General features: G+C 36.2%; 3 protein-coding genes and 1 long non-coding RNA gene across 5 annotated transcripts; all 4 read left to right on the top strand.

Moving 5' to 3' along the window:
• Window positions 1-10610: 10610 nt before the first annotated feature.
• Window positions 10611-24247, top strand: LOC129269774 (meteorin-like protein). Its single transcript, XM_064105187.1, has 2 exons — window positions 10611-11339; window positions 21314-24247. Exons 1-2 carry the CDS (start codon window positions 11146-11148, stop codon window positions 21876-21878), a joined length of 759 nt encoding a protein of 252 aa, XP_063961257.1. The 5' UTR covers window positions 10611-11145; the 3' UTR covers window positions 21879-24247.
• Window positions 24157-46303, top strand: LOC129269008 (meteorin-like protein). The gene is made up of 3 exons (XM_064105893.1): window positions 24157-24190; window positions 36943-36999; window positions 38112-46303. The coding sequence occupies exons 1-3, from the start codon at window positions 24157-24159 to the stop codon at window positions 38453-38455; spliced, it is 435 nt and encodes a 144-aa protein (XP_063961963.1). The 3' UTR covers window positions 38456-46303.
• Window positions 46304-49786: 3483 nt separating this feature from the next.
• Window positions 49787-85619, top strand: LOC129269653 (eukaryotic translation initiation factor 3 subunit L-like). 2 transcript variants are annotated; one of them, XR_010294757.1, is made up of 19 exons: window positions 49807-49986; window positions 58185-58227; window positions 59635-59797; window positions 61411-61490; window positions 62427-62488; window positions 64001-64070; window positions 64995-65071; window positions 65919-65999; window positions 67264-67354; window positions 68504-68661; window positions 70663-70833; window positions 73723-73856; window positions 75769-75942; window positions 76620-76677; window positions 78414-78452; window positions 81395-81487; window positions 82413-82493; window positions 83066-83970; window positions 84524-85619. XR_010294757.1 is itself a non-coding variant. In XM_064105186.1 (18 exons), exons 1-18 carry the CDS (start codon window positions 49951-49953, stop codon window positions 83102-83104), a joined length of 1650 nt encoding a protein of 549 aa, XP_063961256.1. In that variant the 5' UTR covers window positions 49787-49950; the 3' UTR covers window positions 83105-85619. The 2 variants fall into 2 exon arrangements, 1 of the variants encoding a protein (XP_063961256.1); XM_064105186.1 differs by having other exon boundaries at window positions 49787-49986; window positions 83066-85619.
• Window positions 85620-88542: 2923 nt separating this feature from the next.
• Window positions 88543-93529, top strand: LOC135155835 (uncharacterized). Its single transcript, XR_010294966.1, has 3 exons — window positions 88543-89166; window positions 91011-92567; window positions 92672-93529. It is a non-coding gene; the product is annotated as an uncharacterized LOC135155835 (long non-coding RNA).
• The last annotated feature ends 11261 nt before the right edge of the window (window positions 93530-104790 follow it).

Here is a 104790-nt window from a genome sequence, read left to right as displayed (position 1 = left end):
CTTCTTCTTCTTCTTCTTCCTCTAATTTGAATAAGAAAACAGAGGGCTCATGAAACTGTGGCTGTAATTTAGCCATTCAGTTGAATACAAATTAAATCAGCCAGACATGAAATTCAATGCAGATAATAGCAAAGATTTAAAAAAAAATACCCTTCAGTCAAGTTCGCCATTTGTTTTTGTTTCTTTTTATATTTTTTAGCCTTTTAATTGTAAATTTCTTTAATTGTTTAAAATTTCATGTCATTTTTCAATCTGATTTTATTCTAAAAATTCTAATTAAAAAGAAATCATATTTGTGACTCTGGACTGTGACCACAGTCAAATAATCGTAGGCCCCCTACCGTATTGTCAAATTATCGTACCGCATTGTAAAACAAGGACTTTGGACGTAGGCCTACTATTGATTTCAATTTAATTTCACGTTACAACATTACACATAATATAAATAAATTTGCATATAATGCTGAAAAGAAGGAAACTGAAAAAGCGACAACCTTGAAAGCTTAAATTCTTATCAATAGAAATAGTAATCTCAGTTTATAATATTTAATCATATCTAAGTTATTTGTATGGTCCTTCCCATTTTTTTTATGTGCTAAACATTTTTAAATGTCAGGCATCGTACTAGTTTATGTCGCCATCTATCGACAACTATTCATTTCTGAAATCGTGTTGGATAATGTTGATAGATATTAGATAGATATTTGTAGATAGATAGATATTTGTAGATAGATAGATAGATAGACAGATAGATAGATAGCTGGATGGATGGATTGATGGATGGATGGATGGATGGATGGATGGATGGATGGATGGATGGATGGATGGATGAATAGATAGATAGATGGATGGATGGATGGATGGATGGATGGATGAATAGATAGATAGATGGATGGATGGATGGATGGATGGATGGATGGATGGATGGATGGATGGATGGATGGATGGATGGATGGATGGATGGATGGATAGATAGATAGATAGATAGATAGATAGATAGATAGATAGATAGATAGATAGATAGATAGATAGATAGATAGATAGATAGATAGATAGATATATGGATGGATTGATAGATAGATAGATAGATAGATAGATAGATAGATAGATAGATAGATAGATAGATAGATAGATAGATAGATAGATAGATAGATAGATAGATAGATAGATAGATGGATAGATGGATGGATGGATGGATAGATAGATAGATAATATAGATAGACAGACAGAAAATTTATAAGAAATTATTCTTCTTAAATTGTATAATTGATTTTGGCTTATTATTCAGTAGGGAGGCATGGGATAGTACTAGACAACCTGGAGCCCGTCTTACAAAGAGTTGCGATTTTGTCTGATCAATCGCAACTATGGAAAGCCAGCAAGGTCAACATATAAAAATGCATGTTTGTTCCAAAAAAAATCTAGATATGATGTATATTCACAAATTCATTGATTTCTTGACAATTTGGTGTGTTCTCCTTTGTTTTGCAAATTTCCTTTTGAATAAATTATGACACTGATGGATTTCCACAGAGATATGATAGATTGGATCAATCGTAACTCTTTGTAAGACGTGCCCTGCTCGAAGCAATTGCAGCCAGGAGAGAGGGTTATGCAGGAAAACTATAATGACCTTTATGAAAATGATGTTACGAAATAGAAGATATTAGATAAAGAAATTATAATTACGATATCACCGAATGTATAATTCCTTGTCTTTGTCAGCATTATTTATTAATTCGATTGCCACATTTAAATGTTGTAATTTATACCATCAAGGTGTTAATTCATTACTGATATGAATAAAACGCAAAAACTCCTGCCCTCTGCAAAAAATAAATAAAAAGAAGGGGGTATATACAGGCTTATTTACCGTCCCCAAAATTGGGGGGGGGGGGGTGTACCCCGGCCCCAGGATTTACGCCAACGCTCTCAAGCCATATCGCAACCCAATCAGGATTGAGGATTCTTTTGATTGTTTTCTGATTTAGAACTTCTGGAGTGTAGCATTTCGATATTAATTTCTGGCATGCGTCCAGGCAAAAAAGGAAGCATAAAAAGATAAGGAGTGTTAAAGTTTCATGTTTGCACTGCCATACACATGAATACAGGTGTCTTGATAATGATTTCTAATCAGTTTATTGGCTCCCCGGTTACTTGTTCCTCTTCCTTCTCTTTGGTATAAGAACAAATCCGATCCAATAGAAAGCTAATTTTGAAGAAATAGTGATCAGTAATGAAAATAATACAAATGGATAATGTAATAAAGTATAATAAATTTATGAAATATAGAAAAGTCGAGCGCAACGAAAGATGTGCAGACTGTTATCTAACGTAGTTTATATCATAATCCACATGTTTTCACGTAATGAAATACAAATAGAATGCAGATTTTATATCACACGTTCTCTGCACTTCACATTTACTTTATAATTGTTCTTACCTTCATAATGTTCCATCCAAATTATTTGCCATGTCACGCCCGACCGGTTTTTCTCCGTAGGCTATTAACTTTTTTATCAAAAATCAGGTGTAGTCGGAGTGAACTCTATCCTTAAAGGGATGTTTCAGGCTGCATGGAGATATTTCTATTTCAATAAATAGAGTAAAATCCACAGAGAAAAATGCTGAAAATTTAATCAAAATAGGATACTAAATAACAAAGTTATTGAATTTTTAAGATTTGCATTATTCCGGTGAAACAGTTCTAGGCATGTCTTCATGAATATTCATTAGCTGGGCTGATGATGTCATATCCCCACTTGGTGTTTTGTATTTTTATTTCATGATATTAGGTTTATATAAAAAATTCTACCGAGAACTAAAACAATTGGATTGAAAACTGATCAAGTACATTAATTATTTATTGCCGCAACTTATTTCATCATAATGGAGACACATCATTTAGACAATGTATGAAAAAATGAAACATTTATGATTTCACGTAATAACATAAGAAAAAGGAAAGTGGGGATGTGACATCATCAGCCCACTTAATGAATATTCATGAAGATGTGCATTTAACTGTTTTCACAAAATATTGATAAACTAAAAAATTCAATAACTTCGTTATTTGTTATCCGATTTTGATGAAATTTTTAGCATTATGCTTTGTGAATTTTACTCTAAAAGATTTATTTAGATAAAATATTTTCAGCCCGGACCATCCCTTTAAACAAGGACCATACACACCCTCACACATACACACAAATGTTATTCATCTCTTTTATTTCACTCTTGATGAATAAAAATTAATCATTCTTCTTTTTATGATATTTACCTTCGATTTAGCTATTCTTTATTCTCTTATAAAAGTACATTGTGCATGTACGAGCAATCTGTATGCCTGGATCAAATGTTTTGGGCCATTAATCATCATAGCTTTTAGAATTCGAATGTCACGGTTTAAAGAGAAATAACTGACCTGTGATGATTACCAATATGCAACCATTCAAAATTATGTATTTGCTCTTTTTTTGTGTATAATTCACAGATAAAATAGTTCTCGAGAAAATCGCATCGATCCAATCATTGCGTTTTCATCCGGGTTTTCAATTCGACGGCCTTGAATGACGCCAGGTGTATATGGCAAACCCGTTGCAACAATTCAATCACAGCAAATATACGGAGCTTTAATTCTTTTATATAATTTCTTTTAGCTCTTCATCTGTAGATTACAATGAAGAGGAGGTGATAGGTTGAATTCCAACATTTGTCACGCATGCATGGCGTTATGCGTGTGCCGTAGGCGGGGTCTATAAGCTGAAACTCCGAAATAATCCCAAAAGCTGACAATTCTCCTATTATAAAAGAGGATATACTCTGAAATTCCAAAGCATGATGATAATAACAACCACATAACATTTCTTTCCAAACTTCTTTTGTGAGGAAAGATATTTTTAGATGACGCGCGTATCAATTTGAAACCAACGCGACACAACTTTACGTTTTTACAAAGCCCGGCCCTATCTATTTCATTTTGATCTTAAAATTCCGAGGGATTTTAATATAAATCCTTCTGGATTTAAAAATATTATTCAGGAGTCGATTTTCTGGTGTGACAATAGCATCACGATGGCGATAGCCTATCTACCACACACTTAATCTGATAAACTTTGGACCCTTGATATCCTTTTCAACTTCGTAGTTCAGAGAGACCATGCATGATTTGCACACAAAAAAAATCGACTTCGATTCGATTTGTATTCTGGGGCTCCATTATTATCTGTATTTACTCAATGACTTGTTTACCCCTCTAATCTTATCTTGCATTCCAAAATCCACATGAGGTAGACGTGCCAAGATAAATGTTCAATTCAGGCTAAATTTCTGGCAATGAAAAAGAACAACATGATTTTGTTCTTAATAATTTGACTTGGCAATTTATTACCTAGGCTATACTACATCTGTGGTACAGTCAGTCCGCAAGCCCTGAAAAAGTAGCTTCTTTTATCCAAGTGATATTCATGACAAGAGGGTTTTTGCATAGTTAATGAGCTTGGTGCGAACCAAAACACCTCTTTTTATTCGGCCATTGCTGCTCTAAATATTGACCAAATTTCATGTTTTTGGTATCTTTGTAAAGAAGAAGAATCATTCTTTTAGGTCATGTGTTTGGATTTTTAAAAGAATGTTGTAATATAGGTAAAACTTTTGATCTAAAACATGAAACAAAATATTTTTTTTCATGCAACAAAAGTTGTTGTTTTCACACTTAATTTCTGTTTGGGCACAAATAATTTTTAAATCATGATAAAGCTGAAGATCTAAGCTTTAATATGATATAATTTTTATAAGAAGATGTATTTTAGATGGGTCAGCAGCCAGCTATTCATAGACCAAGTACATTTTGCAGCTCAAAAACAAGAATACTGCGCTCTGATTGGTCATAGACCACACACCCACGCAAATTCCAATGTTCCCCACACTGGGCCTCTGCAAGGTCACACTCACCATGTGGTAATCTCTTCAAATTACCCGCGCCTGTTTGTTTTGAAAACAGTATTCAGCCAATCAGAACTCTGGATTTTATGTTACTCAGAAATTTCAGAAATCTCGTCTTGCATCTTGATGGAAATAACTGGCTGCTGACCTATCTAAAAGATGCCACATATCAAGAGTGACATCGTAAGAAAGTATAGAGTTTGAGCTTTCTGATGATATAAATAATGTTGGTGCCTAAAACACAAAATGTTGCACAATTTGCAAGTGAAAACAGAGGAAGAAAATTATGTTTGATGCATCTTTTCAGGTAAAAGATTCACTTATTCATCAAAATATTTCATTCAAAAGAAATGACCAATATAAAAGGGTAACATTTACTCTTGCCCATGGTACAAAAATAATCAATATTACTCAAGGAGAAAGTGGTTAAATTCTTTGAGAAAGAAAGTCTCACAATTCTCGAGATTTTGCAGGGACATGAATTCAGCCACGAGAGGACTTGGATAAATCTTGCTCATTTGCTCATTAACACAGGGGCTTGCGGACTGACTGTAGCATATTACTTTGAAAGTATACCTCCCCTTGCTTGCTGTAATGTAATGGGGCTATAGCCGTTTCCAGGGGACGGTAAGGGCATCACTGCGTGCATGGAAATTAGTGCAAGAAAGAAGCTATATAGGCCTATACATCATTTGTAAATAAAACGATCGAGTTGCAAAACTTTTTGCCCTGTTAAATATTAACGTAATAAAGATGATACCCCCTATTCTAGGAGGCCAAAGCTTTGAAGAAAAGAAAAAAAATTCAAAACGATAACTTAAAATATTTTTGTTTTTCAATAGGCCTACTGTAACTGATTAATCCCCAAGGAATGTTTTTTTTTTATTTCATAATCATATTTCTAAATCCAAATAGCCTCGCAGATTCCCTGCATGCTGTTATCCATATAACAAGGAATATGACACATGCATGACACGTTTTTCACTCCCGTAAAAAATAAAATATGCGAATTAAAAAAAAGAAAGGTCATCCTTCATATTGTTCTTTGAAATAATGCTCATAACAAAACACACGCAATGCGCATGTGCCCTTCCTGCCACTGCCTGCACTGCCGCCGCAGCTGCACTACACTAACCAAGTTGAAAGAGATATTCGGAGGGGGTGAAAAATTATGGTTGATAAAGGAATTTCGGTGGAGATTATATTGTTTGCTTGAATGAGGGTTGAGGTCTCCTACACACGTAGCCCTTTTGATCAAAGATTGTATTTGAATACAATAATAAGAGAGGGAGTGGGTGGCAAACAGAAGGCAAGCACGCGAACGGAATCAGCAGGCGAAACAAATGAAGAAAAGAAGAGGGGGAAAGATTGGTAAGAGCGAATCGAAAGAAAGATGAAAATAATAATGACAGTTGTGCGATTATGAAAGCAGCTCGCGCATGACACGCGTTACTTGTAAAGCTGGTAAAAAAAGGAAAAGGAAGAAAGAAAACCATGTTACAACAACAGGGTAAAATGAAAATAAATATATGTATGACTGAACCGAACTTGTTAATTCAAATACAGATCGAGTGAAATCATTTAAATCAAAGGTAGTACAGACAAATTATAGTTCGTGAAAATTATTATGCACTGAAAAATTACCTTTGAATCAAGTTGGAATGGGCTTAATAAATGTAGCCTACTTTGCGACTTAAAATTGTGATTAGCATGCGTTTAATTGGTATTCGACATAATTTAAAATTTCTTCAAAAAATGAAGTTCAAATGAATGGAAAGTATTTTTTAAAAGGGGAATTTCGAACAAGGAAATGCACCATATATTGTGACTGGCTTCGCAAACACATATTTCTTTGTTACGGGCTTGGGTACTTCATCTCAACTATTGTAGGCCTACTATATAGATTTATTTATTATCGAATCCCAAATCGAAATGAGAGAGAGAGAGAGAGATGGACAGGGATTGGCTGGATATGTTTTTTACGAAAAAAAAAACGGCGGTAAATTAGCAAAACTCACGTTCATACACTAATTTGTTCCTACGTTGTCTTAAACGAAACAATCTCCCCCCCCCCCAAAAAAAAAAAAAAAAAAAAACTGTAGTCATAATATTTGCAGGGGGACGAGGAGCGGTTTTTAAAGCGTGTGTTGGGGGAGACAGACAATGTATGATATCACAATAGTTATTTTCAAGTTTTGGGGGTGGTTACTGAAAAAGTCCCCTAGCCCCCCCCCCCCCCCCCCACCGGTTCCACTCTCCTTGCGGTGGCCTCAGTTCGGGCCTGCATGTGGGCCTATATATGTTGGACATGGTGATTCAAACTGTGTTTGTCCCTTTAATAAAGATTGAAATTAATTGATTGGTAAAAATATAATCGTTCTTTTTTTTTCTTTTTTTGTTGTTGAAGAATTATGACCCGAGTTTTAGGGGGTCTGTCTATGATGCCCGCTATGGGGTAAAATCAATGAATATAAATTCATTTTCAAGTCGATATTAAATGATAATAAATAGGGAACACGGCCCAGACAAAAGAACCCACGGGTCTAGACTTCTGGCAATAATTAAACTCTACTGTAATAATCATCAATTACAAAATAGTATTGTGGTGAAAAGAGCAAAAACCATAACGAAAACAGCATGTTTTGAAGAATAAAAAATGGGCGGCACGAATTAATGACACCGTGCACACGAGCGGCGTATGCTTGCAGCTGCGCTGGAAGCGTGCCACATTGTTCTTTTCAAATTGCGGGAGTCGGGTCGCGTGGCTGTGTGACAAAACTTGCCCAACAAGATCCGGACCCCCGCATGACTATTACAATGGAGGAAATCGATTGATATGGAATTATTATGATCATCAAATGATTTTTGTCTTCAACTAGATATAAACCAGCCTCCTTTGTGCCCGTTTGGAGCAGACGACGCTATTTTCATGCACGAGTAATGAAAAGAAGAATGAGTCGCGTATCGTTTATATCTTGGTTGGGGGTATTAGAGAGCCGGGGAGGTAGCCTAAATGATGATGTTTACTATTTTTGTAATTATTTGAATGCGTGCAAAAAAATAATAGAAAGGTACAAAGTTCACGCTGTGTGTAAACCGCCAATCTGGTTCCCATAGCAACCCATGCTACATCCATCGTTTCACCATTGTAAATGGGAAAATATGAATAAAAATTTATTTTTCTTCAAGACTATATATGTAACATGCTTTGTCAATAAAAAGTTATGACCAATTATAAATTCAAGATACCAAGATTTCAAAAATACAGAAAAGGTGTGACCATTTGGGCCTATTAAACACAATAAAGATGTAGCATTCATTCATGTTACTGTTTAACCCTGGCCGTACGCAAATGTTTTCCCCGGGAGGGAGCAAGATGCGTAAAAATATTCTACGAATCTTAAAAACGAGGGAGCGAAGCGACCGAGCCTGAAATGTGATGGCACTTTTGCATTTTTCAAATTGAAATTAAAGGATTTCGTGCACCGTTTGGTGAATAAATGAAAATTTTCAGTAAGTTTCCGACATGCATCTGGGCCGGGAAAACTTGATATAAGTCGAACTTATATCAAATGCATTGGAATGTAAAGCTTGTCCTATTCCGTTTATAAACAGTTCTTTATTGTGGGGAAGTTAATAAACTGCAGTCTTCACGAAGATGAGCCATGTTATTGTATAGTGAAGGCCTATACCCCGAAAATTAGTTTGTAAAGAAGACTATTAGTGAAAAATATTTCGACATTTTGATACATGTATATATGTTATGTTCGATCAGTGTCATACAAGCCATTTTTTCATTTCTTTTCTTTCTTTTTAGACAACTATATATTTTAATTGCTTTTCAAAAGGTTTTGATTTATCAATGATATTAGTTTATTGGATATTGTTTGTATCATTATTACCAATATGAAAGTGTAAACTTGATTGATTTGTATATTGATCAATTTGATTTATTTGCATTTATGCTTCTTTGATTTGTATGTTAAAAAAGTGAATATAGAAATGAAATAAACCAAATAAAATTAATTCAAATTCATGTATAGACACTTTTAGATCATGCATAGTTATGCCCTCATTATCCCGATTAGAAATATTTACAATTCTTATTTAATAATTTTTAGTTTTCTGACAAAATGGAGATTTTTCTAAAAATCAAAATGTGAATTTAAATTACCTTTAGGCCACCTCGCCCCCTCCCCCCCCCCCCCTCCGATCATGATTCCACCCAACGTTTCAATAATAAAGTGCGCTGGCCTCCTTTCCACAAATACGCATAGCGCCCTCTGTAGTCTATGATATTGGAGTTTCATCACCACCACCATCACCACCACCACCTCCATCACCACCACCACCACCACCACCACCACCACCACCACCATCATCAGCATCATCATCATCGTCATCACCGTCATTATCATCGTCATCAGCATCATCATCATCATCATCGTCATCACCGTCATTATCATCCTCATCATCACTAACATCATTCTCCATCATCATCATCGTCTATAACATACATAGCCAACGTCATCATCATCATCACCACCACCACTACCATCATCATCATCACCTCCTCTATCACCACATAATCACCACCACCATTACAACCATCACCACTATCATAGGCGGCGGAAGCGGGGGGGGGGGGGGGTCCTGTCCCCCCCTAAATTTGAGGTGGGGGTTGGTCCCCCGCCCTAAAATTTTGGTTGATAACCTTTTTTTATTAATTTTTTTGCTTGTCAATTTTGTTTCCTGCGCTCCCCCTAAATTCAGGTGGACCCCCTAGAATTTTTGTGGTCCCCCCTAAAATTTTGGTTGATAACCTTTTTTTTTTTGCTTTTTTTTAACTGTGCCCATCCCAAAATTTCAGGTGGTCCCCCTAAATTTATTGGCTTCCGCCGGCAATGACCACTATTACTATCACCATACATCACCCAGCTAGCACATAAAATTTCCAAACGGTCAGACTCAGAAATGTTTATTACATAATGTGTTTTTTTTACTTTTACTTTAACATTAACACCAGGGGCAGAGAATCCGTTTGAAAAGAGAGGAGGATAATCATATAGAAAAACATAGTCAAAGGGTATCTATTTTAGGTTTTATTACACGCTTTATAGTAAAAAAAAGTTTAGAGATTGATATAACCCCCCCCCCCGCCCCTGTTCCGCAGCCCCTGAATATACAACATTCTTCATGAAACATTTTAATAACATACATTCAGAAATATTTTGATTTTGATGTTTTGGAATATTTTAATGACATTTACATAAAAAACAGGAACAAGTAATTGGTAAAACATTTGAAACGTTATTGGTAAACTTGAAGGCCTATACATTTTTGCATTTCATCTGAAAAATGTTTTCATAACTTTTTAACTAGACTTAAGTTAACATGATAACTTATGGCAATTCTATACTTTTACAACTTATGCTCGATTATAATTTTTATAATAAACATTTCAATAAACAATAACACTAAGGAAAGCTTAACTCATATGGCTTTCGAGAATAATTAAAAGTTTTCAGAGTTTTCAGAAACAACAACAGTCTTTCTATTGTCCCCACCCCCCCCCCCCCCCCGATTTCTCGATCGCGCGTCGCTGCTTGAGCTTGCCGCACATGCCTAGTGCAGTGTGTGCGAAGCCAATGCATTGGCGTTTACTGGACAGTGTATCGCGTTTGTTCATGAGACAGGTGTACATGCTCGAAAGTTGGGGGTAATAATCCCAAACAATCTTTCTTCTATAACGCGATTTAACATTTTAGACGTATTTCAAAGGTAATCTGATAACGGCATCTGATATGTGCATCCATTCTTGAACTTCTAGAGGAACATCAACCTTCAAAAGACTCACATCAAGGAGTTATTTAACTTTTTACACGTCGAGGAGTTCCAACGGCGACTGGAAGTTTGGAGTTGTGTGGAGTTCTACACCACTGGGACCACTCTACGCCGCACCCCTCTGGCCAGGCGCGGAGCAAAGTGGAGCGAGTCGTTGTAGCTCAGACCTCGCACGATCTAAGTTCTAACTGTTTATTGAGCGACGGGTTTTAGAAGATTTCCGAAGTCTAGGAAGACATCCCTCGTTTGCACTTTGGAAATTTCTCGTTTAGATTGTCGGGATCGAGATTGGACCTCTCATCGTTTGGGCCATTCTTGTAAAATGGTGTCTGGATAAGATTGAGAAATTACAGAATAATGTTGCATGACGCGAGACCTCGACCTCGGGAAGACAATCGCCTTGGAGACGTTGTCAATGGATCCACAATGGAGAACCATAATGGGAAGCCAAGATGGATCGTAAGAAAACTTTTGGCAATCGCTACAACATTGTTGCTGTTTTCTTCATCTGCTCGTGCACTGGAAAATGACCCGTGTGATTGGACTGGAAGGTTTGTACGAATGTTCTTTATTTTTTTTTGTTACTGACTCTAGTAGTCTACAGTTTATGTCACAAAAGCAAAGAAAATATTGTAAATAGTGATCTACTAATGTTATACCGAGGTTGTTTTACCTGACTGCTAAGAAAGCACGAATGCCTGTGAGCAAGGAACCAGGGGACCAACGGCTTAAGGTCCTCTCCGAGGGACCTGGTAATGAGGATAAATGCCTTACCAAAGGGCATTGTAGAATTCTGAATATTTATTTGCTGTAGGCATGTATGATATTTTGCTTCTCTATTGAAATATTTTGAGTGTCTGTATTTTCTTCCTTTATCTTGTCATTTCTTTTATTCAGGGAATATAAAGTAAGTACTACTACTGTTGGTAGTTTTGATTAATTTAGTTTACAATGTAAGTCACCACTATCGTCTACATGTATGGCCGTACGCATGATTTTTTTTGCTGGGGGGGGGGGGGCGGGAGGACGTGTAAGTTGTTTTGAAAAGAAAACTTAAAAACAAGGTTGATAAGTGAAATTGAAGGATTTTGTGCATACTTTTGGTGAATGTTGTGTAAATTTTCAGTAAAAAAATGTAAGTTTTCAAAAACTCCCCCCCCCTGTTGCGTATGGCCATGTATATAGATACATGTAGATACAACTTCCAGGGGAAAAAAAAGACAAAGTAGTCCAACAGCGCTTGTTGAACTGTGTAGGTACATCTTGAGCAAGTTTTCAAAAGTATTTTGTCTTGTGATTTATGCTTAAATCTTTTAGGCCTATGGTTGATTTTTTTTCATTTTAAGAATTCTACATGTAGCTTCAACCAAAAAGAAGAGATAGATTTATGAAAGAATTAAAAGTTTTAAATTAAAATCGAGGGAAGTATTTAGCTGCTTTGAATGGGTAGATTTAAAACTCTGTAAAGAGGATCTTACTCGATGGCAGAAGGATGATAACTTGTAGCAAACCAATGCCGCAATTAGCCAGCAAACTTTGGGCATCCAGTAGCGATTGTCTAAAATTTCTCTTATTTCTGATTATTTCTTAAGCTATTTATTTGCCCTGGTTGTATTAAAGCTGAGTACATATAATTATCAAGGGAGCTTCTTATGGTAATAGACACAATCAACCTAGTTGATACTTGATGAAAAAGAGACCTTCAGTTGCATGAGAGGATTTGGAGTTGAGGAGAAAAGTCTACTCACTCTGTAGGAAGCAGTCTCATCTAGCTGATTATCCCCTTAATTTGCTCGGATCTGTTTTCCAACTTTAGATCTGTGTTTTGCAACTATCCCAGATTATCTTTTAATTCTCTTTGTGTATATTTCACAATGGGAAAGTTGTAGTCGAGACTTAAAGAGAAGGTTTTAAGGGCAAAAGGAATAATTCCTTCTTTATACATGTTGCTTCTGTTGGAGGAAATATCCTTAATTTGAGAATAATTTGAATGAACCTTTGTTACTTCCCAAGTCCTGCCCCCAGATCAGATTAAAAGATGAATAATGGTTAGAATATAGATTTACAATTGTCATAGAGGCGTGGGTCTTGAACGCAGGTGCAGCTGCGCATTGGAGAAAAACCCTGAAAAGTGAAGAGGGGCAGAACTAATGGGATCTGGATACAGTGACAATATGGAATGGGTTGTTCTGTAACATCTACTCACTGGTAGTTGACTGAGGTCGGATCTTGTATGACTTCTTACTATAGAATTGAGTTGAGAACTTTAAATGAAATAAATGTACATGTAGCTGGTAGAAGAAGAATATTAGGTCTGTTTAGCTCATTGCTCGTCAATAATCCATCTCTTAAAATATATGCACATTGTGACCCCAAATATTGGAATCTGGCCTGTTAATAATGGTGTTTACATACAGTATTCCCTCGTTTCAGATCACATGTAGTTCTACCAGTGATGGGTGAATTGTTTCACTTTTTCATTCTTGAAAATTTGGGAAAGTTTACACCTTTTTTTTTTTTGAGGGGGTCAAAACCATTTTTAATAGTTGGTTTAATGTTGGTAGACATAACTCACTTTGTATGCCTACTACATGTTCATCTATTGATTTAATACAAATTGGTGCTCATATAGCTATATTACAACTACAAGAAGTATTAATTCATTCTCAATCTAGTCACATTCCGGTTTATTGTGTCCTGTACATGCCTTTTGTGATCAAAATTGCTATCCATTGTATTTTTTTTCATAATGCAGCCATTGCAGCAGAATTGCTGTATTGCTTATTTACTGTTAATATTAAAAAAAAACTGTAATTCTTTTGGTTGTGTGGCACTTACATGTAATGGTAGCTGCTGCCTGTCTGTTGTATGACCAAGTATTTTTGGCAAATTCAGTGCAATTGCTGTATAGTACATGTATTGTTTATATTCTGTTTATGTTTTTACATCCACCCATCAAACCTAAGCCATGTTGGGATCTACGAACAAATACAAACCTTCCACAATAAATTCTGTTGGTTGTGGGGCATTAAATGTTTAGCTGCTGCCTGTCTGTTGTATGGTCGTATATTCTTTGGCAAATCCGTTGTGAAGTCGAGTACAAAGCCTGGCTAAGATAAACATCATACAGGAGACATGCTGTATGACTACCCACAGGGTTTTAGAATCTCAATTGTGTAGTATTTGGCTTTGCAAAAGGTGTGTTTCAATCCTGAGTTATCCGTGTTATATACATGTACATGAGGATGCATGAGGGTGTCGACTGAAATAGAGTTGTGGTGTGGTGGAATATTCTTTGGACTTTGAAACAGAGGGTCATGGGTTCAGTGCTCGGTCAAAGTGATTTTCAAACTCTGCATCCTCCATACATGAAGTTCTTTAAACTAAGATGCGTGAGGGTGTTGACCGAGATACACCAACAGTTGTGGCCCAGTGGATTACTCTTTGGACTTTGAAACAGAGGGTCAGGGGTTCGAATCCCAGTCACGGTGTGATTCCCTTTAGTAAGAAATTGATCCAAATTGTGCTGCACGCAACCTAGGTGGAATGAATGGATACCTGGCATGAAGTTATTCCTTGAAATGCTTGTGTCCTGTCAAAGTGCCCCGTCAGTGTCCTCTACTGTATGTGATGTGAAGTACATAACATACTGAATTACAACAATGCAATTTGAATTAATCCAAAGACATACATGTACTGTACATGCAATGACATACATGTAAGGCACAAAGTGCTTTGATTTTGATTAATATTACCATATGGACCTACACTATGCAACCTTCCTCACTAAACTAGCCAAGAGTTCAGTCAACAGATCTGAGATAACAAGCCAGATTCTCCTTGTGTGAACTGGTCTATAATTTTTTTTTCTTCTACTGACACCTCTCTCTCATCAATGTGTATTTGTGAACTGCAGTGTAGGTAAATGTTTGGCATAGTTGTAATACATACTTGTAATAAATACCACCCCATAATTCAAATATTGTAGAGAGCAGATTGGTTCTAAAGAATACCAATGTTAATTTACCACCAGTCTGCTAGGTACAAAGATCAAAGTTCTTGTATGCAGATCTACAGTTGTTGGCCATACTTGTTTGGTGAAGTTAGCTGTGCACATGTGCATTACTGAGAATGCTGTACGTAAAATCGAGCCACATGTGTGGAAGGGAATGGCATTTTGAAGATAATACCTATATTTTGCACCAGTTATTTGCTAACATGGCCATATAACTGTAGAGTTTTGAACTTACTTTTGAATTTACATCATTCATGGGGTACCGGGTACATGTACTTCATATTTCTTTTAAAAGACAAAAGACTTATATAGTGCAATATTGTCTGAATTGAATGATGATGATGGTAATGATGAAGGTGTTGATAGTGATGATTGTTATGGAAACTGAACATCCGTTTTTACTGAAACAGTTGTTTTGTATGGCTCATTAATCATTATTAATGAGAGAAGTTGCGTATGTATGCATGTTTGTCAAAAGAGATACATACATGTTTGGTGTCTCTTGCTAGATTACGTGCCTCACAAACGAACATGAAGTTGTGGGTACTATTCCCAGGTAAAACAAAAAACTTTTTGAAAACTGTATGGTGAAGGACTTCCTGCCCTCTACAACTGTCATATGCTTGATGACATTGAAAATGTGTATGTAACAGTTATCAATGCAGTGTAGTCTTTGGGGAAAAAATGTACCCTAGTCAAATGAATTTCAATTTATATTTAAAATAGAAAACCTGTAGGTCTAAAGGCTACAGTAGTGACAGTGATTTTCTGTTTACTTTTACCTGTAAATGGAAAATCTGTTTTGGATTTTTCATGTGAAAATTCATTGAATTTATCTTTGCACTTAATGAAATTTGTGGGGTTTTGTGTGTAAATTTTCTGTAACAAAATAGAATTCCCATTTTAAATCAAATTTGAGATGGGTTTACAGGTATTCAGAAACAGAAAATAACATTTAAAAAATCACTGTCTTTACTACAGCACACTGTATGATCAAAGACCCACACCTACATGTATTTGTAGGCCCACAAACCGAAGCATAATCTTCAGCATAGAATGTACAGATTTCTGGGTAGTCAGGCAGTGCCGGTAGATTTAGATTGCCATTATTACTGTCAAAAGTGATTTAATATTAATTGCATGTTTTTCTATAGATTTGAAACTTTTCCAAACTGACTTTGAAGCTTGATACAAAGCCTGTTGAAAATCATCGCCGATCCACTTTAGATTCCAGCGTAAAGACATATTACTCTGGGTTCCGTTTATGACAGATTCAATTTGAAAAGCTGCAAATACCACCTCGGGCATTATATTTCCAATGAACTTCCACGAATACCCCCCCCCCCCCTCCAAAGAAAAAAAGTGCCCACTATTGCATTGGAATTCGTCGTGATTGAATGCAAGTTCATTTCACGTGAAAAGGTGTCTGTTTTCATAGATCTTGGATGACCATTTGACCTTAGAAAATCTTTTGAATAAACTTTGGCGCGATAATAAAAGATCATAAGGATATTGAATTATTTATATGGAAGTCACACAGGACAGTCATCCAACCAAATCAAAATGCGCTTTAGAAATTACTATGAGAGTCTAATAATATATCACTAGTAGTAGTAGGCCTACATGTACAATTGATATCCCAGGGCAGCCAGTAGTATGCTGTGCAAACCCTTCACTCGAGTAAAGGGTCTGAATTGCAGCCTACTCATGCCTTGTGTACTGAAGGCCCTCGAGTTGAGTTTTGTATGTGCTAGTCTTTGCGTGCTCAGACACACTTGTTGATCAAAGTTTCAATCAGGGTCTGTGCCTGCAGACTAGGCAGCCAGGGTGGGTGCAATGGTGAGGGTAATTAGAATTTGGATTTTGGAATGGGTCTCAATTCCTATCCCTGAAGAAAACATTTGAGATCAATGTCAAAGGTGCAATTAATTTTTTTTATTTTTTATGTAGGCCCTATATACACCTGGTAGTGGTCGTTCATAACTTACACACAGCTTCATGAAAGCAATGTGAAAATTCTTAAAATTCTGCCATGGCTGTACGCAGAATTTTTCTGGGGGGACAGGACGCATAAAGAAATTTGAAGGAACTCGAAAACGAGAGAGCAAGTGCCCAAGCTTATCATCGGGGTATATTTTTATTTTCTAAAGTGCAAATGAAGGACTTTGCGCACGCATTTGATGCAGTTGGTAAAAAAATTTAATAAAAAATGTAGATTTTCAAAATTTCTGGGGGGCAGCCGCCCCCCTCCCTACTGTGTATGGCCATGAATTCTTCATCAGGTCACTTTCAGAATGAGTTGGGTAGGATTGTGGGAGTTAGAGCTCAGCTTGCGGGCCCTGTCGGCCGAACCGTCGGAGATCTGCCCTTCAGAGGCCTCTGCCAACTCCTAGGTAGGAGTGCGGGGTTCGAGCTCGGCATACGGGGCCCTGTCGGCCGAACCGTCGGAGATCTGCCCTTCAGAGGCCTCTGCCAACTCCTGGGTAGGAGTGCGGGGCTTCGAGCTTGGCTTGCGGGGCCCTTGAATGCAACTCTAGAAATTAAGTGCAATTCCCTAATATACATTGTATTATTGGTTGACAACCAAATTGCATTTGATTGCAACGATTTATGAAACGTGCCCTCATACATGTACATGTATTAGGGACTTGCACTTATGAGCTCTGGTTTGAACAGGAGAAGAGGTTACAGATCTACATGTATTCACTCAACATGTGTCTCTGTTTCTGTTGTTTGTGTAGAGACTAAAAAACATGCTTTATTGAAGAAGAAGAAAAAAATAGTCTGCCCCCATTATGAGATTCTGGTAAGCAGGAAACGGCATTTTCCTCTGCCTTTTATCGATAACTAGAGATCCAGTGAAAAGAGTTGGCGTACGAATTGTATTTTAATTGAGTGTTTTGAACTTGACTTGACTGGGGCAGGTCAAGCATGGTAGATTTTCAATGTGCACCTCTTGTGCAGCTAGGAATTTCTATATTTGTATGTAGTTGAATAAACACATTTTCGTAAAAGTCTTTGAAGAAAAGTATGTATTTTTTTCAACTGCGAAGCAGAATAGGAGATTTTTTTTTTAATCTGATGATCTTAAAGAGAGGCAGCTTGAGATAAAGCTGAATTAATAAAAAGTTGCTCCTATTATCCTCTGGAAAGTGCTACCAGCTGTATACTAATCTAGCTTTTTTTTTAGCTACATATAGTATTATTTATTTTTATCTAGTAGATATGTACACTGTATGTAATTACATGTTTCTTGGTATTCAATCATGCAGCTTAAATGTGTCTACAGTAGATACATGTAATGTATGTATTGTAACTTTGTAATTATGATTTTAAAATTGCATTTGAAAAAAATGAAAATATAATTTTTGTATCCTCAGGCAAAAAGTGCTGTATAAAGCCAACTGTTATTGTGATTATCCTTAATGTGATTCATTTGCAAACTTTCGTTCATAATGTCGTCCTATACATGTACTGTATATGATCCATTTTCAACATGAACATAACAGGATAACATAAGCTATTAGTTTGTCAAGTCCTTTTTGTTGTAAATTGAATCCCGTTTGGAGGAACAAACCGTAATCCTGGATATGGTCAAGGGTCCATTTCATAAAGAGTAACAACTATTGTAACTTTTTCATTATGAAAACTACATGTACATGTACCATGGTAACCTCGATTGTGATTGGCTACCGAGCAATTTTACCATCGTAGTTAGTCTAGTTATATGTACCATTACGTCAGAGTTAGGCCTACCATACATTAGTTGTAATTCTTTATGAAATGGACCCCAGAAGGTTTTTATCGTCACAATTTTCTTAATTTTTTTTCTGGCTTTAATACATACAGTGATAGTACACCTGTTTGTGCGATGATACTTTCAGCCAGTCATGGTTGTTGAATTTTCACCAGACTCCAACAACTTTATATATTGGTCACTTCTGTCTTGATGATCAGAGCAAGGTTGCTTGCTCTCTTTACCCAAGCGTTTATATTCCCTTATCACAGGCTTCAAGGGGAAACGATTTTAGAATATTAATGTCAACAGACAGGTATTTACATTTCCAGCTCTTCTATACCCCACTTTTGTTGTGACTGCCCTTTCAAACTGTTAAGCGTGGGTGAAGTTCAGTCTACCATAACTATTTAAGGAATGGCACTTTTCTGTTTTTGCCAACCACATTTCTCTTTTTTTTCTGTAACCCCCAATCTTGTCCAATTTCTGGTTGAGAAATTGTTGAGTGGAGATTTGTACTGTACATACTTTTTTTCTATAGGATGTACAATATGTAGTTCTGGTATGTTTTGACTTTTTATGTGGGTATGTAATGTGTGCATGTCTCGTTGAGCTCCAATTGTCTTCTATTCAGTTTTTTTTTTTATGACCTAGACTATGAGAATTACACAAAATATGAATAAAAGGTGAATTTGGCAAGTTTTACTTAGAACTTGTCATTCATATTCCAAGTAATCTAGATTATTATTTGAAGGTAAAATGTTTTATAGGCCTGAACCTTGTATAATCATATTGACCTGACTTGGGCTTTGATTTGTTTGGATGACTGACCTCTTGTTGCCATAACAACCATGCCACGGTGTCACGGTGTGATTCAAAATCAGTCTTTATAGTTTATAACCATCTCTCAGAAAGATGTCTCCTTGTATGGAAATCTTTGAAGTGATCCAAGCTGCAATTTTGTGGAGAAGGTGGACAATTAATAATCAGGTTATTTTGGTAAATATCGTTTGAAAGCTGTGAAGTGACACTCGGTTGAATTGAACTGTAATTTTGAAGAGAAGATGGACATTTTAGAGGACATTTCATAGTCAGGTCGTGTGGTAAACATCATTTGAAGCCAGTGTCACCTGTTGCTCAACTATTTCCTCATCCAAAAGAGTTGTCTATGGGACAAAAGGGTAATTGGAGAGCAAGGAGAATAGTACACAATCAAGGTAAATAGTAATGAAGTAGCGGACCAACCCCCTTAGCTATAACTTCATTGAGACTTCCAGGGCTCTGTTGGACCAGCAGCCCTTTACAGGATTCCTATCCAATCCCCGATTCTTTGGGCTGTGAATAAAATGCATAAAGCTGTGTCAACCGCTCCTGTTGTGCTGTTTGTTCACGGCTTTTCATTGCCCACGAGCAACAGCTTGCGCAGCGTAAATATGTCTCTTGGCCGTTGATTTAGTTACGCAACAAGCGAGTTCGTAGACAATTAGCAGATTTCAAACTGTGCTCCAGTTGGTCCCATTGTGCCTCTCGGTTCAGAAAGCCCTTCAGTCCTTTTCAACAATTGCTTATAATTGCATGCTTTTACTGTTTGCCTGACTTCTGAGTGCCGTCCCACCAGCGTGTCTCACAAATGGCATGAATGAGCTGATCAGAGAGAGAGAGAGAAAGAGAGAATGATACTGACTTTATATTCAAACCCATTAGTTGGTCATTTTATTTTGTTTGTAACTAGTTTTTGTCTCACTTTGAGCTTGCCTGGAGCATTTGTCAATTAAAAACATTTATTTCTCTGTTGAAGTGCAAAGCACACACTTCGTTAAGCGCTGCTGCATGAAGAAAACCAGCATGAAGAGCAATTAGGTCTACTCTGCATGGGTTTGGTGATATTGCTGAAGTGTGAAATGTTATGCCCTTTTCAGAAGAAGTCAATTTTCTTGTCATAATTTCATAAACATAACCTTCATGGTCTGATGATATGACTGGGACAAAAAAAAAATTAAATGTTATTAATGGTAAGATACAGTTTGTTTAAATAAAGAAATATGCCACAGAGAAGTTAAAAACTTTTGACATAAGCCCGAAGCTCTGATGCATGTACAAAATAGTCCCTATTTTTCGAGTTACACATTGTATACTTCTTTGTTTGTGGTGACATGATTTTTTAACACAATACTTTTATTATTTAGTAGAGTGCCTAGAGTTAATTACCGTATTTTATGTTTCATTTGAAGACATGGCTAAGTTTTTCAGCTTGTAGGTCTACACTCTTCATGTACCTCACCCAACAAGAATGGTATTTGATTCCATCAGCGCATTTGAACTTACATGTATGAATTAGGCCTGGGTCGGAACGGACGGAATACCGGAATCTGTCCCATGTGCGTGGGTTCCGGTTTTGTTTTTTCTGTTCCGGTATTCCAATAAAACAATGTAGTACATAACAAATAGTTTACCATTTTCTTCTTCTGAATGTCTTAACAAAATTATCGAGTATGTTTTATTCAGTCTTGCCAATCATAACCCAGGTTTCTTTGTTACATTTCAGGTGACCACCGAGAAAAATATGATGAGAAGATGGGGAAAAAAACTTGCTGATGTTTACGTGGCCATCTTGTTCTCTTTGTTAGTAGCTAAGCTACGAGATGCATATAGAGGACGGTAGTCTCTTTATGCGTCTCGTAGCTTAGCTACTAACAATATGATTGAAAATTAATAAAACATAGATACTCATTGATTTTCTTTTCTTTTCTCTTTGTTTTTCATATTGTGTGCAGTGGTCTGGAGATAAATGAGGGTGAACGAACAATACAACAACTCAACATGAACTGCCAAAGCGGGCATATCTCATGGACCTTCCCAAGAAATGCCCTACATATTACATTTTCAAATGGAAAAAACAAAGAGCACTTCCGCCTCTGTTTGAACATCAAAATCCGGGGTAACGGAGCGAACATTTACCGGGAAACGCCGGGAAAGTTAATGCCGCTTCTTCTGGACGACAGGCCGGAGTTTGAAAGGAACACGTTTGGAAGGGAGGTGCATGTGCACGATGTTTTAGACAGATTACAGTATGAAAGGACTTCTCCTAAAGAGGAGCATTGTTTCGCCGCAAAGGACGGTAAAGCGATTGTTTACGTAGAAGCAGCACCGAATCCTTTAAGCATTAAATATGAAACAACTATTGACTATAGAATAGAACACTTACCGCTTTTCAGGCATCGGTTTCACCATGTGAAAAAAGGTAAGAATACTTCAACTTCACAATTATTTTTGTTTAAGTATGTTGTTGATTTACAGACAGTTTTTGTAATCAAAATACAAAATTCTTATGACATTTAATTTGAAACATATTGCCACTATAGTGATTACAGAGACTTACGTATTGTAAAGTGAAGCATATCAATCTCCTATCCCCTCTTCCATAAAACAAGTTGGAAGTGATTTTGACTGACAGTATTTGCTCTGAGCCAATCAGATGCAAGGATTTCCGTAGCTTATAACAGAAGTCAGTGCAAAATTTGTTTCATGAAAACCTCACATTCATCATGCTGTTTATGGGTGATGAATACATGTAGTACAGTGTATTAGAACCTGATGGCTATTATTTCATTGAACTGCACATCTATGGCCAATCAGATGACTAAAGGGGCTTTCACAATTGCTCGTGCGATCGTCTGCGATCACTTGATCACAATATATGTTGCACAGAATCGCAACGGTTGTAAGCAGTCGCACCACCAATTGTGAAAGGGGCTTCAACTAAATCAAATTTTGAATTAAACAAAAGAACCATAGGTTTATAATTGATATGCCTGTTTACAAAGCAAAGCAATTCAGTTCTCTGTTTGTTTCTTTCCAGGGAACCTAGTAAATTTCTTTCACTGGTTAAAAATAAATAAAGTACACTTGGAATCCAGTTTGAAGACATATACCCATTGCTATGTCGGGTATATAATTGCAATGCTAACACCTGGCAAAGCTGTTGATCACATGAACAATGTATATTGCAGAATGGTATTTCATTGAATATATCCATAGGTACTGCTGTACTTCGTATGTTTTTCTCTTGATTCTTTTTCTGCGTGTTTCCTATCAGTATTATTTCAACTTGGCATTCCCACCAAACCGCATGTACCCATTTATTCTCCCTCCAAAAGTTGAGTTGAGTATCTCCAAACATCCTGCTGTATGTGGAGGTTCCCACAACAGTACGCATGTATGGGACAAATTTTGGATTTCAATTGTGGGAAAATAATCACGTTGAATAACACATATTTTGAAAACAATTACAGACAGTCCCTTGGTGGTTGGTTGTTTTGAGTGCGTTCATGTACCAGTTCCCATACTCACACCTATCTGAGTATTGATTCTCATTGGTTCACACATATTCTGGAAAATACAGGCAGATCTAAGATACCCACCCTTTTTACCAAGAATTACCAAGAAGAATGAGGGGAAATGCTGTTGACGTAAAGGTCCTTCATTTTTGTTCTGAAACACCAAATTGATGCACTTTTACGGGAGAAATTGAGGTATATGATGTTATTATTGCACAGTCTTTTATGGTCATAATTTAGTCAAACTGCCATTTGGAGGTCAGGCCCGTTGCTGAAAGAATTGTGATCAAACTCAAAAACTCCCAAAATCAATTGCAACTTGAGTTTTATCAATCAGAAGTGGGCATTTAAGACTTGCATGTGATTTAAACGCAGTGTTAGCAGTTAGGGATGGGGGGGAGGGGGGGGGGGACTAGGGGTGAAATATAATTTGTGATTTGAGAATTGCCCATTTAACATGCATATTAGCTGAATCCAAAAGACTTGTCATCTGCGCCCCCTCCACTTTAAGATTTGGTATTTGTGCCCTCTTTATTTCAAAATTTTTGATCAGTCACCTTTACATGTACATGTCGGTTGAAAATCAGTTTACATTTGATTTTGAGAGATCCGTTTGATTGCAGTTCTTTCTGCAACGGGCCAACAGAGGCTGATCTGATTATTGACTTGCATTCATGAGTACCATGCAGCAATTCATACTTTTTGTAGATATTTATCATAGGTGATGAATGTTGACCTGAAAAACGTTGCGGAATGATGGTGATTGCATCAGATGCAAAGCCTCTTGTACAGTACTGCCTGTATCCTATTGGGCATGATTCTTAAGGCTCACGAGGTTCCATTCCTCTGCACTGTCATACATGTAGGAAACCCTAAACTACAAATATCTCCTGCCCCCCACTATGCCCATATAAGGCAATCTGTTTAAAAAAACTCTCCGACTGATAGTGATACCATGGTCCATGGTGATACCGATTCTGCTTCGAAAGGAGGGATGGGATAGCTAGAGAGAGAGAGAGAAACAAAAAGAACGAAGGGAGGAGGGTGGGGTATCTGATGCAGGTCCTGTCAATGATGATTGGAAGGAAATAAAATGATTTTGCTTTGAAAGAATGGCTGGAGAGTGGAGAGCCAGAGAGAGAGAGCGAGAGAAACAAAAAGAATGAATAAAGGGTGGACGGTGGGGTATCTGATTCCGGTCTCATCAATGATAATTGGAAGGAAACGAAATAGTCAGAACTTACAAGTTTAAGATCTATTTAAAACTCACACTGACCAACATGGATTCTGCATTGAAAGAAGAGATAGGAGAGAGTGAGCCCGAAAAATTCTGCTTTAAAAGAGGGGTGGGATGGGAGAGCCAGAGAGAAAGAGTCCAAAAAAGAATATAGGGAGGAGGGTGGGGGATCTGATGCCAGTCCTGTCAATGATAATTGGAAGGAAACGATCACAAGTTCAGATCCACTGCTTTTTAGTTCCACCTCTGGTCCACTCCCCGAGTAATCGTACACCGAGACTTTCCTTCGTCTGTGCCATACCTGTAAAGGGCAGCCGGGATCGTGTTTGTTCTGCCTCGAGTTGTAAAAGCAGAACCTGACCCCCCAAATGGCATCAAATATACCAAGGGTGTGTTCAATGTCGATTTTCAGATTTAAACAGCAACATGAATCATGACTGAAAACTCGATTAGGAAACAGCGAACACAAACCCGATCAGCGGTGCACTGTTCAGTGTCGGAAATACAACGCCGTTTATGTTGATCGTCTTTGAATTTCCCGCTTTCGTAAGCACAGCTTTATGACCCATCACAAGAGAGGTCAGTTCTGGCACCTGTTTTGTGTAGGCTTCCACTGCAATAGCAAATTTAAAGACATTTCAAAACTCAATTGTGTTCAATGTCGCATTCGCGATGCTCAAGGTCGTAAAATTAGAACTGATTGGGTTTACAAACGCATCTTTTTTTGACGTTTAAATTTTCCTCCAAATCATGATTTGAAAGACGTTTACTTTTATGACTGGGGAAAAAAGAGGACATTGAATACATCGTTTGTTTCTCATATCCGCGTTTTGTAATCACGTTTTCAATCACGTTTCATGTTGCCATTTAAATTTGGATACCGACATTGAACACACCCCAAGTTGAACCTGACAGGGATATCGCTCTGCAAGAAGAATGAGATAGAGTGTGCGAGTATGTGTGCGACTCCTTGTTTAGACTGTTCTTCAACTCTCAAGTTTTTATACACTTTTTTAAACAGTGTATATATATCTTTTTTTTACAGTTGGACCTTCTTTTCTGTTCATTTATAGGGCAACTCATTTAACTGGCCAATTGACCATTAATCTTCGTTCTGAAGATATATATTTTTTAAATTAATCTCAGTCCATTTTTTCAGAGAGGGGGAATACATGCCAATAATATACTGGAAAGATGACGGGAGCAACATTTTTATCTGAGTCACATCTTAATGGGGGGTGCAAGCAGAATCTGTATAGCCGTAATAATTTATTTTGTTTCTAAGGTTTACTCTTTGTGGGTTATAACTGGAACATTTATTGATATTAGGAAATTAGGTTGGAAGAATACCGGCAAAGGAAGGTTCTTTCATACCCACCCCATTACAAAAATACCAATGAATTAATTACAGGGATTTTTTTCAGGCCTATTCTTTAACGGGTATTCATCATGCATTCACACCCCAGCGCACGACACTGGCACTGGTCGGACGGTCCCAGACCGGTAAAAATTGCTGTTGGGCCAGTATTATTTCAGAAATAGCCAGATTTACTGGTCCGAAATGACCAGTTCAAATTATATCTTACTGATACAAATATTTTCTTCTCTTTTGTAAATCATGGCTCTGGTGTCTCACTAAAAATGCTCTACAAAATTGAGAAATGCAAATGGCTCTCTTGAATTATGTTGTGTGTGTTTACTGTTTTTTTTTTTTTGGGGGGGGGGATAACAATAAGCAATAAAAGACAGCAAGGTAAACTCAAGCTTTTTTATGTTTTTCTTTATTTTTAGAGACCAGTAAATTTTAGGTTCGGACCAGTAAAAAATGGTAGAACTGACTATCTACTGGTCCGACATGATCAGGTTGGGCCAGTAGAAAAAAGGGTTAGTGTGGAGCCCTGCACACCCCCTCAACCACATAAAGTTGGTGTTGTACATGTAGTAAGCCAGCAAAGGAACTCACACGTTCTTGAAGTACATGTGTGTGTCTTGCTTTTCATCTAAAGTTTTTGTAATCTGCGAATTCAAACTGCAAAAATCTATCTGATAGTGGTCATAAGTATGGAAATTAACAACCAAACTTGTGGGTATTTACTTTTTGGAATGTTACTAAATATTTTCTGCATAATGGAAAATAGCTGGTATTTTCTGAACTGGGCAGAATTCCGAATAATAAGGTATTTTCTGTGATTGGACGGGTATCAAAGCATGTCGAGAGATAGAAGTCGAGTGAAAAGGGGGAGGAATAGGTGAACTCTGCTGTAGAATGAGGCCCCCCCCAGTAATCTTGTTTTCTTTAGCGGGTTTAGACTCACAAAAGTATTCACACTGCCTTGAACCTGAGCTCTAAGCTGAAAGGTGAAGAGAAGTGGCATGGAGGTAAGGTGCCATTTTGGCACAAAACTTCTTTTGACCGCATTATTATCATAGTCTTTTACAGTCCCTCCAACTGTTCCTTTTTATACCTGGTTCACCCCCGGCCAGAGTGCCTTTGTGATGCGATAGAGACCCAGATGAGACACGCTTTAACGGCCCTCGCATGCAGATATGCACGATTAGGAACCGATTGAATGCTCCGGTAGGAAGCCGGGGTTTCTTTCAATGTGGGGATGATTTCTGGTGCAGATAACCCCGTTGACCCTCCCCTTCACGACTGTATTGACTTGGCAGAGTTAAATACACAGGCAAGCCCTCACTGTAGTAAGTAAGGTCTGTTTGAAAAGACGAAAAAAATTCCTTGCAGAGTACGCTGAATTCGATCGTTCAATGATTATTAAAGAAGCAGACTTACAAGCACCAAGGGCAGTCGGTCTTTGGGCAAGGTCCTCTTTTATGTACATGTATTGTTGACCTGTAAAGCCAAGAAATACCAATATATTTTAATCTACCAATACTGATTTGATCTTCATAACACGTTTGGGTAGCCCCAAGTTTGTAAAAGGTATTTTAATTGGTAACTGTTTCCTTTGAAGAGCAAACAGATTAGTCAAGATTCCAACGAGAAATTCAAATCGTACATTAACACGTCGGCCCACATGTGTATAGCTACTCAAAGTAATTATGTTTTCTTTCATGGATTTGAGATTAGTTTATTCTTTGATTCCTCTCTAAACTTTGACTGAAGACTACGATACAGGCTGTAGGCTGCAGGTGTAGAATATGTATACAGGCACATTCATGCACATGTAGTTCTAAAGGACAATTTGTATGTATTGACGTCTTTCCATTTTTTGCAAGTTGAATACATGTATTCACCCAAGGTGAAGAAATTTATATTTGTTCCATAATTATGCCAAAAGAGCCCCTTTTAAAGGAGAATGAAACCCTTGAAACCAGCTGAATCCATATCAAAGAGAAAAATCAAAGAAACATATTGTTGAAAGTTTGAGGAAGATTGAATGAATAATAAGAAAGTTATGAGCATTTAAATATTGAGATCACTAGTGCCATGTAGATCCTCCCATCGGCAATGCGACCAAGATCTGTGATATCACACACGTACAACTCCCTCATTACTCTAGTACTTATTTCACTTATATTCTCACTTTTATAGAGTCTATCACAAGGTGAGGTGTTCTCTTTATGAGATGACAAGTACAGAGGTTTCACAACATTATACCATTGATGAATCGTTTGTCATATGATTAGAATAAGCAAAAAGAGATGTTTTGGGGTATATTTTCAGTGTCCAAATGGGAGAGTTGTACGTGTGTGACATCACAGATCTTGGTCGCATTGCCAATGGGAGGATCTCCATAGCATTAGTGATCTCGACATTCAAATGCTTATAACTCTTTTATTGCTAGTCCTATTTTACTCAAAGTTTTGTTGATCTTATTCTTTGTTTTTTCTGCTTTCACAAAAGCTAACTTGCTCCAAGAGTTTCATTCTCCTTTAAGTTGAAATTTCTCAGTAGAACAAACTATGGTCCTACAACATGTACTGTATATGATGTTCACTTTGACAAAATTACCTTCCTGCTAAAAAAAACTCCACTGCATTGCATTTCTTGAAAAGAAGTTCACAGACTCGGCTTCCATCACCTCCCAGAATTGATCAAGATGCCTTGCTTTGTCTTTATTGCACTTGGATATTGTCAAGCAGGGATGGAAGGGGTCCTTTTCTTTGCCGAGCAAGTTTCTAACTTCCCACGTGCATAATTAATCAGTGAAGTAATATGTCCCTGACTCCCTGTTCTTATAGTGGTGTTGTAAGTATGGTTGAACTCACAGGCTCATTGACAACTTAGCACCTATTTGAGCACTGTTGCTCAATAGAATAAGAGATGATAGGTCCATGCTAAAATCATTGTTTGTATATTGAGTTCATTTTTCAGGAGGGCTTTGTGTTAAGCTGTACAATATACCCGGGGGAAAGTGACTTTTCCTCCCCAATGAATTTGTTACTGGCAGGTGCTGACTTTTTTAATTTCACCCCTTTGGTTTGTATTTGTTATAGATATGAGTGTCATAAAGTCTCAAGTGCATGTACAATGTACTGTACCTGTTCTTGGTATTAACTACATGTACCATTATTTCAAAAGTATTGTGTATGCCTCATGTCTGTGACAATAGTATTTCATTACAAGACAGAGAGAACTGTTACAATTATTCAACAAGAAAAGATAATGAAAGAGCTCTCCAAAGTAATCTTCTTTCAAACTGTTAAGAGTTTTTTGTAGATATTAAATCAGGCAATTTGCACCCATTGTTTCAGAACAGTGCACCCTTTGATAATGGCTCCCCCTCAAAGGTTCGGAGGGCTTGACTTTTGTCAAGCTTATTTCTGGTAAACTTGTTTTGAATTTGTCAAAAGGCCATTTCTCTCGCATTCATCCTGTAGGCCTGCACTTTTAAGGCTTGAAGCATGGAGCTGTGTTAGTAGATCCATGCTTCAAGCCTTTTTAAAAGCCAGTGAAGACTTGGGGATTATCATCATGATGAGAGTATAAAAAGGAATTACGTATGTTTCAAGTTGCAGGATAAGGGAAATAGTTGGCTGAGTAAGTGCCTACATGTAAATTTTATCAGTCACAACTCACATATACTTTCTGACAAAATATGAGCAATATTGAATCAGTGTAAAGCATGCTCCAATGAAGTTTACGCTAATAATATTAATAACGATCTCAAGAATGACCTCAAATGTGATCATATCCCATTGAAACATACAATTACAACCTATAGGGCCTAATGGTAACCAGGGTTTCGAAGAGGTGAGGTGTATGCCAGTTTCGAAAGAGGCCAAAGATCTGTCTCATTCCTTGGTTAGTCTGCAGGCACAGACCCTGATTGAAACTTTGATCAACAGGTGTGTCTCCACACAAAGACTAGCACATACAAAACTTGCTGTTTTTCAGTACACAAGGCATGAGTAGGCTGCAATTCAGACCCTTTACTCGAGTGAAGGGTTTGCACAGCAGACTATTCCTTGGTTCACACTGCATTGATACACTTTTTTTTAATGCGGGTAGACAATCCTATTTCAAGGCCTACATGTATCTGTTATTTTAATAAGACCTACATTTAGAGTTTTATCAAAGACAATCCTTTGACAACATTGTCCTAATGATATCCTCTAATGGTCCGCTCACATGTAAGCACTACTGCCCCGAGCCATACCAAGGGGATTTAAAAAGGGGGAATCTATTCTCATGAAGAGTATACTTATTTGACCTCAAGCTTCTTATATTGATTACCCCTGTGACAAACGAGAAGCTAAAGCCTGTCCTTCAATGCAGATTGGTTATTATCCCCACTCCAACCTCCTGCTAATACTGTCTGCCAATACTGTCACTGTACCTTCATAAAAAACATCCCCTTGGGTATTTGCCCCTAAACTTTCAGTCAATCCCTGAGGGATTTATTACTGTTAGGGGGTAATGCCCTATTCATTTTAATGTGCTCTAATACCATGCTCCTGCTGCTAATGAGTTCATTTAATTGGTTTGCATTGAGTATTATATCTTAGACTGGCTGTCAGGAGGGCTGCACATATTTGTTTTATTTTGTTATTTCATTTTTTTTTTTTTTGGGGGGGGGGGGAATCACAAAGAACAACTGCTGTCATTAGGGGATGGGGTAATGCCTTATTAATTCAAATGTGATCTAGTGCCATGCTCTTCATGTGAATAATGAAGTCATTTTGCTGGCTTTACTGATTTGAATTGAGAGTTCAATATTATTAGGGTAGCCATGAGGGGGAGGGAACAATTATTATCATTTTTAATTTTATTTTTATTATTTATTATTATTATTATTATTGTTATTATTTTTATTTATTATTATTTTATTTTTTTATTTCATTCTTTTTTTTTTCTTTGGGGGGGGGGGGGGGTACTTTCTGAGCTCACCAGCCAAACAGTTTACATTGCACCCTATGGGAATTTCAGGGGCTCTTTATTATCCAGGCTCTGAAGGGCAATTTGGGAGCCCCGTGTAATTTTGCCCCGGTCCTAAGGCAATATTTTTGATCTGCTGTCAGTATTACCTCGGGGAAATTTTGATTTAGAAGGCAGCAGGGCAGTTAATAGATGATAGTGTACTTTTAGTAGATCAATAGAATCATCATTGCTTCATATGAGAATGGCCCAGGTCAACCAGCTAGTCATTGCATCATGTTTCCAGACCTTTATGGTGAATCTGTAATAGACGTCTTTCATACTATTTACATTTTTTGCCTTTGCCGGTTTGCACTGATATATAACCATCAAGCATCACCAACACTGGATTGTTGTGGTCTGGGGTTCTGACTCTCGCCTTTAAATTCGAGAGTTTAAGAAAGAAATTCAAGAAATTTACCCACATTGTGCTGCACTCAACCCAAGTGAGGTACATTGGGAACCCGTAGTATGGGTAGGAATTTGTCCAAAACCTTTGAGAGCTCACTGAAATCTGTATCCTAATATAGCCGGGGTAATATAGGAGCATCTTGAGCACTTAACAAGGTGGATATGCAGCCATGTGCAATTTGATTTACATATGTATTATGATTATGTTCAATGGAGGCCTACTATTTTGGGAGAGCAATAATCAACATGTTAGTCTTTTACATCAGTAATTCATCAAAAAAGCTTTGAGTGCTCACTGAGTGAATTATGTAGCCTAACTTCACTGGGATAATACTCGAGGAGCTCCTTGGGCACCTACATTGTAGCAATGTGGATGTGCAGCCATGCACAATTTTAATTATTATGATTATGTTCAATTGAGGCCTATTTTGGCAAAGCAATAATCAACAGGTTAGGCCTACACATACTCTGATATTACCCTTGTCTATTCTTTGTAAACACTCAGTAGTTGTAGCTTCCTGATCTCATACTCATCTTTTGTTCTCTTTCTTGCTTGGTAAGTCTTTGTTGGTATATTGATTATGTGATTGATGCCTTGACAATTCCCATTGTTCAAGTTCACTGCTTCCCCAATGCTCCACATCAGGATTAGTCTTTCTTTCCAGTCTTCAAGATTCTGAGATATCATTGCATTGTAGTGATTGGGATAACAATCGACGGAACTTGATTCTAATCGGGAGTCATTAAAAGGGAGAATAGGAACAGTAATGTTCAAATTATCTGTGTCTGCATCAATTAAATACATGTAATTAGTGTGATCGATCCTTTCTCTTTTTTGCTTTTCAACAACAATAGTCAATATACCTTTCATTTGGATCCCCATTAAGAGCGGGAAATGGAAAAATAATGTTCAAATTTCCTATACCTATCAGTTAAATTTATGTAGGCCTAATTACTGTAATAGTGCCTTGACCTTTTGCTCTTCAACAAATTATACCTTATTTATAAAACTTAAGAATCTACCTTTCATTTGGATTTCCACTCTGACATGTAAATGCATGTAGGCCTTCAACATCTCTTTATTATTGGGAGAAATGCATTGACTGATATGAAAATGAAAACCAAAAATATAGAAAGATGGAAAACAGTGGGGAGAAAAGATTCAAAGTATAAACTGATTGTAAATGTACATAAACTTTTGTTAGATATTTCCAAAGCAAGTGGATGATTGTATATAAAAACCAACAAGACGATGCACTGTTTTCTAATTCCTATCCAAGGGACTTGGTAAGAAAAGTGCACCTCATCACCCCCCCCCCCCGAGAAGAAATCTTGGTGCATGGGGCATGAGACCACCACTATCTTGCCCCCCTCTTCAGTAACGAGCCTATCGAAAGGCATTAGGGAAGGAGATCAAGAGATTTTAGTATTTCACACCATGCCTCATCCGAATCTTATTTCATCACAGCACCTTTAAATTGAAATCCTGTCTTAATTGTAGGTTCCCCATTGTGTATCTCACACCCTTGTCTTTTCAAACCCAGTGCTTCAGTCCCCACCAACCCCTGTGATTCAGTCACAATCACCCCTGTGCTTTAGTCACACCCACCCCTGTGCTTCAGTCCCACCAGGGACGTGAGAGGGAGTCCCTGGTCCCACCAACGAAACCAACCGATTCTATGCCATTGGTAATAACGTAGTATCTTTGATTGATCTGGGGTCAACTGTGCTGGTGTGACTGGCACTATTTCAAACCTTTGCCTTCTGAAGACCACTGTTCAACCTCAGTCATACTGTACTAGGGGATTAACAAAGTCATGATGAGGTCAGCCATAATGCACCCCAATCAAGCATAAATGAATGAAATAATAATTTGAGGCAATGGTAGGCCCCCCTTCATGAAATCATAGGCGTTATATTCAACTGGTTGACACCTTTGGACATAAGTCGATGTAAATCTGGTTTTAAATCTTTGTTAACTGTTAGCCTGGACAATGGTGTTCCGTAATGGAAAGGGTATTAAAACCTCGTGGTGTGGAGGTCTTGTTTGGAAATATTTTCAAGCGACACCTCGCTTTGTAACAAAGAACGAATCTGAAGACTGACCTCAACTCTGGTGAAAAAGTCTTGAAAAACGATTACCGATGTGAGTCATACATGTAGAATCCCTAAATTTGATTTTGTTTGTCGTCCCATGAAATTGATAGACACAATTGTCACAAAGACCACATGTCAATTTCAGGAATTTGATCCGTTTATATACATTATTCTTAGGGATAACAGTTAATGCTTTATAAACTTTACATGCAACTGTTTGATGCATGCATGGGAAATTCAATTTCTATTTTATGGTTTGATGAAAGAAAGTTGCCAATGCATGATTCATATGCAGTTTCCAAATGCAGAATTTAGTTTTAATTTCAATTTCTAGAACAAGCACTGGTATACAAATAGCACAAGACTTCAGAAAAAGTAGAAAATAATATTATTGAAATGATTACATATTTACACTGTCAATATTGACAAAAAAATAATGGAAACTGATCAAATTTCTCCAATATTTGTTACTCTGTGTTGAAAGTTTGAATTGTATAAAACTCAAAATTGGATGAAGTTGTGTAGGGCTCAATGATTTCTTGATTTTTAATTCTTGAATCAAATTAAATCTTCACAAATTTTAATGATATGAAATGTTTACCCTTGCCAAACAAACCAGCAGGTGCAGAGACCTTATCAATAGGAAGTTAGCATAAAAAAAGCTCAAAGTCTTTTGTATTTTAACATAATAGGGTATTTGGGGGAGTCAAGAGATACACTACTGAAGGCCCCACTGTACTAGTAGTAAATAGCATTGTTGCCAATTGTCTCGACATAAGCCCTCAACTGCATTCACGTTTTAAAATTCAGTTGAATGAGCATTTGAATTTTTCCACAAGTGATTTTAACTGAAATATTTTCTTCTTTTTATTTGTCACATTTTATGTTCTGAGAAACACATTTTTTTCAGAAGTATTTTAATCAGACTAATCATGTCGATAATAACTATGTTCAGAAACAATTTGATATGGAAACTTCTGAGATTATTCAATGAATTCAGTGGTAGAGTATTTTGCTCATAAGCATGATGTCATGGGTTTGATTCTTGGCTGAATTATTCCTAATGATTACAAAAATGAGAACTTCATTCTTGACTGGTGCTTGGCATACATGTATTAGAAGGGTCAATGTAGTCTGCTGTGCAAACCCTTCACTCGAGTAAAGGGTCTGAACTGCAGCCTACTCATGCCTTGTGAACTGAAGGCTCTCTCGCTCAGGTATGCTAGTCTTTGCATGGAGACATATTTGTTGATCAAAGTTTCAATCAGGGTCTGTGCCTGCAGACTAGGGTCAATGATTAAATTATATAATATGCTCTGCCCGCTCGTAAAAAAAAGTTCATAAGAGCTGAAGTGGCTTTGATTGGTATTTAAGAATTATCTTTATTATTCATAATGATAAAAATCATCATGATGTATCAGATCTATAATGTTAGAGTATGAATGTACCCTCTCTTCAGTATGCACAGAAGTTACCCGCTGATACTGATCTGAAAAAAAAAACGTCTGAACTGTGATTGCATTCCCTTTCTGTAATTAGGCTTGACATTCCTTTAGCCCGAGCACAAAGGTACAATGCTTTGTTCAAATTATGTTGATTTATCGAGAATTTTTTTTTAATTGTGATTTAGTATCGATGGCAATGGTACTTGCAGTATGCAAAATTTAATCCTAATGAATGGGAGAGGAAATAATTGGAAGTAGGCCTATAATTTATAAGTTAGGATATGATATGCATGTAAGCACTATTTTGGCTATTGAATCAACGTGAGTGCGGGAGCAGATCCAAGATTTGTTTCACAGGGAGGGGGAGGTGTAATCGTTGCCGTATGCAGCTGGGATGGGGGTAGGGGACAGTTGCCCCCCCCCAAAAAAAAAAAAAATTGTAACCTACATTTTTTTACTGAAAATTTTCACAAAAATTCACTATGCATGTAAGTATGCACCAAATCCATCCATTTCTCTTTACAAAATGTAAAAGCTCCCCAATAACGAGCTCGGTTGCTGCCTTGCTATCAAGTTAGTTTTTTTTTCAAAAAAGTTTAACTTGTCCTCCCCCAGCAAAAAAAAAAATTATGCGTACATGTACAACCATGGGTCTAATTAGCGAATAGGAAAATCAGCAATGCTTAATAATTATGATTATTATGATAAGATAAAGTGGGTTCTTGTATATTACATGTAAGGCTCATGCCTGTCAGATATATTCATGAACAGGATAAGCCATAACCAACCATCCGTTGGTTAAGAAAATTTTCATTTGTGTTTCAGTTTGACACAAAATCTTGTTTCAATCAACCAACAGTTGGTCACCAGGTTCCCTTTATAAAGGAGGGTAGATACAATGTAGGAGAAGAACCTGTTGAATTGGAAAACAGTTTTGAAAATCACTAGTTATGAAACCAATTAAATCAATATAATCTGGTGCATTCTAATGAGAAGCTTATTGTGCTTTGTGTGAATAATTGTGAGAATATTAATCGTTCATATTTTTCCCATGATTGATAAAACCTACCCAACTGGGCTGTGTAATTGGTAGCAGGTGGATTTCTGTGAAAATTCAATCAATTATTTTTGTCAGCCATATTGTAGTGAAAGTGAAAACATGTGTTGGGCGATATTCCGAGGTCTCATGCATCATAACGTTGGTTGATTATATAAAGAAGGAATGGCGTGGAAGTGAGTGATATCGGTGAAAACTTGTCAGCATCAGTTTATCATTTAATTGCTTAAAGATTGAAGGCCATCATTGTTTAGTTACCTGAAAATTGTAATCAATTTCATGAAATTATCATTAAATGATTGAATCTTCAGAAATTTCAGTGCTGAAATGATTTGTTATCATAGTCTCGCCTCTTGAACACTAATGACTTCATATTCATCATTTCCAATCTGATTCCCGGAGCTGTCACTTTAATATTATTTTCATGGAAGGGGGGGGGGGGCATGTGCATGTGGGTAATTTGCATATCAAATTCATAACCGGTACATGTACTTCCTTTTCATTGTTTATTTTTAAGAATCGTACTAGGAAATTCCCTGAAAATTCAAGACCAATTTGCAGGGATTCATAATAAATCCAAGTGGACTGTAGATGAATATTCCACTTGTTAAGGGAGGATGAAAATTTTGTTTCACAAGAAAATGAGGAGAAAATTATAATATTTCATATAATGAAATACAAAATAAATAGTGAGTGGTGACATCAGTCACATCATTTGCATACTGACCAGGATGTGCATATAACTTTTTTTTTTTATTAAACTTAACTTTAAAATGTCATAACTTTCTTACTTTATATCCGATTTGGATGAAATTTTTAAGTGTTATGCTTGTTGGATTTTTCTCTTTTTATTCAAATCAAATTTTGTTTGGGTGGACTTGTCCTTTAAAATGGTAATAGTTTTTGTTGGTCAGGAGTCGGTTTCGTAGGTGTGACTGTACAGTAGCATTAGCATGCAGTTAGGAAATAAGACCTTGCAAGATACGGGTCCTGGGCATTCAGAATGACTTTACTTCTACGGTAGAGTGATTATACCATGCTCTGGTTCCACTGTGTTTGCTTTTAAACCAATAAAATCTTTAGTGTACATCAGCTCGTGTCACGTCACCTTTGTCACTGTGATATGTACGTAAAACTCAATATGTAGACATTCAAACACGTGGGGCACATTTCATGAATGAAACAAATAGTTATTTCCACTGACTATTTGTTGTAAGCTACTGAAATCCTTGCATCTGATTGGCTCAGAGCATTAAAATTTGTCAATGAAAAATCACTGTCTACTTGTGAAATGAAATGCTCGCTATATTTGATAAATACTGTTTAAAATAATGATTGATATGTCCTTTGTATTGTGTAGATGTTTTCAGTTAGAGGCTTCATATATTTGTATGTTAATTTTTTTGTTTATCATCTATTTTCATTTGTTTACCTTTACAGAATGCAGAAAGTGTGAAGGCGGTGAAATTGTTGCAGCATTTTGCAGTAGCGACTTTGGTAAGCCCTTGTGTTTTAAATAATTTCTTCCATTCATTTCAATTCAATAACATAATTTATTTGCCAAAGACTGAGCATTATTCACATTAAGACATTTATAATGATTGAAATATAATGGAGGTGACAACGCTGAAAGCACAGCTTGTTACAAGTGCACCACAGAAAAAATGGTCTATTTCCAATTCATGTAATGCCAATTCGTCCAATTGCCAACTCGTCTACTTTCATTTAGTCTACCATTAGTTCGTCCACTCACCACATGGTCTACTTTCATTTAGTCTACTGCCATTCCAACTAATAACCAGTTGGTCCAATAGCCATTTAGTCCATATACCATTTGGTCTAATTAAACTAAAGTGTTAATTGTGCAAAATGAAGGAAAAGAAAATGGGTGTTAGACCAACTGGTTATTAGACGAAATGGTTAATAGATGAACTGGGGATTAAACCAAGTGATGATTGGACCAAATGGTTGTTAGACGAAACGTTGATGGACGGAATGGCATTAGACTGAATGAAGGTAGACCATGTGGTGAGTGGATGAGTTGGCGAATTGGCAATTTACCCAGAAAAATAAGGACAAAAAATACATACTAGTAATACTTGAAAGGACTTAATTGGAAAAAGAAAAAAGGTTAAGTTATGCACAATTAAATATGTAGGACCTTCATGCTGTAAGATAGTTCAATTGTGGTCATTTTTATATAGTTTTTTATGTTAATGTTGAGCTCGTATTTGATTACAAGACATGTTATTTAATTTTTTTTCTTCATTTTTTTAACATTTTGATAATGTATGGCTTGTTTTCTGTTTTAGCTGATCATTTTAGAAAGTGGGCAGACTCAGTTAAAAGGAAAATGAAAATATGATCTGTGCTATTATAGAAACAGTAGATTACAAATTTACTTAAATTTCATCACAACAAACACTCAAGATTTGTTTTCACATGAAAATGTCTTCTGGAAATTAATTGAATGTACATGTATATGAAATACTAACCTTTTTCCTTTCAGTTATAAATTAATTGGGCATGTGTCTCTAATTTATTTTGATGAAATCCTTATGAGTTATGACTTATTCGGTCAAATCTTTCCTTCTCATTTACTCCTGCAGCCATCAAGGGTCGCATGCTGGCCGTCACCCCGGAAGAAAGCACGAGGGAGACCTACATCAACGTTGCCGCGGGCCGGGTGTACAGACAGAAGGACCCTGTGTTCCTGCCCGGCAAGCATAGCCGGTACTACGGCCTCATCACAACGCCCACGAGCTGCGGGGTGAAGAAACTCGAAGGCCACTACCTCATGACGGGTCAGATCGTCATGGGGAGGGCGCAGCTCGGGTGCTTGGCGCACCTGTCGGTGGTCAAGAAGGTAGCTCGAGAGGTGGACGAGGCCGGTATCAGCCCGTGCGACCTCACACCCATCCTTGGACATAACCATCATAGGTATATCGAATGAACACGTGCGCAACCAATGATACCTTCAAATGCTGCCTTGGCCACCCTGCGCCCCACCATGTCCATAAACCTCTGGTAGTCGGTCAGTGAATGTGGGCTTTGATTCACTGACCAAGAGGTCAATCGCCTGACAAATGACCTCAGAACGACATTTTACAGGATGCAGCTATCACAGATCAGCTATCATTCCATCTGCAGACTGATTGCTTTACAAAGTGTTGTTCTGTGTTTTTGGCTAAACCTCGATGAAGGCCAAGCACAGGTTCTTATCAGTCTTCTGTTTATTTTTACTCCATGACCTCGTCTTCGTCTTCGTGTGATGCTTAAAACAGCAAAACAAACCATTCAGATCCTTAATTGCCTCGTTGGTGTCATGTTCAAATTCAGAGCAAAGTTTAAACTTTGTACCTATTGATGCACCTTTTCATTCTCATTTCTACCAGTATCTTTGTGTAATGCAAGCTTAAATTCCTCAGTGGACTGTACAAATAAATCAAACTCCATAAATGGAAAGAAACCTTTAAAGTGTAATTACACTCTTGCCTGTTTTAAGTTCAATCAAGAAATATTGCAATTCAATTTAATGTACAAAACGACCCCTCTTCTCTTATGGTCTTTTTAATGGACCTTGCTATATTAAAAAAAAACACCGCTTACAACTAATCAAACCAGACAGCTCCATTATCAAAATATCATTTCATACTTCCTAAATAAGTGTTACAAACTCCAATCTTTTAGGCCAGAACGGTTTTTAAAGGAATTAATTCCGATTACAATCTAGCAAGTTGATTGTATTCCATGAATTTGTTGTACCCGATCCAACGAAACCGAATGGATTGAGAATAGAGTGCTGGGTCTCCTAGTCAAGATTGTGTCAAAGGGAATTTGAAATCTGTAATTTAAGCAGGGAGCCAGGGCATTGCATTCAGGTACACAAAGAATGGTGACCTTTCCAACCTCACAATGAACCAGTCAACTTTGGCTATCGGCTGTGCCCCTCCGTTCTCAGTCAATACCCCCTCCAGGAACCTGGGACCGAGAGGAGAAAAAGAGATGGAGAAAGGTAGAAAGAATTAATCCATAGGAGAGAAGGGGCAAGAGTGGGGTGGGGGGCTTTGCCGGGGAAAGAAAAGAGTTTCTTGAACCGCGTAATTGCATGTTACGTCTAAAGACGACTGTTTGTGTTTAAAATTTGGTTGCTTTTCCGTTGGAGGTAGCTCCGATGGCCGCCCTCCCGGCCTGTGTTCCTTCCGTGTTTTGGTACATTCATAATTGTTTAGATTGGCTTTATGCGCATTTCACCTCCGCGTGAAGTTAAATATTAATGGAGTGGTCTTTTAATTAGTGAATCACAATATTATGCATCGCGCAAGTTGTATGTCCTTTCATTTCCCGGCTATTGAAAGTTTCCCACAATTCAATCCGTAAGATTTTCAACAAGTTGGTAGAGTACAGAGACCTTTTGTAAATTTACTTCTAGTTCTGGACTTTGAAAAGTTCACTGCTAAATCGCCATTTAAATGGAGTATTTGAAAACATTTTTTTTTTCAATATCAGATTAATACATTTACATCATAGATTTAATGTATATTATTGGATCCAGCACATTTGTCAAAGTGGTGATCTAGTAATTGAAAGTTTTTTTTCTCACATCAGCCAATGAGAATGGTAATTCAGCATTTTCCTTTTTGAGAGTGTACTGTCTGAAGTACTTATTTAGAAGCTTGCATCATATCACAACCATATATGTTTATATTGAGCAGCTTGAGCCATATATCTTGTATTTCTCCAGGTTTTATTAATAAATTATGACAAATAAGCATTATTCCACACCGTTCATTGACAGCTATCATGACATTTATGTATCTATATTGTACATCTACCATTAACAAAATAATGATTGTGTGTTTTGGAGTGTTTCAAGCCGCATCGAATACATCTTTCAGTTTATACAATTTCTTTTCAACTTATTTTTTGCTGTCGTATCTATTATTGTTTGAAGTATGATATATTTCATCAGTGTTTTTGATTGACCATTTTGCATTCGATCCTTGCCATTTCATTGTACCATATTATGTGAATATTAATGCACTTGTGTACAAAATATTATATGGAATTTTAACAGTATTTATGGTTCGATTAACAGAACTGGCATTTTTCCTCTCCTTTATTTTGGTATGTATTAGTTATGAAGCAACCTCAAGATAAAAATGATTTTTTGTTGTTGCATTTTTAAAGGTCCAAGGACCTTTTTTACAAAGACTTGCAATGATAGTAACATCATAGCCATAATGGTAATTACTATGGAAACCTTGATTTTGATTGGCTGCTGAGCAGTGTAACCATGGTAATTGCCATTATGGCAAATTTGTGATAATCATAAGTCCTCTGTGAAATGGGCCCCCAAGTCAAATTGGATTGTAGCTTTGAAATTCAACTTTTGCAATTTTATTTACACTTTATTCGCATTGATGTTAACTTTTGTATTTATACACTGTTTCAAGACTATTGATCTATTGATTTCCTAAGTTGAAAAGTTATATAATTTTGAATGCCACCAATGTGGATGAATTTCAACTCTTTCATGTTTTGGGGGTCAGCTCGGCTGATGTGTTTCTTGAGACGATGGTTTCTTTTCGTTCAGAGTATCAATGATCATGTATGATGTATGGGGACCTTGAGTTTAGTACATGTAGTCAACGGAAACTGTAATTGGCAAACTTTATTGACCAATCATCATCTGACAAAAAAAGAATGTTTTACTTTTTTTTGGTATGATTTTTAAAAGTTGTTTTTATATTCAGCAATTGTTGAGCTGCTTTTGTCTTATAAAAGCAAACACATGATACACCAGTGTATTGACATCTCTGTCTGAATTTGTTGATGATGAGCATGGCTTTCCTATAAATATGTTCCATCATCTTCACATGTACAGTAGTCCCAATGCATGAATTTCCTGCAGGTTTTTTTTAACACATACACATGTAAAGTAATGACAAAGTGGGTCATGGAATTCTTTGTAAAAAGTTTGCGACTTGGGAGTCATCATTTGTGTGAGAATTGTAGTCAGAGGCAAAGAAATTTGAAGCACTTGTACTTTCCTCGTATAATAGGACCCTAGCTGAAACCAATATTGGGATACAAAAGATGCTCTTCGCTCCTCTTTTTACCCATCTCTGTTGATCATATCCCTCTGGGCTGCGAGAAGGTAAAGGAGAAAAGGAGCTGGAGAAAAGAAAAAAAAAAGTACAAATCATCAGACAAGATTATGACAATAATTGAAGCAGCAGAGAAGAGCCTTAGGACGGTCTTTGACGAGGGGAACCGCAAGGTCAGGCCGATAGGTTTCAATCGATGGCACGCTTTGTGATCCAAACCAAATTATTATATCTCAGAATGACTTGTCCCTACAAGGGCTATTTCCCCATCCCCCTGTAGCATCGGTATATCTGAGGCCTTTGTCCTCGCCATGTCATCCTCGTTTCCTATTCTTCGACCGTTGTTTGCAAACAATCGCCCGGTATATGGAAGCCATTCGTTGGGGTTGCCGTCAGAGGAGTTCTACTGATGAGTTCTTTTGTTGGATCTCCCCCTGATATAATTATATTCTGTGATTGCCTCCATGCACTTTAAATATCGTAAAATGTGTGGAGATGAAGTTCAATTCACTTCATACTCGCCTTGCTACAATACAATCCTGTGGCACATGTTGGTATTTCTCAATTAGTGTTGCAAATTCTTGCATTTTCCTGAAATGTATTAGTGTTAAAATATGATCATTCGCCCACCTTTTCTGATCGACTTTGGTATTTCTCTCAATAAAATGGGTACAATGAGTAACACTTACAAAAGATTAAATTGGAATGCCAATTGAGTGGCCCTGTTACATTCCAAAATGTATGCAGCATTATCAAAGTATGATTTTGAAAAAATTGTCTTTGGCGGCACTCAATATTCTTTTCCTTTCTAGTTCCCCAAATTAAAAGCAGGGTTTTGAAAGAGGTTCAACTTGAAAACAGTGTAATATACATGCATGATTAACAAATACTTGATTATTTAACTCTAAAACAGCTTGGGGATCATGACGCCCCCAACGATTTACATAGCTATTCGAAAACAGAGATAACGCTACAAAATTATCTATATTTTCTTTGAAGTCCCATGCAACTTTCGTTACCAAATTTGCAACATACAGATGTGGCATCACAAGACTTTATTTTTAGACATTACCGTGCCAAATTGGCCAAATTCATTGTAAGATGAAATTCATAAAAAGGGTAATTAGTTTTCATTCTAAATGGTCTGTTTAATTAAGGGGGATGATGTTGTTTCCTTGTAATTCCATTGAAGAGTTGATTGCATCGAACGTAAGCACCATGCAATCTTTCCTGAATCAGTATCCGTCCTGAATTGCCCCTTCCCAATAAAATCTGCATAATTTTTCAATTCAACCAAAGACAACCTGTTTCAGAATCCAGCGCACTTGTTTGTACTTAGGCAGCGTGTGGATTGGTTCTTGATGAGCTGTTAATAGAAAAATAATTTCATATCTCTCTTGGATGCTGGCAAAATAAAAGGCACAAACCTTTCAGTAATTTGCTTTATATTTGCCAATTTGAGGATCAACAAAAGGCCCCTGCTGCATCCATCGAAGCATTGGAAAACGTTCTCACTGCCATCAAGAGTTTGCATCAGTTTCGCCAAGTCTCACTATACGCGAGGGTGGTATAGGTATGTGTAGTCCCAGCGTGATAGAAGACGAGACGGTGAAGATTGGAAACCTTTTAAACTTGGCCGGGTGAACAGGCCCCCGATGGCATCAGCCCGGTATGAGAGACATAACCTTGTCTCTGGTTGTTTTGTCTCACTTACGTAGTAGAGCGATTATCATGGACCAATTGTGCAGACAATGGGATTTCCGCTCCACTGTGTCTATACCCGATCAGGATCGTAATTGCGTCAAAATCTACATACGGGGGGAGAGAACTGAGCCCCGCCATGCAGGATGGGCAAGGAGACTCACCCCCACGCCAGAGTGCACTTGGCGCTGTTATAGGCCTCCCCCTATTGTCCTCCGGTTCTGGGGAGAACCCTGAATGAGAGGGTAGCTGGGGTCTATCGGGGGTTTTATTGTGTGGCCCCAACCACCAAAGTCTCTCTCACAGTGGGACACCACAGAATCACAAAAAATCTATTTTAAGAATAATAAAAATCTTCTTTATACTCTAATATGAATTATGCCAATTGATTTACACAAAGAGATCCATCCTCTCTTGTCTTTACCCCACCCCTCCCCATGACTCTTTTCTGAATGAAGCTCTCTATGTTAGGACTGCTATACCAATACTGCCGAGTTTATTGGTTTCCATAAAATATCAACAGTTCCAAAAGAACATAACATTGAAAACCATTGAAATTTGTCATGAAAATTAAAAATCAGTAAAGTTTGCCAATTACGGTCATTTCAAGCCTTATTCTCTTCACTCTTAAGATTATTACAGGGAATTACAAGTAGCAATTCCCCTGGTTATTGTAGCCATGTCAAGTATCAGTCACGCACTTAATGCTATTTTTTAATGTAACAATGTACTTTTAGATTTAACAAAATTTGTATGAACAACCACTTGGTATTCATTGAGTGGCTCTGGGAATTATGTACATGTACACATATTGTGTTCATGTAGTGTATCATATTGTATCATAAACTCGCTCTAGTCTATATAGGCCTTTGTGAAATTGTATAAAAGAAATGTTCATCTACGTACTGCCTGTATTTATACCACTGCCATTACAGTATTCAAATCCTTTTAAAAAGGGAGAAAAATGTCATGTTTAATTTTTTTGGTTACAAATTACTCTCCGAGCACACATTAAGTGTGAGAGAAAGTAGATAGTAGTATACCTGTACATGTAAGTCCTATTTTTCTTACATTAAAAAAAACTGTGTTATACCTCATTGCATGCATGCCTCTATATTTTTTCATTGGTCTATGTAGATTTTGTTTTGGGACCTCAAAAACACTTTGGTATCGTGAACAATGGTAACTGCCATTGTAGTGGTAGTAAACAAAAAATGTATGAATAGAAACTGTTTTGATGTGTATGTTCTAATGTATCTCAATGTTATGATATTTGAAATGCTAGTTATTTTGATTCTGAGGTTTATGTTCATTTCATATCCTGGTTCATATAATCACATTTGCAGTTATCAAAATTACAGTTTTCTTATCAATGCAAGGAGCAAACCAATCAGTATTTATTTCCAAATTCAACTTCATTTCAGTAAATCTAATTTATACAGTTTACTTTTTAATGACACGGCTTACACTTGGGTTACTAGTAGTCAATATCAATGCCATTACATTTAAATTATATTTAATTCACTGAATAACGCAACAGAATAACACCTCCTACTGCCAACTCGTCATCCTCTGAAATTGTTTCAAATTACGAATGATTCCACTTTGCTTTTGGATTAGTGGTGTAAGCGTTTGATTGATGTCAGCCAGTACTTATCACTTCTCGTGCTTTTTCATCATCCAAAAGGCCACTTTCATTTATTAACATTGATCAAAGCGTGAAACAAGTTTAGAGGTTCGTAATTAGAGGAATAGCATGTGATTGTGCATTTCAATATTTTTTGTGCATCAAATTTCATCTTTTAGTATTGTTAGTGACATGTCTAATAAGCTATCATGTGTGTTTGATATTTAGAGGCGCGTGATTGCTGCGAAATAGAAATGATTTAAACTGACAAGGTAAAATGTAATTGCAGAGCATGAGAATGCCAAATGTCACACAGAATTCCGCGCTCTATTCCCCTCCAAATGGAACCAAAGTTGAACAAACTTTGGGGTACACTCTTAATTTCAAGGATTTGAAATTAATCCAGATTGGATGTGAATATTGACCAGTCAAATATTGGATTTATTTTTAATCTGAAGGGTTAACCTTCAAATCTCAAAAGATTTAAATTCAATTCTCAAAAGATTTAAATTCAAATCTCAAAAGATTTAAATTCAAATGTTTTAGCTTTATATTTTAATCCATAAGGTTTAAATCTAAATCCAATCTACACATGTATTCTTGTCTTACATGGAGAGAGAGTCACATCTTATTGCTGATTATTTAAAATATCATTAAGCTAAAGTTTCAGTTTGATTTGTAATTATATTGCTTAGTTATCTACAGAGTAGCCTATATAGGCAGAGATAAAATTCATTTTCTATAACCCTTTGTAGATTCGGCCCTCTGTTATGACGAATTTAAATTTCACATGTCTTGATATTACTGCATTTTGAGTGTGAGCTTTTGCAGTATTTATACATGTAGTTAGAAACAAATATATTATTTAGTTTTCCAGACAAGAAGGATTGCTAAAGTAGTGTACACAACCATGCTTTCTTCCTTTCTTAAAACAATCTTTAAGCAGATGCATGGTTTGAATTGTAGAAAACGATTCAAAGATTATATCAGAATGTAGTATTTTTTTCTTTAAAAAGAAGTGAATTAATAACAATTATCAATTTTTCATTTTATTATAGTTGTATCTTCAGCATCGTTTCAGGAAACAAACTTTTCACTTATTCTTTACAAAGTTATTTTTCGAACTTAACATTGTAAGAGATAACATGCATGCTATCATTGTTCTTAAACTGCCATTTTTTGTTGTACAAACAACCATTTAATGTGTCTTAGAAATTGGTTTATAACATATGTGTATTTTGAAAATAATTTGCCTTTTATCATTGTAAAGTAAGCATTTTCAACAGTTATGTAAATCAGTTTACTCTTAACAAATAAATATGATGAGGTAAAAAGCAAATAATAAATATATTCAATACATTAATCTTATTATGTGAGTTGCATGTTCATTTGTTTTCTTTATTTTGTAGTTTTAAGATTAAACATGCATGAGACTCAAATAATTTTTGATACAGTGTTAAATCCGAGGTCTTATGAAGCACACTGAAAGCTTCCTAAAATGTGATTTACAGAAGGGTTGTGATATAAAGATAAAAAAAATACAGGGTGTGTGAGAGAGAGAAAAAGAGAGAGGGAGAGGGAGAGAGAGAGGGGGGGGGTAGAGAGAGAGTAGAATGGGTGATATGAATCATAAAGATCAATAAAAATAAAGAGGGGGTAGGAGAGAGAGAGAAAGAAAGACGGGAAGATGGAGAGAGTAGCATGGGTGATAAAGATAAAACAAAGCAAGCGGAGAGAGTGGGGGAGAGGTATCGGGAACGAAAGAGAATAATAATAAAATAATATTAATCAGTTCTTGGAGACGCATAATACCATATGAATAGTCTAGAGGCGTGTGAAAGAGAATGTGAACAAGGGAGATAGAGAGAACAGAATTGAAACAAAAGAAAGATAGAATAAAGAAATAACAGGAAGATTTACATTAATGGGTCTTGAATTACAAACTGTTACACCTTTAGCCTGTCACGGATCCCCCTCCCACCAAAAAAAAAAGGAGAAATGAAAGGGAGAAGGAAAATAAAAGGGAAAGGGGGGGATGAAAGGTGAGGAAACGATGGGAAAGAGGAAAGAAAGAGAAGGGGAGAGGGGTAAAGGGAGGGGAATGAGAGAAGAAAAAGAAGTGAAAGGGAGGGAGGAAAAAAATGGAAATGGAAAAGAATGAAAAGGGCGAGAGGAGAGAATAAGAAAGAAATAATAATGATGATGCTGGTGATGATGATGATGATGATGATGATGATGATGATAATAACATTTACATTATTATATTGTAATTATTTCCCCGAAAGGAAAAAAAGAAAAAGAAAAAAAAGGGAAGAAGGAAAAAGGGAAACTTTTTAAAAACAATTTATGATTATTTTTTTTTTAAGTAAAGCTCAATTTCATTTGGCAAATTAAAACAATCAAGAAGTTACAAAGTAAACAAATACATAATAATGAGCCAGGACCTCTGAAAAACCATCCTGTGCTTATATTTGAGGCCCTGAATGACAATTAAGAATTACAATAAAATACAAAAAATAACATTAAATTAACTTTTTTTTAAAACATAAGTATTAGCTAAAGGCCTGCACACCATACCTATAAAAAACCACATACACCTGCAAACACACATTGCAACATAAGAATAAGGAAAGTGAGAAAGAAAAATTAGATAAGAGAGGAATAATAGTAAGAGTGAGAGCGAGAAAAGTGGATAAAATGAAGAAGAAAAAAAAAGGAGTCTTCTCAGCCAAGGATGATAGTTTATTTCGAAAAATTGATGTTTCAGTAATAGTCTGAAACGAGAGAGTGTTGAACATGACTTTAGATTGTTGCACTGTGAGTTCCATTCATGAACACCTGTGTATCGAATAGAATGAGTTTGCATTGTTCAATGAGTAAAAGGGACACAAAGATTATTGCTTTTCACCTATTTTTCACAAAGAAATTGAAATTACAAGCGGTGACCCCCATCCCCCATAAAAGGAGAGGCAGAGAGGGGAAAGAAAAGGAAGGGGGAAGCAGGGGCGTTGGAACGAGTTTTAAAGAGGGGATACTTGTTTGTCCAAAAAAAAAGTTTCACAAGCAAAAAATTGGTCTTTTGGTCTGACGCGGCAGGGATTTGAACCCCCAACCCACCAGTTGTGAGACGGACGCTCTACCAACTGAGCCAACACACCGGTTCCATACCATGCTTCCATACATAGGAAAAGCGAAAGTGGAAACACGACACCGCCAGTCCACATATTGCATATTCATGACGGCGTGCATCTACTTTTACAAAATAATCTTATATTAAAAAAAATCATCAACTTCCTTGTTTGTTATCATATTTTGACTGCCCCCGAACTGAAAATCAAATAGAATAAAATAAAGGTTATGTATTAGTAAAATAAGCGCATTTTGCTAGAAATAATCAATACATCAACTGACATGCATTACTTATGATTTATAACCTTTTTAACCTTGCATATTATTTTTACTGACTCAAATTGTTGCTCATAATTATTTCTTTCAATGTAAACTTTGTTATATTTTAATCAACTTTCTATAGTATACATGGCAACAAGGTTGCTTTTGAAATCTGAAGAGGGTACGTTTAAACCGAAATTAAATAAAATTGAATTAAAGTGAAATCCAACACAAATAAAAACTTGTTTTTAGGGGAAAAAGCAAAATCAGACAAGATGATAGGTGAAAGTTTGAACAATATAGGACAAACATAAGAAAGCTATGAATTTTTAAAAGTTGTAAATATTAGTAATCACTTTATCCATGGAGACTTCAAATTGGCCGCATACGTGATGTCACAGTGATGTAAGGCAAGGACTACTCTTCCATGTACTCCAATACATAAAATGGCTAAAATGACGGTTTTTTTTTTCAAAAGTTTTACTTCAAATTATATTTTTCTTTCATGAGGACATAAAACAATATACTACCTGGGCTATATTTAGATTACTGCCCCAGGGGAATGGGTCAGACTTGGGAAGGAAGACCTGTGGGTTATGGCTATCAAGTAAGCCTTTTCCATACCCAGGCAGCCTCTCCAACTCTCATCCAGGTCTTATTTTCTCTATCAGTGTAAAATTTTGATTGATCTTGTCTCTGATCTGTTTTTTTTTTTTTTTTGAAATGCCAAATAAAATAATAATAATGATAAAAAACAAATTCAGTAGGTGGTGATCGACAGGCCTATATTTAATACGTAAGGCCTTGTCAGGGGCAGTGGAATGATTTTGAGAGTGGGGGGGGGGGGGGGGCTGAGCCAAAAGTGGGGCTGTATATATCAGTCAATAGTTGATTAAATAATGAATGATCATAAACTAATGAATTCCATGTATTAATTCATTCTCTGAATTTACGCATTCATTCATATTGGTTTCACATTTCATTTTTTAAATTTTCATTTGGTGTTATATGAGGTAATTTTGAAGAATGATAGGCCCACGCACATGGCTACACACTTCTTGAGGTACGGCAATACGTACAATGCATGTTTGAAGACTCACCCCCTAAAAAAAATTATTAAAAAAATATTTTAAAAAAATGTGTAGGATGTGACCAAGTAAACGTAAAACAAGGATTTTAAATAAAAAAGAAAATTTGGAAAAATATTTTGGGATCATTTGGGGCACGTACCTGCCCCCCTTTTTCGTGGATGTGTAGTCTACAGATCCATAGACCCTTCTTTTTTGCACAGTGTAGAGTACTAGTAGTATCGAGTATGAAGTAGGAGACTGGATTCACTCATCTTTTTTGGCTTGGGTTTGGAGTTTATTCTCCATATATAATACTAGAGGGATGCGGTAATGTTTGTTACGGTGTCAAATTTGAGTCTGTATAACTTTCAGTGTACGTGACGTCCGAGAGCTAGATCTAGAGCATGTGCCTACATACGCGCATGCGCACGCACGAAGATCTGTTCCATGTGTGATAAGAGCTGCCTTGGAATCCGGAGTTGGTGAATGAAAACGCCTGTAAATCCTTCCAACGAAGTCCTTATATTTGAAGTATATTATTATATCAATCATGTATAATCAAGGAAAAGATTACAATGATCCGAAGGTGAGTGTATCGTGAATATATTTAACCACATATCGCCATATGTATACTAACTTAGTTACTCTGCTTACCCTCTTTTTTATTGTAGTCCCACGTGTGATATTTTGTGTGATGTATTTATTTAATTGAAAAGAAAGATCTTGCAATCAATCTAAGTTTGATGTGATAAGAACAATTGTACTTGATGCCCCCAGGGGACATTAACTTTTTACCTTTTGGTACTCCTTGATTTCCCGATGATTCTTCGTTTCCGAAATGTAAACATTTCTTTTCTCTCACTTAAAAAAAAAATAGAAATAGGGTTAACGACACTCCTAGTACCAATGAGGTCCAACATTACATGTATGGACCTCATAGGCGACATCAGTAGTATTTTGTGTCAGAAATCTTTGTGAAGATGATTATTTTTGTATTTTATCAAAACTCCAAGCTATCGTACTGTCTAATCATTACATTTCGATCTCACTAATTGAATACATTGTTAGCAATAAAAAAAATTGAAAGAAATGAAGGGGAACTTACATTTTCACGGCTTTTTCCTGATTTTCTGGGCAACTGCTCCTCTCTTCTGACTCGCGATCGAAGCTGATATGAAGATCACGTGATTCGCGTTCTCGTCAGCTGATCGGTTGGTTATTCTTTTCGTCAGACGTTAATAATATATATTTTATAATGCTAGCATTCATCGCTAATTTAGGTGAAAGAGATTGAAGTTAAACAGCGCCAGGTCGGAATCATAATTATTTTGGAAGAGTGTATTTATACACTCGATCTCATACCTGACGTAGATGGCGCTATTCAACAAATGCACAATCTTCAATATAAAAATAAAACAGAAAGAACGCCTTGAACACAGGCCAAAATGCCTAACGATTTCTCCGCGGCATTAACAACTATCGTAAAGGGCGCTCCATTTATCAATAAAGATGGACGCTAAGCTGTCTATGGCGACAAAATTTGCCGCAAATATTTACGAAGAATTGTGAGAAATGGTCTGAAAATGCAACAAAAGAACCGGTGAGTACCGATTAAACATTATTAAATTTATAAATAGATTATACATACCTTGTAGATTTAGTTTTTAAGGTGATATTAGTGCTTAGTTCTAAGCTAGGGAGGCCCAAACGCGCGTGAGTGGAGTCCCAGTTTATTAGCACGGGTAAGTATTGGGGTGTCGCCTAGAGTGGTTAACGATGAGAATCTGGGATCGTGCGAACCGGCGCCGCAGCAAGCCGCAGCGCTCTCGTTGTTGGACACAAATTCACGGATGAAGTTTGCACCAATAAATAAATAATCTTTAAAAATATAAATCATAATATATAAATGATTAAAACAACACCAGTCATACTCACAAATACTATACTGATCCTGACTATAATCCTTCGTTGTCTAAAAAGTCGCCGATGCCGAAGATTTCAGTGGATTTTATACCCCAATTCCTCCAGAGTTTTCTCTCTAACCCACGGCGAGACCAATGCAGAAGTGACCGTGTTTTTTCACATTTTGATCATTTAATTGCTTATGATTGGCAACTGGTAGGTCTAAGAAAAATGTGGGCTAACTTCAGCAAAAGAACTTTTGATAGAGATTCTGATGTCAAATGTACATAGCCCCGCCCCCTCAATCCAGAAATAATGATGAAAAAACAAAAAAAACTATGATCCCGTGCATTTTTTGAGCTGCACATTATATGGTCGTTAGAAAATCGTATTCTAGTGTTATTCCTGTTGGTTTCATGCCAATACCTATCAGGGTTTTGGTTTCCCAAGCAAAAAACTAAAAATGACGTCATCCAGTGCTGTTGAATATTCACGTTTCCGACGATCTTTTTTATCACGTGGTTACGATTCCTCATGAATATTGATGAATCAGTAGCGTGGCGCGACACTTGACTTTTACGTCTAGTCTAAAAAACAGTCCTTTTTGAAAAAATATTTAGAGAAATACAGTCGCTGCCATGTAAAGTGAGGAAAATCAAACGAATGAAAAAAATTAAAGACTGGATATTAGTCTAAATTATTTATGAATGGAATTTTCCACAACTTGAATGGAAAGACCGCATGCGAGAGATCAAATGGCACATGTTCGACCCCAAGCCCGTCAAGAGACCTAGGGAATTCCCCTGATTGACGCAGGAATTCAAAGCTTGATCGATGGGCTTCAACATTCTATTTGAAGAAATAAAATTCAGAGAGGATGAGAGAGCGTGAGAGAGATGGGGGGGGGGGGGAGGGAGAAAAAGATCTGGGATTAAATTGCTAATAATACAATGAAACTGTTCAACTAAAAAGCTATTTTTATTATTTAGCTCTACCGATGTGTTCAAGTCACCCCCATTAATAAATGAACTTTCAAACTTTAATTGACAATAAAAACAAGACCCAGCTTGTCCTGCCTTTCTCACCATGGATCTCAACAAGAAGGCACCTCTTACCCTAATTTTCAAGAGATTTCCAATCAAAGGAACAATATTCACCAGTTCTTTTTTTTATATTAGTTTAATTAGTACATATTCCAAAGTTCACCACGTTAATTATTTACAAGATTCTTTTTTTGATGTCCATATATTTAAAAAAAAATTAATTTTGATGTAATTGTTCACGAAATAAATAAGCAAAGACCAGGGTTTGAGAGTATCATCGGCACGTGCGAGGTGTTGAAATTTTAGGTGAGTACTATTACGTTTAAAAAAGGAAATAATACAATAATACAAATAATATCTTGAAATTGGCAACGGCATGTCATGAATTTTAAGCTAGCTAAGGCCGGTCTATGCTAGTACCGTATACGCAGTGCATTAGTACCAGGTGCGCTGGCCATGGCATGTCCGTGGCTACGTTCGGAGTTCTGACGGAGAAGAAAAGATGGACATAACTTCCACCAAAAACATGATCTAGAAGTCGGATATGTCAAATGATCATCATTTCATAGGTATGAAATATGAATCGTCGTTTATTTTTAAAGTAAATCGTAAATTTCTATTTATGGGGAGACTTTTACTTTTTAGAATGCATTTTTCGTAATAACGTCTCGTGCACAAGCTACCACAGACTACGAATCGGGCTGGAGCGGCAAATTTAAAATTGAATATTAATTTGCAGGAGGTCGTTCTAAACTAGCTATTCATCGACCATTTTACGTGACAACTAGCTTCGGGGAACTTACGGGGCTGAATCGGTTATTGCTGTCCCTTTCTGGTCTCACAAAGGCCATAGTTTGACATGTAATATCTTCACTTTTTGGAAACCTTTGGAACTGGGAGTTGGTATGTTTGCTTTGATTTTGTTTCCTCTTTCATGTCATTGTAAATAAAAATGTGAAGACGTTCAAATAAAAATTCTAGGATTTCAATTTGTCCACCCTAAATTTATTAGAAAGTAGTTCCGGTTTGCGCATGCGCATTATTGATTAACGAACAAGTGTCTCCTTACCTTTTTAATAATCGAAATCACCGTCTGCTTCTTCATGCCAAACGAAGTTTGACTTGTAACAGAGCTTCCAAGTCTCCCGGATCCTGCGGGAGAATACTGGATTTCGATCCAATCTCCCGTTCTCCCGACCCCGTGCCAAAATCTCCCGGATAATTGTGATTTTTAGCTGTTAAATTGTAAAATTCATACAAACGACTGTTTTACGAGTCTAGCATGTTCAACTCCCTTTACACCCACGTGGAAACTCCTTATCACATTTTCATTTTACCCAGTTACTTTTACCAGTTTTTGTATAATCGTACATTGATTTCCAATGTAAATGAAGATAATTTTACCGAACGACTGGTGAATTAGTCTAACAAGCAATTTTTTTTCTCTGGTTCTGCAATGTGCATGTGCGTGATGGAAACACTTTAGCGGCACTCCATGCCTATGCCCCCCGACGCGCCCCGGCGCGGCACTGCCTGGTCTCCGGCAGACTGCGCCGTGGCAGGAGGCTATGCGAGAAGGGAAGTCCGATGTATTTTTCGGAAGCTTGTGTGCGCTTTATTCGAGCTGAAACAGTGGATCAACGATGGGTTACTATTATAATTACACCCTGACTTTTAGGAATAATTTTATTGACAATCCTGAAGAACAGAAGCAAAGTGGAGATTTTTTTTGCCTACTTTTACTTGGGTTGATCGGATTCGAACATTTTCTCTTTCGTGAGTGAGCTAGCCTGGCGCTGGCTGGCTGTGCGTGCTTGCTACAAAAAGGCAATTTTCACAGGAATCCCTCGGCCCTCAGACTTTAAACAGGCCACATATAAGTCTTTACAGGGCCAGGCAAGCTCATCTTCCACCACTGCAGCCCTTTCCCCCTCTGGACAATAAAGGTATTTTCTTGTTGAATGCATTCTTTTGTGAATCATTTTATGTTCTACTGACTGTATTGCCTGAAATCAGGCTTGAACTTATTTTTTTAGTCAATGACAGACAATTCATCATTTCATGAAATCTCTCTAATGTGCATTTAATCTATGTGCCAAAAGTTTTGATGGTTTAGACAGCTGTCGGATACTATCAAATGTTGTTTCTTAATGAGTTTTGCTACCCAAAACTCCCGTCCGTGGGACATTTCGCCGCGCGCTCCCTCACAAAATCATACCTCCGGAGGCTCCGCGAAATCTTCTGGATTCTATCATCCCAATGTTGGCAGCTCTGTTGTAAGGATTCCTTGCCCTAGCCTGTGGTGCTTTTCCTTGTTGCTGGTTCGTCGATTGGCTCAAAGTTTGTTGGGCATTGTGACTTTCTAGAATAATGAACCTTTTTCGTGTGTGGTGTGCTGATGCGGTGATCGTTCAGTGCATTAGCTGCGTTAATCCCTTGTTCAAACGAATCATATTCTCCATGTTCATAACTGTGATCCCCACTGCTATGAACTTGGTTGGTTGGAGGGGCAACATCTGGCCTGTGACTACCAGCGTAGCGGGCAGATCTACATCAATGTCACTTTCATCTTCGTATCGGATGATGGAGTTAGACTTGTCTCCTGGTGCATCTCTTATTCCTTTTGAACAGGAAACAAAAAGAGGATCTGAACAGTTTAGTGTCGCTGATCGATCCAATGGATAGTAGTTTTTGATAAGCTCGAATGTAGAGGTGATTACATTGTTCTGGCCAATCATTCGATTTCGCCAAATTATTTCTGAAAGTTGAGCTTCGAAATTTCCGAGTGATGTCCCGTTTATTTGTCTAAAGTGTGACTTTACGTGTTTCCAGGCACCCTCTATTCTATTGGTATTCACACTTATTATTTCTCCAGCGACTACATTTCTGTATTCTTTTTTGAATGAGTATTTGTGGCAAACTGTGAAGTGTTCATATCCTATGTTGTTCAGATTTGCGTAGGCCGACCATCTGTCACTGAAAATTCTTGCCCCCTTTTCAACATGTCTCTCAATTAATGTGATCAAGGTTTTCTCGTCTCTATGATCCACAGGATATAGAACGATGTTATTGGTTGACCTTTCAACTATTCCAAATATCCAGACTTTCTGGCCGAGGTTAGGGTTTCCTTTGTGATACTTGCATCGTTTTCCAAACAAACTCTCGTCAATTTCGACATCCCCTGAAAACTTGTAGCTGTTCCAGCTATTCTTATAATAGAGATCAAACACGAACTGGCGACAAAGATCTCGAATATATTTCGCCCAATTGACGGGAGTGTGGCCATAAAACATGTACCAGACATAATAGATGCAGTTCGCAAACTCACTTGAAGTGCCCAAAACCAAATAAACACCAATATGTCCCGGACATCAAACCTGGTGTTCTCGAAGAATGAGAATCTTGTTGAGGTGTAGCTTCGATCATGTGGATTATCCTTACTTCCTCTGCACCTCCACACATAACCCAAACGTCGCCTTTCCTTGGTTATCATTTTGCAATCTTCATTGTAAACCTCGGACTTCATTGATCTTGCGATAAACCCATGTTCCCTCATCCATTCGGCCAAATTATCCTCTCTTTTGTCCCCAAATAATCTGAAGAAATTCCATGGATTCTGAAAATCCGTTGTGGTTGCAGTTTTTGGATCCTCCAATTTCCCCTTAAACGCCATGTTGGACTACCGTAGAATGATTCAAATAGTGGAACTGATCAAATAAAAATTCTGATATGTTTTTCTCTACGCAGAACGAATATACTCTATTGGCTTATAAAAGCGCGTATTACTTATCTCTAATAACATATCCATGGCAATGCTAATTCGCACCACATTGGGTGCTAGCGCACCCAATATGAGATGCGACAAATGCGCAAACAGGTGCATCTAGATGAGCGTACATCCTTGCCTCCTCATCTATCCTCTTATATTACTTGCACTTGATGCCCCCAAAATTGATGAAAACAGTTCCGGCAAGTAATACTAGACGTGTTGACAAAATTAACCTTGATAGCTAGAGAATAAGCTTTCTATTATTACTTGTACTTGATGCCCCCAAATTTTCCAGTTATTCAGCACGTTTATTCAGAAGTTTACATTCCACTAACCCCATTTTCCCCTCTTTTTTTATTTTCTAGCCGCGCAAGCCTTCATAACATCGTCGAATCAAATTAACCTTGTTGGCTAAATTAACCTTGATAGCTAGAGAATAAACAGCTACAAGGTTAATTTTGTTGAAATTTTTGGGGGCATCAAGTACAAGTAATAATAGAGTTTAAAACTCTATTATTACTTGTACTTGATGCCCCCAAAAATTTCAACAAAATTAACCTTGTAGCCAAAATTAACCTTGTAGGCAAAATTAACCTTGATAGCTAATGTAACCTTGAGAGCTATAGCTTGTCTCTCTTATATTACTTGCACTTGATGCCCCCAATTACTTTATTTGTTGCGCGATCAACCAAATCACGCGCGGATGGATATCAACTCGCCGATGATAAACAAGGTCGGGTCGAGGATCCACGGATCAAGGTAAAAAATTTGATGTCCCCTGGGGGCATCAAGTACAATTATGCCGAAAACAGAGTTTGAGCTCTCTGGAGAGGGAAGGTGATGGCCTGGCTAATTTTTTCTTCAGTCTACGTCTTCAGTTCAGACTTGTTTTTTTTCTTATGACGATTGATGTTGATTGTGTTGTTGTGTGCATTGTATGTTTTGCATATTATTCGGTAGTCTTGATACAGATGGGGGTTGAAGATGGCAAGTCACTCACACTAGTCTAGTGCGAGGTTAGTTATACCAACCTCGCACTACGAACATGATTACACAGTGGATTTTTTAGAAGTCGGACATCGGTAAACGTTTATAAACATCGCCAATGTTTGTTGTTTGTGTTATAGCGCCACTTTGTGGTGGATTAGTTTTAGTGTTAATGCAACGACGGTAATTCGCCCCTTGTCGGCGCCGCGGTGGAAGTCATGAGCTGCCTAATAAATTAAGGTACAATTATACAACTTGTGAGTGAAGTGTCGTTCCTTTATTGTCGCATAACAAGTAATGTTTGCCAAAACTGCTTTTTGCTACTTGCCAGGGGCATGTCTCATGATGAGATGAGCGATACGTTGTAGGAACATCCATTCTTCTGAGATTTTGGCGACAAATCAGCGCTTTCTGTTTCACGAAGGCAATTTTGTCTTCCAAGTCCGTGTCCGCGACATTGTTTGATATCGATAGTATCGGCAAAATAGTCTTCATCGTCACCTGAACCTTTTATTACGGAATCACGACTTTTCATAGAATCATATATTTCAAGAAGTGGCGATCAAATAATGTTATATTTATTACAATTGTAGAATCGAGCTTACTTTATAGGGTAAAAAGAGAAACAGCTTTAAGGACAAATCCACCCCAACAAAAAGTTGATTTGATTAAAAAAAAAAAATCAACAAGCATAACGCTGTGTTACCACTTGGGCCACATGTTATCATGCTAACACGATTTTCAGAATACCAATCGTGTTAGCCAACACCGTTTTTGTGCTAATACGGTTTTCAGAATACCGCCCTTGGTGAAAAATGACTAGTTTGTTGGTCCTGTGAGGTAGCTTGTGCCAAAATCAAAATAAAAAAAATGAACACAGCTTATTGCAGAGAAACTCACAGGTGATGTCACAAAAGTACATGTAACACTTTTAAACAACATAAGTTTTTAGGTGAAATTCATTGATGTTTTCCCTCATTTATTTGATGTTATCAAACTAACTGTTAGTGTAGGCATTTGTTAATGTCAGTTTCTTGATCATTTGTAAATCTTAATTGATTTCTGTTTTCGTTACATTTTCAGTATGACCAGTATGGATATGATGACAGATATGAAACACATACAGGTGAGTTTTTGTTTTTAATCCGATATTGCATTGAATATACATGTATGCTATTCAAAGGATATTAGAGATCATCAATTTGAAAATCTAGTCCTTTGTCTTTTAGGTGAATTCTTATTCTCTGTAGGGAAGTTTCTTATTATTACATTGGGGAATTCATATCCCTTATGGGATTATTTGTAGGCATAGAATGATGGAGACTACACATACAGTGCGCAGACCTGCCAACCAGTACGTTTTAGCTGTATTTAGTACGTTTTTGCAACCGAAATACAGCAGTACGTTTTTTCTTTAGAAAATACATTTTTTGTATTAAAAAGAAATAATAATAATAATTTTTTTTTTTACAAAATCGTAATTTATTGAGAAAAATCATCTCTATATGTCTCTATTTCATAAAACGTACACAAATATGGTTATTAGATCAATGTAATTTCAGGTAACTTGTTTTTTTTTTCAATCATTTTGTAAAAACCAGGGTGAGATATACACAAGTTTCAATGGGTTTTTTTTTTCATCTGCAAGAGCAGTGCGTATTTTAGCTTGCATGCAGCTTGAGCGCCGTGATTGGCGAGTGCGCCAAGCATTTTATTATGAAATACACTTTTTTGGGGAAAAATACAAAATATTTATCACACACGGTAAAAATACTGATTTTTTTGTCTAAATACTGATTTTGGGGGATAAGAATACTGAAAATGCAAAATACAACTTGGCAGCTCTGAGTGCGCCCAAGAAATATTACAACTATTATTATTACATATTATTACAACTTCCATCAGTTTTCAACCAATGGTCATGAAATTTGGCTCACACATTGATCATGAACATATGTAAAAAATTAGCCCAAAATCTTGCAGTTTGAACTACTTCATGTGCTTTTAACCAATTCTCATGATATTTAGCTCACACATTGGTCTTGGGATAATACGAGGCAAGACTTTTTTTCCCATGTGTTGGAAACTGTTGCCATGGTAACGACATACAACGGGGGTATTAGTCACCTTCAGTGATAGTTCCGAGTTTTTTTAGCTTATAAAGACCATGCTGTTGGGGGGGGGGGGAAGCGGCCCACTTACCACTCCCAATTAACTACATCAGGAGGAGATACTCACGATATACATTAATTTGCTAATAAATAATAAACAAAACCAGGGAGAAAAAAATACATGGGGGCTCGGGGCGATTTCGCCCCTGAAATGCTCAATATAGCCCTGGAAAGTAAAAAAAAGAGCCCTTGAAAATCTCCATTCATTGCCATGTTAAAGCTCATCCAATGTTGCTAATTTGGGTTGTAGATTGTGAAAAGTAGCCCCCGAAAATAAAATATGAATTTTTTCCCTGAACAAATAAATTATAATAATCACATATCTAGAAATATCCTACTCAGAAATTTCATCCCTTTCTCAGGTGACCCAAGCAAGGACTTTGCGTACCGTGACCGCGATGAGTTCTCTCGACCGAGGAACGCTAGTTACATCGTCCCCGAGGACATCAAGCGATTCCTCTTAGACTTCCAGGGCAACATCCGAGACAAAAATGTCTACGAAATCAACCATTGCTATGAATCAACGTGAGTTTGAAATTACAATGGACTCTATATAAGTCGACCTTCCAAAAGTTGAAGCATTAGTTCAGATCAGGGCCCCATCTTACAAAGAGTTATGATCGATCCAGTTAAAGGGATTGGTTAACATTGGTTTGACTTTAAAAAAATCTGAGCGAGAAGGTCACACTTGTCACCTGTGTCTGTGATATGTTACAAAAATGAAGCCCAGAAAAAATTGCGTTCGAAAATAATTATTTAGTGCTTCAAAAATTGAAATATAAAGTGACCGAAAACACCATCTTAATTTCATTCCATACACTTATGTGTACTATTTAGGCGTCTAGCCTATAAGACGCCTATTTACAAAATCGGGGTTTGCCTTGTAGTTTTAGCTTTTCATTCTCAATAATGGTTGTTTTCAGGGTTTATTAGTTCTAATACATGCACTTGTACACATGTTTCATCTTGGTTTGAGAATTTTTTAAATCGGCTGCTCACAAAGTTAAACAATACCTTTAACCAAAACTATGGAAAGCCAGCAACGTCAACATCTAAACTGTATGTTCAAAATATTTTCAAAATATGATGTATATTCATACATTTATTCTTCTCTTGAAGATTCAGTGTGATTCTCTTTGTTTACTCAGGATAGTGTGCAATAGAAAAACAATTATAGTATTGATGGATTCCCATACAGTTGAGATTAATTCGATCTATCGTAACTCTTTTTTAAGATGGGACCCAGTATATGCAAAACACGTGTTATTTTACATCATTTAAGTTTGCCCAAGTGAAATCAATTACTGTGGTACCAGGACTATTCGACTTAGGCAAACTACAAATGCTCATAACTTTCTTATTATTCATTCAATTTTTCTCAATCTTTCGTTTATCTGTTTCTTTGATTTTTCTGGGTTTGCACAAGCTATATTGTTTCAAGGGTTTCATTTTCCTTTAATGACAAAAACTTGTATTTAATTTTAAATACCAGTATAAGTGCAAGTACCAATATTCAAGTGCATAGAGACTTTTTTGTTATGTGTTATGCACTATATAAATACTGACCATTATTATTATTAAGTTACATGTATTGACTGAAGCAACCAGGTTCAGGGGCCTGTTTCATAAAGATAAACAAATATTGTAACTTTGCCATTATTGTGGGCGCGGCGTGGTCTAGTGGTTCCTACTCTCGTCTTTCAAACAGAGGGTCGTGGGTTCGAATCCTAGCCATGGCGTGTTTTCCTTCAGCGAGAAATTTATCCACAATGCGCTGCACTCGACCCAGGTGAAATTAATGGGTACCCGGTAGGATTGATCCCTTGCATGCACTGAGCCCCGGTGATGGTAGCTCGAGCTAAAGCGGGGGGAAGGGTAGCAAGGGCTTTGTATCCTCAGGCAAAAAGCGCTATATAAATCCAGCTATTATTATTATTACTATTGTAACTGCTATGGCAACAGGGCTGAGCAATCAATCATAATCAAGGTTTCCATGGAAGTAACAATAATGGCAAAGTTGCAATAGTTATTAGTCTATATGAGTGGGACCCATACCTTATTACATCCTTTTGGTATTTTATTTAATTTCTTTGTTGTGTAAATTTATGAACTATATAATTCTCACTCTTTGATCACAGTTTTAACAAGTTATCAGAAAGCTACTTTAAGAATTCACCATGGCCCTCTGCTGAAATAGTAGCAGAAATCGTTCAGAATGGTAAGTTGGCTGACAGGAAGGAATAGCAATTTAAAGGAGTTTATTCTGGATACATTGGCCAGTATACAGATCCCCAGTTTAATGTTAACTCTGGTTTAAGTCTGGGCTAAACTTTTGGGAAGCTTGAAGTGTCAAATGTTTGTTTACACTGGTTGCTGTTTGTCATTTTACTTGGGCCTTTCTTATGTTTTAACAGTAAGGGATAGTATTGTATTTCATCATTTATCTAGGTGGTATAGTACCATAATGCATTGAGTGCAAAATACGATGCTAAATTGATCAAGTATTTATGAAGATTTGCGTCACATTTGGCTGCCCGTAGTATAGTTCAAGTTCAACTTTATTCAATTCCAATGAAAAAAAAAAATTACAACACGGATAAAAGCATGCAATTCAAAATAAAATAAAGCAATTAAATAACATGTACATACATCTTGGTATAGATAGCATATTGAAACTAGGTATAGCTGTAAAAAACCATAGAGGTCTTGTCAAGACAGCTCCCTTTATAGCATAAAATTTGATCAAATAATGAATGTGGAGAACAAATTCAATGAATATTCATAAAATGAAAATGAAAATGAATGGACTGCAACTAGACAAGATTTCAAATTAAGCCCAAGTTCAGGATACAGGACATTGATTTTTCCGAGGATTTTCTCCCCTCTCCTGACTTGGCAATGTACAAATTAAGTGGGGTTTGTGTCTATCATCAGGTAAGGATTTCATGAGACAGATATTGATTTTCAATAACTATCGTTATAAGCTATCAAAATATCTGCTTCTGATTGGCTCAGATTTAATTTAATCAAATCTAAATGATATATTTTGTTGTCAGAGAAAAATAACCATTAATCTTTTTTCATATATGTATATATTGTAATCTAATTTGTTTTGTTTCTTTTTTTCTTTGAATATTGTTTCTTATCTCTGCAGATGAAATATTTCTGATCCTTTACAAAGAACTGTATTACAGGCATATCTTGGCTAGGACCCAGGTAAGATAAATTTGTACATAAACAGGGGAGCAAGTCACAAAACAAAAAGTCATTGAGTTTCACCAATAAACCACTATTAGCGAATGAAATCTTTGCATCTGAGTGGATCAGATTGAATTAATCGGTGGAATTATCTGACGAGATACTTGATGTAATACTCCCCAGTTCCTCCAACTCTGATGCCAGCAAATCTATAAATATCCAATAAGCCTGTTCACGGTTGTAAACTGCGCACAAGCAGAAAAAGGTCATTGGAGACAACCATGAAGGTGGCTTTCAAATTCACTGACATAGGCATTTGTGATTTGGTGATTATTCATGTATTCCTTTCAAAATATTTATCACATCCAAGCTGAAGAGTAATAAATAGAGCCTTCATAATCACTGGTATTTGACAGTAGCCTAAACAATAGTCAAATGTGCCAAAGGCAGACAATAAAACAGATTTCCAAACTTTATCCCTGATGTACTATTCTAGTCATCTGGTCTATACAATGCCTTTTGTTCTTAGAATTTGAATACTCTACCTGTAAAGCTTACGCAGCATCTACATTTGAAAATGATAGTGCTTCTCCTAATGAAAAATCACAAAGGTCATTTGAGAAAAGTTGATCATGAGCAAACCGTGAACTGGCTTATTATGATAAACTTTCCAAAGAGGGGCAGTATTGTAATTTGTGTTTATCCACAGATGATTCATTTTTTTCCCTTTGCATGATCTTGTTCTTTCTGTGCAATGTTTCTAAATCAACACTTGTCGAAGGTCACACCAACTCTGGGTCAAATATAAGTATAATTTAAGAGGCAGTGGAATGAAATAATTCATGTAACCTTTGTTGCCTCTGATGGAACAATAAATGTGCCACAAAGTCTCTCCTCCGAAGATGACGAATGGGGGGGGGGGGGGGGGTGAGTTGCACGTCATCTCAGGTTTTTTGTTGTTAGGCTTTGTAAAACTACACTGCATGAATGGAAAAAAGGATTTGCTGAAATTTTATAATGAATGCCTGTTATTAAGGCTGCTGGCTGTATGTCGGGCAGCATGAATTGCTTAACCACCATTTCTTTGATCAGTTGAATGATCAGGGAGAGGGGGGGGGGGGGGTGGGAGGTGTTCCACAAAGATTTAAATATGACTAAAGGGGATGTTGCAAGAAACCATTTGCATTCAATTGCAAATATTCTGTTGTAATGTTAACTTACAATTGATGGATCAACTTTAACTATAGCAAATCAGATTACTCTCTTTGTTTTAAAAAGCAGTTTTAGCAATTAATCACTGATTTACAATTAATTGCAAGAAGTGCGATTGTTTTAGGATTGTTTTGATCGCAAGTTTCTTGCAATGCCCCTTACGCATCGTCCTGGTTACGATGTGACCAATAGAGTGATGCCTTTTATACCGCCACTTGACTTGTTATGAATCCCCCCCCCCCCCTTGTACAGCAATGTTAATAGGCTTGCCGAAATATCTTGGCTAATGATTGCTTGATTTTTTTTTTGTCGATTCAGAGTGGTCCTGACCAGCAGCAGAGATTTGAATCTTACTACAACTACTGTAACCTATTCAACTATATCCTCAGTAAGTTTAATCTTCATAGTGTAATGTAGGTATTGTTGCATTTAGAGAGTTAGCATTTCTTTGAATGAAAGGTAAAAGACAGAAGTTGCAGCAAACAATTATTTCATGAGAAAGTCGTTTAAATCAAGGTTAATTTTTGTAATGTTATCATACATCTAGACCTGGTACATTAATGTAAACTTATCTTTTTAAAATCATGAAATCATGAAATCTCAAAATCGATAATTCTGATGATTACTAACACAGAAAAGCATATGTAGAAAAGCAGTGTATTGATATTGCTTCAAAACATACCAGACAATTTGATGGGAGTTCCGTGCTTATTTTGCTCATTTCTCAGCAATCGCATATTTTCTTCCAGAGCTAGTTGGCACATATTTTTCATTTATACATACAAACCATTAAGTGGTAATTTCATTAGATTTTGTTCGAACTCATCTTGAGATTGTTACCACAACTGGTATTTATCTTTGAATATTTCCTTTTGTAATGAGGGGATTGATTTTTTTCCCATATACGGAGGTTCTTATGCTGTTGGATCACATGTGCTTGCTTGGAATCTGTGGTCATATTTGCATGGAATTAATAAATGTGTAAACTATAGAAGTTTTGATATAGTTTTGTTTATCTCTTAAAAAGAAATGCCAGTAAATCTACTTTTGTTTATCTCTTTAAAAAAAATATAGTTTTGTTAATCTCTTAGAGAGATGACAAAAAATACTGTTTTATTACCGGTAATCTATTAAAAATGTCTCTTCAAAAGGAGTAAGAATAGTTTTGTTAATCTGTTGAAAAGGAGTTAGTTAATTTTTGTTAATCTATGAAAAGTCCTTTAAGAAGAGAGAACTAAAGAAGTATGTCATACTGATACATTTAAGTCAGCAAGTTTGCTTCTACTTGATCGATGTTTTGCTTATCTTTCAGATGCGAATGGGGGTCCTGTGGACCTGAAGCTTCCAGACCAGTGGCTGTGGGATATTATTGATGAGTTCATTTATCAGGTGTGAAAGTCACTTTGAATAATGTGATGTTTTAGTATGTGATCCTCTATCTGTTATTTTTAGAACAAGAGACATTAAATAGTACTATACATTGCTTTTAGTGATTAATTTATGATAGATCATAGATAATTTTCGTTTTTTTTGTGGGATTGAATTGAATTTATTTCCGTTAAAAACAAATAACAATACATATAAAATGATACATGTGAATTGATAAATGGAAAACGGGAGGATGGCCCTACTCAGCAGCATCAATCATGGTGCTGCTGGTCTACCGAGGGGTCCTCATATAGCATAAAAGAAAATTACTCAAATATAAATTATACACAATATAAAAATAACATACCAAAACAATAAGAAATGAAACTAATCGGTCATAAAATCTAGCCCCCACCCCCCCTACGGATGCACTGTATCCAAAGAAAAAGGAAGGTTGAATAGTAATGACAAATGAATTTGTGTTTCCACAATAGCCTTCATTATTTTATTTATGCTCTTCCTGATTCAATGTCATGATACACCAGCAACGTTATTGAAGGTACCTATTTACACGGTGTCAGGATAGCTTTATTACTGGCTAAGATTTGAATCTGTAACCTGTGAGTTGAAGTGGAGTAGCAAGCTACATTACCGCACTACCGCCAGAAATGAAAGTATAGAAAAGAGAGACTGTGAAAGAGATTCAGAAAGAACTTCCAAAGTAAATCTAAATTGTTATTGGAAATATAGAAAATTACGGAAACAAATGGAAAAAAGAGAGGTTTTATTGGTTTATGATATTATGGATGTGATACTTTAAACTTGCATACTTTATAATTTGTATTTATTCTGCTATTTTTAATAACAGTTCCAGGAATTCAGCAAGTATCGCAGCAAAATGGCCCTGAAGTCGGAAGACGAAATCACTGTTCTAAAGGGCAATCCCAAGGTATGTTTAAGTATCGGTGCTCTAAGCGAAACACACAGGTCTTTAATGGAATTGTCTTCAGTTTTGAAAAAAAAGCTACCTGTTCTATTCCAAATAGAATACTCACAATTATCATCTCTATAGAGTGATCTAGCGATGCATTAAAACGCGTATTTTGGTCTGCATCAATTTCCCGTGCAGTATCAGAGCGTATCCCTAAAAAGGACCGAAATCCGACCAATATCCCATAGGCTCCTGTACAAAATGTGGTATTGAATATGAGAGCATATTCAACAGTTTAATGCGCATGCGCGAATGCATGAAATTTACAACACGTATAACAAAGCAATGAAATGCGCAGCATAGAGCACAATTACGCTTGATGACGTCATAATGAGCTACATGCAAGTCGCATGTCGACGACCAAAATTGATCCTATGAATAGAAGTGATGATGGCATATAATGTGATAAGTGATCTATGACTTGTTCATCAAATTGCTCCCTCTTTTTTGGCCGGGGGGGGGGGGGGGGTGGGATAGATGATAATAATTATATTGGATGGCTTTATTTGATGAAATGCCAGAAATATTCCATTCGTTACGGCCAATATTCCACTCATCTGCAATTCGTGGAATGTTTCTTGTATTCCATTCTGAGCCATCCAATATAATATAAATATTCATGTCTGCATGATGTATATTGTATAAGATCATCCTCCTTGCTTATATTACATTGCCTGTAGTTTGTCTAAAGTAATGATTAATTAGAGATGTATCTGCCCTGCCTTTTATGTGGTGGAATATGTACTTGTTTTCTTTTTTTATAAAAAGAACATTTTTCAATTATTCTTAACTATGTCCTTTTTACTAAAGTGTAAGTAAACAATTTACGATTGGTATGCTTCTGATTCAATGTACTTTATTGCCTATCAAAGGTGATCATCTTGACAATTCCATGTCGGTTTTAAGTTTCAAGTTTCAAAATTTATTGATCAAAATCCACACATATTGGATCATTCTCAATTTTACAAACAAATACTTATATGGACAATTACAGTGAGACACAAAGTTTTAATGACAACCAATGCTGCACATATTTTTCTTGAACCTTTTATTGTTATGAATCATTATAATAGCTTTATATTACTCATTTCTGACACCATTGTATGATGTTTTCTATGTTCTATTGGAATCAAACACATATTGAATTGAATTGAACTGCATTGATTTGATTTGAAATGAATTAGATTAAATTTAATTTAAAATTGTAATTTACATCCTTCAGATCTGGAATGTACACAGTGTCCTGAATGTTCTGCATTCCTTGGTGGAGAAGTCTGGTATCAATCAACAGCTGGAAGCATATGGATCTGGAGGTAACATATATATGTTTGCAGGAAGGAGAATAAACTGAAATGAACTGATAAAAAAACACCCAATGATATTTCATATTTTTGTAGTCTATTGGCTAAATCTCTGGACTTTTGGTCCAGGTTCAATTGCTAACGTTCAATTGCTAACGTGGAGCGTTGTGGCCCAGTGGATTAGTCTTCGGACTTTGAAACAGAGGGTCGTGGGTTCGAATCCCAGCCATGGCGTAATTTCCTTCAGCAAGATACTGATCCACAATGTGCTGCACTCAACCCAGGTGAGGTAAATGGGTACCGGTAGGAAGTAATTCCTTAAAAAGCTGTGTGCGCTATGAACGCCTAGCTTAGCCGGGTAATATAGGAGCGCCTTGAGCACCTAACAAGGTGGATATGTGCGCAATATGAATACCCTATATTATTATTATTAACTGCAGCACTCATTTACTCTTGAAATCCCAAAATATACTTTTCCATTTACCACACTTGAACGAGGTAGGTAAATATTTTCTACCTGATAGGATTTCATTCCTTAAACCTTTAACAAGGAAAGGTTGACTGTTTTTAGGCTGAGGTGTGAAGGGGGGGGGGGTTTGAATTAACCTGGTAAGTAATGAAGCACTGGCATATCACTGAAACATCTGGGTGTGGGGAGTGAGGTGAGGGGTTGATTCAACCCCCCGCCCCGAGACGTTTTAGGCTTAAATGTTTGTGTGTTGCAAAATGCTACCAGGGTAATAGTATCCAGCATATAGCAAGGTTGAATGGTATCATGATATGCACTATAAAATAGTTGAATATTGTCATTATTATCTCAACATTTATTTTATATGTTATTTTTTTTCTGATGTATACAATTAATCTTGGTTTAAGGGTTTAATTTTCCTTCAATTAAAACAATATCATGATATGCACTGTACAAGATTGGAATATCAATATTATATTATCTCTTTTTTTTATTGATATGTTTATTTTATATATTTTTTTTTGTTCAAAACTGGATTCAAGGTTATTATTTTCCTTACATTGAAATAATATCATAATCTGCGATTTACAGAATTGGAATATTATCAATCAATAGTGTTTCATTGATATGTTTCTTTGATATTCTCTATTGTATACTTTGTTTTAATGGTTTTGTCGTTGTCTTCTTTGCAGTTGATGACCCTGAGTCTGAAGCCTCTGACTTTGGTCGTCATCCTCTGTATAAGATGCTTGGTTACTTCAGCCTGATCGGTCTGCTACGTCTTCACTCCCTTCTGGGTGACTACTTCCAAGCCATCAAGGTCCTAGAACATATCCAGCTCAATGAACAGGTTTGTCAGATCCAGAGCCCTGTTTCATAAAATTTGTTTTAACAAGTTTAAAGCTAATGAAATCCTGCAATCTGATTAATTGTTATCAAAATTTGTGTGTTTGTTATTATAATAAGTCTTTATTAAACAGTATCCTGGGCCCCATAGCATAAAATAAAGCCTAGCGATTGATCATAGGGCTGATGTCTACGATTGATTGCATTGATTATTGTGTATGATCGACGGTAAAGTTTGCCCCCCCCCCCCTGATCAATATCTAAGCTGTGTTTTACAGGGTCCTGGAACACATCTTGATTTTGTGTCAGTCAGATGCACATGACTTGTGTGAGATGTAAACGCAACTCTTCCTGCGATGGGACCCAGGGGACAAGTTCATGGAGAATATTGTTAGTGATTTCCACTGACTCATTTTCTCTTAGCCAATAAGATGCAAGGATTTCAGTAGCTTGTAACATTTGGTATGGCCTTCTATACAACTTACCAGATTCTCAAATTGAGAAACTGCAGAAGTTTTATAGTGTAGCTGCACACATTGTAACTTTATCCACCAAGCACAGCCACGTAACCCTTGTCTTTAAAGGTCAAGTCCACCCCAGGAAAATGCTGACTTGAATAAATAGAGAAAAATCAAACTAGCATAGTGCTGAAAATTTCATCATAATCGGATGTAGAACAGGAAAATTATGACATTTAAAGTTTCGCTTATTTTCCACAAAACAGTGATATGCACAACTAGGTGAGTCAGTCGATGATGTCCATCACTCACTATTTCTTTTGTTTTATATTGCTTGACTTACACAATATTTCATTTTTTTAAATAGATTTGACAATAAGGACCAACTTGACTGAACCATATAGTATTAAACAATGATAATTCCACAAGCTCAATGAGGAATTAATCGTTGTATCACTTGACAATGAGGAGAAAATTAGAATATTTCATGTAATAAAATACAAAAGAAATAGTGAGTGGATGACGTCATAGTCTCCTCATTTGCATACCAGCCAGGATGTGCATGTATCTGTTTGTGAAATTAAGTGAAACTTGAAAATGTGAAAATTTCTTATTTTACATCCGATTTTGATGAAATTTTCAGTGTTATGCTTGTTGGATTTTTCTCTGTTTATTCAAAAATCAACTTTTTGTTGGGGTGGACTTGTCCTTTAATAGTCTTTACTGGTTGCTCCTGAGGGAATACATTGTCTTCAAAATACTTCTTGTGGTCTTTTATATTTTTGTTACAGGTAATCTTATTTTTTTCTGCAAGCTAACCTGTTTCCAATGGTTTAATTCTATGTAAGGCTTAATCTATAAAGTGTGTTCATTTGTTTGAGCTTAAAGGAGAATGAAACCTTTGGAACCAGATTGCTTGTGTGAAAACAGAAAAATCAAAGAAACAGATCAACGAAAGTTTGAGAAAAATCGAAAAAAATAATGAGAAAGTTATGAGCATTTGAATATTGCGATCACTAATGCTATGGAGATCCTAAAATTGGCAATGCGACAAATTACTTTAGTATATATTTCACTTAAATTGCTTCTTTTATCACATCTATCAGTAGATCATGTGTTCTTTCTAGAGGAGGGCATGTAATACAGATTTTTAAAGAATACACCATGGATAAAGAGTTTGTATCACAATAAGAAAAAAGCAAAAAGAGACATTTTGAGGGTATTTTATAGTCCATCAAAGGGAAAGTTGTTCACATGTGACATCACACATCCTTGTCGCATTGCCAATGGGAGGATCTCCATAGCATGAGTGATTGCAATATTCAAATGCTCATAACTTTCTCATTATTCGTCCGATTTTTCTCAAACTTTCTTTATTCTTATTCTTTGATTTTTCTGTTTCGACACAAGCCTACTTTTTTCAAAGGTTTAATTCCCCTTTAATCAAAAAAAAATCTTTCAACATATTTAAACCATTGTTGAAAAAACAGAAGAAGAAAAGAAAATGTAAACACTGTCTTAAAGTGTATTTTTGTATTGATTTGCAGACACTGTACTCCAGAGTGGCGGCGTGTCAGGTCAGTACGTACTACTACGTGGGCTTTGCCTACCTGATGATGAGGCGTTACCAGGACTCCATCAGGAGTTTCACCAACATCCTCCTCTTCATCCAGAGGACCAACAGAATGCTGTCTACCGGTTCCTACCAGGTTGATGTGGTGAGTGAGGCGTGAAAGATGGGTATCTTGTAGGGTGGGGATTTCTCAATTGGATATTTAGAGCTGCCAACCAGTACCGTTTTGGCGTATTTAGTACGTTTTTTCAATCAAAATACGAAAGTACGTTTTTTTTTTTTTTTTTTTTTTTTTTTTTACAAAATCATAATATATTGAGAAAAATAATCTTTATATGTTTCTATTTCATAAAAAATTACACAAATATGGTTATTGGATCAATGTAATTTCAGGTTACTTGTTTTTTTTTCAATCATTTTGTTAAAACCAGGGTGAGATGTACATGTACACATGTTTCAATGTTTTTTTTTTCATCTGCAAGAGCAGTGCGCATTTTAGCGTGCATGCAGCTTGAGCGCGCTCGCCACGCATTTTATTATGAAATACAGTTTTTTTAACACAGAACACAATTTTTCATTCCCAGAGGTTGGCAGTTCTGGATATTTTTCATTGATTTGAGGTGTTTGTATTTGCCGTGGATAATGAGATTGTTACCGATCTTGTACACCATCACCTTGGCTCGATGGTTGTGACGGTGTTTGAGTGACGTTGATGGTGGTAGTCGGTGTTGTTTTGTGATGTTCCTGATGTTGGTGGTGATGGTGGTGATGACAGTTAAAATTGTGGTGGTGGGGGAAGTGGAGGAGACATTGGAATGTTTGTGGTCGTGATGATTTGCGGTTTATTTCCATTTGGTCTAATACCAAATTGTCCACTTACCAACTCATCTACTATCATTTGGTCTACCATCAGTTCATCCACTATCCACATGGTCTAATTGCCATTTCGTCCATTCACAATTTTGTCTTATAACCAGTTGGTCCAGTAGCCATTTAGTCCATATACCATTTGGTCTAATTGGACCAAGTGTTAATTGGGCAAAATGAATGAAAAGAAAATGGGTATTAGACCAACTGGTTATGAGACGAAATGGTAACAGACGGGCTTGGGAAAAGACAGAGTGATTATTGGACCAAATGGCTGTTAGACAAAATGTTGATGGACGGAATGGCATTAGACTAAATGAAAGTAGACCATGTGATGAGTGGACGAGTTGGCAACAGACGAATCTGCAGTTTACCGTAGATATTTGGGAAAATGATGTCGAAAGTAAAACAGTCAACCTGAATATAATGGTCCGTATTCTGAAGTCGGGTTTAACTTAAACTCAGGTTTAAAGTTGTGGTTTAAGTATGGCGAGCCAATTGTTACATAAATCACTAACAGTAGAGATATCATACTTCATCTCATTTGGCTCTCAAATCATTCATAATTATCTATAAAGTATAAATAGATGATTGTCTTCATCAACGATGAATCAGGAAAAAAGCACAATAAACATAAGAAACATACAACTTAATAAAAATTTTGATACTTTTGGCCTTACCACAACTTTAAACCTGAGTTTAATTTAATCCTGACTTCAGAATACGGGCCAAAGACTCCACAAGGAAGACAAGAAAAAACAACAGTCTCTATGAGCAGGTAGTCTCTATAGACAGTCCCCTATAATGCATGTTCCAATGAGGAATATGATTCAAGAGAAACACAAACGATGGTCTTTATAGACAGTTGGCCTTTGATTTGATCAACATGAACTTGCCATAATGGCGAATTTGCATGAACAGTTTAACCCTATCTAGGCCGGGGTATTTTGAGAGTTCATATGGCCGGGGGGGGGGGGGGGCCTCCCAGGCCCCCCCTTGAGATCTCGGCCGTCGACCGCGCTGAAAATTGGCATGCAGGTTGTCTGGGATATAATCTACAAAATTGTATGGTAATATATTTCATGCGAATTGTTATTAAGTAATTATGCTAATTTATGCGTAATTAGTATGCTAAATCATACTTTATCCTCTCACTTCATAGAAACTCTTTGTGGTGTTCTTATATAGCAAGTTAACATGAAAAAAATTGTGATATCAGATCAATTTCCTATGTATTATATTGTTTTTTGCAATTGTGGTGTTCTTAGCAAGTTTACATGAAAAAAATTGTGATATCAGATCAATTTCCTATGTATTATATTGTTTTTTGCAATTTCTTATGTATTTCATTGTTTTTTTGACCTTTTGTTTTTCATTGTTTTTTCAATGAAATTCGTTGGGAACTCTTCTAAGATCATAAACAGCATAAAATACATAAATTTAGACCAGCAAAACTAAAAATAATGATACATTTATGAGTTTTGGTTGAAAACACAATTTACATTGACTTTGTACACGAAATCACGTTTTTGAGCAATTTTTGGTCTGACATGCACTTACATAACGTTGCGTAATTTCGGAACCTCGTACCCGGGTGACACAAAATTGGTCTCAAAAGTTGCGCAAGACTTGAAAGTAAAAAGTCAGAGAGCAGCGCGGCCCAAAAAATTTGCACAGCGAACATATTGCGCGACTCGTTGAGGGGGGGCCTCGGAGGCCCCCCCCCCCCCCCCGGCCTAGATAGGGTTAAAGCTATCGAAATAAGCTTATAGCAAACTTGTTATAGAAATTAAGCATTTGTTATTATATCGTCTTCATGAAACATGGTCAAGCGGTTTTGACTCTCCTCTTGCAATCTGAGGGACATGGTTTCAATTCCCAGCCATGGCATGTTTTCCTTCAGCAAGAAATTTACCCACATTGTGCTGCCCTCAACCCAGGTGAGGTGAATGGGTACTTAGGAAGAAATTCCTCGAATGCCAGAGCGCCTTTAGGCAGCATGGCAATAGCTGGGGTAGTAATGATAATATAATATATTGTAATGCGCAGTTGAGTATATATGTACACAAAGAATTTTCGCAATATAAATGTACAATTATTATTATTCTTAAATGGGACCCAGGAATTCAAGATGTTCCCCATTCTCTTTTCCTGATTGCTTTATTAGATCAAGAACCTGCAGGATAAGATCTACAAGCTCCTAGCCCTGGTCCTCACTCTGCACCCCATGCGTATTGATGAGAGCGTCCACATGCAGCTCAGGGACAAACTAGGAGATAAACTACAGAAGATGCAGAGAGGGTGAGTGCGAATTATTGATATATCTTTCGTTTTTTTCTGCTCCTCATCTTCTTTATGCTTGAGGAAAGAGGAGCCCCCCTGAAAAGTTAGAGATAATAAATTCCCATTGACCGTATCTCATTAACAGTAAATTGCCAATTCGTCTACGGCCAACTCGTCCACTCACCACATGGTCTACTTTCATGTAGTCTAATGCTATTTCATCCATCAACCTTTCGTCTAACAACCATTTGGTCCATAAACCATTCGGTCCAATCATCACTTCGTCTATTAACCATTTCGTCTCATAACCAGTTGGTCCAATATCCATTTCATTTTCTTTCATTTTGCACAATTTAACACTTGGTCCAATCAGACCAAATGGTATATGGACTAAATGGCTATTGGACCAACTGGTTATTAGACGGAATGGCATTAGACTAAAAGAAAATAGACCATGTGGTGAGTGGACGAACTGATGGTAGACCAAATGATAGTAGACGAGTTGGCAATTGAACGAATCGGCATTAGACAAATTGGAAATAAACCTCATTAATTAACAAGTCAATTTTAATAGTTTTAACTATAGATATTGCAGTCTGCATGTGATGGAGAAAGATGGAATAAAAAAAAATCACGTGGCATTTACCTTCTATTTTGCGTGTACTCAAAGTAATTTGCAATGCATCATTGATTGATTGATAGATTGATTTTATTTTATTTCTGCATTCAAGATAAATATGCAACATAACATATAGGTGATACATTTAAGTTTACAAAACAATAAAGCAATAGTCGTAATAAAGCAATGAAAAATAAATATCAACAAGAAGCAATATTCAATTAAAAGAATATAACAGTTTAAACGAATGCAGGAGAGTGCCATCGTGAATGGCTAAGCTTGAAAATGATGGCGGCCTCGTAAAAATTGTACATGAATGTCTTCATTGATCAAGTGGGTGCAATGCAAAGGGCAGTTGATTAATAAACTTGAAGAGGGGGATGCATATGATTCAATGGTTTTTCTTTTAATAGTAGCTTTAAATGAGTATATTGTTGAACATGACTTAATATTGTCTGGAAAGTTGTTCCAAATATCAGGACCCCATGGTCTGAAGTGATCAGTGAAATAGAAGTTTCATCACTGCAAGTGATGATTGATGGGGAAACTATACTTCATCATGTGATTGACTTTTGACCAATCCTACCCTGCGAAATGCATATTTATGATATAATAGCTTTTATCCAGTGTTTCACTGACGAGTTGATTTGGCAGCACCTTTCATGCAATGCTTCTTTGACTGGTTAATGCTAAGTTTCATTGATTTCTACCGACGCCTGGCCATCCTTGAATAATGCTCGCCTTCTCCTTGTCCCTGTTTCCTGTCCCCAGTTTTATGCAATATATTATGGACTGGTTGATACTTGATAATAATTTTTTTCATGCAATGTCTCATTGACCGGTAGATAGTTGTTTTTATAAAATGTTTCATTGACTTGTTACGTTAGTTACGTTTATGGAAACATTTCATTAATTCCCTTACAGAAACCTGGCCATCTTTGAAGAATACCCCTCTTCTCTCTGTCCATTTCCTGTCTCAAGTTTTATGTAACGTTTCATTGACTGGTTGATAGTAAATTTATTATGCAATGCATCATTGACTGGTTGATAATTGTGTTTATACAATGTTTCATTGACTGGTCGATGCAATTACTTTTATGCAATGTTTGATTGATTTTCCCACAGAGACCTGGCTGTCTTTGAAGAATGTTCTCTTCTGCCTGCCCTCGATTCCTGTCTCCAGTTTTATGCAGTGTTTCATCGACTGGTTGATAATGCCATGTTTTATTGGCCATTCGACAGTTACTTTTTATGTGCACAATGTATCGTTGACTGGTTGATAGTTGCAATGTTCGATTGATTTTCCTACAGAGACCTGGCCATCTATGAAGAATGTTTCTCTTCTGCCTGTCCTCGTTTCCTGTCACCTGTCCCACCAAACTATGAGGATCCCAATGCCAACCACAACAAGGAACCATTCGCTCTGCAGGTCAAGGTCTTCATGGAGGAGGTCAAGCAACAGCAGCTCATCCAAAACATCAGGAGGTACGTACGTCCCTTGGTAACTTGTCAACAAACAGGATTTTATGATCAAATAAATATTTTTCCCCCGAAGTATAAACTATAAACATAACAGAGTGCGCTTAGAATGCCTATAGTAAACGCCTTATAAAAGTGATGTGTCATTATTATTATTATTCTTTAAATCTCTTTTTGAAAACTTATTTATCTTTTCAAATTCAGCACTGCTGCTATATGAAATTGAATATATGAATGTAAGAACAACCTGAGTCCACCTCCAGGCCAAATTGAGTTGAACATGGGATATTGTTGTTAAAACCTGAACCCTTCTTTTAAGTTATATCCTGAAATTCCATCAAAAGTTCCCCAAATTTAATGAAAACTGACCAAAATCCTCATTTCCCAATTTCTCCCATGTAGCACTGTTCTTGGTTGCTATATGTATTCTCATAATTATTTACGTGATGGTTGAGCCGAGTATTATTTTTAAAGATTGTTTTTCTCTCAATAGTTCATCATTTCATTTTTATATTTGACTGAAAATTCTGTAAATATTTGACTTGTTTGTATTTCTTGATAGAAAATGGAGAAATCTATCTGTCTCTTATTTCTCCATTGAGTTAATTGTACGTGTATTTGAAAAATGTAATGAGATAGATATATATAATTTAATTTGATACTCATGTTTATTTTTCCCACAGTTTCCTCAAGTTGTACACAACAATGCCTGTCTCCAAACTGGCCACATTCCTGGACGTGGTAAGATACTGTTTAATTTTGGATTCATAAAGGATTGGAAGGGACCACATGAAATATTACTGAATCACTTAATTATCTTATTGAAGAGATACATTTATATTCAGAAATGCAGGAATTTAGTAGTAAGTTTCATAGGTTTTGAAACATTCATTTGCAAAATCAGACATATAGAATTGGTAATTGCTAAACAAAAGCACAAAGAAAACACGCACTATAGAAAATGGTCCCCTATTGAGAATGTATTTTAATTATCCATAATTATATTTTGATGAGACAATCCAAACCACCAGGGACTCATTTTTTAGCTTTTACATCAGGTCTGTTTGTTTTGGTTTTTTTTTTGGTAATTGTTACAGTGATTCCTATTTAATTATTGTTCTTTTAATTTTATACAATTATGTAATTCATATTTGATTGTTGTTTTTGTAATGTTACAAAAAAATCTTGAAAATCAATAAAATTTGGAAAAAAAGAAAAAAAGAAGATACTGTTTAATTGGGTACATTTCACTCCTGACTGCTGCTGTCACACCCTGACGTTCTATTCAGCATACACCAATGAACTAATACATTTTCATATTTTTATCCTATATCTTGATATCAATAATTTATTTCTTAATATGGAAAAGCCGTGATGTAGTGGTTCTGACTCCCGCCTTGTAAACAGAAGGTTGTGTGTTCGAATCCCACCGCGGTCTAGTGTCCTTTGGCAAGGCGTTGATCAATGCTTTGCCACTCCCGACCCAGGTGCTAAATGGGTACCCGGTAGGATGCGAAAGATATTGTATGTTTGAATTTGCCAGCACCAAAATGAGGCTGCAAGGAAATTGTGCACTCTTCGTGCGGGATTGAAATGAATCCAATGACTGGGGTAATAATATACTGTAAAGCGCTTTGAGCCATTCTGGGAAAAGCGCTATATAAAAATTGGCTATTATTATTATTATTGATATCAAGAATTTATTTCTTGATATTAAGTAATCAAATTCTTCATGTCCAGTAAATCATATTGTGTTGTTAACAGCTGGTTATTCTTGGTATGAAAAATTGAATTTAATAAAGAAATAGGATAAAATATCAAAATGGCTTGCCATGTGTATACTGGCATATGCTGGCTGAAACGTCCAGGTGGGTGTTTCATAAAGCTGTTCTTAATTTAACAGTGAATTTAAGAATGACTGGTGAACCTTTCTTACGCGCTAAATAATCACCAATGAACATTTAATGGTGAATATCATTAATCACAAGAATAGATCACCAGTCACTCTTGATTTATGAACAGCTTTATGAAATGGCTCCCAGGGTGTTGGTCAATGCAAAATGAATATTCTATTCTCTCATATTATTGTAAATATGGGGTTTAAAAAAAATGTCTTTAGTTATATTTTAAAATTAAATATTGATATTGTCCTTTTCTGTACAAATATAAAAGTAAAGCAGTCTTTCTTTATAATGATCAATTTATCAGTACCTATTCCAAATTTTGTGTGCATTTCAAAGCAAGACTGCTACAAAATTTTCTTGTGTATAGCTTTCTTATTTTCTTTTTAATTTTATTACATAAGACTAAACAGTACATAACAATGTTTAACATATTTGCCTGTCGGCCAGGTGAGAGATTCTTGAAAGGACTTGTCAAACATTTTATCCAACAATTACCTTAGGAACTGTGCTTTTGAACCATTAAAAAGCAAGGACAACTTATTATTTTGATATCATGTATCCATTCTGTTTCAGTCTGAGGAAGTTTTCCGCACACAACTTCTCTGCTTCAAGGTATGTAGCAATTACACACGCATACACACACAGGCTCTGGGAAACAGAACTCGGTTATTGGTCATAGAGCATATTTTCAGGATTTAATACATTGACCATAATACACAATAAATGATGAAAATTGATTGTGTGATCCATTTCTAGGCTTGGAGTTATTGGACCCTGTGATATATTATCACTAAATAATAATATGATGTAAACAGATAAAGAAACACTAAAAATGTCATTACTTTCTTCTTTTACATCCGATTTTGATGAAGTTTTCAGCGTTATGCAAGTTTGATTTTTCTCTATCTATTCAATTCAACGTTATTCTGGGGTGAACTTGAACCAGGGCGGTGCTTCACAAAGAGGAAGATGTGACTTAGATTCACGCTTAAAAGCCAATGCACACGTCATTTAACATCTAATCTGATCGATGGATACGCCTCCCATGCACACGATTTGGCCAATGGCGTGATGCATTATATCATATACTGCACACAACTGAAAGTTAAGTGCTGCTCTTAGTCACACTTGTGAGACACCCCCGGGGGGGGGGGCACTCAGTATATAATGCATAGTGGGTATGTGCTGCGGAGGGGACCCCCATTTTTACACTCAAATTTCCGTTCCAAGGCATAGCATTTTTGTCTTTTTGAGAGAAAGAACAAAGAAAGCCGCTCCAAGGCATAGCATTTCCTTCTTTTTGAGAAAAAAGAAGAAAGAAATCCGTTCCAAAGCTTCGCGTATTTTTCGTTACGCCGTTCCGGTCGCATTGATCTGCTACAAAGAGCTGCAATTTTGGTGAAAAGCGGCCGTAGAGCGCTTTTCGACCATCGCCTAAGCGCGAGCGCACCCGGCGGAGGCCGCGCTAGCTGCGTCATGCACGATTGCCCGTTCCATAGGGATGCATACGCACTCACAGAGATACGGAGATCCGTTCCGAGGACCCCCGTTTTCACAAACATTTGTAGTTCCGAAGCCCGTTCCGAGGACCCTCCTTTTTACAATAAGCCCGCTCCAAGGCCCCCGTTTTTTGCCTCGCCCGCGGCACACCCCTACCACTTTTTTGGTCGAGTGCCCCCCCCCCCCGGGGAGACACCCTCCTGAGCCTAATCTGATAGGATGCTTGGATTAAAATCAAAATCACAATGGGTGATTTCAAGTTCAGTGTTGACCTTTTGGTGTTGGTGTTAGGTCAATTTTTACACGATTATAACACCAAAAATGACATGAAGATGGTCCCAAAAAGTCACTTACTAGTTGTTGAGAAGTCAATCATGTGATCTGGATAAGTTTTACAAAATCTGAATTAGTTTTGGAGCTAGGGGAAGCAATCCAAATTTCAACACTAACACCAACTCCAAGGCCAACACCGGACTTGAAATCACCCAATGTGCAATCCTGTACCAGATGAGAGTTTGATTTTTCATGAAATAACGTTTCGATAAAATATTCTTGCATGAACTTGGTTAGTTGAAATGAATTGCCATTTATAATTTAATTCAAGGGGAATGAAACCTTTGGAACAAGTAGGCTTGTGTCAAAACAGAAATATCATAGAATAAGAACAAAGAAAGTTTTAGAAAAATCGGACAAATAATGAGAAAGTTATGAGTATTTGAATATTGCAATCACTAATGCTATGGAGATCCTCCCATTGGCAATACGACAAGGATGTGTGATGTCACATGTGAACAACTTTCCCTTTGATGGACTATAAAATACCCTCAAAATGTCTCTTGCTTTTTCTTACGGTGATACAAACTCTTTATCCTTGATGTATTTTTTAAAAGTCTGTATTACATGCCCTCCTATAGAAAGAACACATGATCTACTGATAGATGTGATAAAAGAGGCAATTTAAGTGAAATATATACTAAAGTAATGGGGAGAGTTGTTCACAAGTGACATCACACATCTTTGTCGCATTGCCAGTTTGAGGATCTCTATAGCATGAGTGATCGCAATATTCACATGCTCATAACTTTCTCGTTATTTGTCCGATTTTTCTCAAACTTTCGTTGTCTGTTTCTTTGATTTTTCTGTTTTCTCACAAGCTATCTTGTTCCAAAGGTTTCATTCTCCTTTAATTCATTTTCACAACATTCATCCCCCACTGCCCATTTTTCCCCTTCACGTCATGCAATCTGCAACCCTGGTACATTAAAATGACAGTACAATTCGTCTTATTTGGTTGGTTTTTATTTTCCTCTTTGTGAAGCACCGCCCTGGTTCATTACAGGTCAAGTCCACCCCAGAATGTTGAATTGAGTAAATAGAGAAAAATCAAACTAGCATAACGCTGAAAACCTCATCAAAATCGGATGTGAAATAAGAAAGTTATGACATTTTATAGTTTTGCTTATCTTTTAGAAAACAGTGACATGCAGAACTCAGTGACATGCAAACGAAACAGTCGATAATGTCCTTCACTCACTATTTCTTTTATTTTTTATTGTTTGAACTATACAATATTTAATTTTTTTTACAGAATTGACAATAAGGACCAGCTCAACTGAACCATATAATATTAAACAATGCTAATTCCACATGTTCAGGGAGGAATTAATCATTGATTCACTTGACAATGAGGAGAAAATTAGATTATTCCACATTTCATATAATAAAATACAAAAGAAATAGTGAGTGGATGATGTCATCAGTCTCCTCATTTGCATACCCACCAGGATGTGCATATAACTGTTTTGTGAAATTAAGCGAAACTTTAAAATGTCATAACTTTCTTTTTTTACATCCGATTTTGATGAAATTTTCAGTGTTATCTTGTTGGGTGTTTCTCTTTTTTATTCAAATAAACTTTTTGTTGGGGGTGGACTTGTCCTTTAAATGATTCTGTGATAATTAGGTACATGTAGTTTTGAAGTAAACAAATCTATAACATTCCCTATTCAACCAACCTGACACTTACCCTCTATCTAATCTTTCTTTTATTATAGCACAAAATGAAGAACTTGGTTTGGACCAAGGGTGCTAGTGGTTTAGAAGGAGAGTTTCAGTCTGCATCAGAAGTAGATTTCTACATTGATGGGGTGAGTAGTCCATTGTCATTGCTCTTCTCTCTTCTTTCTCTCTGTATGCAATTGCTATGCTCTGTGTTTCAGAGATATTTTGACTATTAAATACGTTTTTATTATAAATTTGATTTTAAAGGAGTATTACAAACAATAAAAAAAATGAGGCATGTCAGAAAAAAATTGCACAGAAACTCACAGAACATGTAAAAACGAATTTGTATTGTTTTCTAGGAAAGCAGTGCATAGACGTTTTCCCAATGTACTAACTCCTTATAATTGAAATAATTTGTCATTTGGAAATTCTCCAAAATGTTCCATTCTATGAAAATCCTACAGCATATAATCTTCTCATTAATTTGAAATAATTTTCATAGCTATCAAGACACCAAAGGTCAGGGTTGGGCTCAATTACTTTCTTCAAATAAAATTACAATTACGTAACTGAAGAAATGTTCTATTACATTTACTTTTCAATTAAGTTAAATTTTTTTCAATTACAATGACCAATTACTTTTGTCAATTACAATTTCACTTTCTATAAAAGTAATAAATGAAATCAATTTGTACTCTGTACGTACGTACTAGTGCCCCCTATTTCAACATCAATCTAAGTTGCAGAGAAACTGACAAGATGAAGGTTAATGTTAGAGCACGGGATTCTGCTTATTACACTCTTTGATGCTGAAGCAGTTGACATGAAAAAGGTCATGAAATTAAATCATAAATTTAGTAAGTTTATTGTAAAGTAATCGGATGTCATTGACAGTAATTGAAGTCAATTACATTTTTTCAATTACGATTACAATTACTTTCCCTTTCAAAATGTCAAATACAATTACAATTGCTAAAGAAATGTAATTAATTACGTAACTGATCAATAACCTTGTAATTGAGCCCAGCCTTGCCAAAGGTTCATCTGTCATAATATTCTTACTTGCAGGAAATGATCCACATTGCAGATACAAAGGTTGCCCGTCGCTATGGTGATTTCTTCATCCGTCAAATACACAAATTCCATGAGGTAATTCACTCATTTTTATATCGAGCTTTTGATTAATCCAGAACCAACATTGATAAACATAATCTGTGTTCTTTTAATTCTTCCATTTAGAATAAATGTCAAATTCATTGAACTGTGTAGAGTCATTGCCAGGCAAGAAGGGTAAATGGTAGTGATTTTATACCTGATTGCTAAGAAAGCATCAATGCTTGTAAGCAAGCAACCAGAGGACCGACGGCTTAAGGTCCTCTCCGAGGGACCTGGTAATGAGGATTTACTTGCCTTACCAAAGGGCACTAACGTACCAATTGGGAATTGTACCAATTTGGACACTGGAATACAAAACCCCTGCTCAACCGACTGAGCTATCGCACCTCCTAAAGGAAGGGTGGGCGATTGGTCTGAATACCCTTGGCTCCAAGACATTTCCAATTACAGCATTCTTTATCTGCTGGATGCAAGCCAATCTTGTCTTGTTATCTTTTTATTCAAATCAACTTTATGTTGGGGGTGGACTTGCCTTTTAATGAACCTTCCTAGATCGCCTCAGAATGTCTACATACCAACGCATATGTTCTGATAATCTTTTTCAGCTCAACCGAAATCTAAGGAAGACAGCATCTACAAACTAGCTAGTAAACAAATCAAGCAAGAACAGAATTATGTAATCTACTTGGAGCAGCCTAAACTTTGAGGGAAATGTGGCGTCGACATGAACCATTTGTGGAAGAAACGTCTAGTCTTCACAACACTTGGAACATTTGTAACACAGAACTTTTGTGGATGCTTCTGCAGCAACAAGCGCAGGAGCCAAATGGTGACACTTTGGAAGATGTTTCTGGAAGCATGCACCAATAAATTTTCCTTCCCTTACTCCCTAATTCTTATTCCAATTCAATATTTTGATTTGCCATCTATTATGGATGAAATTTCTTCTTGTAATGTTGTAAACTTGTTTCCTTGAATGCATGAGCGCTGAAAGGCAGCTCGAGCTAAAGCCGGGGTAATGATAATAACAACGCGCCTCGGAATAGAATATTTCTAGATAGATGGCGCTATATAAATGCCTATTATTATTGATTAAACTTGTTGGTTTTCAAAGGACGAGCCAGATTTTTATACTCACTTGCATATAAAAGAGAAGAAAACAAAAATTTATTGAAACTACCTAATAAACTCCTCAAAAAGTAAAATTATGTAAAACAGAGAGGAAATGAATTTTGACTCTGTATCTACATCCTTGGAAATTATTTGATTCAAATAAAACCACTGGTCAACTGAAACCCATTATGGTTTCAGGTGATTCTTAATAAATGTTTATAAACATATTTTTTAAAGATTTTGGTTTTCTTCTCCTCTTGCCGATAAATCAACGCTCCAAATAAAAATCTGACTATCCCCAAACGATTCTTTAGTTATGATGGATGATTTTGACTCGGTTTGTTGCTCAGCTTTGTTGGTACTTCAATAACAAGTACAAAATTCTTTAAGTCATTCTGTAGAAAAATATATTCTAAAGGTTGTTTCTAGTGTCCTGTCCAATGATGAAACAGAAAGAGATTGAATAATTTGTGATATACCATTGAAAAATCATATGGTAAACAACAAAAAAGATTCTTGTATTTATTATCTGTTGTTAGAAACACCAGGGGCCCGTAACACAAAGGTTAGCGATTAATCTCGAAATGAAATGGCCTATCAAGATCATCGTTGCATGCGTATTTTGCTCAGTAGACTGACTTAGGAACCAATCAGAATTGTTCTTTCAAATTGATTAATCGCTAGCCTTTGTGTTACAAGGCCCTGATTTTTCACAATGCTTCCTGGGCCCCGTCTTACAAAGAGTTGCGATTGATCCGATCAATCACAACTATGGATGGCCAGCAATGTCAACATGTATTATGCATGTTTGTTCAAAATATTTTCTAGCTATGATGCATATTCATGCATTAATTGTTTTCTTTAAAAAAATACTGTGCTTCTTTTTGTTTACAAAGTACATTGTGCAAATTTCCTGAGGAAAAATTTATGACACTGATGGATTTCCATAGAGTTACGATTGATTGGATCAATCGTAACTCTTTGTAAGACGGGCCCCTGATGTGCCAGGGGGCGTTTCACAAAGATTTAAGTATGAATTAGAGTCTCATTTAAATGTCCAGTTGTGCATAGTATAACAGGATTGACCGCATTGGTCAGATCATGCCAAGAGGATCCGCACTTCCGCGCATTGATCGATAAGATTGCACGTTGCATATCGTGTACGCGCCAGCATTTAAGTGCGACTCTAAGTCATACTTAAATCTTCGTGAAACACCCCCAGGTCTTGTAGAGTGCAACGGTGTCTAATGGGGTATTGCAAGAAACTTGCGATCAATTGCAAGTTAATTTTTGGTCCCTAAATCAATCATATGTCTTGCAGTTAATTGCAAATTAGTGATTGATTGCTAACTTGCTCCTTGAAACAAGAAGTTTAGTCTGATTTGCTACAGCTAACATTGATCTATCAGTTGTAAAATTGCAACTGAATATTTGCAATTGATCGCAAATATTTTCTTGCAACACCCCCTTAGTATGAATGCTAATGTTCCATTAACCCACTCATATTATCTATTGAAAAAGTTAACTGGTTTGGCTCAAGTTATCACAAAACTACCAATGTACTCATTTGCTTCTATTCAATTAACTCTGGTCAAATTTGTACTAAATGATCTATTCAATATTCTAAGTCTAATGATAAGGTTATCAAGTTATCAAAATGATTCTATTCGTGTGTATGTGATGATTTTCAAGCAAAGCCCCGTAAAAACGGTCACACTTTGTTTTCCCTAGACTTGAAAAGAACATGTTTTCCTCTGAGAAATAAACATAACAAAAGTTGAGGTTAGTGCGAAACAGAAACAAGATGGGGTGACCATCAAGTTATTCAGTTGTATGGGGTAATCTTACCTCATTCTCTACAATTTTTCTTCGGTTATCTATATTGAATTTTATTACTTCAAATTTGGAAAATTTGTCAGGAAACAACCATTGTAAAATGGATCCATATTTTCAGCATCATACAATGTACATATACCTGCATATTACAGAACCTGGTGGATTGCTGTTGCTAGTACAGCATGAAATAAACAAAAAATGTAAATTTAATTTCCATTGTCCTTGTAGTATGTTTGAATTTGTTTCTCAATGTGTAAAACAAAGTTGTGATTTGCAAAAGGTGTTTTATGGACCAAGGGGAGGGATGGTAACATAAAGAGATATGCTGTGGTCTAGTGGTAAAGGCAACGGCGTTCTAATCTGGGATCCCGGGTTCAATTCCCTGCAGTGGCCTTTTTCTAAATCCATAATTCCACGAATTACTCATTGCCATGTCCAGCACCCATTTTCAAATCTTCATATTGTCAGTAATGTATTATCATGTTACACTAACTGGGCCCTGTAATATAAAATGTATTGTACAATTAATCGTAACTGTAAATCTCCACTGCAAGTCTACGGAAAACCACGTACGAAAGTTACAATTAAAGGAAACCAAAACCCAAGAAGAGAAGCAATCTGATTGGAAAGAGTAAAATGAGAGGAACAATTTAAAACAAGTTTCATCAAAATCGGTTGTGAAATAGGCAAGTTGTGGATGTTTAAAGGGTCTTGTACTTTTTATGGGGATCCTCAAATTGGCAAACATGCTTCAAAATGGCTGATTTTGTGGACAACTCTACATTTGATTTGTACACAATTTTTCACATTTTCCCCTTTATCTTTCAAATTGCATATTGCATCATTCTGAGCATAATATATGTCATGGGAAAATATAATTCACACCACATATGTCAAGGTAAGGAAGAAATGATGTGAAATATGCAAAATAAAGGGGGAAATCTGAAAATTTGTGTACGAAACAAATGAAGGGTGGTCCACAAAATCAACCATTTTGATGCATGTTTGCTAATTTGAGGATCCCCATAGAAAGTTTAACAAGACTTTTTAAATGGGTATATAGAAAGAGATGGTAAAAAAGGAGGATATAAAAAGACACAAAGACATTACATATCTATTCTTGTTGCCCGCGAGGGGCCATTTCCATTCATGAGTGGATACCATGCGCGCCCATGAGATCTCAAAAAGCACCCTAAACACGTATTTTCCATATTCTGAAAATGCACCCCTTAACAAGTATTGGCGTGTGAAACCCTACCCTTAACAAGTATTGGAAACAAAACGATACTATTGGCAAGTATTCCCTAAGTTGAACCTCTTAACAAGTACAGCAATATTTCAATGTTATGTCACGGACGTCGGTCGTCGGTTTTACCTTTACCTACATCTTTGGGTTTAGTACAGCCGAACTGGCGCAAAACTTACTCTAAACGCCTAGTGTTGACTCCTGGGGCAAAAAGTACATCCTTTATAAAACATTTTAGTCTTGATTTTTTATACCCTCGCAAATTTGACCCTAAACACGTAGCTTTCCTAGCGAAATAGATACCCTTTTTTCATTATTTTAGTGTTTTTGACACCCTTATTACGTTACGTACGCAACGTGCCTTATCTTGAAAAAGACATCCTTTTTACATGTTTTTTTTGGTTGCGCGTGGTATCCACTCGTCAATGTAAGTGGCCCCCCCCCCCGGGTCTTATTGATAAATGCATAATTCAATTATGAGTATAAGAAAGTTATATTCAAACCAATCAGTCAATTAATATCATACAAAGATTGACAAAAGGGAACATGACACGATCGATGGCCCTTAATAAAAAAAAATATAACAAAACAAAGTAAGTTATATTGAACATTATATTATACCGAGGTTTTTTTACCCGACTGCTAAGAAAGCACGAATGCCTGTGAGCAAGCAACCAGATCGAGGACCGACGGCTTAAGGTCCTCTCCGAGGGACCTGGTAATGAGGATAAATGCCTTACCAAAGGGCACTAGCGCACCACGTGGGAATCGAACCCGGGTCACCGGAATCCGAAACCCCCGCTCTACCGACTGAGCTATCGCGCCTCCATATTATAACAAGATTTATTAAAAAACAAGAATAATGATGAAAAAACAGTGCAGCTCAAAAACTAGAGAGCAAAAAAAAATAGACATGTACCCACACACACCCATGCACACATTCTCACATTGTTTTCCAATTTTAATTTACGGTAGCTGGTACATGTATCTCTCTATAAGTATTTGACATGTATTTTAAAATATAATAGTGCATCTCTCCCCCTTGTCTGTGTGAATTGTCTGAATCAAACTTAGTGCAATCGCCTAAAACGACAATTTCAATAGTTTTTAATAAATCATTAAAATGAATGAATACTCTGATAACAAGATCATGCATTAAAGAGAAATTCCAGTATTTGCAGTAAACACTGATTTCATGAGAAAGTCTGTAAAACAAGGCTTAATTGTCAGTATATCATAGAGGATCTAGATCTGGTACAGTTACATAAACTGAACTTTGTGAAATCTTGAAATCTACGCTGAAAAATGTTCACGCTGAAGATCACCAACACAGATAGGCACACGTGGGACAGTGTATTATTATTGCTAAAATAAAGACCCGACGGAAGTGACCGAATCCGTGCTTATTTTGCTTATTTCTCAGCAATTACACAATTTCTTCCAGAATCCTTTGGCACATATTTTTTATTTATACAAACAGACACTTAGGTGGTCATTATATTAGATTCTGTAAAAAGTCATTTTTAGATCGTTACCAAAACTGGAATTTATCTTTAAACTGGCATTAAAGTCTTCAGTATCTAGATACTCACCCCCATCCACCTTATTTTTTGCCAGGATTTTTTGCTTCCTATATGCCTTTCAAGTGCTAGTATATGAATTGGCACGTTTTCCTCATTTAAGTTGTATTTCTTCATTCACTTTAAAGTAAATAAATCACTACGTGTTCGCATTACTAATTATCCCGTGGCCGAGGAAATACCTTTCTCATGACCAAACAGTTATTTTTGGTGAATCCCCTAAAAAAGATTGCAAGCTAGCTCGCTAGAGCTCTCATCGATATGATCGTGGCAATATAACTGCGCATGCGCGTGATCTGCGAAAGATGTTTTGTCGATGAGATGGCGAGCGATAGTACGAGAGCAGACTAAAAAGAGTAAACTATATCGTTATGTTATTCCGTTTTTAAACCGTGATTGGGATATTTAGGATATTGACGCCGTTGTGGAATTTACATTACAGGAGAGAATAATTCTTTAACGACTGAATCACTTTCTGAAGAGTCCTCCAGAGCTCCTAACTTTCTAGTTGACTCGGTTCATTGGGCTGCAGTCGAGCAGCAGCTGCTAGGGAAAGTACGGTAGCTAGCGGCGCTGCGATACGTGACGGACCGTGTCTCGAGCCGGGCCGAAGCCCATGCACCGTCGTTGAGGGATTCGATTCCGGGCTTCATGAAGGTTGATCTGCATCACCAGCACGATGTCCTCTGGAAACGTCTCTACCCCTGGATCGCCTCCAAGTCCAACCACTGTAGGAACAACAACCCCTTTGGCTAAAGTTGTGTCAACCCTTGCCCACAATCTGTCTTCAGCATTCCAAAATGTTTCAAGCACTCCAGAAATAACGACAGAATCGCCACTGTCCGTTCACGCAATTTTCTTGCAGACGAAAGCAGCAAAGGCAGTGGCAGGCATCTTTGCATGGGCAGCATTCATTATTACATGCTACCAGGTAAATTTAATCATTGGTTCCCATGACGAAAGAATTTAGAATCAATCATGAAGCAGTGAACTTGTGCGTGAGTAATTCAAGGTTGTCATGACATGAGCAACATGGTGATGAATGGATGGATAGAGTCTGAGAGGAGTTCAGTATTACTATTAAGTTTGATTCTTGTTTGTCTTGAAATTGTCCATATCCATGTCCATGAATATATAGTTGTCACATGGCCCGGGACATCTCCCATGATTCATGTAAATGATGATGGATTCAGAATGGAAAAAGTTGATAAGTTTACGCATGCCATCTTTCAATTGTTTGATGAAGATACCAATAATTAATTTCCATGAAGAATGATTTTTGTTTAAATTGTTATTTTAATGACAAGGATGGGGAATCGGAATGAAATGTAGAATAGAGGTCTATAGAAGGTAATGTAAATTTGCATGTAGTGTAGCGTAGACTAGCCTTTGATATGGAAGTAGAATTGATTGATGATCTAATTGTAAAAGTTCATGTGTAACAGTTGATACCCTATCAATCAAGTTGTATCATGATCTATTCTTGGTCAATATTTTATAATAAAAGTACATTGTTTATAAAAGTAGGCCTATAGTATATACCGGTAGTTTAAGTTAACACTAGTACCCTATCAATCAATTTTATAGCATTGTTATGTTATTCGGATCGATATTGCACTTTTGCTTTCAACCAGACTTAAATGAGACAAAGCACTGCAGGATGTACAGTTTATACATGTACATTTATTGAAGGTTATGAACGAGTTGATGATGACAAATTACTTTTTATGTAGTAATTATAAGATTGCTGACAACAATAATGGAAGAAAAAATGAATTAGAAACTGCAGGTGTACAGTGAGAGAAAGAGAAGAAGTCAACAATTTTTCCACTTTTTATAAATCTTATAGATTTGCAATTAATGCACCATATAGTCGAACACAAACTTAAATGAACTAGTATCGGTTGGTTGCCAAAATTGAAATATCCTGTTTGCTATGGTCGTAAACCAACTTGTCTCATTTAATCTTAAGCTTGGCTTTAGATGTATCCACACAGTTTTCCTGTTATTATTTTAAAGGAGCACAACATTGTGTGCTCTGTTATTATAGAATATACTGTAGGGACTCTAATTGCATACTTTTATAACATTGTACAATTTTACCTCAAGAGCCAGAGGTGACTCCAATATAGTACTACTCCCTGAGAGGTCCGGCCCTGAAGTGAGTGTCACTATTAGAGTCATCAAGGTACATGTACTATATCAAGGCCCATATACATGTACCCGTAATCTGAAAATAGGCGGAGTAGTCTATTAGCCTATAAGTTGGATAGTTTTGGAAGAAATATCTGTATGAAAAAAGGAAAAATTAATAATGGGTTAGCTACAAATCACCTACCCCGGTATTGATAATCTTTTGATATCCATAAGTACTGAATTTGACAGTGAGTGCAAACTTATGGCATTTAAAGTCCCTACTTCATTTGCTTACTGGTGTTTTCACTGTGTAGTGTAATGCATTCATCAAAATCAAGTGAGCATTTACAAATTACATGTACATATGTGAACTCATCAACTAATCATTGAATTGAACAATAAGTTGTTCTAATCCAAAACATTGATGACATCATTGGCATGTGTATATATGTAGGCCTAAATCAGTTGTCTTGGATAAAACCTCTTTCAGTTGTTTCAATTACTTTCCCTTTTACTTTAGTGGTACCCAATATGGCTACATTAATGAACATGTACATGCTTGTTTTTACAGCAAGTTTGTAAAATAATGGCCTCAAGCTCCAATGAACTGAAAGTCGATACCTCTTCTTTGCTCATTAGATTTACATGCACTTGAGGCATTACACCTGTCCCGGTGAACAGCGATGGATAGTACGGATCCTCTTCATTATTCCTATCTACTCCTTTGACTCCTGGATCTCCCTACTATTCTTCAGTCAAGACCATTATTATGTCTACTTTGACAGTATCAGGGATTGCTATGAAGGTAAGCCATTTTTCTCATCAATTTTACTTCTACATGTACACCTTTCTCATTTTATATTTTCTAAAACTAGTTTACTGGAAACCAGTCTGGAAGATCAAAAAATTGATGAAATATCATTTTGTCAAAAAAATGAAAATGGGTTTTATTGTACTTTTTAACGACAGACAAAATATTTCACACCTTTTCCAGAAAGAAGAAAATTTTTAGTCATCATGAACCATTGAAATATTGAAATTCATGCATTTTCTATTATTACATTACATATGGGGCAGCTGCTCGTATATGACGTCACAAATAAAAAACTTCAAATTCTAATAACTTTCGTAATCAAATGGAATATCCTAAAACATGATTTGTTGTTATTTTTTCTGGTATTTTTTTACAACAAAACTTTTCGTCAGGGTGAACTTCACCTTTCAATACTTTGGTTGATACAGTAGCATGTTTTCAATATCTTTCATCAAGACCAAGGCTGTGTGGAAGCAATTAATAACCAAGTTTGTATCCTGATTAGACAGAAGGTCTGCCCTGTTTTGAATGTGTACATATATGAAATCCGAAGCCAAAAGGAAGCAGGACTTGACCCCATATGAGGTGACTTTCCTGTCTGTAATTGTAAACCCGATGACATTTGTACACACTTGGCTGTAATTTAGTGTAAAGTTCTTGCAGTCGGGTACTGCCACGTTGGAACGGGATGAGATGTGTAATGCTATAAATCACTTGATCTGACTGTAAAGGTCACCGCACTTACGATTGGTCTGCAACCCGATTTTGGAATAAAACGTAATAAAACGTGATTTTATATTGAGAAATGGAATATCTCACTGTGTAAAGTTTTAAATTATCGTATAAAAATGTAAAAATTTGTGACTATACTACAATCCTTATTAGAATAAAAGCAAATAGAATTTCTAGTCGTAATGATGTCATTGCAATCGTACGATTGGCTGGATTTGAAACAAATTTGGCCTTTACTTCCCAATAGATGCTTGCAATCATCCTCAATTTTTACGTTATCATTCTTACAGCTTATTTGAACCTCAAATAAAGAGATACTTTTCACTCATATTTTCGAAAAAAGAGCAAAATGTGATTTGTTCCAAAACGGATCGTGGACCAGTCTTAAGGTGTGCTCCATGGGTGTGCGGTGGCTTTAACATTTCATTCAATCATTATGACCTTTTACATCCCAGGGTATGTGTTACTAATGCAATGTACTCATCATGATCCAAGTGATACGTGAAGTGGTTTGTGTTAAGATGAGGCAGAGGGTGTGGAAGGATGGGGGGGGGGGGGTGAAGGATGGATTGAAATGAACATGATGGGGGACATTTTTGGAATGAAAGGGATGAAGAGTCGATGGATGGAGCTACAGTACTTAGAAAAAAGCAATAATAAATTAAATAACAATAGGCATTTATATAGCGCCATCTATCTAAAAATAATCTATTCCGAGGCGCATTGTTTATTATTATTATTACCCCGCCTTTAGCAATCTAATATAAATTTAATATTAATTTTATACTCTATTCTATCAAAATAGCATTGAGAGAATGTTCATTCATGTAATCAAAATATATTAGCATATCATGAGAGGGCTCAGTGAGAATAGAGTGAAATGTACAAGACAGTGTACTTTTGATTTATTTTTTATGTTGGCACATACATTTACACATGTATGGTCTGTCCTCCATCAACTGATTAAAAACAAATAATGTGACTAAAATGTAGTAATGCTGCGTTCACACTTGCCTTCTACATCGTACAGAATAACCAGTCACATATTGATTAAGTGTAAACAGAGATCCTCCATGGGCATAGTACATTATAGTGTTACTATACATATAGGACATTAGACAGGGAGTTGATCATCTTAGAATTCAATCCTACTATATCATATGATTTTAGTGCCAGTGATTGATACATGTACATGTAGATCATAAGATGTACCATGAATAGTAAAGACATTAAATACTAAGATGGACAACACCTTGTCCAGTGTCCTATGTTTTGTAACCTTATACATGTATGCATGCTAGCATGCATGACAAAAAAATGCACATGAATGAGCTCGGTTAAGGTGTATTTAATACTGTATACATTTCCAGACAGGGTTAGCACCAGAGACATTGACAGGCACATGTAATGTCACACCATAACCATAACGAAACATGCTAAATACATACATGTACATGTAGGGCCTATAATCATATACTTACCTATAGAGTGATGTACACAAATACATCAACATAATGATATTTATGCCCTATTTATTATAAATGTGAAATGAGTGTGGAAGTACTGTATGCATAAATAATGACTCATATAGTATTAGTATTGCCTGATTGACAAAAAAAATCATTGAATAAACAAACAAAATAAAGCAATAAATCATTCAGGTGAAAAGGGGCTTGTTTAGGGGTCATTGGAGATACAGGGTGTGAGAGACTGGACGTTAAATGCCATCTGACGGATGGGGGAATCCCCCTGAAGACTCTTTGTCGGAGTCCGATCCATTAACGAGATTGCTTGTGAGCTGAAAGTATTTTGATGATAATTTCATCGGTCTAGCTTTAATAGGTCACCGGTAGTTGTATCATGTAGGGTGTACATCCCTACATGTGTATTCAATTTTCAGTAGGTGCGTGTGAGCTGAATGGACAAAACATGTTTGTACATCCATTGCAGCTTTCTAATCATGTTTTCAATTTCATCAAGGGAAAATGGTGCCTCTGTTGCAATGCAATTGCTGGAAATGGCACACCATCTTTTTTATTCTCTCTAGCTGAACAAACCCAAAAGTGTAGGTTGCTTGTTTTGCGTCACCTGATAATACATGTACACATAGTACTCAGGAATACGCCCCCATGCACCCCCCCCCCCCGGGCCGCCTGAATTGGCCACTGTAATTTTTTTGTGCACAATATTCCCTTTTTTCCGTTTACACTACATGTGCTTTAATTTAAAATATTCTGCACTTTCTAGTATTTTGCTTGCTGCAAATTACAGTTTGCATTGTTTTTAGTTTAAAATACGTAGGCCTACATGTACATGTATATATTATATTGAATTTGCAAAAAAAACTGTAGGTACAATATAATAGACAAAGCCAACAACCATGTACTCCAATCACTCCTGTGTGATTGTGAATTCTGAAACTTACATTATTTTCAATATGTACAAAGTTGTAGTACTGTGTATACACTGAAATTTTCTCAATCTGGAAATATTTATGAATCATCTTGGCAGTGAAAGTAAAAAAAAAGTCAACTATGAAACAGAAACCAACCTTAATACCAAGATCGTCTGACGCAAACCAAATTGTAATGTGAAACGCCATACTTGGAATTCTGCCATGTTTTGTAGAGTAAGAATCAGAGTATCAATTCATTATTGTTAGGATCATTAAACACTAACTTGGCCTACCACATAATCATAACACCCACCATTGAGGTTAGCTTTATTAAGTACAAAAGCTACTTAAGGTATCATTAAATGTAATTTCATAATGTCATCAAATGCCAGAACTGGGAAAGATAGGTCAATCTGTCAAGGTTATCATTGGTATATGGCACTGGTACATTATATAAAATAGGGACAAGAAATTTGTTCCATACAAAATATACAAGTACAGTGTAAATAAGAAATCACATTTTAAACAAATGCTAGAAAACTATTGCGTTTTGCAGTGATTATTTTTTTGTTTTCTTTCTACAACATGAATTACTCTAGGGTGTAGGTACTGTCTCACTGGCGGATCCAGGGTGGGGGGAGGGGGGCAAATCCGGTCAGCGCCCCCCCCCCCCCTTTTGAGAGGCACAATTAAAATTTGTAATGTAAAAATGCTGTGAAAACACAAGTGTACCCCCCCCCCCTTTTGAAAGTAAAGACCTTTTTTTTTTGGCTTGTCAAATTTTTCCTAGAAAAAATGTGCCCCCCTTTGGAATTTCCTGGATCCGCCCCTGTACTGTCTCATCATGGCCTCATATCACACCCCTCCTATTTTATTACTGTCTTCCAAAAAAGGGCAAATTGTTGTTTGCCTCTCTCAAAACTTGTCCCATTTAGCCCTTATACAAAGCCTATAACCGGTGTGTTGGCTCAGTTGGTAGAGCGTCCGTCTCACAACCGGGAGGTTGGGGGTTCAAACCCTGGCCGCGTCAGACCAAAAGACGTTAAAAGATGGGAGTTGCTGCTACCCTGTTTGGCGTTCAACGATTAAAGGGACAGAGCCTCGTCAATCTGGCCCTGCACAGCGTCTGCCGGGCCCACGATGAATTGGGCAAAGCAAATTTTCGGAGTATTTCATTTCATGTCTATTTTCGAACAATAAATTATGGATTTATCATCTTTTATCATTTCTTTCCCAGAAAATGCACATTGCAATGCTGTTACTTACAAATTTTTGTATTAGATAGAATCTGTTTTCATAATTTTATGAAGCATACTGTCTTACAGTGGCTCTGTCAAAATATAGGCCTACTGTGTATATAAAACTCTATTGTGATATATAGACCATGTTGGTGCACCCATCATCAGAATAATTGTTCTGAACATCGTGTTTATAGAAACCTTTTTCGGTAGAATTCAGTGAAAAATGTGAAGTTTAGGAATGCAGCCAAGTTCGACATCCGCCCAGACAGAACAGAGGCCTGTTTGCCTTGAACTGTGATACTGTGTAGGTGTTGACATACATGTAGGAGATCCTCTGTTATTGATTTCATGTAGTATACACATACATGTACGTACATGTAGTAAAGATTTATAGTCTGTAGATTTATACTTTTGTCGATGTTTCCTCAAAGCCTATATACATACATGTTTTTGAAATCCCCCTAAATATCTATTTTAACACTAGATTACACAATGTGTGTGTATGCTGTATTATGATTTGGAGTGTATGAAATGAAAAATTACATTATTTAATTGTGCGATTATTCAAGAGATGTTTGATTGAATTGTGGCTGGGTGTCCAATCCAAATATGCATAGAGCCTACTTTAAATTTATTTATTTTTAAACCATCTCCCAAGCATGAAATGGGCCGCAAATATCAGAATAATCAGGATATAATCTTGAACAGTAGCTTTCTGAAACACTGTACACCCAGTTCCTCAATTTGTAGTGCTCACAGATCAAAGAGCTCTTTACAGAAAAATAATTAAAACATTGCCAAGAGAGGGCACTAGATATATAAATTCAAAATTGAAATTTCCAAAATAATCATTATTTGAATGCATCTCATCAGTACAAAATAATTTTATTGACTATTCACATAATATTTTTATTATTGTTTTTTGTCGGTGGTGGGTGTATGAAGACCCGGCATGGTTTGATTTCAAAATGATTTCAATTAAAACTGCTTTAAAGGACAAGTCCACCCCGACAAAAAGTTGATTTTGATAAAAAAGAAAAATCTAACAAGCATAACGCTGAAAATTTCATCAAAATCGGATGTAAAATATTAAGAAAGTTATGACATTTTAAAGTTTCGCTTAATTTCACAGAACAGTTACATGTATATGCACATCCTGGTCTGTATGCAAATAAAGAGACTGATGATGATGTCATCCACTCACTATTTCTTTTGTATTTTATTGTTTGAATTATACAATATTTCATTTTTTACATATTTGACAATCAGGGCAAACTTGACTGAAATATGAAATATTCTAATTTTCTCCTCGTTGTTAAGTGAAAAAACGATTAATCCTTCTCTGAACATGTGGAATGGGCTTTGTTTTTAATAATACTTTATGGTTCAGTCAAATTGGTCCTTATTGTCAATCCTGTAAAAAATGAAATATTGTATAACTCAAACAATAAAAAACAAAAGAAATAGTGAGTGAGGGACATCATCATCTGTCTCATTCGCATGTCACTGAGTTGTGCATATCACTGTTTTATGAAAAAAATAAGCGAAACTTTAAAATGTCATAACTTTCTTATTTTAAATCTGAGTTTGATGAAATTTTCAGTGTTATGCTTGTTGGATTTTTCTCTATTTATTCAAAACAGAATTCTTCTGGGGTGAACTTGACCTTTAACAAAATTAAGTAGGCCTGTATTGTTAACAATATTAAACACACTTAAGAAAAAATAATGAAAAATATTTTCATGGTTCAAATTGCACTTCAGATGTGTATTGTTTGAATCATGATTCAATGTTTGATATATCGAGAAACTGTTTTCTTTTTACCAACAGTAGAAAAACATTTTTGGAAGAAGTTATTTTTTTAATTTAGTCTTGCACAGTACAGTTTAATACCCAATGTAGGCCTACAGTGTACATGTACATGACGTATGTCTACAAGAGTTGTGATTCTGTGCAAAGAAAAATGGGGAAAAACTAGGCCATGTCCATATAAGGAGTCCTAAAAAGCCAATCTCCAAGAATCATCATTTCCTCATGATTGGGGTATTAAAGGGAGCAAAGTAAAGCAAATTCTTGTTGATAATATAGAATCCTAGGATGCACATCACACATCACATGTATCATGAATTTCAGAAGGCCATTCAATTGAAAACAATAATGACCCAGACTACATGTACAAGTGAAATTGGCAAATGAGATGTATGACCTCCATGTACTAATTCTAAAAGTAAATTTCTGAGTTTGCTCTGACAAGGTTAAGCTCTAATTGTCAAGCTTCATAGGCAAGTAATGCTAATAATCTAAAAGAGAAATACACCCTTACCAGTAATGTACTGTAAAGCATTTTCTTCAAATGTAAAATCAGTTCACGCAGCTCATTCTGCGTTACATTTGGATAGACGATTTTCTCTTTTTTTGTTTTTTTACAGTAATTCATGGAATATGAAAAGTTTAATAATCATATTTCCAGTTGATTGGCAGTATTTAAAGGATGAAGAGGAATATTTACTGGATACTGCACTGTATGCTCATGTCAGTTTTAGTATCAGTTGAGTGTCAAGTAACATAATGTATGATTCATGTCATAAGCCTTGGATAGGCTCAGATAAGATATCTGCTTACAAGATTAACTCATCTCTCTAGAGTTGATTAATTTTCTCCCCTTCTTGTATGTGTTATGAAATTCACTTGAAAGTTAATACATGGAAATTGGAAAATGTACATGTACAAGTAGGTCACCATTCAAGATTGATTTTAAAAGAATTACTAAAATTATTAAAATAAAAGTCGTTTATTCCATAGCAAAGTTTGAGTTTATATTAAATTTACCTAATGATTATGTCATACACATTTTATATAAATGCTGATGGTGGTTAGGAAAATATTGAAATAAAATCATCTGAAAGTACAAATTTGATTTGTTTGTTGTATACTTGTTCAGCGCTCTACATTTTATGTACAGTATTTAAACCACAATGCACCATTTTTCAGTTTCTCATTCTTGTTCCTTTTATAAAGAATGCACACTATAATATGAATGTGATACGTGTAATATTTCTATTTATTATAATCCTCCACAATGTAACTTGTTCAAACATACATGTACACACAGTATCAAGACAAGCTTTTCACAAGCTCTGCTGCCAGACATGTCTGCCATTGTTTTGACTCTGATAATAAAGCAAATTTGACTCTCTTTGATTTGCTGAACTGTAATCTGACAATTTTGGACGACTCGATAATAAATTACTGTATGAGTAGGTATTCTCTTAGTGTTTATTCAGGCTTACATGTATTCCTGTGGTAAATATAGAATAAAAATCAATAATTTCTGTGTGAAAATTATCATGATACATGAAATACAAAGAATCATAGTACAGAATGCAATAAAATTTCAAGGCATAATGTACATTTTCATCTTCAAAATACTGTTTGTTCCATGACGTGTCCCAAGCACTGTAGACCTGTAATGTGACCAACCCTCTTTTTTTTAAATTTTTTTTTTTACTATAGTTACATTTATCTTGTACTGAAAATGAAGAAAGATCAACAAAGTGAATTCATTTGGCCTGTAACTGTCTGTTCAGTTCATTTTGAAACTGTAAATAATTTTATACAATACAATATAAAGTGTATTACGTCTAATATTAAACAAAGTGTAATTTCAAACGACATGGATACATGTAGGCATTAAATTGTAACATTTTCTGACAAAATAAGCAATTTTTTCTTCAGGACTCATCCTTTTTTCTTTCATTTTACAGCATACATGTAAGGGGACACATTTTGAAAGGGCACTGTGATAATATTCAAGACCATTCAAGACCAATGAGAGGGCATTGAGACCAAACAATAGGGAATCCAGTACTATTGACTATGGGTGTGTTCAATGTCAATTGTCAAATTTAAACAGCAACATGAATCATGATTGAAAACTCAATGAGAAAAACCAAACACAAACATGATCAGCGGTGCACTGTCCAGTGTCGAAAACATAAAGGTGTTTACATGTTGATCGTCTTTAAATTTCCTGCTTTCGTTAGCGCAGCTTTTAGTTCAGGCACCTGTTTGTGTAGGCTTCCACTGCGAGAGTATATTTAAAGATGTTTCAAAACTCAATTGTTTTCAATGTCCTATTCACGATGCTCAAGGTCATAAAATTTGAGCTGATTGCGTGTACAAACGCATCTTTTTTGACGTTTTAAATTTACCTCCGAATCATGATTTGAAAGACGTTTACTTTTACGACCGGGAATAGAGGACATTGAACACACCCTTTGTTCTCATTATTGTAATCACGTTTTCAATCATGATCCATGTTGCCATTTAAATTTGGAAACCAACATTGAACACACCTTGGTAGCCCTGGAGTAATTACCGGTAATGACCTGTGTATTAGAAGAAAAAAACACGGCATATTATAAAAATAAGAATGAAATTGATTATAATTGGCACAGAGGTCTAAATTTGATGGTAAACATTTACATATGGTACATATTTATGTAGTATAATTCAAATAAGTAATTAACTTTTAGCTTTAATTATGACTTTATTGATCATAAGGATTTATCCATTATGGTAGATATTAAAGTCACTGCACACTTTATATTGTAATTGTCATTTTCCCTGATATATCATTTTCAATTTCCATGCTTTGTCAAGGCATTGTCATATTTGCAATTCTGATGAAGAAAATGGCTACACAGAAATATGAACTTCTTGGAATATTTGTTTTTCTCAGAATCGCTAGGTTACAAACTGTACAACCGATAATAATTTGTATCTAAGAAACGTCACCATCCATCATATTGAACAAGAAATTATAAGAAATAATATGACCAATCTGGCAGTGGCAAGTCCTTAAAAGTAAATATTTATTAATTATACAGTACTTTCCTACCATGAATTGTTGAGAATGTAATCGATATTGGTGTATAATGTAATGTACATGTAGCTGTAAACCACATGATGTATTTTCATTTTCATGAATGAAAATCTGATGCACATACATATACATCAGGGGTATGAGAGTTCAGATTTTTTTGTTTTGATTTTCAGCTTAATTTCAGCTTATTTTTGGCTTTCCTCTGTACAAAAAGTATGGGAGCTCTTTCTATTTCAGATTTTTTCGACACACCCTTCAGCTTTTTTCAGATCTTTTTATTTGTGACCACTCACAACCCTGATACACGTTTGTGGAGATTACATGTACATGTACAATGTAGTTTGTTTCCGATTATCGAGGATGCAGTTCTACATGGCATTTGCTACACTATGTACAGTGCACATTTCCATGTATGTGTCCAATATTTTGCTCACTTTTTTGTGGGGGGGGGGGGGCTATTGTCAATAAAGCAAATTAAATGTTCAAATACATTTACAGTACATATGGGAAGCGATTTAGATTGGATTGTATTGCTTAGTAAACACTGTAATCATACTGTCAATATGATAATAGATTAAAATACAAAGTAAACACAACAGCTGCTAACATTTACATTAAGCTTAAAGTTATTTCCCAAGTTTTCCTTACTCCCACAATAATAGTGTAGAATGAAGTAAATCCAATTGGTTGTTTGATTAAAAAATCTGTACAACATGTTTGAAAAATTAATTGTCCATTGTAGACTCTATTTTTCTTTATAAAAGCATGATAAAAGGTAGTGAAGAAACATTCTTGCAGATATTTTTATATTGTATTTCAATAATTTCCTGTTTAAAGTTAATAAAGGCATGAGTTCTTCAACTGCACGCACCGATGATTAGTTTTTGTCTCGGCTGCGTAGCAGAGCGAGACTATACACTTTTGCGATAGCGGTGGCGGCGTCAACATCAAATCTTAACCTAAGGTTTAGTTTTTGAAATGTCATCATAACTTATAAAGTGTATGGACCTTGTTCATGAAACTTGGACATAATAAGGGTAATCAAGTATTACTGAACATCCTGCCTGAGTTTGAGGTCACATGACCAAGGGCTTAGGTCATTTAGGGTCAATGAACTTTGGCCATGGGAGTATTTGTTAAATTACCATTGTAACTTTAAAAGTTTATGGATCTAGCTCATAAAACTTGGACATAAGAGTAATCAAGTATCACTGAACATCCCATTCGAGTTTCAGGTCATATGACCAAAGTCAAAGGTCATTTAGGTTAGAGTCAATGAACTTTGGCCATGTTGGGGGTATTTGTTGAATTACCATCGTAACTTTAAAAGTTTATGGATATAGTTCATGAAATGTGGACATAGGGGTAATCAAATATCACTGATCATCTTGCACAAGTCTTACTGTAGGTCACATGATCAAGGTGAAATGTCCTTTAGGGTCAGAGGCACTCCACTTGCTTAGTATAGAGCTTTTCACATTGAGACTAATGTTTAATTTGTTGCCATGGTGAGTTGGTGACATTTCATATAATTAGACAAGATTGACATGTTGTTTTAATTTTTTTGTGGAAGTTTTTATGACTTTATAAGGGTCATTAAAATTTTTTTAAAATAATTTTATATGGCTTACTGTAAAATTTCACAAGCTACATTGTATTTTTCAGCAAGCTACACAAGCTGTAGGCCTATAGACCATGTTTATACAAAAGGCTACATATTTTTAGAGTTCTCAAGATAGTTCACAAATATCAGGCAAAAAGATTTGCTGTAATTTTGTGCCTATTTTGCATCTTAAGATGAACAACATACTGTACATACTTGTAGAAAAAATTCAATAGCTAAAGAAATACTTTATCCAACGACTGTCAAGGTCTTCCAATATCAATTGTATTTGATCATAGAGCTAACTATAGACTTGCTCCATCACTGATGTGCATCTCAAATTTCTTCATGAAAATGTCAACATGATATTCTTGCCAGTGGGCAGTATTCCAATTGAAAAGCCAGTCACTTGCAATTTTCTCACTTCCCATTATCTCTGTTATCTGGTATACTACCCCCGTATTATTTTCATTATTGAAAAGATTGCGTTTCCTTGGAATTCACTCTACATGAAGCATGAGCCAAATTTATTTCCTTTACATATTCTTAGCTTTCAAGGTTTTACATTGTACATTTGCAATGTACATAATCGCTATAGCCTACATGTATAGTACATTATTATGAGATCATGTAAACATTTTGCTGGCTAGCAGTAGAATTTGATCTTTACTTGAATTTCAATTCTTATGGTTCTTTGAAGTTTAGGGGCTCTTTTTTCTCAATGCACTCTTATGCATTGTTTTCATTACACAGTGTAGGCCTATGTCATTTAAGACACATTATTGCATATTCTATGTATTTTTATTATCATTATTGTTGTTGTTGAGATCATCATCTAGTTATTACAGAAAGACTGGACATGTTCCATACCATCATGTAATCCTTATTCTATTTATGTTGTCATTTTACCTCCCTGTCAACATGACGATAATTGCCACTGGGCAACGAACGAACGAACAAAGCTTTTATACACACCGCTGGCCAGCAAGTTCATTCCAGCCTCCTACAGTATGTGTTTATAATTGATTAGCACTGGACTGCTGCTCAACCGTGCCCTTATTGCAAGGGAAGGAATATGGAGAGAAAGAGATAGAACGAGGGAGTGAGTGAGTGTGTTGGTGTGTGTGTGTTAGAGAACGAGATGGAGCGGGTGTTATGAGGCGGCGAAGGAAGAGGAGGAATCGCTGCCATATGGTAGAGTTCTTTCCTTCGGTATGATGGTATACCTGCCTAAATTGGACACAGATTGATTGCTTTATTATGCATTCTACAGGTGGACAATCCCGGCTATATGATCAGTTGTCATATTGAACTTGAATATTTAAAAATATTAACATTGTGCATGCCATTCTAGTGCCACTTTCATGTTAATTACTCAACTTACTAGATTAAATCAGAGGGTTTTAATAGATTTATGATAAATAGATGATTTGATTATTAGATTTGTATATAATTTTCTTAGATTCAAGCTTTTAAACCATATTTCTAGGCTCCACATTAACTTTTTTTGGTGGTGGCCCGTTCGGGCCACCAAAACCATCAAATAATTTTTTTTGGTGGCCCGATATTAAAGTTTGGTGGCCCGAAAAATATAAAGAAAAACATTAAAAATGAATAAAACAAACTTCTGAAATATTAATTCTGCAGCCACTACCACTAAGTTACTTTCACTTTATACATCTTGTATGTAAACCTTGTTTGCTGTTATTTTACTTTGCTAATTGATAATTGTTTCTATCGTTGTAAAAATGAAATGATTGAAAGTGAATAAATGAATTGTATTGTTTGCAGGTTGTGTGGACTTTTTTAAAAATCTCTGTATAGAGATAATGGTAAAGTAAATAAATAGTGCATAACAAACTCGGATAGATGTACAAAACAATCGTTTTTCCTTCCTTCCTCTTTGAATCCTAAAACCTAGATTATGCATGCCCCAAATCCAGTTTATTTCTGTTTTCTCTTTTGCAGCATATTATAGTCTAAGGAGAAAATCACAGAAAAATATGCTGCAAAATTAGAACAATGCATAAAAGGGGGAAACAAACGAAAATAATTTTCAAAAAGTATATAACAAAAAGAAAACAAAAATAATAAAAGAAATTAGTGAAATAAAACAAAAGAAAGAAAATGAAGAAAGAAAAAAACAAAGAACAGGGAAAAAAGAAAAGAAAAAAATTAGAGAGAAAAAATGGAAGAAAAATTAATAAAACAGTTAATATAAAAATGGGGAAAAGGGGAAAATTAAGAAGCCATTACATATATTTTTTAACAGCTGTGGCAACAGTTATTAAGTCTATTCTGACTGGAATATAATTAAAAGCCAAGCAAATAAATTTCACTTACCTTTTGGGAATGGCACATTTCTATATTTATATCCTTTAGTTTGTATTATTTTATTTTCATTAGAAATATATTTTTTAATCAGGCATATTCAATGGGAAGGGGTATAAATGGTTTAACCACTGTCAAAAAAAAATAAAAGAAAAAAAAAGAAAACGGCAAAAACTATATCTGGAAAAAAGTGTGAGAAAAGTCCTTCCCTATATTTGCCAAAATGTTGGGAAAAAAAATCACATTTCATATCAATGAAATGCCTTCCCAAAGTATTTACTTTCTCAAGAGTGGTTTAAGAAGTCATTTATAAACAAGAAAGAAAGAAACTGTCTGTTTGTTTAAGGCAAGAAAATGCACAACTTCGAAAGAAACCAAGTATCAACATACATACAAATGCACACGTGGGACTGTGCTG

Source organism: Lytechinus pictus, chromosome 10, assembly GCF_037042905.1.
Source record: "Lytechinus pictus isolate F3 Inbred chromosome 10, Lp3.0, whole genome shotgun sequence".
NCBI lineage: Eukaryota > Metazoa > Echinodermata > Echinoidea > Temnopleuroida > Toxopneustidae > Lytechinus > Lytechinus pictus.
This window is presented reverse-complemented; position numbering and strand designations above follow the sequence as displayed.

Bases quoted from the DNA above. Each gene is read 5' to 3' on its own strand.
- LOC129269774 (XM_064105187.1), top strand. From the start codon at position 11,146: ATGTTGCATGACGCGAGACCTCGACCTCGGGAAGACAATCGCCTTGGA. The intron at 11,340-21,313 runs GTTTGTACGAAT...TATTGTGTGCAG, and splicing joins CCGTGTGATTGGACTGGAAG to TGGTCTGGAGATAAATGAGG.
- LOC129269008 (XM_064105893.1), top strand. From the start codon at position 24,157: ATGGATTCTGCATTGAAAGAAGAGATAGGAGAGA. The intron at 24,191-36,942 runs GTGAGCCCGAAA...TTACCTTTACAG, and splicing joins GAAAGAAGAGATAGGAGAGA to AATGCAGAAAGTGTGAAGGC. The intron at 37,000-38,111 runs GTAAGCCCTTGT...TTACTCCTGCAG, and splicing joins ATTTTGCAGTAGCGACTTTG to CCATCAAGGGTCGCATGCTG.
- LOC129269653 (XM_064105186.1), top strand. From the start codon at position 49,951: ATGTATAATCAAGGAAAAGATTACAATGATCCGAAG. The intron at 68,662-70,662 runs GTTTGTCAGATC...ATTGATTTGCAG, and splicing joins ATATCCAGCTCAATGAACAG to ACACTGTACTCCAGAGTGGC. The intron at 70,834-73,722 runs GTGAGTGAGGCG...TTGCTTTATTAG, and splicing joins GTTCCTACCAGGTTGATGTG to ATCAAGAACCTGCAGGATAA.